The sequence below is a fragment of the Nicotiana attenuata genome, unplaced genomic scaffold (genome assembly GCF_001879085.1).
Source record: "Nicotiana attenuata strain UT unplaced genomic scaffold, NIATTr2, whole genome shotgun sequence".
In the NCBI taxonomy this organism is placed as follows: Eukaryota; Viridiplantae; Streptophyta; class Magnoliopsida; order Solanales; family Solanaceae; genus Nicotiana; species Nicotiana attenuata.
Window position 1 is genome coordinate 20174 of NW_017670589.1, and position 144179 is coordinate 164352.

At 39.1% G+C, this 144179-nt stretch overlaps 1 protein-coding gene across 2 annotated transcripts; it reads left to right on the forward strand.

Moving 5' to 3' along the window:
* Positions 1 to 8529: 8529 nt before the first annotated feature.
* LOC109241307 (calcium-transporting ATPase 3, endoplasmic reticulum-type) lies at positions 8530 to 69684 on the forward strand. Of its 2 annotated transcripts, XM_019408032.1 has the most exons (34): positions 8531 to 8892; positions 8976 to 9026; positions 9343 to 9376; positions 11016 to 11033; positions 14066 to 14202; positions 14756 to 14830; positions 18682 to 18727; positions 22338 to 22397; positions 22511 to 22591; positions 24247 to 24332; positions 25309 to 25410; positions 25490 to 25543; positions 34049 to 34150; positions 34707 to 34765; positions 37652 to 37796; positions 38916 to 39023; positions 42316 to 42468; positions 42879 to 42983; positions 44234 to 44430; positions 48125 to 48236; positions 54824 to 54922; positions 55008 to 55153; positions 55304 to 55361; positions 56377 to 56469; positions 59392 to 59442; positions 59536 to 59667; positions 60754 to 60855; positions 65215 to 65269; positions 65614 to 65699; positions 66584 to 66732; positions 67881 to 67986; positions 68094 to 68147; positions 68834 to 68879; positions 69306 to 69684. In XM_019408032.1, exons 1-34 carry the CDS (start codon positions 8860 to 8862, stop codon positions 69371 to 69373), a joined length of 3003 nt encoding a protein of 1000 aa, XP_019263577.1. In that variant the 5' UTR covers positions 8531 to 8859; the 3' UTR covers positions 69374 to 69684. The 2 variants fall into 2 exon arrangements, with proteins under 2 accessions (XP_019263578.1, XP_019263577.1); XM_019408033.1 differs by lacking the exons at positions 68094 to 68147; positions 68834 to 68879; positions 69306 to 69684 and having other exon boundaries at positions 8530 to 8892; positions 67853 to 67983.
* The last annotated feature ends 74495 nt before the right edge of the window (positions 69685 to 144179 follow it).

A 144179-nucleotide genomic window follows, 5' to 3' on the forward strand; every position in this document is an offset into this window, starting at 1 on the left:
GGATTAGAGTTGGGCGTGATCAAATTTTGGCACCGTTGCCGGGGAACTAACGGTGTAGTTGTAGCTGTATATATTGCTAGGGTTCAAGTTTGAACTTTTATTTTGATTTTTTTTTCTTGGTATTTTTTTTATAACTGTTGATTTGAGAAACATGACATCTTGGAATTATGGGAATTTAGGTGTAGATAATTCTACTATTGATCTCCATACATATTGTAAAGGAAACCGCCCGTGGCAAAATTTTTAAAATGTTCCTGAGAGAAAGTTATGTGCACCAACTCAATCTTATTTGTGGAATGTGTGTGATGTGTGTGGTGGTAAAAATTGTCACCTTCATGGTTGTGCTTATATTTCTTATTTTCCCCAACCCTTTACTATGATGGTTCTACCTTTTCTTGTGAAGTTAATAGGAACAAAGAACCTTGGAATGCGGACATGAAGGAGATCAAGGATATGCTAAAGTGGCTTCTGGAACAAAACAATGAGAAATAATTGCACATAGAAAGGCAAGAGGCAACTATTCGCAAGTTGAAGGCTCAATTGAGTCAAGTGGTTGGAGCTTTTAATGCTCAACAAGCCAATATTGAGGATAGTAGCCAAGAAGAGCATGAATTTGAGGTGTTAATTGGGGAGGTCAGAGTAGAACATCAACAACCTAGCCAACCACAATTTGAGGATGTCAATGTTAAAGAAGTGAGAATAGAGTCAGCCAAGGACTTTGAGGATATAAATTTTGTTGACTCTAGTATCACTGATGTTGAGGATGTTGAGAGTCCTGCAGTTCATGTGTTTGAGCGCATTGGTCCACACTCCAAGCATTTTTCCACATTGTGTTTGGATGATGATATGGAAATAGAGTCATCCGAACCAATGAAGAGTCAAGGAATGAGGAACACGGTGCATATATTCTGGAATTCTTTTTGCCAGAAAGACAGGACTACATACCTCATCTAAAAGCCAAGAAGTATAGAATAGTGCAATGGTTGCTTGGGCCAGTTAGATTTGTTCCTCCACCCCTGGAGCATAGCCGAAAACTTGATGCCAAATTGGGGGTTCAATTCATAAGCTCGAGGTGGAGGCAAAAAGTGATTCGCGTCGTGTCGCGACATTAAATCAAGCGCTTGTTGGGAGGCAACCCAGCTTTATTGCTTTATTTTATTTTATTTTATTTTATTTTTGTTTTTTTTTCTAATCGTATAATTTTTGTAGTGTCGATTTTTTTTTATTTTTTAGGAGCATGGAATGCAAAGCCATTGGAAGGACCAAGCTTGGGAGAAGTCTGAGTACCCCATGAGCTGTTAGTGCTTCGGCCTTTGGCCTACCAGGGAGTCTCTTTTACCCTTTTATTGGTTATGCTGTGCATTGGGGACAATGCACAATTTTAAGTGTGGGGTGATGAGATTGTCTGGGTGACTTTTCATGCTACTTTAGCTGTATTAGTTTAATTAAATAGTATTTTTTTTTAAAAAAAGATTGGACTTTTCCCGACGATGGATCTATTAGACAATTTTCTTGAGGGATTTAAGTCTAAAAAAAAAGATTTTTTTTGTTAGGTAGTGTAGCAATACCCCCTTGGTTTTTCTTTGGGCCACGGTTCTTTTCCAAGGGTTTTATTTAAACCGGGTGTAGTTAGTTTTTTTTTGGGAGTAGGAGCCATTGTATTGTGTTTTGAATTGAAGCAATATCTCTTGACTTTGTTATGCCTTGAGAACAGTGAGTACTTTGGTTGTGACGCTTAGGCTCAGTTTTTGACTCTTGTATAAGTACCTTAAATTGTATTATCTTAACTTTGCTTAACTGCTTTGACTAGAGTGTCTATGAATCCAATCCTGAGTGAGTTATGTGCCATGTGTGTGTAAGGTTTTGTGTTATTCAGTGCATTGCATTTGATGCCTAGAACTTGCCCTGTGTGTTTGCAAAGCGAAATAGTAGTGCTGTTCAGTCTTGGAAGTGATATAGGCGTTTTCTTGTTGAGCCAGATATGTATATTTTACCCACCTAATTGTTATGTATCGTAGTTAACCTCTTTGAGCCTATAATCCTTTTTCTTTGGCAACCACATTACAAGCCTTACCCATTTGTTTGAATTAACCATCTATTTGAACCTTTTCACCTCTCATGAGCACTTGAATTGTTATGAACTTTGTAAAAATTAAAGTGTGGGGTGGTTGGTTTGGCTTTTGGGTGGAACTAATTGAATAAGGAGAAAGGTGCACTGTTTTGAAAAAGGAAGAGCCACTTGAATTGAAAAAAAAATAGTTGGATTGTTGTGGAAAAAAAAAATTCCTTGATAAGTGGTGGCTCTTGACGTAAGTGTGCTTAAAGAAGAATGGGGTAATTTACATTGATGTGAAGGTGGAATTTTGGTTTGACATAAGTATGGGGTTTAAATGTTAAAATGTATGTATTAAAGTGCTTAGGGAGGTGTAGTCACTCTTATATCTAAATGTATCCTACCCATCCCGCAGCCTACATTACAACCAAATAAAGTCCTAATTGATCCAAGATTGAATGAGCTCGATTAGTGGAGTAGTACACTACGGGCAAGCTTATGGTGCATCTTTTGTGGCATATGAATGTTATTTCTAAGAGTGAGTGAATTCTTTTTATCTTGAGTTCCTAAGTGTTCTTAAATTTTATTGTGTAGAACTACTCTCTTTTGTTGTGTGAGGACACTTGATTCATGAAAGAAAGGTAATGTCAGTGATCTCTATGTTAGAGTAAGTGGGTGAGTTGTGAATAACGCGTCGTACTTGTGAGTCAACTCTTGAGGTGAAGATGTTACGCTTTTGTGCTTAGTCTATTTTAACTACTCTTGGTGTGATGAGTTAGGAGAATTGTTTAAAAAGGTCGTGTCTATAAAAAAAGTGTAGTTTGATTGCTCGAGGACGAGCAATGGTTTAAGTGTGGGGTGTTGATGATAGGCTATAATTGTGTATTTTAGTCGCTTATTACACTCTAATTTACTGCACTTTAATTGAGTTTGAGCTTTAATCGCTAGTGTCTTGCGCTAACTGTGTGTTTTATGCCTTGTAAGAGTGATTCCGAGCTATGTAGATGTTATGGAATGAACTCAAGTGATTTAGAGCTTTGAAGTCTGAGTAAAAGCTCAAGGAATTAAGCCAGGATCGTGTTTGGGGGTCAACGGATGATAGTTAGAGCGAACGAAGAATCGAGTAGGCATATCGCGCAGTGTCTAGTAAAATGGATATAACTTTTCTTTCAGAACTCTATTTGGGCTCCACAATATATGGTTGGAAAGCTAACTCAATGTGCTACAACTTTCTTGTTTTACATATTTCCAAATTCCAAACGGAATAGGGTCAAAAACGCGATTGAAACTGCGACTGCGGACCTGACGCGGCAGAACACTGCTGTAGATTCTGAAGACCACTCTGGCCGCGGTCCTGGCGTAACCGCGTTAGGACCGCGGCAGGACGCGTAAACTTCAGGGATCAAAGTGCAAAACACGGGATTTTAAGCCCTAAACCCTATATTAAACGAGGGAACCCGGCCAAGAAAGGAGAGAATGATTTTTGGAAGTGAAAAACATCAGAAGGAAGGGCAAGAGGCAAGGAGGATCATTGGGCATCAATCTTTAATCTTCTTCTTTGTTCTTTTACCTTTGAATATGAATTCTTTTGTGATTTTTGTTATTTTCGTGAGTAGCTAACTTTTCTAATCTAAGGTTTTGGTGAAACCGTTGGGGATGAATTGGTTGTTATAAGTAATATAGATTTGAATTAGTTTAATCTCTATTTGTTCAACTATGTTTTGATTGTGGTTAATTGAAAGGATCCTCAATTAGTTGTTCCTATTTATTATGTATCTGCTTGAGAGAGAGAGTGCATATTTAGGTAGTTGTTTGAACAACATCACTCTCGGAGTATAGGCGAGAGTCATAATCGAGGGTTTAGAGGTTGGATTAGAGATAACGATACCTCGGGTGCGATCTAAGTGAACTGTAATGCGAATCTAGCTAGCGTAGCTTGAGAGAGTGCGTCTAGTAAATTATCATAATTGCTTGAGAGAGATTTATGATAGCTAGAGAGCTCATGATTGATAGAGGCAACTAAGTCAACGCTATAAGAAACATACAACCAAGGAAATCAACAACGGGGGAAACCATTACCTTAGACCTTTATTCTAATTGTTTACAATTCAAGCATAGTTAGTTTTCAGCTGTTTATTTATTTTCAATCTTATCTTCTTGGTGATATTAAATAGATACAGCTAAGCCTTAGTTCTCTGTAGGATTCGACTCCGGACTTTTAGACCGGATTATATTTGCAGCGACCGCTTATCCTTTTTAGGACTAGAGTTGGGCGTGATCAACTGTCACCCCCCTAGAAAGCATGCATATAAGGATAAAAAAATATTATAAAATCAAGTATAATTGTCAATTGTTAGAAATCCTGCCTATAGGGTATTCTATTAATGCTGCTAACCTTATATCTTCAAACAACTTTACTGCATAATCACATAACGACTGGATATCATGTTTACAAGATCTATAACATTCTAATATATCAAAATTACAGCGTTAGCTTTATAATGCCGGAATCCAGAATTACTTAGCAATCATGTCTATAGGGTCAATAACTTATAACCTGTAGTCTCAATAATCAGCATGCAATATCATATTCCCTAAACTGTGCACTTGTTCATAATTCACGTCTATAAGGTTACACCTACATTTGAAACTGCTGCATGTTTGAATTCCAAGGTCACATAGAAATCATGTCTATAGGGCTTAATGACTTTAACTCGTCTCAATTATGAATTCTGAAAACTCCTAATTTACATGTGTGTTTGTGTGCATTTGTTGCCTACGTGTGGAGGCTAACTTGATCCCTTATTTGTTTATACATGAAAGTCCAACTTGTTTTGTATGTCACCTAGTTTTTTCTCATTTTGAGCAACCTAAGTTAAGTCTAGAACCACCCAAGATAGTGGTCCAAGCGCCTCCTGAAGTATAGGGATGGGATGGGTAGTGCACGCATAAGGCACGGTTCAGAATCAACTAGTGTGCTTTAGGTAACAACTTAAAGATAGTAATCGGGTAGCGGGAGATGATAGTCTGTGCCTGCTGAATAATACGAGTAACACCCCCATCTGGAGGGAGTTACGAAGTATTATTTATGTTGCACGGGGTGATCCTTTAGACTAAAATATTTAGGACCCTCCATCCCTATTAAATATTCNCTCCCCCCTTTTTATTTTTATTTTTTTATAATCAAAATAGTTGTACCCTTTTGTTCAAAAATGTGTTTAATAATAAACTTCTTAAATTCTTGTGCTCTCTCTTCGTTTATTTGATCAGATAGACTAATTCATATAACTCGAGTTCGACCGGGATCCACAGTTGTGGACCTCGAAGAGTGCCTAACACCTTCTCTTCGAGGTAATTTCGAGTCCTTACCCGATCTTTGGTGGCACAAACTAGTCAAACAGAGTTATTTGCAAAAAATAGGTGCCCTAACGCACCTCAAACCCGTTAGGTGGCGACTCTCTCTCTTAACACCCTTCCTTAAAAGAGTTGTCACGTGTCGAAACCTGATTTCGCAAGAAAAAGGGGTGCGACAATACCAATATATGGTGAAAATACAATACATAAATTGAGATGCCGAAAACATTTCAAGTTACTTTATTACATCCAATAAAGATTAAAACTGCCCAACCCAAGGTAAAACATCATAAAAGTTGATATCTCTTTGATATATTATTCCTTTAGAAAAATAAAAATTGAATGAGAGAAGGGATAATAATAAAATATTACCAACGACAATGGCGTTGAGCTATGAAAGAGAGAAGAAAACCCACAAGCAAGAAGAAGATGGATTATGACCTTATAGTGGCTGAACCGTTTGGCACAAATTGTGGAGAAATTGGATAATTATTGACATATTTTATTGAAAAAAATAATAAAAACATTTGTTTAAATCAGGAAAAAGCTCTTATTTTTCCGCGAGCAAATGGATGCAGAGAAAATAATTTTGTCCTAAAAATCTACACTTGTCATCTTTTATATATATACCATATTAGAAAGAAAGTACTCCCCAATTTGAATTGGTAATTTTTTTAATTTAAAATTTTTAAACTCCAACTTGAAAATACGTACTCAATTTGAATTGGTAGTTTTTTTATTTTTATTTTACATTTTTTATTTTAAAATAACTTTAAACTCCAATTTTATTGGAACTTTATCCTAAAAATCTATATCTGTTATATACCACTCTATATGGTTATACAATCAACCCTCTCTATAACAACCTCGTTTGTTCCGATATTTTTTGACTTTTATAGCGAATGACTATTATACACATATAACAACATTTGACATTTAAATATTTTTTGGCTGTTATAGCTAAAACTTATCCAAAAATTAATTATTTATTCTTTTTTTAATGTTGTATATAAAAGATAAGAAAATTATTCAAAAATTAATCTCAAAAGATATGCATATTTCACTAGTTAAATACTGAAGAAAGCTAATACATTATTGATAAATTCATAACTAAAAGTATAAAGATTTAACTCTAAGCCAGACATTTTAAAGCTGCCTAAAATATAAATTTTTTCAAGATTGATGGAAGAACTTTGTAAATTATAGCTTGTTTCGTAGATTCCATTATCTTACTAGCGATATAACGCTTGAATTGTTGAAGGTTCGTGTCTAAATTTTCAATAAAAAGGTATCAAATAGTTTTTCCTTGAAGATAATCTAAGAGTTTAGCAGTTAAATTTTTTATCTAAATATTTTTTGAAATTTGTCCAAGGAAAAAGAGATCATATGCAAATCTTCAAATCTTATATCTTATGCAAAATAGAAATTTTGTTTAGTGGAAAAGGTTGTGTGCATAATTGTAGAATTATTATTAGTAATCTTAAAGATTCTATACGACTGTTATAGATAGGTAATTTTACAAAGAGTGTTTGGTATAAATATAACTGTTGTTGTTATATGTAAAAAGCTATAATAGAGAGTTAAAATATAACTTAAAAAGTCGGTTCTGAGGAAAATTTGGCTTTATAGTGAATGTATGTTATATAAGTATGCTGTTATAGACATGTCTGACTATACCATTTAGCTTAATATGATGATTTTACTGTACCATTTAGCTTAATATGATGGTTTTATCTCTCATTTTATTATAGAGAAACTTTCAGAAACCACTATGTTTTAGTGGTTATTAGCTAGTTGTAGCTACCATTTATTATAATACTTCCTATAGCTATGTTTTCAGATTTTTTAGAGTGAATTCGATGTATTTAAGCTACAGTATTCATGAATACAGTAGCATTTATAGGCGTGAAACAAGGGATTACAGTTAGACACATTTTTTGTATTCGGGTGTATTCGACTGTATTCATGGCGTGAAACATGGGATTACAGCTGGACAGATTATTGTATTCGACTGTATTCGACTGTATTCACGGCGTGAAACAGGAGATTACACTGTTTTTAAACGGGAAGTGAATCAATTAACAATATAGACTCCTAATATAACTCAACAAACTCAATTATAACACACAAGTTTTGTATTTCCAGTTATAAAAAAGATTCTCAACTGAAAAACACCCCAAAAACATAGCAATCTTCAGAGAAATTATATAATACATCTGAATACATAAATTTTATTAATTAAAAAAAAAAAATATATGAATATATTCATAGAATATAGCGAGATAGTGTATAATGAAATACATAGAATACATTGAAATACAATGAAAAAAAGACAATGAAATACATCGAGATACATTGAAATAAAATGAAAAAAAAAGAGACAATGAAATACAGCGAGATACATTGAAATATTTTAATAGACAATTAACTTTGTTGGGCCTGAGGATAAACTAGAGGACAAAGGCTACGTCACCAACGATGACAAAAGAGTGCAGAGTATCTGGAAGATGCAAGTGCAGATGCAGTTGAAGAGACAGCCGCAACAACAGCTGAATGGGTTGCAGCAGCACCCGTCGCCGTGGCCTGGTAGGTTTTGGACGACGGCGGAATTGATGGGCCGTAATATGCTCCGTTCAGATAGGATCCGATCATGGTTGATGTGAAATCAAGAAACGCAAAAAAGCAGTAGAGTTGTTGGATTCGCTACAGCACGATGAACATTCATTCAACAAGCAGTCAAGTGACAAAAATCCCAGAAAACTTAAAAGGGTTTAGTGAAAATAATCTAAAACAATCAAAATCGGAAGCAGATCTTAAATAAAAAGAAGAAGAAGAAACATACTGGAGTTGGCCATGGAGATTTCTTTGCCTTCATTAGGGTCGAGCCAGAGAGGCAGTGCATTTTATGAGAGAGGGCAGCGTATTTTATGGCTTAAGGCTAGAAGGTGACCATAAATAGATATTTGACTATAAAAATCAAAAGGTAGTTATATAATATAATTTTTTAAATTGATATTTATTTAAAATAAATAAGATATCAACGGAGATAACTAATCCTTTATTATATACCCCTCCATGAAACTCAAGCAATTCTCTCAAAATATATCAAACGCGTAAACAGCCAAACAAAATCACTATACAAAACAATTGTTTTAGAAAAATATACTCACCAAGCATGAAATGCTCACGCCATTCTCAATTGACGGATACCGAGGTCCAATCCAAACACACCATTTTTCCTATCTAAACCCTACTAAAAACTTCCTTAATTATAACGTTTATTGCCTGGCAAAAGAAACCAGTCACTTTGTCAGATCTCATCAGACAAGACTACAGGTACACTTCGCCTGTTTCATTTGTCACAAGATCACCTCTATATTGCACAGAGAGAGACAAGGACACTGTTCACTTCAAATTATAGAAATACCAGCCCTAGAAGCTCACCTCCTTCAATGGAGGATGCTTACGCCCGATCTGTCTCTGAGGTATTCTCAATTGTACCATTTCTGCTTAAACTGGATTCTCTCAAGACCCAATTTTTATAACAATGCTGCAATTCCATTTACAGGTTCTTGAATTCTTTGGCGTGGATCCAACTAAAGGTCTTACCGATATACAGGTGCATATATTTAATAAGCTTACTGCTTCATCATTTTTTTTTATTTCAGTACAATTACAACCAACTACTATTCCTCTTAATCTCAAACTAGTCGGGATGTGCTGTATGAATCCTCTGTAATCATTTCACTCCAATTGGAACCCTTTCATTTCAATACCCCAGTAATGCTGTATAAAATGATTCTTTTTCCCATCGGTTAAGAGCATTTCAAGAATTTGTTTACTTAAGCATACATGTATCTTTGTCTTTCTTCAGCTGTGGTTAGGAAATGAGTTTTTTTGGGTTGTGATCTAATTCTTTTTCTTTTGTTTCCCAGGTTACCCAGCACGCCAGATTATATGGCAAAAATGGTAATCATTCTCTTCCATTTACTTTTCATGTGCTATGCCTGCAAATTCGGGAATATTTCTGGGATCAGGTTCTTGTATAGTGTAAACAAATATAAGTTACAGTACTCTATTGTGTCCTATTTTATCACATACTTAATTGGCTATGCTGCACGCATCATTGCCATCTTGTAAAACTATTGTTTTTGTGAAGTATGAGTTCACAGGAACGAACTCAGGACCAAAATATGTGCAATTTGACTCCTTTGTGCCCTTAAATTCAGTAAGCCGGACATTATAGGCATGTGCATGCTTTAATTATAGCATACATTGTGCTAGTGGGATTTGGTCTTAGCTTTGTGGGCTTTCTTTTGATGTAATTCATAGAATCTGTAGAGATTCCTTAGCCAGGTCTTTTGAGAAGGAAAAAAGGTTCCTAGAATTAGAATCTTCTAGTTTAGTAAATTTAACAAGATTAGTGCTAGTGTTTATTAGTTCATACTACATCCAAGAGATTTAGGTTCCGAATGTAATTATGATGCTTAGGTAGCTATCATTTCTAAACTGCATTGTAATTTTTGGCTAATGACGGAAAACAATTGATGAGCTGATTATGCAGCTAGTTCGATTTGGGTGTTATAGCGGGCATAGGATGTGGAGAATAAAGTGAAGTGTTTGGTTCCAAGAGTTATGAGGCCACAAAATGTTATAGTGTTAATGTTCTTTTTTTCTTAACTAACAGTGGTGTCTGGCCAGTTCGCCTCGATTCCCACCGTGGACCTGCTATCCCTACCAGAACATGCATGTGGTAATTTTGTCTGTAAAGAAAGAGGACGTTGGGCCTAACTCAACCCCAAAGCTAGCTCATGAGGTTAGGATTGTCCAAGATCATATAAGGGACCAAATATTCCACATCACACTGATGTGGGACAACTCTATACCCCTCCCCACGCATGCCTGAGCCTGCCAATTGGAGCGTAGACAACACAATATGGAGACCCAACATTGGGTAAACCAAGAATTAAGATGGGTGTAGCTTTGATACCATGTAAGGACCTTGAGTTTAACTCGACCCAAAAAGCTAGCTCATGAGGTGAGAATTGCCCAAGATCATATAAGGGACTAAATTTCAGGTCCCACCGATGTGGAACAACTCAACAGTGCCCACCAAGGATTAGGCAGATGGAAGAAATCGCATAGCATAATAAGATTTGAGCCTTGGGTCTCTATGAGTTTTTGTCCACTTCATTGACCATCAGGCCATACCCTTGGGTGCATATTATTATCATTCTTTTAGACAGTGAGGGCATGTTTTGCACTGCCTTATGATTCTGGATGGGATGTCATGAATACAGTAATGTTCTAATGGGCAGGGTGAGATAATGTTTATTTCAGGAGAGGCCATTGTGATAACCCTAAACTGTCATTCATCTTTGTCTCAGACACAATAAGAAATGTTTTTTTCTCTTTCTAATTAGTATCTATGGTGATAAGTTTTCCCTTCAACACAAATGATAAGTTGAATTTGTTTAATAAGTTATAATTTTGATAATTGTGCATGGGATTGTTTCATATTACTATATACATGCTTATCAGTTCCTTGATTTTTGTCTTCTCTGATATCAATTTTCTCTTTGGTTGCATGTTCCATGAATGTTCTCAGTGCTGCCTCAAGAAAAAAGTAAGTTCTTTCGCCTTCCTCTCTCTCCTTCTTTGTCAGATACATACAATTAGGTGACATGTAAAATAGGGTAAAAGATAAACATGCATAGTCAATAAGCTAACTTCTGTTTACTTATGGAGATTTTATTCCTGTTGTTTCATTTAATTACTTTTAATAAAAATCTAGATTTTTGATGAACGAGTAGCATTTAGAGAGGACGGACAGAGAAAGCTCTTGTTGAATTGATACAAGAGAGCTTTTTCTAGAGGAGCATACAGTACACGTGATAAGCAAATGTTTCTAATTAACGGTATTCTTAATTACTCAACACAATTATAGAGCTGACCCAAAGGCTTAAGCCAAATTGGTCATAAATAAATGACCAGGTTAATCAATGTCACTGTTATGCTGTAAGTGTATTTCCTGATAAATGGCAAACCAGTGTTTGGTTCCCAAAACAATAGCAAAACTCCATTTTCTTTGTGGACAAAGTAGATATTCACATTTTGTAGGCCACCGAGTTGATGCTTTCATGATTAAATCTCAAGAGAACCCATTTCAAAAGAATATCTCAAGAGAACAGAGCGTACCTGCTGTTCAAGAACCTTCTATTCCCCTCTTTCCTTGTTATCCATGCTATACATAAAGGTTTAATTTCCTCAAACTTCTTTCATTTTGGTGCTGATGGAATGCAGAATGATTTGCAGTAAAGTAAGCATTTTATTGATCTGCTCCAGTTCTAATCATTACATTTTCCTCTGAACTTAATGTCGCTGCCATTTTTATAATTCTGAGCTGTCAGGCCCTCAGGGTTCTCTTGAAATCTGTATAGATCTAGAAATCTCTCCTGAGTGAAAGTGTCCCAAATTCTAACATCAGATCAAAATATGACTCTATTGCAACCCCTACTATCAAGCTGTATTCTGGAAGATTTCTCCCATCCTTTGCATCAACAATTCTTTTCTCCCATTCTTTGTTGATCCATCTCCATAGGCTCTCTCCTCAAAATGTGGTTATTGCCTTATTGGTTAGGGGTCCATTTCCTTCCATTCTGATAATTTGGTCTGAATTCAGCTTTTCGTTTGCCATAGCAAAATCCCCATGGACACTTCCTGAGACAACTTCGAATCGTGGTGTTTTAAGTGTCTGATGCCCATCTCCCTTCCTATGGCAGTCACAGTGCTTTTTCCACCTTACCAGAATTTTCCCTTTTTCTTTTCTTTATATTCAAGAAGATGCCCCTTCTGATTTTGTCTAATCTTTTCTCCCGTTTTGCTGAAATTGTGAGTGAAGTAGGCAGTGGTCCAGAATGGTACTCAACTGCCTGTTTATCTAAGTCAGCCTGTCTAGGTAATGCATCCTTCGGGTAGTTAAGATTCTTTCAGATTTTTTACCACTCTACACCATAACTTTGCTTTTATGTTTTGCTCCTAATGGTATGCGTGATGTAGCAATCTTAAATCCTGGTATCCATGCGAGCTGTTGAATAATTATGATGTTCCTCATAGAGGAAAAGCTACTCTTTTCGAAATCGACATGCAATTTGCAGGCTACTTCAAAGGCCAATAGGACTACTCTAATATTGTTTAACTGATCATCCTTGTCTTCACGTGAAAACCAGTGTGTCATCTGCAAAGTGGATGCTGGAAATCTGTACCTACTCTCTTTGAAGCCAGTTGTCTACCCCATCCTTTCATCCTTATCAGTTATTCTACTAAGAGTATCCATCACAGTTATTAATAAGGGTGACGATGGATCTTGTCTAAGGCCTCTAGAAGATTATCGAAGCCTTCACCCTTGCCATTTAACAAGACGAGGACTTAAACAGTGCATTAATCACTCAATGTCTCAATCTACTTTCACTTTTCATTTTCATCTAGAACTGAGATGAAGAAATTCCAACTAAATGTGGTCATAGGAATTTACTATGTCCTGTTTTTTATGATCCCTGTATTTCCTTATATTTGTTGTCAATCTAGGTAGTCGTTTGCAATGAGGACTTAATTCGAGATTTCCCTTCCCTACGACAAAAACATTCTGTGAATATGAAGCTCGGCATAAAAGGGCTCTTCAATTTTCTGTTTCCTAAATAGATCCCTTGATCTCCTTCTCTTTTTTTTCCCCAGTCTAGGTACTCATTTGCAATGAGAATTTAATTTGGGATTTGTCTCTCCTGCATTCCGTGAATAATGAGGCTTGGCATAATACCTTTGCAATCTCGCATTAATACTATCCAGCTTATTGGTTTAAAGACCTTTAGTTCCAAAGCCCCACTTTTCTTTGGGATCAGAGAAATAAAAGAAGCACTTAAACTTCTTTCAAAATTTCTTCTCCTTATATTGTTTCTGAAACATCTCTCAATGTTCCAGCATTTATGTAAAATACGAACACCAATCTGAATCTATCAGGGCTAGGGGCTTCTAGATCGCACTGCTCTCTCCACTTCACAAAAGTGAAACTCCATATCCTGTCCTTCTTTGTGATATTACTGATTCCTAATACAATATCCTACAACATTATCTTTGTTGAATTGTGTGGCTAACTAAAAGCTTACGCTTTTAATTACTTTATTATATCTTCAGCACGCCCCCTCACGTACGGGTTTGATTCTTTTTTATGAGCCAAGCACGTATAAATTCTTCGTAATAATGGATGGGGGTGAGGTCGTACCCAGGATCTCTGCCTGTTCTGCTACCAGGCTGAAGTGTGTGACTATCGCATCTAGAAGGTTAAGCTGTTAAGAGAGCACATTTTTAATTACTTAATTGTATCTTCAACAATCTCCATTCCTTTCAGCAATGGGGGAGCTTGCAGTGTTCTGTGAATATTATTCATTGAGTATGTAATAGAGTATCAGCCAGATTCAGGTGTTTCATGACCCACACCATGACATATTGAATGAACCGAAGCTATTGCTGGTTTCAACAATTCAATTGAGTTGAATAAAGTTCAGGCATTGTGCTTATAAATAAAGATTTTTTTTTCTTTCTGATAAGTAATAATTGCTACATTGTGGCTTAGTTCTGTCTATGTATTATCATTTATTACAGGCACTCCTTTCTGGAAGTTGGTGCTGAAGCAATTTGATGATTTGCTGGTTAAGATTCTAATTGCAGCTGCTTTTATTTCCTTTTCTTTGGCACTGGCTAATGGAGAGACGGTCTTATCAGCCTTCATTGAACCTTCTGTAAGCTAACTTGACTTCTCTTTCTTACTACCATTAGGGCACGGAGCAGGAGTACAATTCAGTGGAATTTTTCTTCTACCAAACATAAATGTCTAATGAATAAACTAACAGTAGTGTGTCATACTGCTAGAGTGCTAGTAGAATGAAACGATGTTACCAAATTTAAGCTACTTATGAACATTTTAATGTATACTTTTTCATCAAACTTAAGCTACTTATGAACATTTTAATGTATACTTTTTCATCCTTTTTTGCTTCATGATTTTAGCACATGATGCACTTTTTGCTTATAGTATGAATAGCATCATTTTTTGATTATCTAATTGTAGCAAGGAAAAAGTATGAATAGGAAGAGACTACATGGCAAAAATAGCTCAGAAGTAATAATTCAATATGTTACAGCGAACATGTTCTCTGTGTGATATCGATTAATCTAAAGAAAGTGTGTTACAAAGTGCGTAGAAAAGTCTTTTGGGGGTAATTTTGAAGAACAAAATTCGTTTCATTTTTGCAGTAATCTTCCTTTTACCATAATCACAAGTTATGTTTATAGGTTATCTTGATGATATTGGCTGCAAATGCAGCGGTCGGTGTGATTACAGAAACAAATGCAGAAAAGGCTCTTGAGGTGAGATATCCAGTTTAGTGTAAAAGTAGTTACATTGCTGTGTTAACATCCTACTCCTTTAAGTTATTCTTTTGATTTCGGTCTCCTTTTACTAGGTTGAATTCTGTATCTTCTTGAGATATGTGTGCTCTTTCTTGTATATTCTGTCTTTTTGTCTTATTTTCTTTTCCAGATCATTTTCCACAAGAGAGGATGCATAAAGTTAATTTAGAAACTAGTCGTTCCATGTGCTTAACATCTTATTTCATTTGTATGGAGGACTGGTCCTCTTTGTTGAGAACCATATTTTGGTATAGGTTCTCTTCTTTTTGTTTTACGACTTGTATATAGGGTTTCCCCCTATTGTTAATAAAATTATTTACCTTATCAAAAAAAGGAACATCTTATTTCATTTCCCGCGTCAGTAATTTCAATTCTTATTATATAAGACAGGATAAGCATCACATCCTCATGTTACTACAAATTGTCATGTCTCATCCAAACGCGATCCTACTGGTCCTTCGGTACACAATTTGGTGTGTGTACTGTAGTATTTTCCTTGTCATGACTTTGTTCCAGTGATAAATTGTTTATGGGAATCGATAGAGAATGCTTCACTTGTCCCTGATCGCTTGTGTAAGGTTTTCGAGGGGGTTTAAATAATCTTGGGATATTCTATCCATTACATTAAGGTTTTGGGTTGAATGATCAGATTCTTTCACATGGTATCAGAGCCAAACTTTGGTGAGCCTGTTTGTACAACTACTTCCTTCGCTCATGTTTTATCGCTTTTCGCTTCTCCCTCAACCTAACCCATGAAATTGCTCTGGACTTCTCTCTCTCCCAAATCAGCTCGTCAAACCACTGACATTGCTCCAAGCCCCCTTTGTGGAGTCTAATATGTCTCGTGCTCTAGGACCACTCTTGTTGAGCTTCTTCTCTCTCTGCTTCAAAAGAGATAAAGTAAAAAAAATTCAAATCCACGTGTAAACCCTAGGATTGGGTGACACATGCCGACATGCAGGAGGGTGTCAGTGTTGTCAAGAGCTCATTTAAGGCGCGCTTAAGCCCTGAAGCTCAGAAAATCTCAGCGAGGGCGCTTCGCCTTGCTTAAGCTGCACTTCAGTGTAGGCAAAGCACTAAGGTGTGCGCCTCATTGCCCATGAGTTTTATCTTGAATCGAGGGGTGCTAAACAACGAATATTATCAGCAAATAAGTATATTAGTTGTTGACAAAGACATTAGAAATGGGTCAGTTTCTTCTTTCTTGAATTACATATAAATTTAATTTTTTTCCCTTAGTTGCGCCTTTTTTAACTAAACCCGCACTTTAGTTGCGCTTTGCGCTTAAAGCCTCAATCGACCTAGAGCGCTTTTTAGAGCTTTTCGCTTTTGACAACACTGGAGGGTGTCCGATAATACTACACTTGTCCCTCATTGCTTATGCAAGTGTTTCCAAAGGAGTTTAAGGCCTCATTTGTTTGCACTTAATGGAGGTCTGAATTTTGATCATTCAGATCTCAGACATTAAGTGCGTTTGTTTTTAAAGTCTGAATCTTAATTATTATGATCTTAATCATTAAGTGTGTTTGTTTTTTTTACTTCACAATCTCTTAATGGGTCTGAATAGGTCCGTATGATTAAGATCTATAACAGAGACTTAATTTCATTAAGATGCTATCACATATTCATTATTAACTGTCGCCACCGCCTACCATTATCAACTACCACCATGCCACCAGCACCACCATACTCAACCACCATCACTACCCCCACCACAGCCATATCCACCACCACCATACCACCATCATCCTCAATCATAGCTGCCACCATTATCGACTATCACCACCCACTATCCCCACAACTTCGACCGCCATCATTCTCACCCACAATCAACACTCATCCACCTCAACTACCACAACTGACCACCCCATCACCCTCAACAACCACAACCGACACTGCCCATCATTATAACCTACCACCACCTACCCACCACCTTCCTCAGTTACAACTACTACTACCACTCGCCATTATTAACTATCACTACCCACCGCCACCATCCTCAATCATAATTGCCACCACTACCAATCACTACTAGTTACTGGCATGAACCACCATCATCAACAAAAACTAACACCAACCACGACCTCTAGTTGGCATTCACCCGTTAGCCATCACCACCAACAACTATCATATTTTAAAAAGTTATATATTTTATTGACAGAATATTAGATTAGTTAGTATTTCATTTGAATTTTATGTTTATTAATTTTCAAATAAAGATAAATTTTATACATTCAGATGTTAAAAATCAAACAATCTTAATTATTTAGTATTCAGATCTTAATACACATCTTAATATATTCAGATGTGTATTCAGATTCAGATGTCCTAATCTTAATATACATCTTGATATTCAGATGTGTATTCAGAATCAGACGTCTTAGTCTTAAAAAAAACAAATGAGGCCTAAATAGTCCTGGGCTACTCCACCCATTGCCATAAAATTTTTGATTGGATGCTCAGATTCTTTCACAAGAATAATATAGCAAATTGTGCATTAAATCTTTATGGTTTGTATTCTCTTAAGATTTATAGAATAACTCGTACATTGTCTTTGTTTTAGCTTTTGTAGACAGTAAAAGGTCGTTTGGTTCACATGTTGGTTATGCAGGATTATAAAGCAGCGTGTTTATGTGGTGATTAATAGTTAAGGGATTGTTATGCGGTGATAAATAATGAAGGGATTATTACACAAGAATTAATTGCTTTAAAGGTCATTTTCGCCTTTAGATAGTTTAACGCCCATGTCACTAATACACATATCTTACTCTACATCCTATCCCCCATAAAATAATACATAGATTCCCGCCTAACATAATGCGGGTATTGTTTAATACAGCCAACCAAATGCTGCATTAAGTATGATGCTTTTATCATTTCTCATGCAGCCAGCCAAATGCTAATTGAGTTATGCTTCGATTATGTTTTCTTATGCGGCCAACCGAACACTATATTATTTTATGCGGGGATTATTATGCCCATACAATCAACCAAACGACTCCTAAGTTGTTTGGGATGCTTTTTATTGTTACAGTTTTTTTCACATTGTAAAACTTTTCGTTTAAATGAAAAGTTATAGATTTGGTTTATGTGATTTATTGTTGTTGTTAAACTTTTTGTTTATGTGATGTTATAGATTTGGCACATTATGGTAAAGCGCTTGACCATTATTCTCTTGTCTAGATCTTATCAAAATTTCTGCTGATGCTGATCTTCACCTTCTTTTGTGAAAATTTTAAATAGTTATAGTTTTGATTTAACACTTTCCATTTGGGTAGCGTTTACCTATTAATATTGAGCTGTAATCTCTAAGTTTCTATTAATCCATCTTTCTACCTATTCGTGGCATATACCTTTTAAATTGTTGATTTCTGTTCTCTCCCTATTAACCCCTGGCAGTACCAATCTCTTTCCATTTAGCAAAAAATCCACCGGTCATGGTCATACTAGCAACTTTTGTTTTACAAACTATCCCAAAATGGATAAATTACATGCTAAATGGTTTTTGGTCGTGCTCATTGTTATTTTGATTGAGCTACATAAATATGCTGTGATATCGATGTACGAACTAGATATTTCTAATTAACAAAAGAAAAAGATAAGGTGCAAACTAATCTAGTCATTTTTTAAAGTGTCATGGTATCACTTTGTCCCTTGATCATTAGTGTTTGGCATTTTGACTATCTATGTTTACATGGAGGAAAATTATGATTTTCATAAAATGTATCAGTATTTTGTAGTTGTTATGATCTGCTTGTCCATTGTTTGCTCTTGAAATATTTTACTCACGAGTTGTTTCCTAATTGCAGGAATTACGTGCATACCAAGCTGACATTGCCACTGTCTTGCGCAATGGTAATTTGACCTTCTCCGAGTGTTGAATCCTCTTATCAATTGGTGAAAGTTATTTTTTTGTCAGTAGTGCTTATGGATGTTCCTTTAAGCCACTAATCTGATTCTGATCCTGTTCATTGTGTCTCTTTCTTTTGGCTTACATATTTTATTCTTAATGGGTGTAAGCTGCTGTAAGACAAAATTCAATCGCATAAAATAACTTGAAGTGGTGCTCGATTAGCTGTATCCTTATTGTACTTCATATTTTGGTATTATGATCTTTGATATTGAAGCATGTGCCACATCGTCTTTATTTTTGTTGTCTATAGCGTTCGTGATTATGTATCTTTTTATTAGGTGAAATCCACATTTTGACTTTAGTGTGAGTAGCAGTTTATAGATGTGCAAATGCACAGCTTATTTAGGCTGTCCAAAGCTTTTCATAGTCTCTTTTGTATTATTCTATGTAAGGATTAGACTACAAGTTCAAATAATTTTTCATCTTTAGAGAAATTGAAAAAGGAATTTAGATAATCCGCCTGCCATTGGTCGGAGTTCTGACTCAAAGTTGATTAGAAGGTGCCGAAGAAAAGTGAACTGTCTTTGCCTAAAAAGAAAAAAAAACAAAAAAAGGAAAAATAAAAATCAACAAAAGCTGTATGTTATTATGACGACAATGTTGAGGTTAGGCGGGTGAATGATAGATTGATAGCGATAAAGTTAGTAGTTAGAGGGAGCACTCTGAATGTCATTAGCGCTTACGCGCCGCAAGCAGGCTTGGACGAGGAGGTTAAAAGGCGCTTCTCGGAGGGGTTGGATGAGGTGGTGCGGCATACTCCACCTATGGAGAAGTTATTTATAGGAGGGGATTTCAATGGTCATATTGGGTTGTTTGCTTAGGGCTCTGACGAGGTGCACGGTGGCTTCGGCTTTGGGGTTGTGCGAGGATTGTAAGGTGATCCCGAGTGAGAACCTCGCGACTCAACATAGGCTCCTCGTGATGGATGTTGGTATCTTGATAAAGAGGAATAAGAGGTTTGTACGGGGTCGACCGAGGATCAGGTGGAGAGTTTTAACTAAGGATAATGCACAGGAGTTGGAGAGGCGGCTGACGGCTATGGCAGCCTGGAAGAGTGGTGGGGATGCTAGCGCTATTGGACGGTGACGGAAGACTGTATAAGGGAGGCGGCGAGAGAGGTGTTAGGGGTCTCTAAGGGTTACTCTAGCCGGCACCGAGGCAACTGGTGGTGGAATGACGTGGTCCAAGGTAAAGTGGAAGCAAAGAGCGGCGTACCTTAAGCTAGTGGAGAGCACCGACAAGGAGCAAAGGAGAGCGAACATAGTAAGATATAAGGAAGCTAGGAAGAAGGCGAAATTAGCGGTCACGGAGGCTATGACTGCTATGTTTGGTCGATTGTATGAGGAGTTGGGGGATAAAGGTGGGGATAAGAAGTTATTTCGGCTGGCTAAAGCGAGAGAGGAAGGCTTATGACCTGGATCAAGTGAGGTGCATCAAAGGCGAGACAGGTAGAGTATTGATGTAAGAGACCCAGATTAAGCAAAGATGGCAGGCGTACTTTCATAAACTTCTGAATGAAGAGGGGGGACGATAACATCGTGCTAGGGGAATTGGGGCACTCCGAGAGTCATTGAGACTTCAGGTAGTGTAGCCGTATTAAGGTTGAGGAGGTCGTGAGAGCTATGCGTAAGATGAGTCAGGGCAAAGCAATTGGACCAGATAAGATTCCAGTAGAATTTTGAAGATATGTGGGTAGAGCAGGCTTGGAGTGGCTGACTGGGGTGTTTAATGTTATTTTCATGACGAAGAGGATGCCAGATGAGTGGAGATGGAAGACGATGGTTCTGCTGTACAAGAACAAAGGTGATATCCAGAATTGTAACAACTATAGGGGCATCAGGCTACTAAGTCATACCATGAAAGTTTTGGAGAGGGTGGTCGAAAGGAGGGCGGTGTCGATATCAGAAAACTAGTTCGGGTTCATGCCGGACCGTTCTATTACGGCAGCTATCCACCTTATCAGGAGGTTGGTGGAACAGCACATGGTGTTTATTGACATAGAGAAGGCGTATGACAAAGGTTCTTAGGGACGTGCTTTGGAAAGGCCTAGAGGTGAAAGGAGTGCCGGTAGCGTACATTAGAGCGATAAATGATATGTACGATGGAGCTAAGACTCGGGTTAGGATTGTGGGAGGTGACTCTGAGCTTTTTCCAGATCTTCGCTAAGCCTGTTCTTATTTGCCCTGGCGATGGACGCCCTAACACTTCAAGGTGAGATGCCATGGTGTATGTTGTTTGATGATGATATAGTTCTGATTAATGAGACGCGAGGCGGCGTTAGTGAGAGACTGGAGGTATGGAGGCAGGCTTGGAGTCCAAAGGTTTCAAGTTGAGTAGGACTAAGACAAATATCTGGAGTGTAAGTTCAGCGGCGTGACGAGGGAAGCGGACGTGGAAGTGAGGCTCGACTCACAAGTTATCCCCAAGAGAGAAAGTTTCAAGTACCTAGGGTCAATTATCCAAGGAGATGGGGAGAGCGACGGGGATGTCACCACCGTAATGGGGTGGGGTGGATGAAATGGCGGTTAGCGTCTGGAGTCCTGTGTCACAAGAATGTGTCACCAAAGCTTAACTGTAAATTGTATAGAGCGGTGGTTAGACTGGCCATGTTGTATAGGGCTGAGTGTTGGCCAATCAAGAATTCACATATCTAGAAGATGAAAGTAGCGGAAATGAGGATGTTGAGATGGATGTGCGAGCACACTAGGCTGGATAAGATTGAGAATGAAGATATTCGGGAGAGGGTGAGCATTGCTCACATGGACAACAAAATGCCGGAAGCGAGACTTAGATGGTTTGGGCATATGCAGAGCAGAAGCATAGATGCCCCGATTAGGAGGTGTGAGCGGTTAGATTTGGCAGGTACGAGAAGAGGTAGAGGGCGGCCTAAGAAGTATTGGGGCGAGGTGATCAGATAGGACATGGCGCGGTTTCAGATTTCCGAGGACACGGCTCTTGATAGGAAGGTGTGGAGGTCGAGCATTAGGGTTGTAGGCTAGGGGGTAGTCGAGCCTTTTTCCTCTTTGTACCGGCTAGTCTGATAGAGTTGTGTCCAGGACTGCTAGCGGTTTATGTTGTTTTAACACTATTTTTGTGTTATTGCCCTTCCACTTATTTGCTGTCTTTTACGATGCTGATATTATTTTTCTGGTTTCGTGTCTTGTTACAGATCTATTCTTTTGTTCTTTTCTGATAATATTGTCTCTTCTGTTGAGCCTAGGGTCTCCCGAAAACAGCCTCTCTACCCCTCCGGGGTAGGGGTAAGGTCCGCGTACACTCTACCCTCCCCATACCCCATTAGTGGGATCCTACTGGGTTGTTGTTGTTGTAATGTTGCCTTGCTTTGTGACTCCATTGATCTCCATATGAAATCTATACGTCATCCTGGAATCCAATCTAGACATGGAATTGTGAAATCCCTTTCCTACTGCTAAATAAAACCTTGGAAGATTTTATTTATCACTTTCAGTCATTTCCTTTTTATGTCCTTGGTATGACTATTAGCATTTTCGACATATCCTGCTCAAATATCGTGTGAAATTGATCTGTCAGGTTGTTTCTCCATATTACCTGCAACAGACCTTGTCCCTGGAGATATTGTAGAAGTGAGTGGTATGTTAAGTCTTTTAGCTTTATCAACTGGAAAATTGTATAACATTGTTATACTCATTCTCTTTTTATTTTGTACTAAACTTTTCTTTTTGACCTTTCCATGAAATGTGAAGTTGGGTGTAAAATTCCAGCTGATATGAGAATGATTGAGATTTTGAGTGATCACTTACGTGTTGATCAGGCAATTTTAACAGGTACACTTGTCCTTATAGATGATAATTTTCTTCAATTTTCCTTGCAGATTAATGAAGGTTGACCTTCCATTTCCATTTGTTTGTCAAGAATGCATGAAAACACATCATATAAAGAATTCACAAATAATGTAAATATAGTGAACTCTTTAACAATTAATAATCTTGGGAGGCTAGAATTATGCTTATTTATTTATTATAATGTTCCCAAATGTACCTGCATAAATAAAAAAAAGATGATCAATGATAATTTCGTCACAAACAACTTATATTTTATAGGAATTGTATATTTCTAAGACCTTATGCTACAAAATTGACATTGAAGTGATCAAAATAACAAATTATTTAGTGTTATTGACATTAATCTTAATTAATTACATAGCTGTTAATACTGAATTGATTACAATCATAACTAAATTATAAAAGATGTAAGCAAATTTTCTTAAAAATTATCAGTTATGAGTTATCAACTATTAGGTGCTAGAAATACTAATTATACAACAACAACAATAATAAACCCAGTGAATTCCCACAAGCGGGGTCTGGGGAGGTGTTGTGTACGCAGACCTTATGGGAGAGCAGAGATGCTATTTACAATAGACTCCTTGGGCTACAAAAAGATGGAAAGTAGTGGCAACAAGCAGTAACAACAACAAGATATTACGAGAACCCAAGCGAAAGATAGCAGTCAAAGAGTAGGTAGTAATAGCAATCTACGAATAAAAAGATACTATACTAACACTAAAACTACCGGTACGGGAAACGAAAAATGCGGAAATGAAAAGTAAAATGCGGGACTACCTACTAACTTTCTACCCTAATTTTCGACCTTCACACCCTCCTATCAAGGATCATGTTCTTCGTAAGCTTAAGCTATGCCATGTCCTGGCTAGTCACCTCTCCTCAATATTTCTTTGACCTACATCTACCTCTCCTCATACCCACCAAGGTCAATCTCTCACATCTCCTAACTGGGGCATCTGTGCTTTTCCTCTTCACATGTTCGAACCATCTTAATTAATTGTTGAAGGGAGAGAGAAGGGAATGGGGACCCAAGGGTATGGCCTAGTGGTCTATGAAGCTGGAGGAGAACCATGAGGTCCCATAAAAAAAACTAGGTGATTTCTTTTGTCTACCTAAGCCTTGGTAGCCAGAGTTAACTTGACACCTTTGTAGGTAACAGGTACCCGGTGGAATAGTCGACTGCCGTCATAAAGCAAATCTTTATTATGATGGAGGGTTGCTTCCTTTGGAATATTACTTACTACTATTCTATGGGAAACCTAGTAGTGTATGTTGTTCTTTTCATTTCCAAAAAAAAAGAATTTACTATTGGAGTGCCAACATCCACGTAAAAAGGAACTATTAGAGTGCAATATGTAAACCCTTCCTTTGAATACTCAGAGTTTGTAGGTGTTATATCTACTAATTAAATGATGCTTCAAGTTTTATGTTCTCAAACTAAACTGTTTCACTGATAACATGAGATTTTGACTGGAAAGTAAAAGTGCATCAGTTCTATCAATCACTAAACTTTGTTTTTTGCTGCTATTGATGGTGTATATAGAAGCTGATTAGAGATCTTCATTGTAGGCTCTTTAGGTCCTTTCCCTGTCTTTTATTTTTCTTATGCCATCTTCTGTTTGTTCTGATGACAGGTGAGAGCTGCTCTGTTGAAAAAGAGCTTGATGCAACAACTGCTACAAATGCAGTATACCAGGACAAGACAAACATCCTCTTTTCTGTAAGTTACTAAAACCAGTCCTGTGGAGTATACTATGTAAAGGGAGCTTAGAGCATGAATTTCTTAAAATGGTACATCATGCTGATGTCATTGACCATGTAATTTGGGAGATGATAATACTGTCACTTGATTTATTCAGCTTGAAGAATGTTTAGCTTTTCATGTTTGATTTAAAAATTAGAAGTATTTGCGAGTGAACTTGCTATCGGTTGAAGAAGCGCATCCTTGAATTTGTGGGATGCTAAAGAGTGCTGAGATTTACCTTTTTTTACTTAAGAGACATGTCAAAAGGTCGAAAACTCTTGTAGATATAGAGACCCTGAACAGTTTGCTTATGTAAGATGACTTTAGAAGTCTAATGTCTTTTTTTGTGGTAAAATTGGAATATTGATGACTTGCTTGGGCTTGGTAAGTTTGCATCTTCTTCACTGGTCACAACCTCTTCCACTTTTCACCATTTGTAGGTTTTGTGGTATTAACTACTATCTTGAATCTTCTTCCCATTTGTGACTTTCTCTTTTTCTGAAATTATTCTTAATAATTATTGTTATTACTAAAAATCATTGTTAACTTCAAATTAAGTAAGTTCAAAATCTATAGTATTTATTTAGAAAAAGGAAAGTTCTCACACTTGGAGATTTCTCCTTATCAAAAATAAAAATAAAAAATGAAATTTTGACTGTGGATGATAGACTGCTCCACCCCAAAAAATCTGGATGATAGACTGAAAATTGATCAGTTAACCCTCATAAAGTTTTGGGATGAAAGAATAGGTGGACATCATTTAGAACCTGCAGCTGAATAAAGATGATGGAAAACAATTAACTTCTGGTTATAATGTCAAAGAAATTTCTTTTGTTATTCTAATAACTATTTCTTCAGAAATTTGTTTTTAGTATGTTGTTTTAGCCATAGCTGGCTGCTTAAAATAGTCTTCGAACATGGCAATGTGATAAATTTCTGTTTTGATGGCCAGGGCACTACAGTGGTCGCTGGAAGGGCAAGAGCTGTTGTTATTGGGGTTGGATCTAATACTGCAATGGGCAGTATACGTGATTCTATGTTGATGACGGAAGATGTGAGCTTTATACGTTGACCCGTACTAACAATACCCTTTGTTTTGGTAATAACAGTGATTTGCTGTCTTGTTGTCGCAGGAGGCGACACCATTGAAGAAAAAGTTGGATGAATTTGGTACTTTTTTGGCAAAGGTGTGTATATTTATTTACTTTCCAGATACAACTTCTGAGTTGGATGAATTTGGTACTTTTTTGCAAAGGTGAGAGATGAAACATACAACCGAGAAGGATTGAGAAATGTATTGCTTGATAATTCTCCTAAGGTAGTCTATGTTCAAATAATACATACACTTATTCTAAACTAGGAAAGAAATCAAGGTTACATAATTACAATTAAACTAATATATCCATAGTCGATTCTAACTAATGTACTGAATATTCTCAACGCTTCCTCGCAAGCTGGTGCATACAAGTCATATGCACCCAAGCTTGTCATAAAGGTAACTAATTCGATGACCAGTAAAGGACTTGGTAAAAATATCTGTAAACTGATCGTTTCACGTCACAAACTTGTGACAATGTCTCCTGAGAATATCGTCTGACAAGTAACAACTGATCTCTATGTGTTTAGTTCTCTCATGAAACATCGGATTCTACGCAATATGAATAGCAACTTGATTGTCTCACACAAGTTCCATCTAACTGATTTGTTCAAACTTCAATTCTTTAAGCAACTGCTTGATCTAGACTAGCTTTCAGGTTGCCACAACCATTGTGCGATAGTCTACTTTTTCACTATATCGAGCAACCACACTATGCTTCTTGCTTTTCCAAGACACGACATTACCTCGAATGAGAGTTCAATATCTAGAATACGGAGGCAGTAGGCAGTGCTTTTCGAGGATCTAGAATACGGAGGCAGTGCTTTTCGAGGATCTAGAATACGGAGGCAGTGCTTTTCGAGGATCTAGATACGAACACTATATCCATCAATCTACTCGTATTCTAGATCCTCGAAAAGCAATCATAAGGCTGATTTTTATTGAAGAACACATACAACTACATCCAAATGAATGTTGCTTGGGAAGTCCATAAACTGAATTACGACACTCACTTAAAAGGCAATGTCATGTTGAGTCACTAATCACTATGAGGTAATTCAGCTTATCAACCAACCGCCTAGACCTTCCAGGATCATTATAGGGCTTCTCCACTCTTGGCAGAAGCTTAGCATTCCGATCCATAGGAGTATCAATGGGTCTACAAATTGTCTTTTTTTGTTCCTCAAGAATATCCGGAGCATACTTATATTGTGAGATGACAATTCCTGATTTGGGCTGAGCGGTCTTCAATGCCTTGGGAATACTTAATTTGCCTAGATCCATTGTCTGGAAGTGTTGGCAAATCTTCAATTTGCTAATACCATTGTCGCGACCCAATTTCCAATATAGGCCGTGATGACGCCCTAGGCAAGCCAACGTGGAACTAGTCATGTATTTACTCTTTTTAATAATTTCAAAGTAGTTGATTTTATTTATTAAGGAGATAGAGAAGTGGAAAAATTATAATGAAGTACAGTGAAAACTAATGAAGGAGCAAATACATCGAAATAACTACTCAAAACCATAATGTGCCTACTAGCATGTTTCCAAAACCCGGTGTCACAAGTGTATGAGCAACTAGTAGAATATGCAAAATACCTATGCTACTGTCTGAAATAAAATAGACAGAAAGTAAATACAAAGGAGACTGCGGGCGCTGTAGAACGGCCTCAGAGAGCAGCTCACCACTATGCCTCGGGTAACGGGGTTGCGCACTTGAATGACTGCCAGATGCACCTACCTCAGATCTTTACGATTAGTGCAGAAGTGTAGCGTGAGTATATAAACAACATGTACCCAGTAAGTATCCAGTCTAACCTCGAAGAAGTAGTGACGAGGGGTCGACATCGACACTTACTATGGGCCAACAATTTAAATACAGAAATTCTAAATAGGCAGGAAGTAAGTGAATAATAATAATAACACAATAGCAAGTAGTGAGTAAATGATTCTTTAACTGATAATCAATTTAAAAGTCTCCAATTGCCACCTACTAACTTCCGCAATTTCGGTCATTTAATAAATTGTGACCTCTCAAGCCATAAAATAATATCAAGTGTAGTCGGGCTCCGAGTATTATCACGCGATTTATGCCGAGCCCGATCCAAAATACTGTGTGCACTGCCGAGGGTCGAACGACACGAACCATAGATGCATCTATTCTACTGCTGAGGCGAACGGCCCGCTCCCATAAGAGTAGAGAAGTTTACCTCGCTCGCGGAAGTACTTGCGACGCGAGAGGACATGGATTTCTCAGAGTTATTATGTATTCCTCAATTCTTCCAAAAATAAGAAATCTAAATTGAAAATTTGTAACTTTAAAATCCCTAGTCTGAGCTCTATTCAAGACAATTAATATGCATAATAAACACAATAGTACAATTAAAGGCATGATGTGGATCTAAGACTACCCGGACATATCATGGAATATAGCTACGCACGGACTCTCGTCACCTCGTTCGTACGTAGCTCCCCACACGAGCAATACACAACAAAGGTACACCTAAGGGGATGAGTTCCCACTTACAAGGTTAGGCAAGAGACTTACCTCGTTCTCAAGCTCAATTCCGGTCCACAAATCCGCTCTAAAGCCTCAACTTAGCTATTAGAGTAATTACCAAACCTAAATTGGAAGATCCCTAAAATTCACTCCCGGGCCCACATGCCCGGATTTCGGAAATTTTCGAAGACAAATGTTACCCATAACCTCACGAACTCAAATATATAACTTCTACCCAATTCCATAATCATTTTCGTGGTTAAACCCCATTTTTATCAAAACTTAGATGTTTCAACTAAACCCAAAATTTTCACAATTTTACATGTTAAAATCTACCTAGAATCTATGTATTAAACTTACATTGGGTAAGAATTACTTACCTTCAATGGCTAGGAGAAAACCCCTCTTCCAAGAAGTGAAAGAAATGAACCAAAATAGCCTAAGTCCCGACTTTAAATGAACTCACTGCCTCCGACGATTTTCGCTTCTGCGAAACATTTGGCCGCTTGTGCGGTTCAGTATCTGCGGAGGTTGCATCGCAGATGCGGCCCCCTCGGCTGGCCTCTTTCCACTTCTGCGACGCTTTCTTCGCATCTGCAGCCTGCAGATGCGATCGAGCCCTCGCACCTGCGCCACTGCCCCCTTCAGCTCCAGGCCACTTCTGCGGGCCATTAACCGCTTCACGGTCGCGCACCTGCGCCTCCATGTCCGCACCTGCAGACTCAACCCACACAACCTAGCTTCGCACCTGCGGCCAGCCAGCCACTTCTGCGGTGCCGCACCTGCGGCCAATTCTTCGCAGGTGCGAACTCACCAGAAGCCCTACTGCTTCAGAAGTTCTTCCTAGTCCAAACAAGTTCCGCGCATCGTCCGAATAGCACCCGAGGCCTCGTCCAAACATATCAACAAGTTCGAAATCATTAAACGGACTCGCTCGAACCCTCGGAACACGTAAAACAACATCAAAACTAAGGATTACACTCCAAACCAAATTAAATCAACTTATGAACTTCAAGTTCTTCCAACTTACTCCGAACGCGCCGAATCATACTTAAACTACCCGGAACGACACCAAATTTTGCGTACAAGTGTTAAATCACCATACAGAGCTATTCCCAGGCTCGAAATCCAAAACAAACCTCGATAACACCAAAACCTACTCCAAACCAAACTTAAAGAACTTGAAAACCTTCAATGCGCCAACTTTCAATATTAAGCGCCGAAACGCTCCTGGTCATCCGAAACCCGATCCAAGCATACACCCAAGTCCAAAATCATCATACGAACCTATTGGAACAGTCAAATCCCGGTTCTGAGGTCGTTTGCTCAAAACGTTGACTCAAGCAAACTTAGCCATTTTAAGCCACTATTAAGGAACTAAGTGTTCCGATTTCAACCCGAACCCTTCCAAACCCGAACTAACAATCCCCGCAAGTCATAAAATAGTAAAAGCACATACATGGAGTCTTATTAGTGGAACGGGGATGTAGAAAGCAAAACGACCGGTCGGGTCGTTACAACCATCCTAATCATTTCTCACGATAACTATATTATTAATGTAAACTACCAAATAAATACACAGATGTGGAGTAACATACCAGTAGAATATAGAATGAATAGCCTCACTGCAAGTCATATCAACCTCCTGATATAACCATTTTGAACTTACCAAACCATACTTGAGGAGATTGTTTCAAACCATATAGGGACTGATGCAACTAGTGTACAAGACCACTTGATTCCTCGTGAGTAATAAAATTGAGAGGTTGCTCCATATATACTTCATTCTCAAGATTGCCATAGAGAAAAGTATTTTTGATGTTCAATCAATAAAGAGGCCAATGACGAACAATATGGATAGAAAAAGACGAACAAATGCAATTGTAGCCATGAGAGAATGTATTATTGTATTCAAGTCCAAAAATTTGAGCATTACCTTTGGCCACTAGATGTACCTTAATTCTAGAGCTGTCAATATGGGCGGGGCCGGGCTAGCCCAGCCCAGCCCACGTGGGCTTTAGCAATTGACGGGTTGGGCTGGACTAGCCCACCATTTCGATGGGCCTTATAATGGTCAGCCCACCCCAGCCCTATGTGGGCTGCGGGCCCCCACGGGCCAGCCCATCATTTTTTAAAATATAAGTTTATATTTTTTCTTTAAGTTCTAACCTAAAAAGAAAATATTTAAAAGTTAAAAAAATCTTATTGGAAAAATTTCACAAAACTTAATAACTTTTTATACTGTTCCAATATATCACAATAAACACTAAAAAGGTAAAAGACAACTATATTTCATTCACTAAAAGTCAAAACTCAAAACAAACTATTCAAGAGAACGTCTATGACACTTATGGGATATCCAACACATCATCTTCATCAAACACATTTGAATCCGCTTGTGAGAAGGTTGTCTTAACATGTTCACTTTCATCTACATTTACAATTCGTATGCAATATTAATTAGTTAAATATGGAGAATAATTAATTTTTTTTGATCTTTTAACATGATGAGCTTAATAAACTTTTATCTTGTGATACTCTTCTTGTTATTTTTTGTGTCATATACTTTTTATATTTTATATATTTAAATACGCATTTTTATTAGGCCCACGGGCCGGCCCAGCGCAGCCTCAGTCGAGCCTCACGGGCCATGGGCTTACTCGGGCCGGGTTTAAAAGCCACGTTTTTAAATGGGCTCCTAAAATTCTAGCTCACCCCTGCTAAATCACGGGCTGGGCTGGGCTGGCCCAACGGGCCAAGCCCATATTGACGGCTCTACTTAATTCCATCAATTCTGCCAACTGGGCCAACTCTAACTGCATAAACTCATCGACAACAAATAGTAGATTTACGTAGAGGTAAATGAACAAGTTTCCAAGTACCACTAGAGTGTAAAGCAGGTATCTCAATCATAGCCTATCTCCATTTTAGTTGAAAAGGTGCGAATGAAAATTGCAGACAGTGCAAAGGTGCAGATGAGAACAACAAAGTGAGTTTGTATTTCAACACAAAAAGTCTGGATAATTGATACTTCGAATAATCTTTCATTAAGAAATTCAAAGTATACCTAATCATCGATGAACTAATGAAGTAATGGAACCCAAAGAAGAGCTGGCTCGACTAGGACCTAAACATATGAATGAACTAAAGAGAAAGAAGACTGCATGATTATCAAGGCAACGAGGGAAGGAAGCGTGAGTATGCTTACAAGTTGACATGACTCCTATTCTAAGGTAGACAAGTTACACAAATTAGAAATAGACCAATGAGGATGTCCTAATTGTCCATGAAGTAACTCAGGAAAGTCGGAAATAAGACAAGCTGTGGTGATCTCTAAAGATTAAGGTCGTAAAGTCCTTGTGATTTGTGTCCAGTACCAATTTTTGTCCCTTACTACAATCCTGTATAACAATAGAGTTATTGAGAAAAGTAACGGAATTATTAAGAGACCGAGACAAATGACTAATGTATATTAGATTAAAGGGGCAACTAGGAAGATAAAGAACTGAGTTTAAAGTCAAAAAGGGCAATAAGGAAGCTTGACCTGCACTAGTTGCCATGGTTTGAGATCCATTGGCTAATGTAATAGCCTGAAGAGATTGAGAATAAGAATTAGATGTAAAAAGAAATTTATTACCAAAAGTGTGATCTGAGGATCCTAAGTTAATGATCCAAGGCCCAATAATGCCTCATATGGTTGTATAGTTGGCATAATTTTGCTCCTGTAGATTTTGTCCTAACCTTTCAGATTTTGTCAGCTCTTTAGCTCTTGCTTAGAGCTTTTGTGTTTCATAGCTGACTCTTTTATTATGTACTCTCCCTCTTATGTACTTCTTGCATCTTCTCGCCATCTATAAAATTCCCTTACTTCAATAAAAAGGTCCCAATAATGGAAGATTGAGAAAGTTAAGGTACAAGTTTACCGGTTTGGACAACAGATGTGATTTCTGAAGATGTTTGTTTACGTTCTTCCTTGTACTTGAGAAACTCCGTGTATTCCCATAATGGAACCTTGTTAGAGTTCAAATCACCAGAATCCCTGTAGCTGTGGTTTTCAATTCTTGTGAACATTATTGATGAGCAGGACCAAAATAGAATACTTGGGATGCAAGATCAGTGACAGGTCTCATGAAATGGACGTGGATGTGAAGCTTGATACTCAAGTCATCCCCAAGAGAGATAGTTTCAAGTATCTCAGGTCTATAATCCAAGTTAACAAGGAGATTGACAAGGATATCACACATCGTATTGGAGAGGGGTGGATGACATGGAGGCTCGCATCCGGTGTTTTATGTGATAAGAATGTGCCACCATGACTAAAGGGTCAGTTCTACAGAGTGGTGGTTAGACCAATTATGCTGTATGGGGCTGAGTGTTGGCCAGTCAAGAACTCCCATGTTCAGAAGATGAAATTAGCAGAAATGAGAATGCTGAGATGGATGTGTAGGCATACCAGGAGAGATAAGATTAGGAATGAAGTTATTCCGGACAAAGTGCGAGTTGCTCCCGTAGAGGATAAAATGCAGGAGTCGAGGCTGAAATGGTTCGGACACGTAAGGAGGAGAAACACAGATACTCCTGGCAAGAGGTAGAGGTAAGCTTAAGAAGTACCGGGGAGAGGTGATTAGGCAGGACATGACGCTATTTCGGCTTATTGAGAACATGACCTTCGATAAAGGATGTGGAGGTTGAGAATTAGGGTTGAAGGTTAGTAGGTAGTCGAGAGTTTCCCCTTCCCTTACTAATAGTATTAGTAGCACTCTTGTATTTTCATATTCTTAAATTTCTATTACTTTCTGTTATTTCGTTCGCTTCAGTTATCTTATTTGACTGTTGTTGTTCCTCCTCCAGTTATCTTATGTAGGGGTAAGATTTGCATACGAGCTGCCCTACCCAAACCTCCACTTGTGGGATTATACTGGGTTTGTTATTAACATAATTGAACAAATATTGATAAAAAAATTACTTCAGAAAAAAATTCTTTTCTTTTTCTCTTCCTTTTTTTTAACCTTTGCTGAGCCGAGGGTTTATCGGAAACAACCTCTCTACCTTCACCAAGTAGGGGTAAGGTCTGCGTACACACTGTCCTCCCCAGACCCCACTTGTGGGATTATACTGGGTTTGTTGTTATTAACATAATTGAACAAATGTTCATAAAAAAATTACTTCAGAAGAAGGTTCAGGAATATCTTATTGCCAAGACAATTTGATGTTCCCTAGACTGGATTAGGAATGAAAAGTCATCCTCCAGTATGTCGGAGAAGTGATGAGATTGGATACAAAGTCACTGTGCCACCAGAAAATGTAGTTCTGCTAGTTGGATACTGTTGGATACTCATGAGAAAATTGTTCAGATTTGAGTTGGATTTAAACAAACAAAATCCAGATTATGTAGAAACTCCATAGTGTAGAAAAAACTGCAGAATCATTGCCTGGAAGATGGAAGATTCCCTGGAAAATAACTGGCGCGTAAATAGATTCGCTGGAAAATTCCTTCTCTGACTGGTGCGTGAGACCAAGTGAGAGTTCCTTTCTCGACGGGATTGCTGGCTGTTGGTTGCTGGACAATGCATGACCTGGTGATGGCGCTGGTTTATCGCCTTATGCACAACACCCTCGAAATTAGAGAATAACTAAAGCAACAATAATGATCACCGGACAATTGCACGACGCCCATTTTTCTTTCTTCCGGAGGTTGTGCAGCGACTATTTCCTAACCTTGCTCTAATACCATGTGAAAAGTGAAACATACACGGGAGACAGAATGTTGCGTGATAATTCTCCTAAGCTAGTGGATGTTTAAATAAATATTCCCTGGTTGATTTTAATTAATATACACAAATTTTTACCCAATATTCTCAACAGTCATACTGCTATGTTACAAATTAATCAGGATCAAACCTACATTTTGAGCATATGCCCTACCCTCTTAGCTTCAGAAGGAAAAGGGATGAAGGAAGGGAAAATATTATAACAGGAAGAAGAGTGATTGAGCAATGAAGTAGAACCTACAATAGCTCCTAGAAACTTATTTGTTTATCCACATTTTTCATTAATCTTTGATATGTTACTGAAGCTATGCTTTTGTTATTTTAGATCATTGCAGGTATATGTGTACTAGTTTGGGTGGTAAACATTGGGCATTTTAGTGATCCTGCCCATGGTGGCTTCTTGCGAGGTGCAATACATTACTTTAAGGTATAGGATTCTCATCAATAGCATTTCTAATCAGTTTGTGCCTAAATATTGTAAGTTCACAAGTGGCTATTTTAATGTTAAAGTACTGCTACAATAAAGCTTTATGAGTTGGATAGTGGATCTTACCCTCCTTATTTATTAGTACAGAGGTTTTTCGACATGGCTGGTTCGTTTCAGTATTAGTTTTTGTACCTGACTGATTTTGTCTCTATTAGTTATTGTACACTAAGTTGCTCGCACTCTTCACTATCGGCGCCGCACCCGTGTCGACAGGACATGGGCGTGAGTGTGGGATCCATGCCGGATCTGGTCAACCAATTCATTGGAAACTTTAAAGTAACAGATGATGCTTAGATTACATGATTCGTGAGTTTAAACAATTATTTTCATTATGAGTGATACTTTCATGGAATTATTTGTTTGTTTGATATAATGGGCATCTTATGTTTGTTACCCATTTTCCATTAAGTCCTTTTTTGTCCTTGGCTTCTTACATGGACTGATTTGGTTTTTTACCGTATAACTGACAACGAGTATTTCTGTCTTCCATGTTTAGATTGCAGTTGCCCTGGCTGTTGCAGCAATCCCTGAAGGGCTTCCTGCTGTTGTTACAACGTGAGTATGTGAAACCATGTTCTTTGAATTCCTAAGTTGGTGTCTGGAAAAGTTTTATATAAAATATCTGTGTATTTTTCAGTTGGGATAATTGCGTGGATGTCATTATCCTTAATTCTCCCCCCCCAACCAAAAAAAATATTCCACCAAAATGTTTCCATTGGAGCCAAACGTAAAAGTCATTCCCCCTTATGGGTTTCAACAGAAAGAGTGAGATCACAGTAGTCCATGGGCAGAGAATAAACCCTGATGAACTTTTTACGAGCATCATGGCTTAAGATTTATCATGTGATCAGCATGCCAACAAAATGAGTTTTGTCTATTGAACTGTGTATTTCTTGTTATCGGCTTCAAAGATAATTCTTGGTTGTTCACTGTTTCTCTGTTTATCTGTTGAGTAAGTGCTTTGCGTATTACATATAGCCATTTTTCTCTTGGTTTAAGTTCTCTGTTCATTCTGATATGTATCCAGAAAGTTTGTTTCTTTAAAACATGTTGTGTGCTAATAAGGTGTTTCATCTTTCCAACACGTAGGGCAGCACCATTTTAGATAAAAAGGACAGTATACGGTAACACTGACTTTTGGTTAGGTACATTGCTGATAGAGAAAAGGCTGCAATATTTTCTCATCTCCGTCCTCTTTTTCTAATAATTTTGGACACTTATGCATTGCCCATGATAGTAGTAGAAGATGCAAAACAGTAATTTATCAATTTAGTCAGAAGGTTAACTAACATATAAATGTTAAAAATAATCTAGTACTGAAAAATTAAATGAAAAGGAATCCTTTTTGTTCTTTTATTATTGAGTTTGTTACCAAATCTTCAGTTTGTTCCTTCAACACTGGGTATTGATGTTTTTATTTTGAAAACTAAAAGTAATACTACGAGCTAGTTTCTTAAGCATGATAAGAAAAATGAGAGTATCCCACATATTTCTTTCTGTGATGATTAGTGAATATGGTAATGTCCCTTTATGTGATAAATTGGAATTGGTTTAAATAAGAGTTTACAGAAGAAAATAGATTTTGCTCTTGTTGCGGTTTTCTTTAGGAGAACTTTTTGTTTCCTTAATTTTTCTATTATATCCAGGGGATTACTTTTTGTTTAATTCACCTAATCATGCTTCACTTCCTATCTGAGTTTCTCTGGTGGAAGACTTTTTATGTGCTAGTGTATTTTTATTTTGTGGCTATCTCAAACCTCGTAACGCATGCACTGAAAAGAGTATTTATCTATTAGAATATGTTCTTTTTTAAGTTCAAGATAATATATTAAGTAGTTGAGTAGGACTGGAGGTTTGGAGACAAACCTTGGAGTCTAAATGTTTCAAGTTGAGTAGGGCCAAGACTGAGTACTTGGAGACTGGAGTGCAAGTTCATTGCCGAAACTGATGGTGCAGGCGTGGACGTGAGGCTTGATACACAAGTCATCCCTAAGAGAGTTAGTTTCAAGAACCTTGGGTCTATTATCCAAGGAAATTGGGAGATTGATGTGGATGTTACTCATCGTATTGGAGCGGGGTGGATGAAATAGAGACTTGCATCCGGTATTTTATGTGATAAGGGTGTGCTACCTAAACTTATGGGTAAGTTTTACAGTGTGGTTGTCAGACCTACCATGTTGTACGGAGAAAAGTGTTGGCCAGTCAAGAACTCTCATGTCCAGAAGATAAAAGTAGCGGAAATGAGGATGTTGAGATGGATGTGTGGACATACCAGGATTGATAAGATTAGAAATGAAGATACTCGAGACAGGGGAGGAGTAGCCTCGGTGGATGACAAGATGCGGGAAGCGAGGCTTAGGTGGTTTGTGCATGTGAAGAGGAGAAGCACAAATGCCCATTAAGGAGGTGTGAGAGGTTGGCCTCGGTTGGTCTGAAGAGGGGTAGAGGTAGGTCAAAGAAGTATTGTGGAGAGGTAATAAGGCAGGACTTGGCGTTGGTTCATCTCACTGAGGACATGACCCTTGATGGGAAGGTGTGGAGGTCAAGAGTTAGGGTAGAAGGTTAGTAGGTAGTCGAGTGTGTGTCTTCCCCATAGCGGTAGTATTAGTAGTTAGCCTATAGATTTTTGAGAAGAAGAAAAGGCTTCTTGTGTTTTTGTGTATTTCTTACGTCCCTAAGCAAAGGTATTTGGTATGACGGAAAATATTTTCTGGAAAATATTTTCCCATTTTCACTGTTTGGTTGCACAAAATAGTTTGGAAAATATTTTCCTAGATATCATATTTTCCTGAGATTGGAGGAAAATAACTTCCCTATAAAAGGTTAGGAAAACATTTTCCAAAAACTCTACCTACCCTCACATCTAACCCCAACCCCCTCCCCCCTCTTTCCCCTAACCCACCTCTCCCACCCCTTCTCTCTATAGTTTGCCTCCGTACTTGATCTAGCAATTACAATTTGCTTTTTGATTCTCCAAGTTACTAAGTTTCCTCCTACGAGCGTATAGTAATTGGATGTAGATCTTCTGTCATCCAGAGATCAGCACAATCAGCATCTGTAAAGGCTTGTATTTGGAGGTGATCATGTTTGAAGAAAAGTAGATCTTTCCCTAGAGCAGACTTTAGATACCGCAAAATGTGAAACGCAACTTGCATAATAGTCTCCCCCTGAATTATTTTTCTAATTTCACTTTCCCCTGTGACAATGTCATCAAAATTGGAGAAAAAAGATATTTTAAGCAAGAGTTATCTTCCACCACGATGTAAAAGACTCCCCGACAAGCTCAGCACTATAATCTTTTATTGTTTTAGTCTGTTGCTCGAAGATACTTTTTTCTTTTTAACCCTACTTTATGCTCTTTTTTTCAGTCTCCTCCAATCCACCTCCCTCCCAATAGAAAAGAAATAAAAGTTACTATGCATGTTTATCTAATTTTGGCAGGTGTTTGGCCCTTGGGACAAAGCGAATGGCTCGTTTAAATGCTATTGTGAGATCCTTGCCATCCGTGGAAACCTTGGGCTGCACCACAGTAATCTGCAGCGACAAGACTGGTACTCTCACAACAAATATGATGTCTGTGGCAAAGGTATGTTCTAAATTGTATACTGTATTTTTCCCTTTTTAATCTTCCCGTTCTTCCCAAATGGCTTTTCTTACAGCAAAGGTTTTGAAAAGGGGGGGGGGGGGGGGGTGAGGGTGCTAGGATAAGTAAGAGTAAGACAGAATATATACTCCGCAAATTAAGGCAACATAAGAAGTGTGAAGGTGATGTGAGATTAAATGGGGTTCTGGTGCTTAAATACAGACAATTCAGATATCTAGGCTTGATGTTCCATGAGAATGGTACGATAAATGAAGATGTAACAGATAGAACTAAGGTAGATGGTTGAAATAGAGAGTTTATCGAAGAGTTGTGCGATAGTGGTCAACCGTAATAAGAGCAGGAATGTTATATAAGATTGAGCGATGGGCCTCGAAAGTCAAATACATTCCTAAGATGAGTGTCGTAGAAATGTGAGTGTTAAGATGGATGTGCGATTGTACTAGATTTGATGATACTAGAAAAGATTACACTATTGACAATAGGTACAAGTAGCACAGTAGATGATAAGTTGAGAGAATGTCACTTGAGATGGTTTAGACATGTTTTCCAAATTCCATAGAGCCCGGCATGCAATGATCCATACGTATGAAAGCATGATAATTGAAGATATTAAAGAGGAATGAGGTAGACCTAAAATCTTATCGGAGGTTTCCTTGAAAGGGCTACAATCTCCTGGAATACATGCAAACTTTGCGAAAAATAGAACGCAGCAAAAATAAAAGATACATATAGGTGATACTAACTAGTTAGGAATAAGACTTAGTCATGCTGGTAAGCTTATGTTAGGTCCAACTTTCGCTAGGAGTCTTCCTAATCTTTTCAAAGGCAGCTGAAAAGGAAGAGATAATCTAAATTGCTAAATTTTCGAAAGAAATATGCCCGGAGGACCAAAATGGATAGTAATGCAGATATTCTGCCAATGTTTTAAAAAATCATTAGCACATGTAAATTGTGAACTCTAGATTTGAAGAGCACAATAGTCTTTTTCAAGTCTATCATTTTCTGGTACCTACAATATTGAGGTTTGTTCATTAGTCTGTAAGTTCTTTGACAAATAGTATTCACTTGTTAAAGAATTTTTGATATTTTTTTTCTGTTCAGATCTGTGTGCTTCATTCAGTAAATAATGGTCCCGTGGCCTCTGAATACGTCATCAGTGGTACAACTTATGCACCAGAAGGTTTTATATTTGACAGCTTGGGAGCCCAGGTTTTCCTTGCACTACACATGCTTCTTTTGTTTTGAGTGCAAGCAATGCCGCTCATGTCTTAGCAGTGTAGGACATGGACCCGGTGAAACTGAATTCTCCGTGATTGTGATGTAAATCTTAGACAATTATCTCTTGAATGCTTATCATCTTAATTTAAAGCTTTGCAAAACCAAAAAAAAAAAAAAGGAAAAAAAGAAAAATCATAAAACTTACCAAATATGATTTCGTGATGTCATTTAAATTTATGCAACGAGCAAGAGAAATAGGATAGTCTCTGAAAGGCAGTGTTGGCCCTGTGCTACCTTCCGAAGTTGTGAAATTGACCTTTTACATTAAGAATTTTCAAAAGCCCCCTCAAGCTTGTCATTTGTCCCTGCTAAATACTTTTCCTATCCTTTCAGCTCCTCTAAGAATGGGTCTGGTAAAGAAAATGGAGTTGGCTCAATCCCAAAATCAAGATTAAGATGTGATGATTGTGCAAAGACCATATAAGGAAACTACAACCTATACACTTAATCTATTGGGATTCTAACATCTGTTGGATACTTAGAGCTGGACATCTGGAGCATGGAGTAGCGTTACTTGGGTGAGTATAGGGTAGTTCAACATTAGGAATGTGTTCGGTTTTGATACCATGTCAAGAAAATGGACCTTGGACCTAAGTTAATCCCAAGAATCTAGTTCACCCATGTTGGCATCTGACTAGTCCTGTGTTTTCTTTGTTGAAATAAGAAAGGTACAGGACAGCTAATTCGTAGTGGTATGCGATAACCTAATATTATTGGTCCAAGGACTCTCTATGATGAGTTTGCTACACTCTGGGATTCTGTGAATTGAAATGCCATTTTTCTCATGTCTGATGCCTAGATGATTCACCAGCACTTATTGGCAAATTCTTTTGCATGTACAAAACCTGTGAAGCGGGCGGCTTCTTGTTCAGCCTGTATATGCTATTAGTAGAAAGTAAACACCCTTCTACTTTACAGAAAACAACTAGTGTTAGAACCTGTGCGATGCGCGGATAATTTGATAGAGTATTAAGCTTATAAAATTATGATCTAATATATCATATTTAAAAAAAAAAATATTAGTTGTTATTTTATCTTGTAATATAGTGTGCAGAAATATAACCAAATCTATACAAAATAAAAGGAACACATCATATAGTAATCAAATAATTATGTTCCTTATTTATTCTTTGTTATATTAGAAAGTGGTTAGTATTGTTCAAAATTCTTCAATTCTCTGAATTTATCAATAATTTTCTTGGGGATTATTTATTTATCTTTTATTCTTCACTTAATTGAAAGTATAAATATCATAAAATTATTTTATCTCCCTCTTTTTGTACATTATTTTCTACTGTAATATTTGATTAGTTTTCTCATTTTGTATTTTACTCAAATTTAAATAATATAATATTTTTTTACTAATGATTTTGAATTCATCAAATGTATAAAGAGATAAGCCTTTTGTTATTTTTGTAAAAGTCTATCAATATTTTTAATAATTACTGCCTCCGTTGCCATTTATGTGAACCTATTTCCTTATTAATTCATGCCGAAAAGAATGACCCCTTTTCATGTTTGGAAACAATTTACCTTTATGCAATGTAGCCACACAAAATATATGTGCCTCATTTTGCACCATAAGTTCAAAAGTCTTTTTTTTTTTCTTCTTAAACTTCGTGCCCAGTCAAATAGGTTCACATAAATTGAAACGAAGGGAGTAATATTTTGTGTTTTATATATAATATACTTATCTTATGTGTAAATGTCCTAATAGTATCTTTATATTTTTGTATTTTTCATTATAAAATTATGAGTTCTATTTATTAAGTTAATTTCCTACATGAGAAATTTAATTAGTATATAGATTTTTACGCAATCGCTTGATATTCTTTCGTTCCCTTTTTTTAATTTAATTATTTATTATCCTTCCTTTATGATTATTTTTTTATTATGATTTTAGTTATTATTATAAGTACGACTTTTCTCATCATAATTCTAATAATAAGTCTGATATTTTATATTTCCCATAAATTTATTATTATATTTATATATTTTCCCACAAAGAGGGGGATCAAGATAATTTTCTTGATTGTTATTTACTTATCTTTTATTTTTAATTAATTCAAACTACAAATATCATAAGATTATCTTTTATCCCCCTCTTTTCGTACATTCTTTTCTACTATAATATTTCATTATCTTTCTCATTTTGTTTTTTACTCAAAATTTAAATATATAATTTTTTTACTAAATTATAATTTTGAATTCATCACAATTATAATGAAGATAAGCCTATTATTTTTATTGTGTTTATTTATTATACGGATATTATTGTATTATTCTTTTAAATGGATGATGTTGAATTATTTCAAAGGTTAAACAGAGAAATTCTGTTATTGTACGTCATAAATCTATTAATAATTGTAGTAACTATTATTTTAATGTTATTTTCAATAAGAAATTAAATTAAATCCTCCTCCCTGTTTGTATTTAATATGGAAGTTTAATTTTTTAATTAAAATTACTACATAAGAATTTAAATTATATCTTTATATTTTTTATTTATTTTTTGGATTTTTATCTATTATAATATTTTTAGGTACGTGATCTTATCCATATAGCAAGACCATATGAATTATTATTCAAAAATTTTCTCATCTCAAAAAAAAGATTAATCTTATCCTTTTATATATCTTAGAACTGAAGTTATTTATTTATATATTTTTCCTCATTTTTTTATAATGGTTTCCTAAAAAATATATAGATATTTAATGAATTTTTTTCTAATTCAAAATGAGTAACTAATTATTAATTAAACTAACTAATTTTGTCCTAAAACTACTATATGTCTTTCTCCTATACTGCCACTTGTCATAATCCTAGGCTAGACTTCCTTCTTTTTAATAATATATAGTTATAGATATAGCAAGACCATATGTATTATTACTATTCAAAAACTTTCTCATCTAAAAAAAAAATTAGTCTTATCCTTTTATATATCTTTACACTGAAGTTATTTATTTATATATTTTTCCTCATTTTTTATAATAATTTCCTTAAAAATATATAGATACTTAATTAATTTTATTTCAAATTCAAAATGAGTAACTAATTATTAACTAAACTAACTAATTTTTTCCTAAAACTACTATATGTCTTTCTTCTATAGGTTAGACTTCATTCCTTTTAATTATGTATAGATTATTTGCTTGCTACTTGCTTCTATTCTCCTTTGTATCTTCATTTAATAGTTCGTTTGTTTTGGTGTTCCTATGTGCAGCTAGAGATTCCGGCACAACTTCCTTGTCTTCTTCATTTAGCAATGTGCTCAGCTCTTTGCAATGAGTCTGTTATACAATACAACCCAGATAAGAGGATTTACGAGAAGATTGGTGAATCAACTGAAGTTGCCCTTCGTTTGCTGGCAGAAAAAGTTAGTCTTGACTTTAGCTTCTGTAGTTTCTTTATTACTTCCTAACCCTCTAATTTATATAACATTTCTTTCTGTTTTGTAGAAGTCCCAACTGTTTGACATCATTTAACTGATAACATTAGTTTATACAACTTTACATTTTTCAATATCTATAATTTATTTAATAATTCAAATTTTAAATGATTTGATGATTTTCTATCAATCTATCTGTACAACCATTATTTTTATTGTTTCCTTTCACTATTACTTATATAATAAGTCAAATTAACATTTAGTTCCCACCTGTCAAATAAAAAGGGATGAAGGAAGTATTTGTTTAAGATATATACATTTTGCATGCGCATAAATTGAATTTCTGACTGATAATCAGATGTAATTCTATGCTTCTTCTCTCTTCAATTTTTTGTCAGATTGGTCTTCCTGGCTTTGATACAATGCCGTCTGCCTTAAATATGCTAAGCAAGCATGAACGGGCATCTTATTGTAATCGCTATTGGGAAAGCCAATTTAAAAAGGTGAGATATGCTAATTTATTTATCTTTTTACTTTGATAATAAAAAATTCTAAGAGTTGCATTCACATTCTCATGGATTTTCAAATTGAATTGCTTGTGCTTAAACTTGGAAATAAATCATATCTGAGATATCCAAATGGGAGCGTGATTCAAGTTGCCGAACACATTTGAAATCATGTTTCTTTCATAAGTGTTCCAAATGTGTTCCCCTATTGGATCTTACTAAAAGCTTGCTTCCCCCTGAGATGATAGTAACTACCTATTATCAAATGCGTACAAGACCGTGAAATTTATGCAATAGTTTTATCATGGAAAATACGGTGAATATAATGGTTTTCACCATTTCGATCGTCACATTCGTTAAAGACATCATGCATCAACTGTTCCCTCTTGTTTGCAACTGCCTTTAAAATTTTGATATGAAGGAAAAAAGCTAAAATGAATTCAGCAAAGCCTGGTATTTAAGTGGAGAAGGGTAGAGGGGTGGGCCCATTATCCACCGAGTTTCGAAGGCTGCGGTTGGTCCAAAGGATCGGCCCCAGACGGATTACTCGGTCATCAAAAAAAAAAAAAGCTAAAATGAATTCAAGGTAAAAGTTTGTTACAGGTAATACAATCTTAAAACAGCAGTTCGGTGCACCAAGCTTTTGCGACGTGGGGGTTCCAGCGTAGAGCTGGACCATCTATTGAGAAAAAGTGGTTATTGCAAGTTCTACAAATCCCTAGTAGTCCTCAATTTTTGGTTGCAAAACGTGAAAGGTCTTGAACTGCGACCGTGGGTCACCCTTAGATTTGTGAGCTAATTCAGTCTAGAATGCGAATTTGTTTTTACGATTAGTTAATTTGGTCTAGAGCATAATTCTGCCAAGCAAGAAATACAAGGCCCTATTACATGAATAAGTCAGAACTTGTTCTCTTATTATCTTGTTATGGTTACTGGTTGTTTTCTTATTATCTTGCTGTTGGTATGCTTGTTGTTACTGCTCTCTTTTTCTTTCCTTGAGCCGGGGGTCCACCGGAAACAACCTCTCTACCGTACACACTACCCTCCCTAGACTCCTCTCGTGATTATACTGGGTTTGTTGTTGTTGTATTTTGAATCAACACCTTTCATTTTCCTTCTCCTGGAAATCAAGCTGCTTTATTAATTTGTTTACTTATATGATTATCATTTATGATAAAGAATCAAAACACCAAATTTGGTGCTATGCTTGTTGTGACATTCGTCTTTACTTATTCCATATCTTGCAGGTTTCTGTACTGGAATTTTCACGTGATCGCAAAATGATGAGTGTGCTTTGTAGCCGAAAGCAGATGGAGATAATGTTCTCAAAAGGAGCTCCAGAAAGCATACTTTCAAGATGTAACAATATACTGTGCAATGATGATGGTTCTACAGTCCCTCTTTCTGCACATATTAGAGCTGAGTTGGAAGTAAAATTTAATAGGTTAGCCTATTCGCTCCATTTGATGGTTGTATTTTTTCTGCAAGCTTGGTACTTGTGTGAGTGGGATATTTTGATCCGGATAGTTCAGATAGAAAGCTTCTATTCTTAGAGATATTTTTGAAGGTCTGAATTCAACTTATCTCGAATAGGAGTGGCATTTGTGGAGGATATAAGTGTGCTGGGATTGTGACCTTAATTTGGTGTCTATGCATATATATATGTTCAAGTCTGATACTTAGCACCTACTTCAATTATCAAAGGACAATTGATTTATGTTTTGGCTTTGCTGACTTAATTCAGTCTGCAGCCAATGAGCCAGTAATAAAAATTGCACATTTCACCAATTCATCATTTAATAATGTCCTTCGGTGGTAATATGCTAGCATTTATTATTCATTATTTTATCGTCCGCTCTTTCTATTATCCTTTATGCTTGGTCTCTCTTATTGTTAGACAATTTCTATTCTAAAGGCATAGTGCAAACATTCACGGATTTGCAGATCTGAAAATGGCTATGTACCTATGAAATATCTGTGATTCTTCTTGAGGGGAAGTTCAAGGATTTAACAGCCTCTAGTTGAGATATTTCAAAAAGAAGCTGAGTTAATGGAAGAGTAACACTTTAAAATCAACCCTTTCCAACATGTGCACATACTCTATCGTGCACTATGCAGAATAATAAAATGAACAAAAAGGGATAACTTTTTTGAAAAAAAAAATCATTTTGATAGCAATCATTTCATTCGAAATTGAGAGATGGTATAATTATGATTATCCTCTGTTGTTCTTCATATCTTTGAGTCTCATTTGTCAGGACAATGCAAATAAGACTTTCTTTGTAGATCTACAAATAAGACTTTCAAATTTTTTTTTCTTTTTCTATTTCAATACTTTCTTTACAGACCGTTAGTAGTAAGATAAGTATCTCTATCTCAATCTTCCCCGAGTGAACTCCATCACCTAACAAAAGGATATGGATACCGATAAAGGTATCTCTAGATTTTAGGGAAAAAAGCGAATAAACTGCGTCTTCATCATGGAATTCCCTCCTTTGTGAGAAATGACAGAAACATATTTGTCATCCTCAAGGAGATATGATGTTTCTAGATGTTGAAACATTTAATTAAGGAGGAAAACAACAGGATTGGGAAGTGGAACGATATTAATGTCTAACCTTTTCAATTGTGACTAAGTTCCTAGAGAAAAGGAAACCCAATATGACGTCTTTTATGAAATATTTCTTTAGGAACCTTAGGAAAAGGGAAGGATAACCTAGTGGTAAAGATCCTTCACCTCCAACATAGGGTCAGGGATTCAAGTTCCTCGTGAAGTAAAGTGGGATAGAGGTACTGTTGGGTTACTGGGTGGATGGGATTGGATGGTGGAATATACCGTAAATTATTTTTTTGGAACTTATGATGAAGTTAAGACACGGTTGAGGACAGCGGGAGGAGACTCAAATCACTTCCTCGTTGTGATGGGGTTGCATAAGGGATCAACCCTTAGCCCGTTTTTGTTTTCCTTGGCGATGGATGCATTGATGCATCACATTCAAGGGGAGGTGTTATGGTGTATGTTATTTGCGGATGATCTAGTTCTGATTGACGAGATGCCAGGTGTTAATGACTGGCTGGTGGTTTGGAGACAACCTCTTGAGTCTAAAGGTTTCAAACTAAGCAGGACTAAGACGGAGTACTTGGAGTGCAAGTTTAGCAAAGTTACCCTTGAAGCGGACATGGATGTGAGGCTTGATGCACAAGTCATCCCCCGGAGAGAAAGTTTCAAGTACCTTGGGTCTATAATACAAGGTGATGGGGAGATTGATGAGGATGTCACGCATCGTATCGGAGCATGATGGATAAAGTGCAGGCTCGCTTCTGTTGTCTTGTGTGATAAGAATGTGCCGCTGAAACTTAAAGAGAAGTTTTACAAGGTAGTAGTTAGGATGACTATGTTGTATGAGGCAAAGTATTGGCCGGTTAAAAACTCTCATGTCTAGAAGATGAAAGTAGCTTAAATGAGGATGTTAAGGTGGATGTGTGGGCATACCAGGTTAGATAAGATTAAAAATGATGTTATTTGGGATAAGGTAGGAGTGACTGCCGTGGAGGATAAGATGCGGGAGGCAAGGTTGAGATTGTTCGGACATGTTAAGAGGAGAAGCATAAAAGCCCCAGTTAGAATGTGTGAGAGGTTAGCCTCGGTGGGTATCAAGAGGGGTAGAGGTAGGTCTAAGAAGTCTTGGGGAGAGGTGATTAGGCGGGACATGACGCAACTAGAGCTTACTGAGGATATGACCCTTGATAGTAGGGTGTGGAGGTCGAAAATTAGGATAGAAGGTTAGTAGGTAGTCGGACGTTTCCCTTTGTTTTCTCAGTTTGCTAGCATTAATTTTAATATGATGTCTTTTTATTCATAGATTGCTATTACTACCTAGAGTCTAACTGCTTTCTTGGCTTCGATCTTATTTTTATCTTGTTGTTGTTCCTACTTGTTGCCATTACTCCTTTTCATCCTTTCTACGGCGGAGGGTTTATCTGAAACCGCTTCTCTGCTCTTCCAGGGTAGGGGTAAGGCTGCGTACATCTTGCCCTCTCCAGACCCCACTTATGGGAACTCACTGGGTTTGTTCTTATTGTTGTATTAGATCTTTGAGAAACGGAGGAAGAAATAGTTTGGGCGGGCGGGAGGGGGGTGGAATTTGTAGTATTTGACCCTCTATTACCTCTCTGCAAGTGTTAAAGCTTGGAGGATGGGATATATGATGTTATTCAGGGGCTAAACATTGCGATGTTCGCATAATATGGTGCGCCGTGTGAGCTAATTATTATATCAGACATAGATCTAAGATGAAAGGGCATATGTATTCCAGTTGTTATTCTTTGTTTTCTTAGCTGAGAATCTTTCATAGGGCTTTTTGGGAATGGAATGTTGATATTCTCTACTCCAATTTTTTTTTTCCTATGTGAAATTGTACCAAGGCACCAAGGTTATTGTCCCACCAGAGGCAATACCGGTGAAATCTCTCCATCTACTTAAGTCTTGGCAGATAAAGTTATCGGGTATATGTGCTACTAGGAAGTACTCTATGCCTAGTGGGCTAGTGAGGTGCACGTAAGTTTGCCCGAATACCAGCATTATCCAAAAGGTTGTACTAGGGAAACTACTGATAGACAGACCATTTTGAGTCTTAATGCCTCTGCTAATGGTTAAGGCATTGGTTAAGTTTTTTGAGAACATTTTACAAGAGTTCCAAGATTCCGTAAGTAGTGATTACTACTTGTATGAGACATTGAATAACCTTTCCTATATATTTCTTTGATTAAGGAATGTTTTTGTTTCAAGAGTTCAGTCGCTCAGTATGAGCTCTAGCAGAATTTAGCTGTTGTTGGATTGAAATCTTCTCATTCTTGAGTGGGAGAATTACTTCTTAAGCAGGTACAGGAGGCTCCGTTACGCCCGAGTATTGCCGTTGCTATGATTATTGGGGATTTTTGCCACTCTTGCTAGTGTGCTAAACATGAATATGGTAGTTATCTCAGAGTTATCTGGCAGGTCCTCTAGATGCATGGCTATTCATCTTTCTAACTTATTATCTTCTATGTATTAACGGGTTCTCGTAACTATTTGAAAATCTGGTGCATTTGTTTATATATAAGGTTATGTAGGTGATGCATATTGTTTTTCCCTCCAGTTTTGCAGGAAAAGAAACTCTTAGATGCTTAGCACTAGCCTTGAAAAGAATGCCTATGGGTCAACAATCACTCTCCTTTGATGACGAAAATGACCTTACATTTATTGGGTTGGTATGCTCTCTCTTCTGTATGTCAGTCTTACTTTTGTATGTTAAAAGCATTACAACTTCTTTGATTTATTTACTAATTTTTTGTGTGATTTATGGTGTACTTCCTTTAAAGACAAAGTGTTTAGTATCGGAATGAGATGGATCTGAGTAGAGTGGAACAGATGCAACGGATTGAAATAGCTGACTCCAAATAATTTGGTGTAGAGGCATAGTTGATTGATATATGTATATACACACATATATATGTACATGGAATACCTTTTTAGCAGTTATTAATGCCTGTAACTGCCACTGATAATGATCTTTTTGCACCCATTCTTTCTAATACATGGCGAAAGTTTCTTCTATCAGAGGTTTAAGTTCATGAAATGCTAAGATTTTAAACTATCCAATCTGAACTTACGGACACTGCTCTGAATTCTTCTAAATAATGAGAATCTGTATGGAATTTCTCTGGCAGAGATGTTCTGAAATTTCTCGACATTCTAACACACGTTTGTATTTTCATACAAACATACTAAAAGAGAAGTTTCCCATTTCTTACATTTATGTGGGATAAAGACCTTGCTCTTAAAATTATACTCCCTCCGTTTCATATTAGATGAGGTACTTTTCTTTTTAGTCTGTTCCAAAACAAATGACACATTTCTAAATTTGGAAATAATTCAACTTAAAACTCTTTCATTTTACCCATTTACCCTTAATGAGAAGCTTTTATAGCCACAAAAATGTCATGGCCCCACAAACTTTTTACCCCTTAAGCTTTTAAGACCACAAGTTTCAAAAGTCTTCTTTCTTTCTTAAACTCCGTGCCGAGTCAAACTACCTCATCTAATATGAAACAGAGGGAGTATCTCATTTACCCTATTTGGCTACAAATCATTTATTTCACTGCGAAATTATTTCATATGGTCTGGATAGGTTCTCTTTTATTGCACTACCAGTTTGTTTAAAAGAATTTTAGATTTTAACTATGATCTAGCCTAAGCGAGTGAGAATTTTAACTTTTCTATCTCTATCTGCTTACCTATCACTTAATAGATTGTGAAAGGGACATACCACTTTATCCCGAAAGTTGTATACACAGATTTTTTTTATCACTTTCTTCATTTGCGCATTTCTTCATTAAAGTTTGTGCTCTATTTTGCACATTTAAAGCGCCAATAGATTTGTTAGATAGTTATGTAAATAACCCTAGTCCCACATGGAATAGGAGTAGAATAGGTGTTGTGTATAGTTATAAATAGGCTTATTGTAAAACACTTAATAGAAAAAATCAATAATATATTTTTCTCCCATGCTTTCTCACATGGTATTAGAGCATCAGTGAGAAACTTATCGCTGTACATCATTCCAGTAATTTCCGGGAAGAAAGACCTTGTTGCCGTGCAATTTTCCGGCGACCTAAGAGGCTGTCCGCAACAAAATCTTTTTTCCTTGGTGTTGTTCAAAATCCAACACTACCACAAGGTTCCTAAGACAAGCGACCAAACCCCAGAAAAAATCTCCAACAAGCCTTCTCCGTGCGCCGATCAGTGACAAGTTTTCGGCGGCGCGTCTGTCCCACGCGTCGGCGTGTGAGCCTACTTCCAACCATTTTTTGGCTGACCTTCAGGACAAATTGTTCGCAAGGCTTTTCCGAGCCTACCCATCAAGGTTACACCAGATTCCGACGACTTTTTTTATTTTCCGGCGAGCTACAATGTTTTCCGGTTAACAATACAATGAACAGTGAAAAGTGAACAGTAGCTTCTCTTATACTTTGGGAGTCAACTAGGGCTCATGGAGGTTGTTAGAATTTTGGTCGAAACAAAATGGGAATCGATACTTTGAATTGTTTGTTTATCGGATTATATTGAGTTCCTTCGGTACAAAGCATGTAAGCAGGCATCTTCTGAGATAGCTTCTGCTGTTCAAACAGGTAATAGCGTGACTTGTGTCTCCCAATCTTCATCCTCTGAGTTTTGGGTGATTGATTCAGGTGCATCTGATCACATTTCTGGTAACAAATCTCGTTTCACTACTATTTCATGTTCTCAATCTCTTCCAACGGTCACAATTGCCAACGGGTCTCAAACCATGGCAACTGTAATAGGTCAAGCAAGTCCATTTCTCCTTGCCTTTAGATTCAGTTCTTTATGTTCTCAATAGTCTTTTTAATCTTATAGTCCTTAGTCACTTAGCCAAATCACCTAAATGCTATGATTTATTTCTTGATGACCTTGTTTTTATACAGGAACGCAGTATTGGGCGGATCATTGGTACCGAGCATGAATCAAATGGACTTTATTACCTTATCCTTGAAAAATCACATGGACTCGCATCTTGTCTTCCTTCAACAACTTCTCATGTTACTGATTCACCCGATTTATTAGATAAACGGTTGGGACATCCGAGTTTGTCAAAACTTCAGAAAATGGTGCCTGGTCTATCTCACTTGTCCACTCTAGAGTGTGAGTCATGTCAGTTCGGTAAGCATACTCGCTCCCATTTCTCTCGGCGTCCTGATAATCGAGCAGTGTCACCTTTCACTTTTGTCCATTCAGATGTTTGGGGTCCTAGTCGAGTCAGTTCTACCTTGGGATTCCGCTACTTTGTCAGTGCCATTGATGATTATTCCAGGTGCACTTGGATATTTTTGATGAAAAATCAATCTGAGTTGTTTTCTATTTTCCAGACCTTTCACGTTGAAATTTAAAATCAATTTGGGGTTTCTATCTGCACATTTCATTGTGATAATGCCCTAGAGTATTTGTCTTCCCCATTTCAGCAGTTTATGAACTCTCTTGGGATTATTCATCAAACATCTTGTCTGTATACATCTCAATGAAATGGGGTAGCTGGAAGAAATAATAGACATTTTAGTAAAACTGCTCGTACCCTACTCTTACAATCTCATGTTCCGTTGCGTTTTTTGGGGGATGCAGTTGTTACATCTTGCTATCTAATTAATCTTGTGTCATCCTTAGCTATCAAGAATCAAGCTCCATTCTCTGTCTTGTTTCCCCACTCACCTTTGTTCTTTCTTACACCCCGTGTCTTTGGGAGCAAGTGTTTTGTTTATAACCTTATTATAGGAAAAGATAAGTTAGCTCCCCGTGCTCTTAAATGCATATTGTTGGTTTACTCGAGAACGCAAAAGGGATATCGATGACGTCCAGCGGTACGTTATGTTTGCTGATGTTACCTTCTTTGAAACCCAACCATGCTTCACAGGTCGAGATAATCACTTAGATATTTCTGAGGTGCTACCAGTTCCATCTTTTGGAGATTCAATCACTATCTCCCATTCATCTTCCTCTACAACTGCAGCTTCACCACCTACATCTCCAATTCCAGCTCCACCACCTATAACTCCAAGCTCACCACCTAGTCCAACTCAACCTTCTACAGCTCCACCAATCCTGACTTATCATCATCGTCCGCGCCCATCAACAGGCCCAGCTGATTCATGTCATGCACCTGACCTTGCTAATACCGCGGACTTGTCTACTCTTAGTCAATTGATTGCACTACGGAAAGGTATACGGTCTACACTTAATCCTAGTCCCCATAATGTCGGTTTAAGTTTCCATCGTTTGTCATCACCCTGTTATGCATTTGCATCATCTTTGTCCTTCGTTTCCACCCCTATCTCTACATGTGAACCACTCTCTCATCCAGGATGGTGATAGGCTATGATTGCCGAGATGCCTGCTTTACATACGAGTGGTACTTGGGAGCTTGTTACTCTTCCTTCGGGTAAATCGACTGTTGGTTATCGTTGGGTGTATGCAGTCAAAGTTGGTCCAGATGGCCAGGTTGATCGACTTAAGGCCCGTGCCAAAGGGCATACTCAGATATTTGGGCTCGATTAGTGATAATTTCTCTCCCGTGCTAAAATAGCATCAGTCCGCATTTTTCTATCCATGGCTGCTATTCGCCATTGGCCTCTCTATCAGTTGGACATTAAGACTGGTTTTCTTCATGGTGACCTTGAGGATGAGGTTTATATGGAGCAACCACCTGGTTTTGTTTTTCTGGGGGAGTCTAGTGGTTTTGTATGTCGATTTCGCTGGTAGCTCTATGGTCTAAAGCAGTCTCCTCGAGTCTGGTTTGGTAAGTTTAGTACAGTTATTCAGGAGGCATGACTCGTAGTGAAACTAATCACTTTGTGTTTTATCGGTATTCTGCTTCAAATATCTATATTTATCTGGTGGTCTATGTTGATGATATTCCGGCAATGATCATGTTGGTATTACTAAGTTGAAGCAACATCTCTTTCAGCACTTTCAGACTAAGGATCTGGGCGGATTAAAGTATTTTCTGGGTATTGAGGTCGCTTAGTCTAGCTCAGGTATTGTGATCTTACAACGGAAGTATGCCTTAGACATTCTTGAGGAGACAAAAATGACAGGCTGGAGACCTGTTGACACTCCCATGTATTCGAATTTTAAACTTCTGCCAGGACAGGGGGAGCCGCTTAGCGATCATGCAAGATATAGGCGGCTAGTTGTTAAATTAAATTACCGCACAATGACTAGACTTGACATTTCCTTTCATGTGAGTGTGGTGACTCAATTATGGATTCTCCTTGTGATAGTCATTGGGATGCAGTTGTTTGCATTCTTCGATATATAAAATTAGCTCTAGGCAAACAAAGGATTAATGTTTGAAGATCGAGGCCATGAGCAAATTATTGGATACTCAGATGCTGACTGGGCAGGATCACTTCTGATAGACGTTCTACGTTTGGATATTGTGTTTTAGTAGGAGGGTAATTTGGCGTCTTGAAAGAGCAAGAAACAGAATGTGGTTGCTCGGTCTAGTGCAGAAGCAGAATATCGAGCAATGACTGTGGCAACATGTGAGCTAGTTTGGATCAAACATTTGCTCAAAGAGTTGAAATTTGGTGAGATCAGCAAGATGAAACTTGTGTGATAATCAACCTGCCCTTCATATTGCATCAAATTCGGTGTTCCATGAGAGAACTAAACACATTTAAATTGACTGTCACTTCGACAGAGAAAAGATATTATCAGGAGATATTGCTACAAAATCTGTAAAGTCAAATGATCAACTTGCAGATATTTTCACCAAGTCCCTCACTAGTGCTCATATTAGTAACATATGTAACAAGCTCGGTACATATGACACCGGCTTGAGGGGGTGGGGGTTTAGATAGTTATATAAATAACCCTAATTCCACATGGAATAAGAGTAGAATATGTGTTGTGTATAGTTATAAATAGAGCTATTGTAAAACACTTAATAGAAGATATCAATAATATATTTTTCTCCCGTGCTTTCTCGCAAGATTTAACCAACTTTATGCTTTTATTACACTGTATGCACCAGACTCTGTATTTTCCCTTGAATTAAAAGTCAAGAACACGTGGGTGTTGAGGTGCTTGTCTTAGTACCTCGATGCTTACATTAAAGCACCACCTATGTGAGTTAAATTGCTTACTCTGTGCTGCATATAAGTTCAAGGTTTAAGTGCGCCTCAAAGGTACCTTTAAGAACATAGCCCTGGAGTTGTTTATAAATGGGTTTTCTAGTAAAGATCTTACGTTTCGGTTAAGGTTGAAATACAGGTGTGAATATGGGACGGAAGAGGTTCATTTGGACGTGTGCTTCTTAGGTATTGCCTGATACAAATGCCTTGAAATTAACAGTATAGATTGATAAGGAAGGAGTCTTTCTTCAGTTAGGTTGTCTTACCTTAATTTGTTCAACGCAACAAGTTCTATGAAGGAATAGCTCCTCTAGATACACAAAGAGATTAGGGAGCTTACTCTTATTTGTGTATACAATGTCACTACTATTATGTTCCCTTTTGTCCTACTATGAATATTCTGTCATTCAAAATCAGTATCGGCTAAATTCTTAAATATCACAAGTTGACATTAATAAAATAGACAATATTCAGACCTCCAGGGCTATGGTCTAGTGGTAAGAGCGCATCGCGTGATGTGTTGGCTAGCCAAGGGACTGGATGTAATTGATTCAAAAGTTGAACCCGACTCATCTGGGATAGAGGCATAGTGTTTTTTTTTTTTTTGGTGACATTTAGCTGCTGAAACATTGATGCAGTAGATTTGCATCCAAAGAGCCTTTTTCCAACTATGCATCCATGTTCCTACCATAAATCATATTCCCTCCGTTCCAATTTATGTGAACCTGTTTGACTAGGCACGGAGTTTAAGAAAAAATGAAGACTTTTTGAATTTGTGGTCCTAAACAAGTCAAAAAGGTGTCCAGAGTATTTGTGTGGTTAAAAAAGCTTCTCATTAAGGGTAGAATTGGAAGTTTAAGCTAAATTGTTTCCAACTTTAGAAATGGGTTATTCTTTTTGGAACGGACCAAAAAGGAAATAGGTTCACATAAACTGGAACGGAGGGAGTAGTATGATTTAAGAAATTTTCTTAGTGGTGCCTCCTACCCTCTCACTATCCGATTAAGTCAGATGTTTGATGGACATGTTGTTGCTGTAGTTTACTTGTCCAGGCAAAACTTTTCCATTTTACATTTATGCTGCTCTCATTTTAATATTGATCATATTAAATTATTAATTACATACCTACTCTAATATTTGCTTAATTAAAGGTTGGGATGCTTGATCCACCAAGGGATGAAGTAAGAAATGCCATCCTTTCATGCATGAATGCGGGCATACGTGTAATCGTTGTTACTGGGGATAACAAGGTAAATTGAAGAGTCTGGTGAATACTGAATAGTTTAAGCTGCAATAATCTGCTTTGCACCCAATTTAATTTCTGCATAATTTTAGACAACTGCAGAATCTTTGTGCCAAAAAATCGGTGCCTTTGATCACTTGGGAGATTTTACTGGGTTTTCTTATACTGCTTCTGAGTTTGAAGAACTTCCGGCATTGCAGAAGTCAGTGGCATTACAGCGAATGACAATTTTATCCAGGTAATACCTTTGCTTCTTGTTGTTACTGGATCCCTTTTTAATTTTTAATTTATATATATAAATTTATTGACGCTCGGTTCTAACTTATCTTTTTCTGTCATTTATAGTGGTTGATTTCCTTCCATTGACAGATATCTTTTATGTTGTCAGGGTAGAACCATCCCACAAGAGGATGCTTGTTGAAGCATTACAGAATCAAAATGAAGTGGTAACTCTCCCCTCTTTTGGTTGTCGCTTTGATATTTCCTCAAATGAAAATGTGCTTGCACAGGTCCTCTGTTTTAGACTAGAAAGGAACCACATAAAATATGGTTCGTAACTTCGTCATGAGTACATTTTTTTTGTAAAGTATGCATCGTGATAAACTGTTTTGAACTGGTAGTATGATGGCACATGTAGTAAGGCTGGTGAAGTTGCAGTTGTACGGCCAATCATTTGTTTGCAAATCATTATCTCTTTGTCTATATGCTGGGGCAACTTCTAGTTCTGCCTGTTAACTTGCTTATTAATCTGCATGGGTTTGGGTACTTTGGCATCCTGAGTGCTTTAACTTGCTTATTAACCTGCGTGGAGTGGGTACTTTGGCATCTTGAGTGCTTCTTTTGGTTAGTCTCTGATATGATGTGTCTTCGCATGTCCTATAGGTTTAGCTTACCTTCTCGAGTACTTTTTAATGTAAGATTACTTGACAACTCCTCCCATTGAAATGGTTAGTAGCAATGACAAGCGTATACCTTTGTTTTGAGCTGTTTTAAATACTGAGTACGAGGTAAGAGATTCCTTCTGTTATTACCTCTTTCCAAACTTTTTATATGAATATTCTCTTGTCCTTGTGTAAATTTGCTGTCTTCTAGCCTCTTCTCAAGTATTTTCACCGCCTGAGTTTGCTTAACAATTGTTATCATTGAAATGGACCATAACTATGTTGATTGGTTTCCTCGATCATTACTTCTTTCTAATACTTTGCATGTGAAACTTCTTTTATCCTTGTTTAAATGAACAGGGTCTCTTAGCCTTGTCGTGAGTGTTTTGATTGTCAAAGCTTGCTAATATTCTTCATATTGGAACGTACCATAAATTTGCAGAAAGAGACCTAGATTTTTCGTTCTTTTAGTTCCATGCTTATGAAATATCTCTCTGCCAAATTATTCCTGTGTTGACAAATTTAGTTCTTTCTCTTTTCTTCTCATATTGATATATTTTTCTAATATTTTAATTCTAAGGTTGCTATGACTGGAGATGGAGTCAATGATGCACCTGCATTGAAGAAAGCAAACATTGGAATTGCCATGGGATCTGGAACTGCAGTTGCGAAGGTACTTGCTTTTTTTTTTGCATAGCTTATTTCTGGTGATGAATTAAAAAGCTTGCTAGAAGTCTTGTGAAATGTTAAAACTCCCACTTTCCAATTTGAATTTCAGAACAGAGATGCACTCTAACCTTCCCCTTGTAGATAGTCGAGGATATGTAGTTGTATGTTAGAGTATATCTAGCTTGGTAATATGCTTTATTCTTTCTGGTTGCCATTCCAGTGATTAGGAAAGTTTTCTTAGCTTAAAGTTTTCTGATTTTATGTAATCTAAACTCCTATATCATGAATACTCTTTAATGTTTTGTCTAAAATCAATTCAACACGAGTTTTTCTCTTTGACTATATGGTATCAGCCTCTACAATCTTAAGTAAACATAATTAGCTTCCACATACTGGAAGAAGGCATAATTGCAAAGTTTTTTCTTTCTCCATAATATTGTTGTCTTTTGGTGATGTTTGGTGGCACTATCTCCTTTGACCATTATTCTGGCTGTTTTTCAGGTGAATTTACTAGTAAACATTTTCGAAAACTTCTTTTCTGTCTTCAGGGGATGAGTATTGAGTCCTCCCCTGAACATAATTTTACGGTCATAGTTCTGAAAAAAATATCTTTTCTTCTTTTTCTTCATGATTCAGAATTTGGATATTCAGTCCCTCATTTGAACATTAAATTTGGATATTTGTTCCAGGAAAGTCGTGTTGCCTTCTTTTTCCTCATGGTCTCAGAACATGAATTGAGTCTCTATTGTGCACATTAAATTTCCGTCACTGTTTTGAGAAATAAATGAAGAATGGAGCATTGATTATCCAACTTATTCAGGTGTCTGCAAAAATAGGATAATTTATTATGTACCAAACAATAGGTTTCAGTCTTCCATTCCCAAAAGGGAAAGTCTGAAATTCTTTTTTCTTTCTGAGGGACTAGGAGATTGGATCTAGTTGTAAGAAGAATGCTTAGTTCATTTTTCTCCTTATAAGGAGGTTCCAGTTATCAAAAAAATGCCTCCAGTTGCTTTTGTTGTTTTAATTGCAAAACATTGAATATCTATTCATGCCATTTGAATCAAGGAACCCTAGATGCTGCTGGAGTAGGGGATTGTCAACTAGGATGTTCTTGCGCGTCATAGATTCTTATTCAAGTCTTGTATCATTTCTTGATACCATGGTATTAAAGTTTGGGTATTGCATTCTATCATTATAAAATTTATTTGGCTATTCTCCAGCTACCATTTCAAACTATGCCGATGATGTCGTGGAAATTGTGTTATCATATCTCTTATTGGTAATTGGGTGGAGATTCCGTTTAGTGTGATATGAGAAGCACTTATCTGTGGCTTTCTGTGGATGATAATTTCAACACTTCTTTTCTTTCCGGTGACACTATTTCGGCGACGCTATTTTAATGATATTTTGCAAATCACTGTTCCTTTGAGAATAGCTTTTTGTGGCAGCGTTCCAGTTTGGATTTACAAATTCTTTCTCTACCTTGAGTTTGAGGGGGCACGGTGAGAATCAAGAGATTTAATGCTGATATATGTCCGAATGTATCTAGAGGCCATTGGATTAGCTGAATAAAAGTAGCTTTACTTGGGCTTAAAAGCCCTTTTGAAGTGCTAGAGCCGAGTTCAAAAAAAGAAGCAGTTACGTGTTTGGCTAGAAGTGCTGAAGTTTAAAATAAGTAGTTGATGTGTTTGGTGGAAAAGTGCTAATAAGCACCATTTTCTGCTAAAATGACTAAAATGCCCATAAAGCTGTTAACACTAAAATAAACTAATTATTGCCAGATTATAATCCATTTTCAGTTCTAAATTAATTAGATAAGATTATTTTTAACAAATATAAATTATTTATTGGAATAATATATAAATAATTAATAATTTGACAAAAGTTTATAAATAAACAACTTGCTAATTAAATAGTGAAAAATATTCATATGATTACAAGCATTAGCATTTCAAATTTCATTAGAAAAGAGCCATTAAAGTCACGCGCGTAGTGGGTTTCCCATCACTATAGAGCCTAAATTATCAGCTTTTAAGCCAATCCAAACACCCTCCTAGATTAGTCTTGTGGGATAATTATGTTCTTTATTATTGTGTCGTAAGTAGGAATTCTGGTAATTGGAAATTTTTTCTCATGATAACGTTTTCTTATTTTATGTAGTCTAAAATGATCGTATTTGTAGTAGCGTAAACTCCTATATAATGGACACTCTTGTATATTGTCTAGACGAGTTTTATTGTCCCTCTTTCTCGCCCTCATTGCTTTTCTGGTTAGCTCAGGTAAATATAGTGCCAGAAAGGGTTTCACTGAGTAAGACCGTATATTATTGATGCTACCTGATTTTCTTAGGCCTACGTATTTGTCTGTTATTTTTTTTAATATGAAAGTTGTACTAAAGAATTCACCTAAATATGATTTACTGCTTTAGAGGTGGGGTGGATCCTCTCCTCCTTTTCCTTCTGTTTGTACCTCAAGAGTTTCAGGTTTTTATTATTTTGTAATTAGCAGTTGAAGTTGTTACAATTAACAGCAAAGGTTGACAAAATTCCTACGAGCTGTTTGAAGCAAGTAATATAATGTTAAATGCTTAAATATGTGAAATTGAATATGGCTTCTGCCCATAAGATTTTCCCGTGGAAAATATTTTCTTTGGAGAAATTCTTTTCACAATAAAAATAACCAAACTGGACAAAACTTGCCGCTGCTTAAATAAACTAGTGAATATGTAAAACAGTAATCATATCCTACAGTACATTGGTGCAACCACCTTTTTGTTACTCCTCTGCAGTTTCGAATGACTTTACCAAGAAATTCATTGTTTAATGGGCTTTGTTTTAAGATTTTCTGGTCTGTCATAAATTCTTATATTGGATTCCCGAAATTGAAATGTGAAAATCTCTTTCACCCTGGTCTCAACTTGCAGAGTGCTTCAGATATGGTTTTAGCAGATGATAACTTTGCCACTGTTGTTGCTGTAAGCTGATATTATATTTTCATCAAATTCTCCTAAATCTCTTACCTTTAAAATTATATTCCTTTGGTTTATTGAATTATGTTTTCTTAACAGGCGGTTGCTGAAGGAAGGGCTATATACAACAATACGAAACAATTTATTAGATACATGATATCTTCAAATATTGGTGAAGTGGTCTGTATTTTTGTGGCAGCTATGCTTGGGATTCCTGATACACTTGTCCCTGTGAGTTCGTAGCCTATAACTTCTGTAACATGTTCATCCCCGTTCTTAAGCATCTCAAGTGCATATGTTCCCCTGCTAATCTGCATTTTAGCAACCCCCCCTTCCCCTTCTCCCCACCCTCGGAGTAGTGTTTGTTATATTTCTAAAGAAGCAATCATGATATGTTACTGTCTCAAAGTGTTGAGAGCTTTTGATGGGGTAGAGAAGGGTTTTGTACAGTTGAGAAGTAGCCTTTTTTCTCTTATTATGTTTAGGTGCACCCATGAGACTCCCTTAAGCATAGAAGATTGAGTGTTTTTGTAGAGAACCATGTTTTGTTGTGAGGTTCTCTTTTTTTAGTATACTTCTTGTATACGGTCATTTATGCCCTTCTTTTAAGGAAATTTTTATTACTTTATCCAAAAAAAAAGTCCCTGTTTCGCAAGCATGAGGTTCGAGGAAAGTGATGCAATAGCGGTCCACCTTGAACATCTTTTTGGGGTAAAAGTTTCATTGATTTGCACCAAGAAAGTGCTAAATATGTACACAAAAAAGGACTTAGCTTCCCTTAAATATTAACGGAATCCAGAAAGTCTGCAAAAGAAAATACATCAGTTCTGCTTAAATCACACCAAGAGTACGGCAGATTAATAGCCCTAGACTATACAAAAGGCGAAAGCATAAAGGTTTTCCGCGAGCATCTGTCCTCTCCAGCTTCTTACTGCTGATTTAAAGGATGGAAGAATTACCCAATGCACTCCCAATACATTCAGGAACATGGCTCAAATGTCCCAAACAAAACGGCAATGCAAAAATAAGTGTATAGGGGATCTACTTTTGCTTCAGCTTCACATAGGTAGCATCTAATACCTACTCTGAGTCCTCTTTACTCTGAGTCCTCCTGTAGTATCGATTTCTTTCACTATAAACAATCAGCCATATCCATTTTTTTATAACATGGCTCCAGCGTTCTTTTGAAGGCTGGGAAGCTAGTTTGTTGCTTTATATGTTTCTCTTCTAAGTATGTTAAGTTGACTCATTTCTAATTCCCTTATTACTCTCGAGCTTAGTTTTTCAGATATATCAGGTTATTTTGTTGATACGCAGGTCCAACTGCTATGGGTAAATCTAGTCACTGATGGATTGCCTGCCACTGCTATTGGGTTTAATAAACAAGACTCAGATGTTATGAAGTCCAAACCCCGGAAGGTATTATCTTCTCTTTCCGTCTTAGTTGACTCATGTCGTTGTGTTTCAAGATAATATGGTCTTTTGTGTGCATTTGCTACTGCTGTTTTTGTTGTTTGTTTCAAGTTGTTTACTGCAAGGCTTAGATGGCGTACTTGCTTTGACTTTAGAAGCTCTGTTTTCTCGTGCTTTTGTCCAGTTGTTTCTGCTACCAGGATGGTGAATCAGGCTCGTATTTTATAACTTTATGGTGATTATGGACTGCTTGATAGTGCTTGTTAAGTTATGAGATCTCATTATTCTGTTATTAGCCCCAAACATGAAGCATAAATTTTAAGTTGATGAATTATATCAGAGACAGAGCCTATGTAGTGTTGAACTTTTTCTGTTCTTCCTGGTTGAAAACTAAACAGAGAGGCTATTTGAATGAATTATTTAATTCTGGAAGTTAAGTTGGGATGCTATTGCTTTTACAATATTCTAGGTCAACACATACTGGATTGTCAAAGTGGTCTATAACACGTGGAAAAGATACTACGTGAAGACATGCACTCAAATTTCTGGTTAAAAAATAAAGCATTGCATGTTCTTTTCTGGGGTGATCACATTTAACAAATTGCTTATCCATTTTTATCTTTAGAGCAAGCGAGAATTGATATCTTTGTGATATGTAAATGCAATCAAACATAAAATGCATGTTCTTTTCTAGGGTGATCACATTTAACAAATTGATTCTCCAACTTTATCTTTAGAGCAAGCAAGAGTTGATTTCTATGTGACATATATGTTAGATAGTTATGTAATTAATCCTAGTCCCACATGGAATAGGAGTAGAATATGTATTGTGTTTAATTATAAATAGGGCCCATTGTATTATAGTTAATAGATGTATAATATTTTTTCCCGTGCTAATTCTGACATGGTATCAGAGCGGAAGTGAGAAAATTATCGTTGTGCGTCATTCCAACGACATCCGGAAGAAAGACTTGTCGCCGTGCAATTTTTCCGTCGACTTAAGGCTGTCCAGTTTAGAAAAATCATTATCCGTTAGTGTTGTGCAAAAACAAATACCACAACAAGGTAGATCAGCCTCTGGTGACCAACCCACAAAAATATCTCTAGTAGAAACCTCCTCACATGCCCACACGCCGCCAGAAGAAAATTTTTCTGTGAGATTCTTTCTCACGCATCGACGCATGCGAACCCTTCCGGCCATTTTCCAGCGACGACTCTTCAGGACAGTTGGCTCTCGAGGCAATTTCGAGCCTACCATCCAGGTTACACCAAATGACAACTTGTTTTATTTTTCGGCGACTTGTTGCAGATTCTGGCGGTTGTTTCCAGTTTCCGGTGACTATAGTGTCTTTTTTCTACTGCTTCTTGACTGTTTATGTGACTTCTTAATTATTTAGTCCAACAATGTCTTTGGGAGTTGATGTTTTTGATTCTAAAAGCACGGGTGATGGAAATTCAAGTGTTATAATTACTTCGGAACCCCTAATGGGAAGTTCAAACGATTTAGCTTGGTTTTCCTCGGTTGAGTTGTGGTGCAAGGGTCAAAGTGTTCAAGGCTACTTAACCAAAAAGACCAGCGATGGAGACGAAAAAGCCAGAGCACATTTGGAGAAGATTGATTCTCAGTTATGTAGTCTCTTGTGGCGATCAATTGTTTCCAAGTTAATGCCTTTGTTTCATCCATTTCAGACATGCTATTCCGTTTGGAAAAAGATTCGCACTTTATACAATAATGACATATCTCGTTTTTATGAGGTGATATCTCGGACGACAAATTTAAAGAAACAAGAACTGGATATGTCTACTTACTTGGGACCAGTACAAGAGCCATGGAGGAATTTGAGAAGTTGATGCTAGTCTCTGCAAGTGTTGCGAAGCAATAAGAGCAACGACACAAGATGTTTCTAGTTCTTACTTCTTACACTTGATGGGCTTCGTAATGACCTTGATTCAGTACGCGACTAGATTTTCATAGTCTGACTGATCCTACAGTTGATGAATTATTCTCTCGATTACTTCGCCTTGCTGCAGCATCCAGTCACAGAGTGATCCCATCGCACACAATTGACTCCTCTATTCTCGCATCTCAGATAGTGAAAAATCGGACATCTCACCATATGGAGAATCGTTGAGGAGGAGGTTGCTTTGGGAGATCTCGACCTAGGTATAGTCATTGTAATAAACTTGTACACACACTCGTAAAGTATCTGTTCTTTACATGGTCGACCACCGAGAAATGTTCATGTTGCTCAGACCGAGACTATAGGTAACCAAGGATTTATTTTATCTGTAAGGGAAAATGATCACGCCCAACTATGCCTTATAAAAAGGACTAAGCGGTCTCTGCAAAAATAATCCGGTTCAAGAGTCAGGAGTCGAATCCCACTGGGAACTAACCTATTTGCTACAACTTTCCAGTATCACTAATGATAAGCTCAGACAACTTTTAGAGTTCAAGATTTGATTTGTGAATTAACAAAAATTACTTAACTAAGGAAATATGACAATAAAAACTATCAATTAGCAGGAATGAGGTTGAATCAAATCTCGGTATTTATCTAGTGGTTTATGTTGACAATATTGTTATTACCCACAGTGATCAGGATGGTATTACTAAGTTGAAGCAACATCTCTTTCAACACTTTCAAACTAAGGACCTGGGCAGATTAAAGTATTTCTTGAGTATTGAGGTTGTTCAGTCTAGCTCAGGTATTCGGATCTCACAATGGAAGTATGCTTAGGACATTCCTGAGAAGACAGGAATGACAGGCGGTAGACCTGTTGATACTCCTATGTATCCGAATTCTAAACTTCTGCCCGGGGGTGGGGGAGGGCGCCGTTTAGCGATCTTGCAAGATATATGCGGTTGGTTGGTAAATTAAATTACCTCATAATCACACCGGACATTTCCTATCCTGTAAGTGTTGTGAGTTAGTTTGTGGATTCTCCGTGTGATAATCATTGGGATGCAGTTATCTGCATTCTTCGATATATAAAATCAGCTCCAAGCAAATGATTATTTGTTTGAGGATCGAGGCCATGAGCAGATCATTGGATACTTAGATGCTGATTGGGTAGGGTCACCTTCTGACAGACGTTCTACGTCTGGATATTGTGTTTTAGCAGGAGGTAATTTTGTGTCTTGGAAGAGCAAGTAACAGAATGTGGTTGTTCGGTCTAGTGCAGAAGCAGAATATCGAACAATGGTTATAGCAACATGTGAGCTAGTTCAGTTGCTCAAGAAGTTGACATTTGGTGAGATCAGCAAGATCGAACTTATGTGTGATAATCAAGTTGCCATTCATATTGCATCAAATCCGGTATTTCATGAGAGAACTAAACACATTGAGATTGACTGTCACTTTGTGAGAGAAAAGATACTCCCAAGAGATATTGCTACAAAGTTTGTGAAGTCGAATGATCAACTTGCAGATATGTTCACCAAGTCCCTCAGTGGTCTTCGTATTAGCTACATATGTAACAAGCTCGGTACATATGATTTGTATGCACCGGCTTGAGGGGGAGTATTAAATAGTTATATAATTAATATGATATTAATCCTAGTCCCACATGGAATAGGAGTAGAATATGAATTGTGTATAATAGGGCTCATTGTATGATAGTTAATAGATTAATAATATTCTTTTCCTGTTCTAATTCTCAGAATATAAATGTAATCAACATAAATAACTGTAGAATCCCGTGTGAGAGAATTAATGTTGTTAGATGATTACTTAACAATTCTATGTAATAAGATCTAAAGGATACAAAAGTAAGACGGGTCTATCTTAATCCATTCTAGTACTTCTATTGAGATGTACTCACATATAGCTTATCCTTTTTAACAAACTTTTGTATTTTGCAAGAGCAGAATCATGGTCGTTGATTGACCTTTTCAGGAGTTCTTGACAATATCCAAGTTTGGCAAGTTTGAAATAGAATATATGAATCTCTGCTTTCCCAGTTCCCCTCTCTCTCTCTCTCTCTCTCTCTCTCTCTCTCTCTCTCTCTAATATCTTCCATCACTTTGAAACAAGCTATTGTAGCATCTCCTTCACATATATCTCCGATGAAGTTTCTGATCCTAAATACTTGGGACATATGCTTGTCAATGCGACTTGGAAATGCACTTATTTTCACTTTTTTTGTATTATTCAATTTGACTGATATAGTAAAGTGTCAAATGTCCTTAAAGTGTCAAAGTTGATTGTATTCTTTCTGCTTTGTATCTTCGATGAAGCCTTTGTTCCTCATCTTTGTTTGTTGGACTGAAAATGCATTAACTTTTTGACCTTTTACATGAGTTAAAAACTAAGATGCTGAAAAATTGTCAAATTTGATACTTACTTCACTTGTTTATGACAGGTCAATGAAGCAGTAGTTTCTGGGTGGCTGTTTTTTCGTTATCTAGTTATTGGAGGTAGCACACATTCCTTGTTCACTTTTATTACAACCCTAGTATTTGCAGGTTTATGGCCTCTGTTTTTAGTTGAGTCTTGTAGCTTCTTCACGCTTTTTTTGTCTGATTTTTTGTTTTTCCCCTTATTTTAAAATTTTGTCGTAGGTTTTCCTTGGTGAAGCTAATATCTAAAATATTTGTAACACGATTAAATGAGGGTGAATATTTTGAATATGTTATTAGTGCAACGCCACTAGCATTTGGAGATAAAAATTCGCTTGCAGTTATTTAATGCTTTATACAATAATTGGTCCTATATTTGCTTTCCTTGACTTCTTTGTTGATCATAATTCCCATTCATGCAGCATATGTTGGACTTGCCACTGTTGCGGGGTTCATATGGTGGTTTGTTTATTATGATAATGGACCCAAACTCCCATACAATGAATTGGTAAGTTCACTCCAAGAAGTCATTGGGTGCATTCTATTCAGTTCTCTCCAGTTTATGTTGTTTTCTCTTCTCTTTCTTTTATTGATGGAGTTGGAGTGTTCTCAAGTACCTCTGGTCACAAAATGTTTTACATTTAAAACCGGCAATCACTGTGCTCTCCTCCAGCTTCAAACCTTAGTCAATAAGAATCTACCTCTAACACCTCCCTTGAGGGCCAAACGGAAAACAAATGAGTTATGGGTGAATGCAAGTTCTTTCTCTTCTCATTTGTGCATATAAGAGGGCAGCACTGAAGAGCTGGTTTCATAGTGTTAATCTAAGTTGCTCTGACACGGCAGTTTAGGTGCCGCACCCGTGTCGACACGACACTAGCATGGGTGTGGGTATGGGATCTGTACTAGATCTGGTCTAATAATTTTGGGTATTTTGACCAAGACGGATGAAAAAATCCGAGAGGAGATACAATTTGATTCCCGAAATCATAACCAAAACTAGGGTAAATTTGAAGAAACTAGCATACCTTATCTAGGAAATCAATCCTTTACTTATCTACAATTTGAGAATAAAAAGGAGATCTACACTTTACAAGCTATATGTAAGTATTCCACAAAATTTCTCATAATTTAGAGATATTTTTATATTTTTAGTTTTTGAATTATTTTTAGCCGGATCCCCGCACCCGTATCCATACTAGGATCCATATCCCCAAATCTTTGAATTTACATCTCGAAGGATCCGACCTCTAGATCCTCACCCGTGTCCGAGCAACTTAGGTGTTAATATGTGGTTTGGCGGGAACATTCAGATTCAGGGACTTGATGACTTCAAATGTGTCCTTGAATTTCCTTAAAATAAAACTAACTCTTTCATGTTTATTTTTTCAGATGAATTTTGACAGTTGTTCAACCAGGGAAACAAATTATCCATGTAGTATATTCAGTGATCGCCACCCATCTACTGTTTCAATGACGGTGCTTGTTGTTGTTGAGATGTTCAATGCATTGAATAATCTCAGTGAAAATCAATCCTTACTGTAAGCATGCTACTGAAACTGTTGCTGATCTAATTTATTATCTTGCATTTTTAAAAAGTATAAGCCTATACCTTTTTCTCTTTTAATTTGAGGAAATGGAAGTCTATTCTTTTAAAGAATTTCATCTGCACCCAACGATGTGGCCTAGTGGTTAATGAAGTGGGTGAGAACCATGAGGTCTCGGGTTCAAATCCTAGCGGAAGCAAAAAAATACTATGTTATTTCTTCCCATCTATCCAAACCTTGGTGGATAGAGTTACCCGGTACCTGTTGCTGGTGGGAGGTGGCAGGTATCCTGTGCAATTAGTCGAGGTGCGGGCAAGCTGCCCCGGACGCTACAGATATTAAAATAAAGAATTGCATCTAACGAATGCCTCCACCAATTGCAGTAATACTGAATTATGGTGACTCAGATTTAAGATTTACCTTCTTGTGAACCTGGAAATTCATGGTGCTGCTCATAGGCAGTTGTACTGTCATTTTCCTATTGCTTATGATTCCTTAGCTTTGTCTTACCAACTTTTCAATTCTGTTCTATTTCAAAAATACTTTGCTAAAAGTAAATATTTGATTGAAATATTTCTCTGAGTTTTTTTCTGACGAATCCTTACGACTTAGATTCTGAAAGTTAATTTAAAGCCACTCAAAGTCTTGTGTACCTCATCCACTTGTTAGTCCTTTTGACCATTCTATAATTTTAAGAGAGAGATTTCTTTAGAGATTGAAAATCCCTTCCTAAATTCCAGAATCCCTCTTAGAAATGATGAAAATAGTATTTTAGGATTTTATTGAAGGTGGGTATGAATTTTTGAATATTTTCTCTGACTGATGAAAGTTGTTTTTGTTCTTTACATTAATTATCACCTTGTGACTTACTCATCTACTCTTTTTGGTCCTCAAGAAGTAAATGTATGTACAAGGGGCAGTTACTTGTCCTTCTCAAGATGTGGATGGCAGTCCGCATTTTGTCATATTCTATGTCAACTTGTCTTTTTAAAGCTTCTAGAGACATTGTTTGCTGAGGCTCTGTTTTGTTTCTAGATCTTGTTGTCTTGCCATTTCTGTATAGAATGCTGACAATATTTAGACATTACATCAGAATAACTTTATGTCCTTTCAGGACTGACTATGTTTTTTTGGTTCTTAAGTGTCATCCCTCCATGGAGTAATTTATGGCTTGTTGGTTCAATTATCTTCACTATGATCCTTCACATCCTCATTCTTTATGTGCAACCATTATCCGCTCTATTCTCTGTAAGTGACCTCTTGTTCTTCTGACTTCAGCGTAAGTTCTTTCAGTTTGGTGATGCTTCTTTGTGCTGGACATGTCACTTAAAATGATTCTGATATGTGAATTGCAGGTGACACCGTTAAGCTGGGCAGAGTGGACAGCTGTGCTATATCTTTCATTTCCTGTAAGAGAATTGACCATCAAAATCCTGCACTATGAACTCCTAATTTTTAATTATGTTTGTGAGCTGCAAAAGATCTTTTTGTGCTGTATCGCACTGTAGATATTCTTTTATCGTAAATGTTTGAAGACAGCCAAGTGTCTGATTTGGTGGAGAGATGTTCTAGTTTTAAGTGAGGGAAAGTATTGCTAAGGTTTGTGCCACATGTATCAAATTTGTCATTTTTAGGAGACAAAAAGGTGTGATCTTTAGTTGATCTCTATAGCTCGTATCCATCTTAATGCAATCTGTGTTACGTGCCCAGCTGCTGCCTAGATAGAGTCTGTTAACTGCAGGTATATATAGATACATTAGAAGTCAGGCATCAGAAAGAAAATATGGTGGAGATATATTTTATGCTGTTTCTCTCGGTTGCTGATTCTCTGTATTTCAATCCTTAAAACCATGCATTTTGGCCAAGTTTCTCGAGCTTAAATGATCAAGGGGAACCAAAAGGAGTTGCTGAATTATCCTTATCATTTGCTATGTTTCTGTGTTTATGTGATCATGTTGACATTTTGTTTGACCTTTCCCCATCGTGCTTTGGGTGATTTATTTTGCCAGTAGCTTGATTCTTCTGTTCTCCTTCATAAATGCTTTCCATTTATCATGATTTCTACCTTTATGACTGCTGCTACTCTTCTTGTTAGGTGATAATAATTGATGAAATACTGAAGTTCTTCTCTCGGAATTCAGGTAATACTGTTCAACCTGTTCTTTTAAACGATTGGAAAATAAAAACTTCCATTGTGGTGGGTTGTCAATGGCAATCCCCAATACGCTCTTAGGCTCTTCACTCATAATTTATTAAGTGAAATTGAGAAGGATAACACTACCTATTGTAAGACTCGAACTCAACCTACGCCTTTGATCATGAACATTAGGTTTACCTTTCCTTTTTGCTCCTCTAAACAACTTTAGAGGTCGTACATTCTACAATGAAGTGAACAACAGAAATTAAGATAGACTGGTCAAGTTTGAGCTTGTATTTCTAATATTACTGCTGGAGAAGGCATTGTCAACTTAGACATTGAGAATGAAGCATCTAAAAACTAAATGAGGACTGAGTTTTACCGTACAAGTGGAATTTATGTATAATTTTTGTTGCTTCCTTGTTTATAGGAATAAGGTTCACTTTCAGATTCAGACGTGCTGAGTTACTTCCAAAAAGAGAAGTACGCGACAAGTAAGCGGAATGCTGCTTAGACATTGCATAAACTGTACAATGGGGATATGGATATTATACAACTGAAACCCCAATACACCTCATTCTATATTCTTGTGAGCATATTGGAAGTAAGTGACTAAATGTAGCTCAAGCATTACATGTCATTAGGTTGCAGCTGAAAGATCAGATACGCCCTCATACCCTTAGACTTCCCGTTGGAAAAAGTTTTGTTAGTAATTTGTTGTTCTTTATTAAACTATAGGTAATTTTACTAAGTTTATGAATTTGGTACACTTAAATGAAGTTTTCGGAGGCTGGATCTTTTGCTACTTCCATTGTTTCGTTAATGCTGTTATTTTTCAAGTTGGCGGCCACAAACCCCTTCACCTCAGCTGAGAACATTCAGTAACTAAGCCTTTGAACTTACCATAATTTTCATTGACATTCGCAAATAAGTTTCTAACAAAGTTGGGATACACAGTCCAAGGTAAGACCGGTTCAGGATCAGCATAAATTGCTATTTTTGGAGCATTTGTTCCTTTGTTTTTATGATTGAGATTCTCAAGCTACGTCCCCCTGTGCTCACCTCAGCATTCATTTTAAGCCTTTTCCCCTTAATAATAAGGTAAGCGGAAGAGTCCAATCATTTCCCCCCTTGATGTCAGTCTGGAATCTATACATATACACTAAACTCAGTCGTTTGGTTGGGGTTTAGGATGTCCTTTTGAGTACCATTTATTATCTTATATTATATATGCTTCTTAAGAATAAGAATTCACTAAGATAGTTTCACAGAATTGTCTTGATTATGAGATAGCATTGACAAAGAAATAGAAAATATATCTACACACATTAGGAAATATGGATACGTGCACACATATGCATGTGATGCTTGCTCAATTCATGAAGAATATATCTTCGTTTTATGAAGGTAATGCGACAAATAAGAAGTAGAGTTGCAAATCTTCAACCTATATTTTCTGCCTAGAACAATCACCAAGAGTCTCAGTTAGTTGGGATGGTAATAGCTTCAAAGAGCTTATCTTTGCACGGAAATATTGGAAAAAAAGATGAATGCAACATTAGATATCCATCTCTTAAACATAATAAAGCATTCTTCTCGCTTGTACTCGGCAGCTACGTGTCCTGCTCCCTGTTTAAAACAATCCAACATGTATTACGGAAAGGGGGAAATAAAAAGGAATAAGTTATTTGAAATAATATTAAAGTTCTTACCTTTACTGTGGCGTATGTCATTTTATTATTGGAGTATGATCTCATGTAACTACCGACAAGCCATAAAGAGTGTTAGCTCGGTATTTACGGAGAAAAAAGTCTGATGTAGTAATTCAATAGAAAGATAGAAAAAATGAAAATGACTATCACTATTAGAAACCAAAATAGTTCTAGGTACTACAGTTCTTGGGATGTTTGCCTAAAATTTTTATTTGCAAACACCGAGGAACTGGCAGCATTGTTGTTCTTCCCAAAAAGTTGGTTCTTGCTCCTTCCTTTGCCAGTGCATCAGCCATCCTATTCTGTTCCCTGTTGTATTTTACTGCTACGCTGTCCGTCCTTTGAATCAACAACCTACATTCAGCAATAATAGAGTCATAAGTGTTATTTCCTGAGATTAGCATTCTTATTACCTCTGTAGAATCTATGACTGTTTCCAGTGGTGTTAGACCCTTTGTTCTGCAATTTGGAGACCCCTTAAAAGTGCGGTCATCTCCGCTAGAGTGTTGGTGGTATGGGGCATGTATTCTCCGCTATCCCCTGAGAATACACTGCCAGATTGGAGATTTGGTTTTTTTGGGATATGGTTCCAAATTATAGTGCTTGGAGAACAGGACTCTTGCCCAGAGAGATGAGGTATTATGAAATATCCTCCAGGCTAAACCAACATGGGATGTCCTATTCTTGCACTCCACTTTTGCAAGCCCAGCCCCCTGGCATTTTGGAATTGTAACTAGGGGTGGGCATAAAATACGAAAAACTAAATTCCGAACCGGGCCGAATTAATTTGGTATTTCGGTTTTAGTTTTTTCGGTATTTCGGTTCAATTCGGTACTAAATTTTCGGTATTTCGGTATAACGGTACGGTCCTCGGTATTAGGATTTTGACAATTCGGTATACCGAAATACCAAATTCTTACCTATACAATATACACTGGCCAGCGCCCCAGCCCAAATGCTCGACCCAAAATTTTAGTTTAATGTTGGAGGCCCAACCCAGTTACCCTACTTCTACGGTCCTGTTTCAATGTATTTGTAATCGACTCTCTGGATTTCATTCGATTCTGACTTCGTAGAGCCGGTGCTGCTGTTGCCTGCGCGTAGGGCTGTCCCCCACTCCCGTCCCGGGGCGCTTGGGTACCTCTTTATGCATGAACTTCAAAGGGCTGTCGCTCCATTTCTTCATGCATCCGGGGGGGGGGGGGTAGTAATGTCTGGGTCTGAAGGAAACCTGGGGGGTAGCAGTGGAGGCCCCGGTTGGCCCTCGAATCAACCACGACTACCATAATTAGGAGGGAGAAAGAGCTAGGGCGATTGGATCCTTTGAGGGTCTCAGAGAGGGGGTAATTCAGCTCGAACGAAGTGAGAGGGAGGTCATTCAGAACCCGCTGGCTCCAGGAAGGGGGGGGGGGGGGTCGGGTCCAGGNGCCCTTGGTACTTGTCTGATCAATCACACTGATAGCTTCAATAGTTCACTGAAATTTTTGTGAATGATCGTGACAGCTCTTCAAATCCTATTCAGTCTGATTAGATATGTCACTGAAACAAAGTGATTCCGTTCTGTCTCTGTTTTCTTTTCGGATTCCGAGGATGAGCCGACCGATCCTAACATCAGCCTCATACAGCTCGGGCCGAAGACCGGGGGAAGTTTAGAAGAGATGGGGAAACCTAGCAGCTGCCGGTATGTGGTTCGTCGGAAAAATCCTTCATAATCTGTTGGATCTTTACAAGCTTCTCCGGTCTTGTCGTATCTAAAATGACTTCGAGCATCCAGCTTCACCACTGCTGCCTGCTCTCTCCTTTCTTTCTATCACTCTCACCCACACGGATTCCGACCCAACTACCGTAAGAACAGAATGGAAGGGCAAAAAAGGGCGGAAAAATCCGTAGCCCAGGTGACCAGAGAGATCAACCTGCGCCTTTGAGTTGAGGCCGCTGGCGGCGCAGAACGAACTAATCCGCGACCAACAAGTTTTCCGCAAGGATCCCTCGGTGTATAAAAAAGGCTGCTCAGTAAGAAAAAAGAAAAAGATAGGCTCTCAAAAGGACTTAGCCAAAAAGAAGTACATAATAAGAAAATGCTCCACGCTCTACCTTCCGTCCTCCTTAAACTAGCATCCTGGCTCTCAGGGCCTCAGGCAACCCTGGATCCTTTCCTACTTCCTTAGTGATTGTTTGCTTGCTTAATCTTTGTAATCAGGCCTAACTCCCCTTACATTGCTTAATCTCAATGTATTTTCTCTTGGGAAGTTAGCAAGCTAAATTTAATTTTGCTTCTAAAGTCCTGCCCTTCTCTAGATCATTGATTCATTATTATATTGGGATATAATACTATACCTAATGTTGAATGGAGGAAAAATAGATTCTCTGTTGCTTGGCTGGCCTTTTTCAAGGCTTCTTGCGGCGGAAATTGGACAAGGCAAATATAAAACATACAACTCTCTCGAAACAAATGATTATTTGAAAAACTAATACTAGATGCCAATATGTATTTGAAACATTTTATACCCTTTCTGGAAAGAGGAGGCAAAAAAGGCAGTCTTTTTAGTTTTGACTCTAACATACTCGCAATCTAACAATTCATGAGCAACTTCTTGCAAAGAGAACTCAGAAACAACTCCAAAGTCCTAAGCAGTAAGCATAGAGGGTTGTAGTAGCCACTGTAAGAATAATTCAATGTGATAAAGTCTAGCGATTATTGTCACTCGTTAGTGTTGCTTATTTAGCGAATACTAAACCGAAACCGTACCGAAACCGTCGAACCAAAATAAGAAATACCGAACCGTACCAAAATACTTTGGTACGGTATTTGGTATACACAATTGATAAATCGAATACCGAAATACCAAACCGAAATACCGAATGTTCACCCTTAGTTGTAACCCTTTCCCAGCCTACCAGGTGCATTTTCTTCCTATTGGATGCCAATCATCAATAATGGGATAGGTTAGAGCTCTAATCCACGCTTCTGTAGATATGTAAGGAACACCCATGTCACCACTGCTTCAACAAGCTGCGGATTCAGAATTTTATGTTATATAGTGCAGAATATCATTATACTTACTACCTGATTTGTGAAAATTAAGTTTAGACCAATTATGTATATTGAAAAATAAATTTAATATTATTACACTTACTACCTCATTATAACTCGAAGCGGAAGTGGTGAATTCATATGTCCGTATCTACTGCCTTCGGTATACATCCATTGGTAAACCTTTAAATGAAAGGCTTTAATAAAGAGAATTATAAGCAAATGAAGGGCAAAAAAAAACTAACCTGAATATAAGCGCTCGGTAGCCTTTGGTGCTAAGATCTACATGATACGAAAAACTATCCATGGAGGTAAATGTGTAGAATCTCTTTATACCATCTTGTTTACATCTTTCCCATCTTCTTATGGTTCCCTAGTGTGTGTATATATATATATATATATATATATATATATAATGTGTTTGACTATAAATGCTTCATTCCAATTTTATTTTTTTCTTATCAATTTAGCATTGATATATTTGTGATAATTTCCATATATACTAACTTTAGCTTGTATTACATTTTTAATTGTTGTAATTTAGAAAATTAGAGTTTTTGAATAAGAAAAATGAATCTAGTCATCTCAAAAAATTCAGGGGGCAAAAATTTAGAAAATAATCTGGAAAATTAGAGTTTTTGAATAAGAAAAATGAATCTAGTCATCTCAAAAAATTCAGGGTTATTCTTGCATTTTATTCCCTTCTTTTGAGTCGCCTGCTTATTTTGATCTCAAAAGTTTGTACAACCAAAACTGAAATGAGAACTATATATAATTAAGTATCAAATATATGACTAAAGTTACGGACGAACATAAAAAATACTAAGCAACATGAAGTTTAAATTAATAATTAAAGCTTAGATCATAAATTAATGGATTATGTCATCATGCCAATAAAAAATTTATAAGAACTATGAAATAAATGGCACATTAAAAAAAAATTAAAAGACAAAGAATTCACTCCTCCTAATCTCGTCCTAAAATCATATGAATAATATATTCGATCCTCTAATAAATATATATCAAATACAAAAATATAATAGAAGAAAATCAAACTTGTCTGTAAAAACCTATCGAAAAGAGAACTAAATAACTTTCAAAAGCCAATCCAACAATTAATAACTAACCATAGAAGCTTACGAACACACAAAATATTGAAATAGGTAATATGACTTCAGATTGTAGTTCTACGAGCAGTCAAATATGTACTTATTGAATTTTTTCCCAACTTTTTGTCAAATAAAATTTACTACATTTGAATGTTAGAAATTACAATTACACCAACATATTTTCGTAAGGAAATCAATTCAAGTCATTAGATCTTGATAAATAGTGGATTGAATTTAAATTTAGTTTTCCTTTTTTGGCCACGGAGCTTTACGTAGCTGCTATTTATGTATTTCCGGCAAGAATATCTTTTTCAAAGATTTACCACTTTTTGAATTGTGAATGAATAGAATTTGTTTGAGTTATATAAAATTATAAGATAAAAGTTAAAGAACTGTTTTTGAACATAATAAATACCGTTCTCATTTAGGTAGCTCAATAAATAAAGATATTATATACCATAAAAGTTTTTCGGATGCCTTATTTGTAATTTAAAAAGGACTTATATGAAAATATAAATCTTTTGGTCTTCTAAAACTTTAGGATGAAAGTTGACATTATACCTCCTAAAAATTAGTGACAATATAAAGTTTAAAGAATAAATAATATTGAATAATATTTTACTATAAATAACTTAATTTTAAAAGATAATATAGTGAAACATTATCACCTATTACTCTGAAATAGTTAATGCAAGAAAGAAAAGAAACGATAACTCATTTATAATATATTTGGTCTTCTACTATTTCATCTTTATTGCTTCAAATTCATATTATTATCAATTTGACTCTTATTTTATATGAGTCGAGGCCGAATCTCACAGAGAACAATGAATAGGCGATTAAGCAATGTAAGAGATTTATCTCTTATTATGCTAAGCCAAACACTTAAAAGAGTTTTGAGAAATTATTTATGTCTAGATGCAAAAAAGAAAACTAACTTAGAAAGCAAGTAAAATGATCGATGGCTACAAGCATGGATACACGGGTAATTACACTCAAGTAACGATCGAATGTATTTCACAATTGTACAAATATGTGAGTTTATGTTAATTAGCCTTGGTAATAATTCTTTATTAGCTCCTTCCAAAGACTAACAAGACTTCTTAAGTGAATTATCCCTAAAACAATTAAGAGAGTAAGCATAATCGATTATGGCTACAAGTAGTTCAATCCTATCCCTAGGTAGAGTCTATAAGATGAGGGTTAACACCTCAAGTTCTTATTAATTAATCTTTCGCAACCTCAAATTACCTTTTCCAAGATTAATTCGAAGTTAATGGGCGAGTCTTAGGGTTAGCTAATCCCTTTAGAAATATTAAAGAAACAATAACTCACTTCATAATAAATAAAAATCATTTAATACATAAGCACAACAAGAGATTTAATTCACACTTTAATAATTAATATTTCTATAAACAACATTCAAGTGTTGAAATAAATAATATGCACTTAGTAAAAAAGGGTAAGAAATGAAGAAAGTCTTCAAATCTTCAAGACCCAAGTGTGTGTGCAAGAACCCTAACTCCAAAGCTTGTCTTCTTATTCAAGAGGACCAAAAAATAGCAAAAGATCTATTTTCAATAAGCTAGGTTGTGTATTTGTGGGTTTGGAATGGAGAAAATACGAAATGTCTAAGTTATCTAGGTCTGAAGCCCGTTGGCCGCATCTGCGGAAATATCAATGCAGTTGCAGAATTTTACTCGCAGATGCGTGTCTTGTGAGGAACTGGACGCTCCGCGGAAGCGGACATGACGCTGCAGAAGCATCTTCGCAAATGCGGACTTTAACCGTAGAAGCGAATTTCCAACGCAGGTGCGATCCCAGTGGAACTATGGCAATTCCGCAGATGCTGCTATACTCTCGCTGATGCGAGACCGTAGAAGCGGATAGAATTTCGCAGATGCAAAATCACTGACCGCATTTTTTCTACTTCAACTCTTTTTTGCGCAATTCCACTCCATTTGGTCTCAACTCTCGTCATGACTACTTTCACATGAAATATAGAAATACACATAATAAATGACCTCATTTTATAATTAAAGGATACAAAAACTAAAGTAAAGAGACTAAAATAATTGGTAAAACCATCACTCATCAACACCCGCAACTTAAAGCTTTTGCTTGTTTTCAAGAAAACAAAACCAAATATTCAATAAGGCTCTACCATTTAAGGCTCAAGTAGCATCGCTATCATTCCCAAACCACATTCTCCAATTAAAACACCACACTTACGGTTTTGGTTGGTACTAATAATTAGGCTCAAGCATGTGAACTTCAACCAAATAACTCCCTCATTTAAAACCTCAATCTCAAGGATGCAATAGAGTTCCAAAATAATTAAATGACAACAACCAAGCCTCAAGAAGTAATTCAAAAGCACTAGTCTACTACATAAGCTCAATCTATTCAATTAAGAATTTATCAGTGTCACCTATCCATCATAATACATGTGCCCTCACAAGAAAGAAAGTCCCAAAATTACCATATTTACAACAACAACATAAGGGACAAATGCAAAAAGACACCCACTCTTAACAAAGAATTTCAAGTGTTACAAATATCATGCCATAAGCTTGCCCTTGTTTTAATTCGACGTCAATTCAAGAACACTCGATTGGAGATCCCATAAGGACATTTTAAGCTTGTAATGTAGACTCAGGGAAGGGTACGATAAGCATTTGGGATAAAAGTGATTACATCCTCCTTGAATACCACTGATATTTTGTCTTTCTTGTTTTCACTTTGCTTCTTTTTAAACCACATATCCCTTATTTACCTCTAGTTACCAACATTGAACCACCTCTCTAATTTTCTCAAGACTCCCTTATATATATATATATATATATATATATATATATATATATATATATATATATATATATATATATATATATATATTTGGCTACTATATATATTTTTTTGCTTTTCTTTTGGAGATTAAGTACCTTTATATAACACAACTTTGACGTATTTGCTTTTACATACAATGTACATCTTCACTATTTGTCAACTGACACCAACACCCCCCAACTTAGGCTTTTAGCCTCATTCTTAACATTCAAGGAGGGAGGAGTACAAAAGAGGGAATTATTTCACAAAAGGATAAAGGTTTGTAATGTAGTAGCCAAATAAAATGTTAAAGGCTCAAATGAGATTATTAGTGATAATATTTATGCAATGGTAGGCATGAAAGACTAAAGAGGCTTTTTCGAAGATAACAAAGAACGCCTAAGGTCATCCCTCCAACCAAACATAATTAAGATTAGCATTGAAACATCAATCGGGCAAGTTCCACATGATAAAAGTAAACACAAGAATTATTTTTAACAAAAACTAACACAAATGGCACATAACTAATCAAGACAAATCAATTTCACTTCTCAATAAGAACAATTAGAGCAATATCTTGCCAGCTAGTAGGCGAAGAGTCACAAAATGAGCCAAAAAGTTATCACAAAAATTATTCTCCCACATGCAACTTATTTTCAATTTTTCATCAAAATATTTCGGAGGGGTATTCTCAATTCACAACTCACATACAAAAGACTAATTTTATTAGTACCAACAATACAAAATTCTCCACATAAATAAATAAGACTAATTCCCTTAAGAAAGTTATCATGGCATCCATCATAGGAAAAAGTCACCCAGTTCAATATAAAAAATACTCCTCGAGAGAGAATCGTGGCATAAAAAAATTCCAAGGAGATTTATTGACAAGTATATTACTACCAAAGAGATAAATACAATATAAACTACAAACTACTAAAGAAAATAAAATAAAATAACAAAAACGACTAATATTAAAGGAATAAAAAAATAACATAAACTAAAAACTACTAAAAGGAATAAAAATAAAATAACTAAAAACTATTAAAGAAAATAAAATAACAAAAGCGACTAATCCGCAAATACAATGCAAACCAAAAACTAAACCCAGCAAGGGCACACGATCATCCATAATAGTAAAACAAGCCCGACAAGGGCACACAATATCCATACAAATGCATAAGCTCAACAAGGGTACAAGTCAAGCATAGATGTATAAATAAAGTATACTCCTTAAAGCCACCCCAAACTAAAAATAATGCAGTGTCCTCATTGCATAATATCATAATAAAATAGGAGTAGTTTGAGGATCTCCTTGAGGTTTGCATCAGACTAGCAAACTGCTGGAAAAGGCTCATCACTGTTGTGTAGACTATCGCCTCATCATCATCATCGGTATCATTAGTATCAGCATCATTCGACAAGAAAGAATACCCCTCACTGTCGTCCTTGTCCTCGACCAATATCTTCTTGTTTATTGCCCCCATTTAAAGATGGCCTTGATGCCTCTCCACTTCTTCACCATGAATTTGACCTTTTTCTTGTTTCTCTCTTTCTCATTCGTGAAGCCTGTCTGGAGATCAACATGATCCTTGGCCATATTGCCATAGGCTGCCTCGAGCTTGCTGGCGTAAGCTGCCAGCTTCTCACGAGACTCAGCCTGGTTTTTTTGGGCCTCTAGGTATGTCTTCATCTCTTTTCTGGTGAAGTAGTCAGGCATATGCTGAGAGTGTGAGGGCCCGCTAGAGAGCTATGACACTAAGTCACGAATGGATGCAAGTTGGGAATTGAGCATCCCAAAGGGCCCCTCAGCCTGTGCAGCTTGTGAGGAGGACTCTGGCCCGACAATGTGATGATTTTCCTCTTATTTCTTTTGACTACACTACCCTCTCCCATTACTCTCAACGGATGCAGGGGTTTATCAGCTGGTAACCAATGACCGGTGTTGAGCACATCAAGATCTGCCCGCTGGCACAACTATGTGATTAACAAAGGAAACATCAAGCCTGGATTGTCTTGCAACAGGTACTCTTTCATCTCCCAAACTTTATAATGACCAGCATTCACCGGAATGCCGTCAAGTGTGCATGCGATCATCAGGGCCCTGACATATGACACATCAGAGTCATTGCCATAGGGTGAGACTCTGCTACAGATGATATAAAGCCACATCTTGGCCTCATCTATGGAGTCAATGGACTTTAAACGCTTCCTCTTGTTGTCCCACTTCTCTCTCTTGTCTGAGGGATAATGTTTAGATTCTAGCCACTCTCTGTTTGAGCATGTATCTTTTTCTTGTACCGGCTCAAGTGGATGTTCCGGAAGCCCAAAAACCTCATTGGTCTACTCAGGTCCAAATCTCACTATTTTTCCCCTTATGGTGAGTTGTGGGTCGTTAGAGTTTGTCCGCTTAATTTTTGCGTATAACTTGCGAACCCATTCCTCATTGGCATTACATGGCGTAGGCATGAAACAAGTCCAACCAATGGTCTGCAAACGACCATAGAAATCTGGAAGTAGTTCAACCAATTTAACATCGAAGATCCTCTTTTCAAGAAGGACCTTATTTTTGAGAAGGTTGTCATAGTATCGGCAATGAAAATAAGCAGACATGAAGCAATCAACGTCAAATTGCTTCTCCACAACCTCTTCCTCATTTCATGATCAAGTGCCGCATTTTCATTTGTGTGTGGGTCCATTTTTGAAGCTCAAAGTACCTAAAAAATCAAAACCAAGTTAGTCGGAGATTAAGTCATGTTAAGAAATTCAAAACACATCAATTAGGCCACAGAATCAAGCCAAATAGGCCCAACAAGCCACAGATGGCACGCTACTGCCTTGGTGAAAACTTTCCAGCTACCGTACCTGTGGGAAAACCATCGCAGGCGCAGTTCCTCTTCTGCGGAAGAAAATCCGTCTCTGCGATGTTTCACTGCTCAACTAATTTCGCACATGTGGAAAAATCATCGCAGGTGCAACTCCGAAACAGTCAAGAAATTGCGCACCTGCGGAACAGTCAATGCAGCGAGCACGCATATGCGGGCTTCTATTCACAGAAGCAATTTTCACCAAATTTTCAAGGGCTGAAAAACTTCCGACTCTATTTAATTCAAATCATGTTTTTGGCACAAAACCATACTCAAGACTTGTAAATTTTTACACTACATGAACATATGACTTGATTCCACATGATTTCAAGACACAAAGCACCAAAATTTCTTGTAGACAAATGGTCGAACATATGACAAGCACATATTGTTTTGGTTTTTCTTTAAAGTTGTTTGGGTTATCATTCCCCAATTTTTTTCCAACATCGACAACATGCGCAAATACTCTCTCAACCAATTTCCGTCAACCTACCACTATCACTAATCAAGATGGGGAGAAAAAATGGGACTGTGGGGGAAACAACTATAGGGTAGAAGGAAAAGAGAATGAGAGAAGAATAAAATAGAAGTAGAAGAGAGATTGAGACAGAGCATACCTGGTTATTTTGTATGCTAGCACTAGAATGCAAGAAGTGGTAGTGAAAGTAGCAGTTGTGTGCAAGAGATGAGAGGAGTTAATGTTTGGGAGAGGAGAGTTTGGAGTTTTTACTTGCTGAAGAAGGGCTGGTTCTTTAAACTTACTCGACGAGTCGCATCTGCGGTGTTTTGAGCTCTTCTTTGGTCTACGAACCGCTTCTGTGCAATATGCGCGTCTGCTCCCCTTTTCTCGCTTCTACGTTTTCGCATCTGCATGAATATTTTTGCAGATGCGGCTGCACTAGAAATCAGATAGAAAACTGGGTAGCCACTATTTTTTTTGTTCCTCCAATATCTCAAACTGCTCAAACGAACTCCTAAAATTCCGAAACATTGCAGATTAGTCAAAAATAAAATAATAAACTATAGTAAAAAAGAAAATTTCCAAAATGACTTAAAATTTTAGAAATGATGTATTGCCTCCCACCAAGCGCCGTATTTAACGTCATAGTATGACACTGGTCAACTTTACCACTTTTATCGCTACTTGGAGGATATGAATTGGGCACCTAACTTGGAATCAAGCTTGTGACCACGAGCGGGGAGGGCGGGAGGGGGGGTAACTAGATGAAAAAGCCAAACGTCAAATTATACATCTTGCTTTTCTTGGCTTTATTTTGTGGAATGTTATTTTGCGTTCTTGAATTTTCCAATTGCAAGATGTATGGGTCTTGTCTTTCTTCTTTGAACTCCCATATGGATCCACACAGCTCAATTTCCATATCACTGTCATGCCCCGACCTCGCGGAGCGCGATCGGCACTCAACCGAGATACCCCGATTAAGCAAGCCTGCTAGATGCCATCTACCCAACCTTGCCCATTAACAATATAAGAATCCGTACAAGTGATAAACATGAGAGGAGTCAAGTGTTTCACACTCTTTTTGTATTACTCAAAGGATATTCACTTATGGTTTCCAAAATATTACAAGTTTATAGATATGATGAAAAATATGGCAAATACCAACACTTACTAGTTTAATTCCCAACATCAAGCACCATCCATAACCAGTCTACGGAACCTTTTAGTACAACAGAAGAGTAGTATGAAAGTGCTGGCAACAAGGCTCCGGCTATACCTCAAAGCACAAAATACAACAGCAAATGACATAAAGCCCGAAACAGAGTAGGCTCACCAAAACCTGCTGAGTATAGAGTAACTGCTAACGAGAATCAAGGCTGCCCACTGACGAACCACCTGCATCCATTGAAGATGCAACACCCCCGACAAAAGGGATGTTAGTACATATGGAATAGTACTAGTATGTATGACTAAACACCCTCTTAAAAGAACAAGCAACCGTAAAACGTCCCGACCGGCGCTCAACCAAGATACCCTGGTTAAGCAAGCCTGCTAGATGCCGTCTACCCAACCTTGCCCATTAACAATATAAGAGTCAGTACAAGTGATAGATCTGAGAAAGGTCAAGTGTTCCACATTCTTTTTCCATTACTCAAAGGATATTCAATTATGGTTTCCAAAATATTACAAGTTTGTAGATATGATGAAAAACATGTTTGCCAAATACTAACACTTACTAGTTTGATTCCCAACATCAAACACCACCCACAACCTGTCTACGAAGCCTCTAAGTACAACAGAAGAATAGTATGGAAGTGCTGGCGACAAGGCCCCGGCTATACCTCAAAGCACAAAATACAATGTCAAATGACATAAAGCCCAGAACAGAGTAGGGGTCACCAAAACCTGCTGAGTAGAGAGTAACTGCTAACGAGAATTAAGGCTGCCTGCTAAAGAACCACCTGAATCCATTGAAGATGCATCGCCCCCGACAAAAGGGACATTAGTACATATGGAATAGTACTAGTATGTAAGACTAAACACCCTCTTAATAGAATGAGAAACAGTAAAATGAGAAGAAAACATCGAATCAATGAGAACCTCAGATAATGTTAAAGTACTAAGTTAGGAGAAAGATAGATTTCAAGTAAATTTCATTATGTTTAAGTTGGGAGATCTTTAGTACCGATACAGCACCGTGCTTTTAGCACGGAGTTCGATCTTAGCCTGATTGGCTAAGCCGTCTCACCCCGAGACGTCCACTCACAATACTACCGTGCTTTTTAGGACGGAGCCCAATATCAGCCCGATTGGCTAATCCATCTCACCCCGAGACCTCCACTCACAAAACCAGCGTGCTTTTAGCACGAAGTCCGATCTCTGCCTGATCGGCTAAGCCGTGTCACCACAATGCCATGTGGGTCGACATCACCTCACATCCTGCTAACAATCATCTCATCCCATTTAAGGGGAATTATCTCAACACATCAATCCCATCCCATATTCGGGGAAAACTCTCATCACCTCACACGAGGATTTTACCCCTCACTCGCTCCTACACTGGCACATGTAGTTTTGGGGTTAGGTTATTTCAACCTACCCTTCCTCGGTGACTAAACGATACTTCTAAGGCATTTATTATTTAAAGGATTTACAACTTATTTCATAATCTTTCACATATCTTTCCATTTCATTGGCACCAATAGCTACAATTGTAATATCATTCTCGGCAAATCGACCGTATTTCATATTTCATGCTTTCATTTCTTTAATTTCAAGGATCATCGTCATAAACATCAACATATAGAATATTCCAGAAATCACAACTTTAGGTTCGTTAGTAATGAAGACTTTAAGCACATCAGATTCCTTCCCAAAGAACGAAGCGAAATGACTAGCATTCGAAGCACGAGTAATCTTAAACGAGTGATACACCACTTAATCTCAAATTACTATTTCCCAAAAAGGGCAACACACAATTTAAACTCATGAATATGTAAGAACTCAAATCACATTGGAAATAGTTTATAGAAGGTCTATCTTCTAGAAAGATTTCGTAAAACTCTGTTAAGAATTTTAGAAAACGTAATACACGAGAGTTGTAGACCTTTAAAATACCTTTCCAATGATATATTATGGAGCCCGAACGGACCATTGTGCAAAATGTTATGCGCGTCTTAGTGGACAATACGCAGTATGCACGTCCAGGTGCACGCCCAGCTAGTCCCGTGCGTGACCGTGCACTTGTGGTAGTGTTACTTCCTTTGATGCACATTCAGGTGCGTAGTTGGTCCTTCATCTGCATGGAGGCGCACCCGGGATGTCATTTTATAAGCCCTACCTCATCCCTTACACCCCAAAACACGAAAACTTGCTCTAGAAAAGGAAGCTCTCAAGAACCTAACTTCCTCCAAGATCCCTCCTCATCCAAGGTAAGTTCTAATAGTGATTCTAAGTTAGTTAGAATTCTCCAATACCTTATTAACATGGGTAAATCCTTCAAATCATTAGATATTCGATTGGGACATCACTGTTGAGAAAAGAAACCCTAGAACTCGAATTTAAGAGGATTGAACGTCAAAAGGTAATATCTTCACCCTCTAATGGATTATATCATTGTATAAATGATTATAGACTCTATGTTCACGTGATATGAGTTGATGGGTTTGATAGAAAAGCATGAAGAATTATAGGTTTTGGTTGTTGATTGTTGATTATTGGTTAAGGGTGTTGTTTATCTTATGGGTGAAGAAGAATGATATTGATTATAAGAAATTTGAGATTTTAGAATAGTGAGAATGGGTTGTTGGGTGTAGAAATACCATTAATGAGGGTTATGAAGCTTTATACCCACCAAGTATTTGATAAAATGCCTAAGTGACCAAAACATGAGTATTATTGCTAATATGGAATCTCTTTGACTTGTATTGATATAGATTAAAGTTGAAAGGGTTGGCGAACGTTGTATTAAGCTCAAGAGTAGGAAGTTAAGGTATGTGAGGCTAACTCTCTATGTTTGGGAATGTTTATGATTCTCCCTACACTACATTTTTTTTACAACGTTACTAATTGCATCAGAAATATAGTTAAGCCTAGTAACTTGAATAGTTGCAGAACTTATATTTTCTAGCTTCAAAACTCATTCATGACTTTTATTTTGAACGTTGTGAGCTCAGTGTGTAATCAATATAGACTTGGGTTTGATGCCCATGAGTCTCAGTCTAGGCTACTCAACATGTCATAAACAATTGAAGTTTTTCATAATCAATTCAAGAATACATGTCTCAGTCTAGTCCAATTCAGTATCATGTAACACAATATGATTCAGTATTTATGCATCACATATTGGAGTATGATTCTCAGTTCCTGAATTTAAATCCCTGAATATTGAACACATGTATTTGGGTCTGAGGCTGTAGTTTATGCTTTATGCATGTTTAGGCCTGAGGCTGTCATTTATGCTTTATGCTTGTTTGGGCCTGAGGCAGTAGTTTATGATTTATGCATTTTTGGCCCGAGGCCGTAGTTATGTATACATATACTAGGGCCCGAGGCTGTAGTTTTTTCAGATACACAGGTGGTTCATCATTCGGAAGAGAAAGTATTCATATCCTTACTTCCTTTGTTCAATTCATTTATCATTTCAGTTATCAGTTATTAGTTATCATTTCAATTTCAGTTTTAGCAGTTATCATTTCAATTATCAGATATTAGTTATCATTTTAGTTATCAGTTATCAATTCAATTTAGATTGTAGCATTTACAGTTCTTTTTTTCCAGTTGCTTTACATACTAGTGCAATTCAAATCTACTGATGTACCTTTCGCCGGGGTCTGCATCTCACGATGCAGGGAACGATTTATAGGTTGACGATTTAGAGCGCTAGGATCCTTGTATTAGCTATTTGGTAAGCCCTAGTTCTTTCGAGGCATTACCACTACTTTATAGTCTTTCACTATTTGCAGACAGTTAGTGTTCTCCGTACTTCATTAGAGGCTTCATAGACAAGAGTAATAGTTAGATAGAGTCAAAGGCTTTTCATGTTAAGCAATGTTGGCTACAGATATGTTTCAGATTTATATTAGTATTTTCGCACTTGATTTATATCATTCAGACTTTCAGTATATTAGCATGTGCTAGTTTATCTTTCGCATTCAGTATGTTATGATATCACATGTTGATTCAGCCAGCTAGTTGGTTCGCTCGGTCACATGTAGTTAGGCACCGGGTGCCGCGTTATGTCCAGGCCTATGTTCGGGCTGTGACAAAGCTTGGTATCAGAGATCAAGGTTCAAGAGTCCTAGGGAGTCTAAGAAGCCATGTTTAGTGGAGTTTCCTATATATGTGTGTGCCGGCCACATATATAGATGGTTAACTACCAAGACACTCAGAATTGTCACATTTCTTTCTACTCTAGATCGTGCCATGAAGCTTAGAGCAATAAGTAACCTTCCCTTCCTATCGAATTCCAGACGTATCAAATTCCTAAGTAACGGGTAAGAAAAACTCGAGGTATTAGAGAGGATAATTTCCTATTGGGGTATAATTCTTTAGTACAGGTTGGTAACAAATGAGACTTGAGAGTTAAAAGTGGATGCAAGTGATAATAATACAAACTAGAGCATAACATTATCAAAAAATACAAAAGAAGTTATCATGTTCTATGGTTATCAGTTTACATCAGTTACCGGTTATAAAGTCTTTCAGTTAGCAAGTTTATGGTTATTCAGTACGCTAACATTTAGTTATTTAGTTATCAGATCTCCAATTTTCAGTGTATCCGAATTCTGGTGACTTGTGAGTATACAGTGATGCCTATGGGTACTAATAGGAAATGTAAGTAACTGTGACTTTAGAAAATCTTCGCATGTTTTAGGTCCGAATTAAGACCCAAGACTCGCCGGATGATGCATGAAGTGATTTATCATATGATGGTATACTCTAAAGGACAAGTTTGTGTATGTTAGTGTATCCGTATGTGTTTTACCTCACAAAAAACAGTTTTATTTAATTCTTGGAAATAGAGCCATAGGTTGGATGATGATAGTTCAGATGTTAGACCCCACAACGTAACATGTTAAGAATTGAACCGCATCGGGCATATAGTTGTGGACAGAAAAGGGCCTAAGGGCAAAATACCTTGGATTCAGAAACATTTATTATACTAAAGATGAGTTTTTCGTCGACTCATGCATTTGACTAAAAAGATATGATGTACGAAATGAGAACCAAGAGCAGACGATATGGAATTTCAGAGAGTGATTTTAAGTTGTTCTGACTTATTCAAATCTGAACTAGAAGGTACCATGTTAGTAAGATAGTATAAGAAACAACTATTATTCTGAGATAAAAGATATGACAATTACCCCTTAGGATATGTGACTAAGTGTTTATCCCTGAGGTTTATAGTCTGATATAATTTTGAAGTAGAGCCAATGTTTGAGGTTAGATATTCCGATTTTTTTTAAGACAGATGAAATTTCCCTAAGTGTGATCCATATGCATAGTTAAAAAAAATAATTCCGTAGAATAGGGTCGGATAGTGAGGGAAGTTAGGAATAACCTTATGCTTCACTTTAGTTATTCAAAGAAGAACAAGAAAATATGATGCTAGCAGGTGGTTAGTAAAAGAATAGTAAGTAAGTAAGTTTTAAGTATATATAGTGAATTAGCAATTTCAGTAGAGCAAGTAGAGGTATGGTTTGATTTACTTAGCCAGGTTAACTCTAGTAAGTGGGTAACATTTTGAAATACCGAACACGTGTTAGAATCCAAAGAGTTTAAGTTAAAACCGAAGTACAGTGACAGTGAAAAAAAGCTAGGTAGTAAGAGAGAAAGCTACAGAAGAATAGCCTTTAAAGGTTATCGCAAAGGGGTTTCCCCAAGATTGGCAGTATGAGCAGGGTTTAATCATTAAGATTGTGCATGATAGTTGTGTAGGATAATCATTAAGTAATTTAGTTTTTCCTAGCAAGAAAGATTGCCCAGAAGTAAGTCAGAAGATGATTCGTCATTGACGTAAAGTGCTAAGAATTGCAGAAGATAAGGAAAGTTGTACGGATCCCGACAAAAGAGAAGGATCCGCAGGTACAAGACCTTAACCTTTGGTCTAAGGGGGAGATGTGAAAATCGTCAGTAAGTCTAGTTGGAAATTTAAAACTCACATAGTTTGCATGGGATAAACTATAAAATCATGCTCAGTTATGTATCATGAGGGTAGTGCCATTGTTCGAGACTCTAATCTTCGGAGTATTGGTCAAAGATTTAGCTCACAACAATCAGTGTAGTTGAAGAAATTTGGGAAAACCTTGTCCAAAGGAGCGATAATATGGTATCACAACTTGTCTCCAAATTCTATTAATTCATTTGCTATGCTTGTGGACGCTTTCTTAAAGGCCCATGACGGCGCCATCAAGGTCGAGACGAGGAAATTAGACCTTTTCAAAGTGAAGCAGAGTGATAATGAAATGCTTAGGGAGTTCGTGTCGAGGTTCAAGATAGAGCGAATGGACCTGCCCCTAGTCACGGTGTGATGACCCAAAAGGTCATCACTTGTATTTAAAATGAATTCTGTGTTCCGAGCCCTTAAAAACCTTTTTTATCTTCACCTCGATTTGCATGCGCAGTCCGGGCGTGTAGCCAGAAAGCTGTTATGTGAAAAATCTGTGAAATATTGAAATTTTGACTTAAAATGCATTTAAGTTGACTTCGGTCAACATTTTGGGTAAACGGAACCGGACCCGTGATTCGACGGTCCCGGAGGGTCCGTAGGAAAATATGGGACTTGGGCGTATGCCCGGAATCGAATTCCGAGGTCCCAAGCCCGAGAAATGAATTTTTAAAGAAAATTATTTTCTGAAATTGTTTAAAGGATTTGGAAGTGAATTTCGATTAGAACATGTTGGTATCGGGCCCGTATTTTGGTTTCGGCGCCCGATACAGGTCTTATATATGATTTAAGATAATTTTGTGAAGTTTGGTAAGAAACGGAATCCATTTGACGTGATTCGAGCCTTAATGCAAAATTTGATGTTTTAAGAAGTTTGAAATATTTCATTGATTCTAAGGTTTAATTCGTTGTTAACGATGTTAGTTTGGCGATTGATCGCACAGATAAGTCCGTATGATGTTTTTGAGTTAGTACGTATGTTTGGTTTGGAGCCCCGAGGGCTCGGGTGAGTTTCGGATGTGTTTCGGAAGGTTTTTGGAACTCAAAAAGTTGCAGGTTTTTCCAGTTTCTGGTGTGCTGATACTTTCTTCTTCGCGTTCATGGGAGGACCCTCGCGAACGCGATGTGTTAATTACGCTGAAGGAAATTCCTTCTACGCGAACGCGAGGCGTTGGGGGGGTCTTCCCTCCGCGAACGCGGTCCTGGCCACGCGAACGCGAAGGCCAATTGAGCCTGGGCAGGGGAGGGGAAATAAACCTACGCGAACGCGAGCGTCTTCCGCGAACGCGAAGGCCTAACCTATCGCGAACGCGATGAACCTATCCCGAACGCGATGAACAATTTTGCCCAGTTATTTTAAGTTTCAAAAACAGAACACATTAGGGGATTTTCGTTACTTTTCACAAACTTCTTCTTCTCCACATCTCATGGGCGATTTTTGAAGAACTTCATCACCATAACCTCTTGGGTAAGTAATCTTTGACTTGTTTTCTTTCATTTTTATCAACACCCACTAGATTTCTAGGCCTAAAATATGATTAAGGGTAGAAAATTAGGGATTTGGGTAGAATTAGGGCTTTTTGATTATTAGGGAATTTGACCTCATTTCGGGGTTGGATTTCAAAACAAATTGTATATTCGGGCTCGTGGGTGAATGGGTGATCGGGTTTTGGTCCGAACCTTGTGCTTTGACAAAGCGGGCCTGGGGTCAATTTTTGACTTTCTGGGAAGAATGGTTAGAAAGCCATAATTAAGCATTTGAATTGGATTGTTTAGCGTTTATTGATGTTATGAAGTCGATTATGTATAGATACAATTGATTTGGAGCCGAATTCGAAAGGAAAGGCGGTGTTTGAGGATTGAGTTGGCCGTGGAAGTTCGAGGTAAGTGTTCGGTCTAACCTTAGCTTGAGGGATTAAGAGTTGAGTCCTATTTGATATTTGCCTCTTGTTGAGTACGGCGTATAGGCATGGTGACGAGTATCTATACGTTGGAGTCGAGCATGACCGTGAGTCTTAAATTGAAATTTGTTGTGTTCTTAAATGATACTACGGATTCTTTAATTGATGATTCTCGATATTGAGCAAGGATTAAGTTTGTTTTCGTGGAAATTACTTATGATTTGAATACTGGTGTTAGCTAAGATGAATAGAAGTTGAGTTAAGATTGGTTATAGCTGATTCTCCCTTGCCGGGACATATTTACTTTTACTGTCGAATCCCTTGCCGGGATAGTGTAGTTTATTCTTGATCCCTTGCCGGGACACTATATATAAATATATATATATATATATATATATATATATATATGGGTCGGGTTGCACGCCGCAACAATATTAAATACGGATCGGGTTGCACGCCGCAACAATATCAAATATGGATCGGGTTGCACGCCGCAACAATATTAAATATGGATCGGGTTGCACGCCGCAATAATACTAAATATGGATCGGGTTGCACGCCGCAACATTGTTATATTGGATCGGGTTGCGCTCCGCAACAAATGTTATATTGGATCGGGTTGCACGCCGCAACAGTATTATTATTGTTTGTTGTAGATTCTAAGTTGTTTAAATGATAAGTGATCGGGTTGCACGCCGCAACAGTATTATTATTATTGTTTGTTGCAGATTCTGAGTTGTTCTCTCATATTTCTCTTAAGTTTCTACTGGACACTTTCCCCGTAGCATGTATCCCCTCCCTTTTAAATTATTTATTCCTGTTTATTTTTTGCTGTATATTATATAACTGCACAGGTTTATCTGGAGTCTGGTCCTAGCCTTGTCACTACCTCGCCGGGGTTAGGCCAGGCACTTACCAGCACATGGGGTCGGTTGTGTTGATGCTACACTCTGCACTATGTGCAGATACCGGAGCAACATTTGGACAGTAGCACTTGGGGAGCCAGCCTTCAGTCCATCCAGAGATCCCGAGGTAGTCCTGCAGGCGTTCGCAGGGCCGGCGTTCTCTTTTATCTCATTATGTACTCTGTTTTCATTTGATTTCGAGACAGATTGTATTTCTTTCAGACATTTGTTGTAGTAATCTTAGTCCGTCCGTGAATATTGTGACACCAGATTCCGGGTAGAGGAGTCTCTTGGCATTGTAGTACTGGCTTGGTTATTTTTAGTTGCTTAAGTCTTCCGCTTATTTCTGTTTATTGTAAATTTTAATATGTTGATTACCTGCTAATTCAAGTTGTTAAAAAGGATTAAAATGAAAAAGTTAAGAATTTCTATATTTCGTGGCTTGCCTAGCTTCTACGAGTAGGCGCCATCAAGAATCCCGAGGATGGGAAATCTGGGTCGTGACAAGTTGGTATCAACTCTAGGTTACATAGGTCTCACAATTCACGGACAAGCTTAGTAGAGTCTGAGAGATCGGTACGGAGACGTCTGTATTTATCCCCTAGAGGCTACAGAGTTAGGAAAACTTCACATTTGTTCTTTCTTGTCGTGCGGCTTGGTTTCTCAATACTAATTAAATTTCTACTCTGTTCTTTCACAGATGGCGAGAACACGCGCTTCCTCATCTACCGATCAGTAGCCCGAGCCCCCAGCAGTAGCTCCCACGAGGGGCAGAGGGTGAGGCCGAGGCCGTGCTAGAGGCCAAGGCAGGGGCAAAGCTCAGCCTAGGGCAGCAGCACCCGTAGCGGAGCCTCATGTTGATTTTGATGATGAGGTTCCGGCCCCAGCAGTTCCGGTGGGCCCAGCTCAGGTCCTAGAGGGGTTTATTGCTACCCCAGTTCTTCAGGATGCTCTGGTCCGTCTAGTGGGCCTTATGGAGAGTGTCACCCGAGCAGGTCTACTTCCTGTAGCACCGGCCGTCTCTCAGGCTGGAGGAGAAGCCCAGACTCCTGCTACTCGCACTCCGGAGTAGGTAGCTCCCCAGTTTCAGACTCCAGCAGCTCAGCCAGTTGGAGCAGTTCAGCCGGGTGTGGTAGCTCAGACTGGCGATGGTGCAGCTATGTCTGCCGATGCTTTGTGGAGATTGGACAGGTTCACCAAGCTCTTCACTACTACTTTCAGCGGTGCATCTTCTGAGGATCCCCAAGATTATCTAGATAGCTGTCATGAGGTTCTCAGGAACATGGGGATAGTTGAGACCAATGGGGTCGATTTTGCCACTTTTCGCTTGTCTGGATCCGCCAAGACTTGGTGGAGAGATTATTGCTTGGTTAGACCAGCCGGATCACTAGCTTTGACTTGGGAGCAGTTCACTCAGCTATTTCTGGAGAAGTTTCTCCCCATCACTCAGAGAGAGGCATATCGGAGGCAGTTTGAGCATCCCCAACAGGGTTCTATGACCGTTACTCAGTATGAGACCAAATTCATTGACTTGGCTCGTCATGCTCTTATCATACTTCCCACCGAGAGAGAGAGGGTGAGGAGGTTCATTGATGGACTTATTCAGCCGATTCGTCTTCAGATGGCTAGAGAGGCTGGTAGTGAGATATCCTTCCAGGAGGCGGCCAATGTGGCCCGGAGAGTTGAGATGGTTCTATCACAGGGAGGTGGTCATAGGGCAGACAAGAGACCCCGTCAGTCAGGTAGATTTAGTGGTGCCTCGTCTGGAGGCAGGGATTCGTATGGNAGCCTCGGGTGTGTTTCGGGTGAGTTTTGAGCGAGTACGGACATTCCGGAACTTAGAAGATGGATGGGGGCAGAAGTTTTAGCGCTGGGCGCGGTGGATTTAGTGCTGGGCGCGGTGGATTTAGTGCGGCCGCAGAAAATGGTGCGGTCCGCGGTCATGAAGAATCCGCAGGTCGTTGGTCCAACTTCGGAAGCTCATATCTTTTGATCTTACAAGGAATTTGGGGATGATTCAAAAACGAAAGTTGTAGATCGTTGAATCTAGTTTTCAGAAACATATTATAATAGGCATTTGGACATCTGTAGCAAAAGTTATGTCCAAAATACTAAGGCCTGTCACTGCAGTCAAAATCCACCGCGGGGCAATGGATTTTGTGCGGACAACACTACTCAGTGCGGACCGCACTCGATTTTGTGCGGACAACACTACTCCAGTGCGGACCGCACTCGATTTTGTGCGGTCAGCATTGGTGGAATCCGGGAGGTGAACTATAAATACGAGGTTTAGGGTTTTATTTCATATTTTGGCCTAGAGAGCTCGGATTTTGGCGATTTTTCGAAGGTTTTTCAAGAAATTCATCGGGGTAAGTGATTCTAACTCCGATTTGGCTAGAATACATGAATCTATCATTTAATTCATCATTTGATTCGTGATTTGGGATGGAATTTGGGAAGAATTATGAAATCTTTCAAAAATGTAAAAGGATGATTTGAAGGACCAAATGGTATCGGATTTGGATAACTTTTGTATGGGTGAACTCGTATCGGAATGGGTATTCGGTTTTTGTAAATTTTGTCGGGTTCCGAGGTGCGGGCCCGGGGAGTTGACTTTTGTTGACTTTTCGTAAATTGTATAAGAATCATATGTTGTTAATTGGAATTATTTTCTCTTGCATTGTTAGATGTATTCAAGTCGTTTTTGGCTAGATTGAGCCAAACATTGATGAACTGGAAAAAGGAAAAGCTAAATTGAGTATTGACTTGGCCGAATTGAGGTAAGTATCTTGCCTAATCTTGTGTGGGGGACTTCCCCCTTAGGAATTGAGTCTTCTATGCTAATTGTAGTCCGTGCATGCGAGGTGACGAGTGTGTGCTCGGACTTATTTGTGGAAAATATGCTCTAGGGTTCGTAGGTCCTCATGTTTAATATGGAGAGTATTTCGTTATGACTGAGTTTGATAATTGCTTAAATTGTCTCTATATGCTCCAAATGATATTGCTAGCTTTCCTTGAATTCCTACGTGTTGCATCGACCCTTAATTGCTTTAATTGAAGTGATTGTCCTTCTTGTTGTCTGGATACTTCTTGATTGTGAGTTCCTCTATGACTTCGTGCAAATAGGTTACATGTCCAACTGTTGTGGTTGCCGATGTAGTTCTCACTTGTTTATTATGTCTTGTTGTGTGGTTGGGGTTTCATTGTGAAGTTAATTGTTGATACAAGTTTGGTTATAGCTGATGCCCTTGCCGGGACATATTTGATTCTTACTGTTGGTTCCCTTGCCGTGACGTGTCTATTCTTGTTGTTGACTCCCTTGCCGGGATATTGTTGTTTCCTTATTATTCCCTTGCCGGGACGTTGTTGTTTCCTTATTATTTCCTGGCCGACATTCTTTTATAATTGATGAGGAAATATAATGAAATAGGAGCGGGTGGTATGCCTACCACAAGATACGATAAAATGGGAGCGGGTGGTACGCCTACCACAAGATATGATAAAATGGGAGCGGGTGGTACGCCTACCACAAGATATGATGAAATGGGAGCGGGTGGTACGCCTACCACAAGATATAATGAAATGGGAGCGGGTGGCACGCCTGCCACGAGATAAATAAGACGAAAGTGAAATTCTGTGTTTGGTCCTCTTATCCTTGTTAGTGATCAGATTTTTGGTGCCGTGCACCTTCGGTTTGCTATGTTTAGTTGTTGTTGTCAATTCGTATGTTTAAACTGTTTATTTCTTTCATTGCTGTGATCCTTTGTGTTGGAACCCACAATGTTTTCAGTACCTCACCGTGTTTACATATATTTATTTATACGTTCCAATACTTCAAACTTCAATAATTGTTACATCCTTAATTCAATTAGTTTCTCCTTAAACCGTCTGAGGTTGTATTTTACTCAAAAAGAAATTTCTACTAAGTTTTAAGTTTTCAACTCCCCTATTAAAGGTAATAATTCTTCCGATGTTGTATTTTAAATTTAAAGAGGTATTTTCTTACGAGAATGATTTCTAAAAATAACTTCATCTTTTCTCGCCGATTTTTCCAAACTTATTTAGAAATTCAAATTTAATTTATATTATGCAAATGGGACTTCTTGAACATCTTAAGTGTATTTGTAAGGACATTTGGTATTGTATATCATGGGGACTTTCTTGTTAAGAGTGAGATGGAAAATATGTGGGCACAAGGTGCCGTACGTGCTGAAAGTTCGAAAGTTGAGATTATGATATGAGAAATCGAGGATTGAAATGGTCGAGATGGTGTATTAAACTTAATGGGAGTGATTGAGTTGACATTGTTTCTTTAGTTGGATACATTCTTACTTGTCCCTGTCTCCGCTGTATCAGTATTGAATTGTTTGGCTTATCTGATTTACGTGATCTCCGTTTGTTACTATCCGTATTCTCCCTTTATTGTTTATACTGTTTGTACCTAGATTTCTCTCCGCAGTTGGTATTACTTCGTTATCTTTATCTTGATGTTTATTATCATATAATGTTAATCTTAATTGACCAGTAGGTGTCCTGACTGTTCCTCGTCACTACCCCACCGAGGTTAGTCTTGATACTTACAGGGCACCGCCGTGGTGTGCTCATACTACACTTCTGTACATTTTTTTGTGTACAGATCCAGGTATTGATCGATAGTAGCTGTGCGGATCGTCGCAGTGGAGACTCACGGTAACCTGCTGCTGCGTTCGCAGGTCTCGGAGTCACCTTCAATTGTAATTATTTCCATTTGCTCTTTGTTTTGGGGCGGAGATGTATTATTTTGTGTAGTTACTCTTAGATGGGCTTGTGACTTGTACCACCGGTTTTGGGGAAATTTGGAATTATTTAGAGTTGGTTAATTTAAAGTTAGAAATCATCAATGTTATTTCAGTTTATGTTGGGCTTACCTAGTTTAGAGACTAGGTGCCATCACGAAACCCAACGGAGGGAAAATTGGGTCGTGACAAGTTGAGTCCTATTTGCTATTTGCTTCTTATTGAGTACGACGTATAGGCATGGTGACGAGTATCTATACGTTGGAGTCGAGCATGACCGTGAGTCTTAAGTTGAAATTTGTTGTGTTCTTAAATGATACTACGGATGCTTTTATTGATGATTCTCGATATTGAGCAAGGATTAAGTTTGTTTTCGTGGAAATTACTTATGATTTGAATATTGGTGTTAGCTGAGATGAATAGAAGTTGAGTTAAGATTGGTTATAGCCGATTCTCCCTTGCCGGGACGTAATTACTTTTACTGTCGAATCCCTTGCCGGGATAGTGTAGTTTATTCTTGATCCCTTGCCGGAATAGTGTAGTTTATTGTTGATCCCTTGCCGGGACACTTGGTATGGTTGTTGCTAAAGGTATTGCACGCTGCAACAATATTAAATATGGATCGGGTTGCACGCCGCAACAATATTAAATATGGATCGGGTTGCACGCCGCAACAATATTAAATATGGACCGGGTTGCATGCTGCAACAATACTAAATATGGATCAGGTTGCACGCTGCAACAATGTTATATTGGATCGGGTTGCGCGCCGCAATAAATGTTATATTGGATCGGGTTGCACGCCACAACAGTATTATTATTGTTTGTTGTAGATTCTGAGTTGTTTAAATGATAAAGGGATCGGGTTGCACGCCGCAACAGTATTATTATTATTGTTTGTTGCAGATTCTGAGTTGTTCTCTCATATTTCTCTTAAGTTCCTATTGGATTTGACACTTTCCCCGTAGCATGTATTCCTTCCCATTTAAATTGTTTATTCCTGTTTATATTCCGCTGTATATTATATAACTGCACAGGTTAATCTGGAGTCTGGTCCTAGCCTCGTCACTACCTCGCCGGGGTTAGGCCAGGCACTTACCAACACATGGGGTCGATTGTGCTGATGCTACACTCTGCACTATGTGCAGATACCGGAGCAGCATTTGGACAGTAGCACTTGGGAAGCCAGCCTTCAGTCCATCCAGAGATCCCGAGGTAGTCCTGCAGGCGTCCGCAGGCCCGGCGTTCTCTTCTATCTCATTATGTACTCTGTTTTCATTTGATTTCGAGACAAATGGTATTTCTTTCAGATATTTGTTGTATAATCTTAGTCCGTCCATGAATATTGTGATACCAGATTGCGGGTAGAGGAGTATCTTGGCATTGTAGTATTGGCTTGATTATTTTTAGTTGCTTAAGTCTTCCGCTTATTTCTGTTTATCATAAATTTTAATATGTTGATTACCTGCTAATTCAAGTTGTTAAAAAGGATTAAAATGAAAAAGTTAAGAATTTCTATATTTCGTGGCTTGCCTAGCTTCTGCGAGTAGGCTCCATCATGACTCCCGAGGGTGGGAAATCTGGGTCGTGACACACGGCCGTTCATGCACTTACTAAAGGGCTCAACCCCCAAAGTTCCGTTGTTTCTCAACATTTGAAGCAAAACTTGGTGGAGTACCCGACACTCACTTGGGCTGACGTCCATAATAGGTATCGGTCGAAGATCAGAGTCGAGGATGACCAGCTGGGGGGCCCCTAGGGGTCTGTTTACCCCAACAGAATGAATGAAAAATTTAAGAGGATTATCGGTCAGGAGCCTCTAACGTCCCGGCTGGTCGTTTGAGAAATGACGCCCCGATCCCCTATTAACTGCTTCCCCGTATCTATTTTCTACTATTGTGATTTGTTGGGATGATTCATTTTGAGTTTTGGAGTATTTTGGGACACTTAGTCCCTAAATGATAGCTTAAGTCCTAGAATTTGGACCGTAGTCGGAATAAAGACGACTCTGGAATGGAATTTCCGTCGATTCCGTTAGCTCCGTTGGGTGATTTTGGGCTTAGGGGCGTGTCCAGATTGTATTTTTGAGGTCCGTAGCTCATTTAGGCTTGAAATGGCGAAAGTTGAATTTATGGAGTTCCGTGCTGGTAGTGGAATTTTTGATATCAACGTCGGAATCTGATTCCAGAAGTTGGAGTAGGTCCGTAGTGTTAAATATGACTTGTGTGCAAAATTTGGGATCAATCGGACGTGGTTTGGTCGATTTCGGCATCGATTGTAGAATTTTGAAATTTCAAGTTCATTAAGTTTGGATTGGAGGGTGATTCGTGATTTTAGCGTTGTCTGATGTGATTTGAGGGCTCGACTAAGTTCGTATGGTGTTTTAGATTTGGTTGGTATGTTTGGTTGAGGCCTCGAAGTCCTCGGGTGTGTTTCGGATGCTCAACGGGAGATTTTTGGACTTAAGAAGATGGCAGATTTTTGATGGTGTTTTGTTGCAGAAGATTTATTCTTCGCGATTGCGAAGGTGTGGCTAGTGGGATCATCGCGAACGTGAGGAGCAGGTCGCGATCGCGTAGGGTTAAATTGACCAAAGGGGGCCACGTGCTTTGCTCTTTGCGGTCGCGTGAGGTCAATTGCGATCGCGTAGGTTTGGGCAGCTAGTGCATCGTGTTGCGTGTGGTGTTACGCGTTCGCGTAGTGTAAATTTCTGAGGAGGGCGAGATTGTTCTTCACGATTGCGAGGCCATTTCCTCGATCGCTATTAAGGAATAACTGGGCAGAATTTAAAGTTCAAAAATGAGGGTTTGAGTTCATAACTCCAAAATTTGATTGAGAGCTCAGTAGAAGGAGAAATTTGGAGAGATTTTCGGAGGAAGTTTGTGGGTAATGAGTCCTAACTCCTTTTTGATTATATCCTATAATCTAAGCTTAATTTCATCATTAATTTCAGATTTGGGGTGAAAAATTGGGAAAATTTGAGAAAAATTCTTAGGCCGAATTTTGGGATTTTGATCGAGATTTTTGTATCGGATTTGAGTGAATTTGGTATGGTTAGACTCGTGAGTGAATGGGTGTTCATAATTTGTGACTTTTACCCAATTCCGATACGTGGGACCGGGAGGATTTTTGGGAGTTTTTCTATTTTCTTGCCCTAGCTTTGATTTCATTAGCTAAATTAGTTGCTTGTAGCTATATTTAGGTTATGTAATTGATTTGATTAGATTTGGGCCACTCGGAGTTGGATACTCGTGTCAAGAGCGTGATTTCGGGTTGATTTGAGCTTGGTTCGAGATAAGTAGCTTGCCTAACCTTTTGTGGGGGAACTCCCCTTAGGATTTGGTACTGTTTGATATATGAATGCTGTGTACGTGAGGTGACGAGTGCGTACACAGGCTATTTGTTGAAAAACCTCGTTTTCATTAAGCAAATATCTGTTTTCCTTTAATTGAGCAATACTAGTATATGTAACTATCCTGTTTAGCTTAGGAAAGCATGCCTACGTGCCTTAACTATCTTAACTGCCTTAACTGCCTACCTGAACTCTGTGCAGCATGTTTAGTGCAAAATCACTTATCTTCTTTGATATGAACTTAATCTAAACTATAGAATTCCTTGTCAAAACTGTTGTTTATGTTGATTGAGTTGTATATTTACTTTGGGACTACGAAACGGTACTCCAGGATATCCCCCCGCACGTTTATGCTTGGGACTACGGGACGGTATCCCGGGAGATTCCCCTGTACTAGATTTTCACTTTGGGACTACGGAACGGTATTCTGGGAGATCCCCCTACACATTTACGTTTGGGATTACGGGACGGTATCCCTGGAGATCCCCTATATATTTACGTTTGGGACTACGGGACGGTATCCCCGGTGATCCCCAGTTGCTATCTCTATGTACTGAGTTGTTGTTTTTCTGTGATTTCTTTCTCGTTGACTGTTAGTATTTATCTTTACTGCGATATTTCATACTGTATTATCTTATTATACATATATACCAGTAGGGCCCTGACCTGGTCTCGTCACTACTAGACCGAGGTTAGGCTTGGCACTTACAGGGTACCGCTGTGGTGTACTCATGCCCTTTCCTACACATGTTTTTCGTGTGCAGATCCAGGTGCCTCTTCCCAGCCATATTTCCAGTGAGGCGAGGCAATTTTAGAAACTTCGAGGTATATCTGCCGCGTCCACAGACCTAGGAGTCCCTCTCTACTCTTCCTTAAGTTAAAGACTTTCTTGTATTTTCTTCGTTGATAGTTTCTGGAGTTTAGAAGCACTATTTACTTCTGTAGCTTGTGACTCATGATATTCCGGATTTTGGGAGCATTATGTTCAGTTAGAGAGTGATTATGGTATATGCCGAGTGGCATCTAAACTTCTTAATTAAATTTACCTATTAATTGTTTGTTATCATGTTTTCGTTTCATTTTCGCAAAATGTTAGGCTTACCTAGTCGTAGAGACTAGGTGCCGTCACGATGGTTAACGGAGGGAGAACTTGGGTCATGACAGAGCGAAGGCCGGTCTGAGATCGGTATCAGCGGTACGGATCGAACCGAAGGGGAAACGGATCTAGTTGCCACCCTACTAGGAACGATAGGAGAAATGATAAGGACCGAGTGATCGAAGTCTGATGAGTAAAAATAGTTTTGACAGGTCGCTCGGGGGTAGGAAAACACCAAGATTATCGGAGTACAATTTCAACATGGATGTGGCAAGTATAGTGTCGGCCATAGGTCGCATCAAAGAGACCAAGTGGCCTAGACCACTCCAGTCCGATCCCGCACATATGGATCATAGTTTGGTGTGCAAGTACCACGGTACTCACCGTCATAGGATCAAAGATTGTCGACAACTAAGCAAGAAGTGGCTCGATTATTCAACAACGGGCATCTTCGATAATTCCTAAGCGAACGAGCCAAAAATGATTTCAAAATGGGGACGCCAACAAACATGTTGAACAAGAGGAGCCCAAACACGTGATCAACATAATCATCGGGGGAGTGGATGTCCCTAAAGGACCAATAATAAAACGCACCAAAGTTTCTATCACAAGGGAAAAACTTACCCGGGATTACGTCCCGTAAGGGGCCATCTCGTTTTAACGACGAAGATGCCGAGGGCATCATCCAGCCTCACAATGATGCACTGGTAATAGTTGTGCTTGTCAATAAATCTCGAGTTAAACGTATGTTGATTGATCCAGGTAGCTTAGCCAACATCATTCGATGGAGGGTCATATATCAAGTAGGATTATTGGACCAAATCATACTGGCGGTCTGGGTGTTGAACAGATTTAACATGGCGTGCGAAACGATGAAGGGTGAAATAACTTTACCGGTAAAAACTGCCGGGACCATCCAAGAAATAATGTTCTACGTGATCGAGGGGGATATGAGGTACAACGCCTTGTTCGGAAGGCCATGGGTTACAACATGAGGGCAGTGCCTTCAACCTTACATCAGGCGTTGAAATTTTCCACTCTGGGAGGAGTTAAAGTAGTCTACGGGGAACAACCGGTCACGAAGGAGATGTTTGCTGTCGATGAAGTTATCCTGGTGCCCATGATTTCGCCATCAAAATGCAGAGGGCTGACCAAAGAAAAGGAAACAAAATAGCAATCAATGATCCTGACCTCGACCGGGCCGAAAAAATAGGAGGAGCACACAACGAATGAGAAGGATGATTACAGCGTCCCAAGATCTTTTGTAGCACCCGATAACATCAGTGTGTTACATCCCATACCTTAGCATTATGATGTGCCATAGTAAATCCACATGAGTTCGAAGGGATTATGTCTATTAGGATGTTATAGAGGATTTAAGACATTATTATTATGAGACGCTGTAAGTTTACAACCTTGATACTATTAGATATTATGTTAGTGTGGTATTTTCTTTTAAGTGAAGTATAAAAGTTTTATAAGTATAATTTTAGATAGTTACCATTATTACTATTTTCGGATATGATAAATTATAAACATAATATAAGAAAGTTTATGAGATTTTGTTTAGTGTAAAGATAGAAATTATTTTCTCACAAGGAAAAAAGGTTATCCTTTTTACCATTTTAAGAATTAAGCATACGAGAATTTTTACTCTTTATATGAGATTAGGAAAATTTTAAGTTGAGAAAATATATGTATTATTACATGGATGTTTTAATAAAAATTATAGTGTATGTATTTATTTTATGTGGTACCATATGACATGATAGTAGGATGTATAAAGTGTATTAAAAATAAGTAGAATTTTAAGTAATTTGAGACAATTCTTAATTGTGCGGGTAATTGGTTAATTACCGGATAGCGGGATATTACCTAATTAATTAATTGATAATAGGATAAGTTTAAACTCCCCACCCCACCCCCACGCGGCAGCATTACCTTATGACTCTTAAAGTCATTATGTTTGTAGCAAGCTTAGAGATGTGATATTTAAGCATAAATGTGACACCATGATATTTACTCTGTTTTCTTTACGGAACCTAATATTGCCACAGATAAATGAGATCTTTACAATTCCTGGTTATTAACTGTGTAACAATCTCCAAATGGTTTCAACTTTAACTTACAAGATAAGCTATCAAGATCCTTGATTTGTTCTGTATCTGTGTATCAAGACATCATCATTTCTTAAGAGTGGGGGCCAACTATCGAGTACATGGTGATACTGTAGTTTCTTTACATGATATGCAATAATGGTGGATCTTACCTCTAAGTTGATATTTATGTAAGCTTATTTGATAGAAATGACATAACAATTTGATAAGTAGTTTAAACTTTGAATTGTGAGTTTTAATAAACTAAGACAATACAGTACGTGGTACACCTTGGCTTTACGAAGACTGGTGGCATATTCAGTGTTAAACTGTCACACAAAGGCGTATATCAAAAAAATTCTCAACTTACAACACTCCCTCGTAGCTCAGGTATGTTAAGGCTATCTCTTCTTTCTTTTTGGCATGATCCAAATTATACAGAAGAAACGAGCAAACGCACAGTTTTCATAAACGACTCTATTCATAGAAATACTAGGGTTTCTCTATGTCTTGATTCCCCATGTGACATATTATTATATATTTTGTTCATGGGTCTCAGAAAAATACGTATTTGATAAAGTTTATCCGAAAGGTATATTGATTTTTATGGCATTCCGAGAAAATCTTATTAACGTATTTCTTATGCATTTCATGCATTTATACATGTATATTGACCCATGACCAGACGGCGTTATATACGCGTATATATTTATATTATATGTATATGAGATATGGGAAAAGGTTACGGTGTTATATATGCACCACCACCTGATCAGCTGGTATACGTTGATGATTTTGCCCATAGTGGCCGAGATGATATGATGGGATGCCCTCAGAGGCTTGACGATGTTATGAACACATGTACCTATGCACGATATGACATTCATACGCATATGCATGATGTTGAGTCATTTTCTCCATATTTCTTCCATGCTCTTTATATATTTATGTACATACCTTACATACTCAGTACATTATTCGTACTGACGTCCTTTTGTTGGGGATGCTGCATTCATGCCTGCAGTTATGGATAATCAGTTTGACGAGCCCTCATAGTAGACGAGATTGGCATTCAGCGAAGGATCGGTAAGACTCCACCTCATTCGGAGTGCAGCCGAGTCTATGAGTCATCATGTCAGAGTTTTGCTACAGATTTATGGGTAGGCCGGTACCCTATCCCATTTGATGTCAAATAATCTTAGAGGCTTTGTAGATAGAGGTTCATTTTGTACAGTATGTCAGAGGCCTTGAAGGCCCATTCATATTCATGTTTTAAGAACGATGTTTCATTGATGCAAAGTTATGGCCCACTTATAGTTATACATTACAAGTAATGGCCATGTTGGCCCATGATAGCTAGAAAAATGAGTTGCAGAGTGGTTCGCTCGGGCCAGTACGACACCGGGTGCCAGCCACGCCTCCCCAGGTTTGGGGCGTGACACAATGCCACTAAATCGACTATCGAGGAATTGGAGTAGGTTATACTGATCGAGCACCTACCGAATCGAAAGGTATACCTATGCACGGGATTACCTCCGGAGCTCAGGAAATTTTTTATTGATTTTCCTAAAGCTAATGTCGATTGTTTTGCCCGATCCCACTTAGATATGATCGAGATCCCACCTGAGGTGACAACTCACAAATTGAGCTCGGTTCAAAAGTTGCAACCTGTCAAACAAAAGAGAAGGCCGCAGTCCGAGATCAAACACGCGTTCATCAAAGACGAGGTATCTAAACTTTTGAAAATAGGTTCCATCCAGAAAGTTAAGTACCCGAATTGGTTGGCTAACATAGTAGTCGTACCTAAAAAATAAAAAAACATAGAATGTGTGTAGATTATAAGGATATAAACAAGGCTTGTCTGAAGGATTCATTCCCTTTGCCTAACATCGATCTAATGATCGATGCGACAGCCGAACAATGAGATACTGAGTTTTCTCGATGTTTATTTTGGGTACAACCAAATTCAGATGAACCCGGGCGATCAAGAAATGACTTCTTCATAACCAAATTCGGCACATACTATTATAATATGATGTTGTTTGGGCTAAAGAACGCCGGTGCCCCGTACCAATGCCTCGTTAACCGGATATTCGAAGAACAAATAGGGAAATCAATAGAGGTTTATATTGATGATATGTTGGTTAAATCCCTGTGAGCAGAGGACCATTTGACACATTTGTAGGAAACCTTCGACATAATAAGGAAATACAAAGAAGTGTACTTCTGGGGTCATCTCGAGCAAGTTCCTCGGGTTCATGGTATACAACCAGGGAATATAGATCAGCATGGATAAAATAAGAGCTATAGAAGATATAACCGTAATTGACAACGTTAAGGCAGTACAAAGACTGGCCGGGCGGATAGCCGCATTGGGCCGATTTATTTCGAGGTCATCAGACAAGAGCCACCGGTATTTCTCATTGTTAAAAAAAAAGAATAACTTCTCTTGGACCTGGAGTGCCAATGAGATTTAGAAGAACTCAAGCGATACCTATCGAGCCCTCCCTTACTGTGCACTCCGAAGGCGGACGAATAGTAATAACTCTACATGGCAGTTTTTTTTAAGGTGGCATTAAGTGGTGTCCTGGTCCGGGAAGAAGAAGGTACACAATTTCCTATTTATTATGTTAGTAGAACCCTACGCGATGCCGAAACAAGGTATCCACACTTAGAAAAATTAGCGCTCGCCTAATTAAGCGCATCTAGGAAATTAAAATCGTACTTTCAGTGTCACCCCATATGTCTCATGACCTCGTACCCATTGAAGAATGTTATGCACAAACCCTAGTTCTCGGGCCGGCTGGCCAAATGGGCCGTAGAAATTAGTCAGTGTAACAACCCGGCCGGTCGTTTTAAGAATTTACGTCCCGATCCCCTATTAACTGCTTTCCCCGTATTTGTTTCTGCTATTATGAGTTTCCGGGAGGATTTACTTGGAGTTCTGGGGAGTTTTGGGACACTTAGTCCCTAAATGAGAGGTTAAGCTTTAGAATTTGGACCGTAGTCGGAGTAGTGTAAAGATGGCCTCGGAATGGAATTCCGTCAGTTCCGTTAGCTCCATTGAGTGATTTCGGGCTTAGGGGCGTGCTGGGATTGTGTTTTGGAGGTCCGTAGCTTAATTAGGCTTGAAATGCCGAAAGTCCAATTTTTGAAGTTTCCGGTTCGATAATGAGATTTTGATATCGGGGTCGGAACGGAATTCCGAAAGTTGGAGTAGGTACGTTGTGTAATTTGGGACGTGTGTGCAAAATTTCAGGTCATTCGGACGAGGTTTGATAGACTTTTTGATCAAAAGCGGAATTCGGAAGATTCTTGGAACCTTAAGCTTGAATCCGATGTTATTTGGTTGATTCGATGTTGTTTGAGGTGTTTTGAAGATTTGTATAAGTTTGGATAGTGGTATATGACTTGTTCGTACTTTTGGTTGAGATCCCGGGGGCTTCGGGGTGATTTCGGATGGTTAACGGGAAGTTTCGAGTTGGGTATTTGCAGCTGAAGCTGCTGAGTTTTTCTATCATAACCGCACCTGCGGTTAGGGGGCTGCAGGTGCGATGACCGCAAAAGCGAGATCAAGCCGCAGATGCGGCCACAGGTGAAGGCAGCAGAAGACGCAGCAGCGGGAGGTGTGCCGCACCTGCGGGACCGTAGATGCGGAGTCTGGGTCGCAGGTGCAGAGGAAAGGACTTAAGTGAAAACCGCAGAAGCGGTGCCCTTGACCGCAGAAGCGGTAGTGCAGAAGCGGAAATGGACCGCAGGTGCGAAAAACCTGGGTCAGAAAGTATAAAAAGATTTCCTTCGTGAATTTGGGTTATTTTTTCATAATGGGAAGAAGCTTTGGAGAGCATTTTCAAGGGAGATTCTCAGAGGGATTCATTGAGGTAAGGCCTTTGGTCCTTAAGCTCGTTATTATGGTGATTTTTATCATTGTAAGCATGAAATCTGAAGGAAAAGCAGTGGTAAATTGGGTGTTAGGGCTTGGTTAATTGGAGAGCTTTGAGTGGTGATTTGAAGGGCTATTTGAGGTCCGATTTTGGTACTTTTGGTATGACTGAACTCGTGAGAGTGTGAGGATTCCGAATTTGTAAATTTTACCCGCTTCCGAGACATGGGCCCGGGGGGCATTTTGGTCAATTTTCCTAATTTCGCGTATTAGCTTAGAATTAATTAGTTGAATTAGTTACTTGAAGTGTTATTTACATTATGCAACTACATTGAATAGATTTGGGCCATTTAGAGTCGGATACTCGTGGCAAGAACGTGGTATAGATTTGATTGAGCTGGTTCGAGGTAAGTGGCTTGTCTAACTTTGTGTGGGGGAACTCCCCTTAGGATTTGGTACTGTGATATTTGAAATGCCTTGTACGTGAGGTGACGAGCGCGTACTTATGCTGATTGTTGAAAATCGCGTTTTTCATTTTGGTACCTATACTTCGTATTTTACTTCACTGTTTACACTACTTGAACTTTGAGCTTACTGTTAGCTTTGGAAAGCATGCCTAAATTACTAAATTGCTTACTTGCTCAAACTGTCTTATCTGAACTCTGTGCAGCATGCTAGGTTAGAATTACCTGTCTATTTTGATATTAAATTGGTTTGAGTTGATTATTCTTGTGTTGTTGCTGCGCGTTTACGTTGGGACTACGGACGGTTCCCGGTAGATCCCCCTGGTCTGTTTTATTTGGGACTACGGATGTAGTATTCCGGTAGATCCCCCTGCATAGTGATATGGACTACGGGACAACACCCGGGAGATCCACTGATTATTTACTTTTAGGACTACGGATGTGGTATTCCGGTATATCCCCTTGCATAGTGATATGGACTACGGGACAGCACCCGGGAGATCCACTGATTATTTACTTTTGGGGCTACAGGACGGGATCCTGGTAGACCCTCGGTTGTTATCTCTATGTTGAGTTGTATACCTTCTGTGATTATTTGCCTTGGTTGTGGTTGTTGTTTCTCTCATTATCTGTATTTCTTTACTACTGCTCATCTTCCTTATATATTATTGTATATGACCGGTAGGGCCCTGACTTTCCTCGTCACTACTCGACCGAGGTTAGGCTTGACACTTAGTGGGTACCGTTGTGGTGTACTCATGCCCTTTCCTGCACATGATTTTGCGTGTGCAGATCCAGGTACTTCTACTCAGTCTTATCACCCTTGAGGCGAGGCGTTTTCTATAGAGACTTCGAGGTATATCTGCCGCATCCGCAGACCGAGGAGTCCCTTTCTATTCTCTGTACTAGTATAGCCCTTCTGTATTTTCCTTGTTGATAGACTTTTCTGGAGTTAGAGCCTTTTATGTATTCTTAGCTTGTGATTCATGGGATTCCGGGTTTTGGGAGTGTTCAGTTGGAAATCTTGTATTGTCATATGCCGGGCGGCACCTTAGACACTGGTATATTTTGTTATCTTGGTTTTTATTAGTTTCTTTCCGCAATTTGTTTCTTTTTCCGCATTTGTTAGGCTTACCTAGTCGTAGAGACTAGGTGCCGTCACAACTGTTCACGGAGGGCGAACTCAGGTCGTGACAAGTTGGTATCAGAGCTCTAGGTTCATAGGAGTCATGAATTACATGCCGGTTTATTATAGTCTCGCGGATCGGTACGGAGACGTCTGTGCTTATCCATGAGAGGCTATGTAACTGTTAAGAAAATTTCACTTCATTTATTCCTTGTCGTGCGAGATCCTTGATATCAAAATTCTAAACTTCTTTCTTCTATTCTCTCACAGATGGTGAGGACACGTGCTACTGGAGGTGACCAGACACCCGCGACCCCTGCGAGAGCCATCAGAGGTTGGGGCCGGGGTAGAGGCCGAGGACGCGCACGCGGTGCAGCCAGAGCACCCGCGCGAGTTGCTACAGAGGAGCCACCAACAGTCCAGGTGCCTGATACGCCCACAACTACTACCACTCCAGCACTCCAGGAGACTCTAGCGCAGTTTATGACTATGTACACCACTCTAGCGCAGTTTATTATGCACCACCAGTATCTAGTGCGCCTCCTGCACGGGGTGCTTCCAGTGGTCAGTCCAGCAGACCTGGCCCAAGCCAGTCACATCCGCCACATCCTCCCAGAGCTTGTTTTGAGTGTGGTGACACACGCCATGTGGTAAGGGATTGCCCTAGACTTGGGAGGGGTGCACCTTCACAGACTTCTCAGCCACAGCGCGCTCCGCAGAGTTCTTAGGCTATGATCGCAGCACCAGTTGCTACCCCACCTGCTCAGCCAGCTAGAGGTGGAGGTCGGGGAGGTAGAGGTCGCCCTCGAGGGGGAGGCCAGGCCATAAACTATGCCCTTCCTGCCCGTACTGAGGCTGTCGCCTCCGATTCTGTCATCATAGGTACTATCCTGGTCTGTCATAGAGATGCATCGGTTTTATTCGATCCAGGCTCGACTTATTCTTATGTGTCCTCTTATTTTGCCCCGTATTTGGGAGTATCTTGGGATTCTTTGAGTTCTCCTGTTTATGTTTCTACTCCTATTGGGGATTCTTTTGTTGTAGACCGCGTTTATCGGTCGTGTTTGATTACTCTTAGTAGTTTTGAGACCAGAGCCGATTTGTTATTGCTCAGCATGGTAGACTTTCATGTTATTCTGGGCATGGACTGGCTGTTGCCCCATTATGCTATTCTTGGTTGTCACGCAAAAACCGTGACGCTGGCTATGCCAGGTGTACCGCGAGTAGAGTGGAGGGGTACCTTAGATCATACTTCCAGCAGAGTTATTTCATTCCTTAAGGCTCAGCGTATGGTTGAGAAGGGGTGTGACGCGTATCTAGTTTATGTAAGGGATGTCAGTATTGATACCCCTACAGTTGATTCAGTCCCAGTAGTGCGAGATTTCTCTGATGTGTTTCCAGTTGATCTTCCGGGCATGCCGCCCGATAGAGATATTGATTTTGGCATTCATCTGTTGCTGGGCACTCAGCCCATTTTTATTCCTCCGTATCGTATGGCTCCTCCTGAGTTGAAGGAGCACTTACAGGAATTACTTGATAAGGGTTTCATTCGGCCCAGTGTATCACCTTGGGGTGCTCCTGTCTTATTTGTGAAGATGAAGGATGGTTCTATGCGTATGTGTATCGATTATCGCCAGTTGAACAAGGTTATAGTGAAGAACCATTATCTTTTTCCTCGTATTGATGACCTGTTTGATTAGTTACAGGGTGCTCGTGTGTTTTCTAAGATTGACTTACGTTCAGGCTATCATCAGTTGAAGATTCGGGAGCCAGATATCTCGAAGATTGCCTTCAAGACTCAGTATGGTCATTACGAGTTCCTTGTTATGTCATTTGGTCTGACCAATGCCTCAGCAGCCTTTATGCATTTGATGCATAGTGTATTCCGGCCATATCTTGACTCATTCATCATTATCTTTATTGATGACATTTTGGTATATTCCCGGAGTCGGGAAGATCATGAGCAGCACCTGAGGACAGTGCTTCAGACTTTGAGAGAGAAGAAGTTATATGCCAAGTTCTCGAAATGTGAGTTTTGGTTGGATTCCGTGGAATTCTTGGGTCACGTGGTATCTAGTGAGGGAATAAAGGTGGATCCGAAGAAAGTGGAGGCAGTGCAGAGTTGGCCCAGACCATCCTCAGCTACAGAGATCCGCAGTTTTCTTGGCTTGGCGGGTTATTACCGTCGATTTATTGAGGGATTTACATCTATTGCAGCACCTATGACCAGGCTGACCCAGAAGGGTGCTCCGTTCCAGTGGACGGAAGAGTGTGAGGAGAGCTTTCAGAAGCTCAAGACAGCTTTGACTACAACCCCAGTTTTGATATTGCCTATCGGTTCGGGGTCTTATGCTGTCTATTGTGATGCCTCGAGGGTTGGCCTTAGAGCGGTATTGATGCAGGACGGTAGGGTGATTGCCTACGCGTCCAGACAGTTGAAGGTACATGAGAAGAATTATCCTATCCATGATCTCGAGTTAGCTACTATTGTTCACGCCTTGAAGATCTGGCGTCATTATTTGTACGGTGTGCCTTGTGAGATTTATATTGATCACCGGAGTTTGCAGCATCTGTTCAAGCAGAAGGACCTTAATTTGCGTCAAAGGAGGTGGTTAGAGCTGCTGAAGGACTATGATATCACTATTTTATATCACCCGGGCAAGGCCAATGTGGTGGCCGATGCTTTGAGTAGCCGCGCGGAGAGTTTGGGGAGTTTGGCTTGTTTACCAGCAGCGGAGAGGCCCATGGGGATGGATGTTCAGGCCTTAGCCAGTCAGTTTGTGAGATTGGATCTTTCGGAGCCTAGTCGGGTCCTTGCTTGTGTGGTTTCTTGTCTTCCTTGTTTGATCGTATCCGGGAGCGTCAGTTTGATGACCCTCATTTGCTTGTCCTCAAGGACAAGGTTCTGCGAGGTGATGCCAGAGATGTGACCGTTGGTGATGACAGGGTATTGAGGATGCAGGGTCGGGTTTGTGTACCCAATGTTGATGGGCTACGGGACTTGATTTGAGGCAACACTATTGGTGGAGGCGGATGAAGAAGGATATAGTTGGGTTTGTAGCTCGGTGCCTCAATTGTCAGTAGGTAAAGTATGAGCACCAGAGACCGGGTGGATTGCTTCAGCAGATAGAAATTCCGGAGTGGAAGTGGGAGCGGATCACCATGGACTTTGTAGTTTGGCTTCCGCGGACTTCGAGGAAGTTCGATGCCATTTGGGTGATTGTGGATTGGCTGACCAAGCCCGCGCATTTCATTCCTGTGTGTACTACCTATTCTTCGGAGCGATTGGCGGAGATTTATATCCGGAAGATTGTCCGCCTGCATGGTATTCCGGTTTCTATTATTTCAGATAGAGGTACTCAGTTCACATCACGGTTCTGGAGGGTCGTACAACATGAGTTAGGCACTCGAGTAGAGTTGAGCACAGCATTTGACCCCCAGATGGACGGACATTCCGAGCACACCATTCAGATTCTTGAGGATATGCTCCGTGCGTGTGTGATGGAGTTTGGAGGTTCTTGGTATCAGTTCTTGCCACTGGCCGAGTTTGCTTACAACAACAGCTATCAGTCCAGCATTCAGATGGCATTGTATGAGGCCTTGTATGGTAAGCGGTGTAGATCCCCAGTGGGTTGGTTCGAGCCGGGCGAGGCTAGATTATTGGGCACAGACTTAGTACAGGATGCTTTGGAGAAAGTCAAGGTGATTCAGGATAGACTCCGTACAGCCCAGTCCAGACAGAAGAGTTATGCGGACCGGAAAGTTCGTGATGTATCCTATATGATTGGGGAGCGGGTTTTGCTGCGGGTTTCGCCTATGAAGGGCGTTATGAGATTTGGGAAGAAAGAGAAATTGAGTCCGAGGTTTATTGGCCCTTTTGAGATATTGCGGCGTGTTGGGGAGGTTGCTTATAAGCTTGCCTTACCTACCAGCTTGGCAGGAGTTCATCCGGTATTTCATGTTTCGATGCTCCGGAGGTATCACGGTGATCCATCGCACGTGTTGGATTTCAGTTCAGTCCAGTTGGACAAGGATCTATCTTATGTCGAGGAGCCAGTGGCTATATTGGACAGGCAGGTTCGAAAGCTGAGGTCAAAGAACATTGCATCAGTGAAGGTTCAGTGGCGAGGTCAGCCGGTCGAGGAAGCGACCTGGGAGACCGAGCAGGATATGCGCAGCCGTTACCCTCATCTTTTCACTAATTCAGGTATGTCTCTATGCTCGTTCGAGGACGAACGAATGTTTAAGTTGGGAGGATGTAATGACCCGGCCGGTCGTTTTAAGAATTTATGCCCTGATCCCCTATTAACTGCTTTCCCCGTGTTTGTTTCTGCTATTGTGAGTTGCCGGGAGGATTTATCTGGAGTTCCGGAGAGTTTTGGGACACTTAGTCCCTAAATGAGAGTTTAAGCTTTAGAATTTGGACCGTAGTCGCAGCAGTATGCAGACGGCCTCGGAATGGAATTCCGTAAGTTCCGTTAGCTCTGTTGGGTGATTTCGGGCTTAGGTGCATGTTCAGATTGTGTTTTGGAGGTCCGTAGCTTAATTAGGCTTGAAATGCCGAAAGTCGAATTTTTGAAGTTTCCAGTTCGATAGTGAGATTTTGATATCGGGGTCGGAACGGAATTTCGGAAGTTGGAGTAGGTCTGTTGTGTAAGTTGGGACGTGTGTGCAAACTTTCAGGTCATTCGGACGAGGTTTGATAGACTTTTTGATCAAAAGCGGAATTCGGAAGATTCTTGGAACCTTAGGCTTGAATCCGATATTATTTGGTTGATTCGATGTTGTTTGAGGTGTTTTGAAGATTTGTATAAGTTTGGATAGTGGTATATGACTTGTTCGTGCTTTTGGTTGAGGTCCAGGGGGCCTCGGGGTGATTTCGGATGGTTAACGAGAAGTTTGGAGTTGGGAATTTGCAGCTGAAGCTGCTGAGTTTTTCTGTCATAACCGCACCTGCGGTTAGGGGGCCGCAGGTGCGATGACCGCAGAAGCGAGATCAAGCCGCAGATGCGGCCACAGGTGAAGGCAGTAGAAGATGCAGAAGCGGGAGGTGTGCCGCACCTACGGGACCGTAGATGCGGAGTCTGGGTTGCAGGTGCGGAGGAAAGGACTTAAGTGAAAACTGCAGAAGCGGTTCCCTTGACCGCAGAAGCGGTAGCGCAGAAGCGGAAATGGACCGCAGGTGCGAAAAACCTGGGTCAGAAAGTATAAAAAGATTTCCTTCGTGAATTTGGGTTATTTTTTCATAATGGGAAGAAGCTTTGGAGAGCATTTTCAAGGGAGATTTTCAGAGGGATTCATTGAGGTAAGGCCTTTGGTCCTTAAGCTCGTTATTATGGTGATTTTTATCATTGTAAGCATGAAATTTGAAGGAAAATCAGTGGTAAATTGGGGTTAGGTCTTGGTTAATTGGAGAGCTTTGAGTGGTGATTTGAAGGTCCATTTGAGGTCCGATTTTGGTACTTTTGGTATGACTGAACTCGTGAGAGTGTGAGGATTCCGAATTTGTAAATTTTACCCGCTTCCGAGACATGGGCCCGGGGGGCATTTTGGTCATTTTTCCTAATTTCGCGTATTAGCTTAGAATTAATTAGTTGAATTAGTTACTTGAAGTGTTATTTACATTATGCAACTACTTTGGATAGATTTGGGCCATTTGGAGTCGGATACTCATGGCAAGAACGTGGTATAGATTTGATTGAGCTGGTTCGAGGTAAGTGGCTTGTCTAACCTTGTGTGGGGGAACTCCCCTTAGGATTTGTTACTGTGATATTTGAAATGCCTTGTACGTGAGGTGACGAGCGCGTACTTGTGCTGATTGTTGAAAATCCTATTTTTCATTTTAGTACCTATACTTCGTATTTTACTTCACTGTTTACACTACTTGAACTTTGAGCTTACTATTAGCTTAGGAAAGCATGCCTAAATGACTAAATTGCTTACTTGCTCAAACTGTCTTATCTGAACTTTGTGCAGCATGCTAGGTTAGAATTACCTGTCTATTTTTATATTAAATTGGTTTGAGTTGATTATTCTTGTGTTGTTGCTGCGTGTTTACATTGGGACTACGGGTGGTTCCCGGTAGATCCCCCTTGTTTGTCTTATTTGGGACTACGGATGTGGTATTCCGGTAGATTCCCTCCCTGCATAGTGATATGGACTACGGGACAGCACCCGGGAGATCCACTGATTATTTACTTTTGGGACTACGGATGTGGTATTCCGGTAGATCCCCCTGCACAGTGATATGGACTACGGGACAGCACCCGGGAGATCCATTGATTATTTACTTTTGGGGCTACAGGACGGGATCATGGTAGACCCCCAATTGTTATCTCTATGTTGAGTTGTATACCTTCTGTGATTATTTGCCTTGGTTGTGGTTGTTGTTTCTCTCATTATCTATTTCTTTACTACTGCTCATCTTCCTTATATATTATTGTATATGACCGGTAGGGCCCTGACCTTCCTCGTCACTACTCGACCGAGGTTAGACTTGGCACTTACTGGGTACCGCTGTGGTGTACTCATGCCCTTTCCTGCACATGTTTTTGGATGTGCAGATCCAGGTACTTCTACTCAGTCTTATCACCCTTGAGGCGAGGCGCTTTCTGTAGAGACTTCGAGGTATATCTGCCGCGTTGCAGACCGAGGAGTACCTTTCTATTCTCTATACTAGTATAGCCCTTCTGTATTTTTCTTGTTGATAGACTTATCTGGAGTTAGAGCCTTTTATGTACTCTTAGCTTGTGATTCATGGGATTTCGAGTTTTGGGTGTGTTCAGTTGGAAATCTTGTATTGTTATATGATCACGCCCAACTATGCCTTATAAAAAGGACAAAGCGGTCGTTGTAAATATAATCCGAGTATTTAGCCCAGAGTTGAATCTCAGGGAATTAACCTACCAATTACTTTGTTAGAGTCACTAAATTCTTCGTAGTCAACTTCCTAAATATTTTGAATAACAATTGGTGATGTTTTAACTAACTGTAACTGCAGAACGTTAAGTAAACTAACATCTAACTATGATCAAGTTGTAAGCAAATAAGAGAAGGATCTAAGGTTATGATTTCCCCTATTGATAGAATCCCTTCCTGTTATGTTTCATATAGGTTTACTTAATCGTCTCTATCAATCATGAGCACTCTTACTACCGTAAATCTCTCCCGAGTAATTACGACAATTTACTAGATGCACTCTCCCGAGTTACACTAGTTGGCTTTTATTACAGCTCACTTTAGATCACACCCAAGGCTTCGTTATCCCTAATCCCACCGTAAAACCCTCGATTATTGATCCCTCATATACTGTGGGAGTGGTGTTGTTCAACAATTACCTAAATATGCACTCTCTCCCGAGTAATACATACTAAATAAGCACAGCTAATTGAGGATCCTATCAATTAACTACAGCAAGAACGTAGTTGAACAAATAGAGATTAAACCGGGCAAACTATATTAACATAACACGAAGTTCATCCTTCAATAGGTTCCATCAAAACCCTAGACAAAGTATTTAGCTACTCATAATCGTATTCATACTAACAAGAGCAAAATTCATCATAAATGGTAAAATACAAAAGGAAGAAAGGAAGAACTCGATGTTGAATTATCCTCCTTGCCTCTTGCTTCTCCTTGCCTTCAACTAAGCTGTAAAAAACTTGATAATATCCCTTTTGGGCGAGCTGGACCTCTTATTGGTTAAGTAGAACTACCCTTGAACTTCCAAGTTTACACCTGAAATTATTTCATCCGAACTGGACTAGCGCGGCCGCGCTCGTGCCCGCGCTAATGGCCGCGCATATCGCGTAGTATTCTGTTTTGAGTCCTGGGCTAGCGCGGTCGTGCTAGTGGGCGCACTAGTGGGCGTGCTAATCTGGGCTCTCATTTTAGCTCTGCTTTTCTCTCTTCTTTCACAGTATCAGCTCTGAGGGGCTTCATTTGCTTTCATTTAGCTCCAAGCACTGTCCTAAGTCCTCATAAGCGCAACTCGCTCCTGCAAAACATGAAATTCACAATTAGAGCCAATTAATCGTCATTTAACTATCCTAGAACAGTGAAGCATAGTCAAGTTGGGGCATAAACAGTCACCAAACTACATGATTCTAGCCTATTATCAACACCCCACACTTAAATCATTGCTAGTCCTCGAGCAATCCACTCTACTCTATAAAGGTTCCTTCACTAAGCTTTTCCTTTAACGTATCACACCAAGAAAAAATCATCCAAGTTACGTCTATTAGTGGACAATCTTTGCCTTAAGAATCGATTCTTACGTGCCGTGCAATATTCATACTCACTCAAATTACTCTCGACAGAGGTCAAGACTTACCTTTCCTTTGTGAATCACATGCCCTCACACCACACAAGAGAGTAGTTACACAAATAATACTATTAAGAACCATTAGGAACTTAGATAAACAAAATTCGCTCACTCTCCGAAAGAAAATTCATATGCCACACAGATGCACCATAGGCTTGCCCGTAGTGTACTACTCTACTAATCGAGCCCATTCAGTCTAAGATCAGTTAGGACTTCATTTGGTTGTAATGTAGGCTAAGGGACGGGTAGGATATATTTGGATATAGTGACTAACCTCCCTAAGCACTTTTAATACAATCACATTAACATTCAAAACCATACTTATGTCAACCAGACATTCCACCACATTTCTATTTATAACATCCCACTCCATTAGGTGCAATTGTATCAAGTCACCACTTATCACATACTACAATTAATCATTCTTTTTTTTTAAGTGGTGCTTATTGACACCCAATTTTTCCCTATCTATTTTTCAATATGAAAATATAGCTTCAAAATGGTATATATATGCATATATGCATATATCAGAGTGTTTCATTACTTTTCCTTAATTTTAAAAGATTTTTTAATCTATTTATTCTTCTATTTATATCCATAAAATTCAGTAATTGTTTCCAAAATTATCATTTTTTGGTGATTCACTTATTGCACTTTTTTATCAATGCTAAAACATAGCCAAGGGAATTTTTGCATCTTTTTACAAATTTATTTAGTATTTTTAAAGCTAAATTGCATATAAATATTAGCCTCTTTCAAGATTTAACTACATTTATGTTCATAAGATTAGGTCCGGTATTTTTAAATAATCAATTGTGTGTCATAAATCATTTTAGTACCACTATTTTATTTCCAGAAACTGTTTTATTATTTTTTATAAATGAAATAGGAAAAATTGGCTATTTAAATGTTAGCCCCATTTTATTTTGATTATAGCCTAAATTGGACCCCAACTTGAATCCCAATTACCCTGGCCCAAATCCTATCAAAACCCCGACCCAATCCCGATTAAAACCGACCCAAACCCGGTGTCATTAAACCGCCCCTTTACCGTTCAATCCAAGCCGTTGATCACTCAGATCAACGGCCAAAAATTGCCCTTACCTAAATTAATTCCCAACTAGCTCCCAAACCCTTTCATTTGTTACCCTACGCTGCCTCTGCATTCCCCTCCTCTCCCAAATCCTCTCTACAACAACATCAAACCCTAGCCACCGCCCCCTTTAATCTACCCCAATCTATGGCTTTCCATGGTCTCCTAAAACCTGTATCAGCCTCCTATGGCTTCTATGTGTTTGTTGCTGTGGTCTCATGACCAGATTCTGAACGGGCTTGGTCCAATCCTCGCTCAATGACTGTCCTCCGGTCGTCACTGACCTTTCTCCGGCTAGCCATGGCCATTCGAGTCAGACCTTTGACTCCCCTGTCTAGATCGGTAACGTTTGAAGCCTCTCTCACCTTTTCTGGGTCTTCTGAAACCCTAATCTCTAAGATCCTCTCCGATTTCCTTCAGATCTACTTTAGATCTGTGTTTATCTTGAACTTTTAAACATCTTCTAGAAGTTTCTTCAATTTTTCCTTCAAAACGACTCTTTGTCTTTTTCGATTAGGGTTTTTTCCTGTTAAGTTATTTCAAAATCTCTTCTCTGACTTTTAACACGTTTAAGATGTGTGCTTGTTTGAACTCTGTTTGACTTGTCTGTTTACCACCCTCTAAACTCGATTGATGTTGAAAACCCTAATCACTTTTGGGTTCATTCGAGTTTCTGAAGCTATTTGTTAATGTTTGTTTGATTTACTTGTTCATCATCTTTTAACTCGATTGGTGTTGAAAACCCTAATTTCTTCGGGTTCATTCGAGTTTCTGAGACTATTTGCTAGATATTGTCGGATTTATTTGTTTATCATCTTTAAACTTGATCGATGTTGAAAACCCCTAGTTTTCTTTTGGGTCTATTCGAGTTTCTAAACTGCTTGTTCAACTTATTTGTTTATCATCTTTTAAGCTTGAATATTGTTTAATAAAACCTATGTCTTTGAGTCGAAACTGCTCGTTTGAATGCCTGACTTGATTTGAAGTTCCTTGTTTCAGCATCTCTTTCCCTTATATGATTCCTCTGATTCTGGGTTCTTACTATCTTTGAAACTCGACTATGCTGTGAGACCTTTTGCATGCTCCTGACACTCTATTTTTCTTACTACTGATTCAATGAGACCTGACCTACTTGACTATCATGTTTTGAATATTTGCTATCTACTGACTTTGTACTACTATTGCATGTTGTTTCTCTTGCCAGTAGCTTGGCCTCGCATGTCTTTTGTTTGTGCATTCTATTTATATGCTGAGGTTCCTTCTTTGACTGATGCTCAATTTTGGGACTGATTTAAAACTTCCCTTTTGTGAACTCTAATTTTACTCGCCTGTTAAAGTGATTGATCTCTTTCCTTACTTATTACCTTGCTGAATCTTTTTCCCAAAAAAAAAAAAAAACACAAGTGTATCTCTGTACTTGGACTCGATTATGTACTTGATGTTTTGCTACTTTCTTTTATGGTAATAATCAGTCTGCCTACAAACTGATCTTTCTTTCCTTCGTTTGAACATGTTAGCCCCATTAAACAAGTAATTCCTCAATTAAAGAGGAATCACTTGGTTGATTGATTCTAATTGCTGATTACTTCCATATTTGCATTGAACTTTATTTACTGCCTTATTTCTCACATGTTTTCATAACTATAAATACCCACCTCCTCTTCTTGCAAACACACGAACACAAGGGATAAAACACTTGAGTTCAGACACACACCTCACTAAAATCTCTCTTTTTTTTTGCTACTTGTATTGCTGCCTTACCTAGCCGGCTGAAAGCCAAGGCTAGGCTGTGGGAAGCTTGCTCATTTTTTCTCTCCATTTGCATCTTGACTGGTATGTTCTAACTAATTTTCAACATCAGTAATGACATGTTTCTTTACTGTTTCTTTCATCCTTGTTTGTCTCCTGTTTGTATTTAACCAAGNTATGGAGCACCTCCAAAGGGGTGAATACCGACAAGAGATCCAGCGAAGGGACTGGGATGATCATATCGCTTTCCATCATCCGAAGCGAATGAATTACATGCCCAATATGTTCGCTCATCCAGAAGATGCCAAAGGATGGATAGAGCTATTTGATAACCTAACCGAAGAACAGGTCCAGTAGATGTTTGAGTGGTTTCCGACTGAGGAATTCATCACCCGATCTAGAAATGCACCTTTTCTGATACTGATCGGTCTGAGGGGAACATATCCTTACGTCCCTCTCCGAGTTATGAGACAAGCCGGTAGAAAACAAGTTGTACCCAGGGTCGACAAGATAAGTCATTTCCGAGCTGACTTACATGATGATGATAGTCCTTACAAATGCCAAGCTCAGCATATGTGGCATTGCAAGATCATAATGGGGAGAGTTACCATCTAGCCAGACAGGTATCATGCTGGTTGCGCTCTTTTTTACTCAGGGTGGTTGGAAGATAATCATGGTGGTTTGGGCTAGCCAGGGTTTGCCCGAGGTCACAGAATCATAGATGAAAGGGCCGAGACACAGGTCAAATACAATCAACTGCGCAAAAGGATCCGAGAGTACGAAAGCGAGCACCGCGAAATACAAGAGTCCAACCAGAAACTAATTGAGGAATGGAAGGACATGGCTGTCAGTGCCAACAAGCGACTGGGATACTTGGAGCGAGGCATAGTGGAGTTGGAGAGAAAGTTTCTCAAGAGGGTCGAAGATTGCCAAAATGCTGAAGGAACCGAAGGCGGACATCTAGCCAGGGCCTACCTATTGCTGGGACTTCGCGAGTTGGGAAAGTTGTTCGATGGAGCCAAGGATGCCGAATCTGGGGAAGGTCCTTCTGGGACCAAGTAGATAGGAGTTTTTCTTTTCGCTTTATAAAATGTAATAAGGCCAATGGCCATTAGTGATTTTATTTCTTGCTTATTTAGTGTCGTTTTGGGATTCGTCTATTTTTTATCAATAAAATGAAGCATTTAGCATTCCAAGTTCTCCAAATCAACTTGTCGCAAGGCCCACCTCGGGCACAACGAGGTTCCTAAATTAGGACACGATTTACATTCCTGCACTACGTGTTTAAATATCGCAATACTTTTTATGATCCTCACTAACTTGTTTACCTTTTTGTTTTATTTTGACTTTTTATTCCCCTCCCCAAAGGTTAGTTCGTGCACTCTGGCATGATCATCTTAAGCAGAGGGGCATATCTCAAGAATTGGACTATCCAGGATAACCAGAGCCCGGCGAGCCTCAGGGTAGCAAGGCTAAAACAAGCATCATGCACTGTTTCTATTTTTTGCTAGATGATTTTTCTTGTTCGCATTTTTTATTTCCCTTAATAAGATCTTCAATGTTCAAAACAGTTATGGAATTTATCAAAACATTTCAATTTTTCTTATGAATCAACACTCATTATTATTTTTCTCTCATTACTTTACTTATACAGCATTACTATTACTTATCTTGATGAACCAATGACCGTGACATGCAATGAGACAACACAACAAACAGACATTGACTTAGAAGAAGATGACATACCAGAGGAGATTGTCAAAGAAGTTGAGAACTTTGAGAACAGACCTAAGTCCAACCTGGACGAGACAGAAATTGTTAACCTGGGAGATGCAGAAACGTCAAGGAAACGCGAATCAGCGTTCACTTATCGCCATCAGAAAAGAAGAAATACACAGAGTTTCTAAGGGAATATGAGGACATATTCGCCTGGTCGTATGATGACATGACTGGTCTGAGTACGTCTATTGTGGCCCATAAACTGCTAACTGATTGGACATGTCTGTCGATAAAACAGAAACTTAGGAAGTTCAAGCCTGACATGAGTTTGAAAATCAAGGAAGAAGTCAGTAAGCAAGTCAAAGCTAAGGTTCTCAGGGTAGTAGAATACCCGACATGGTTAGCCAACATCGTGCCAGTGCCAAAAAAGGCGGGAAGGTCAGAGTCTGTGTCGACTACCGGGATCTCAACCGGGCCAGTCCGAAAGACGACTTCCCTTTGCCTAACATACATATCCTGATCGACAATTGCGCCAAGCATGAGTTGTAATCATTTGTAGATTGTTTCATGGGTTATCATCAGCTCTTGATGGATGAAGAAGACACTGAGAAAACGGCTTTCATTACACCATGGGGAATGTACTGTTACAAGATGAAGCCAAAGGGAAGTTCTCCCCCAACTGGCAGGGCCCATACATGGTCCACCGGGTTATGACAGGAGGAGCCTTCCGAGACTAAACGCCTTCCGAGACTACCATTCTGCCTTCCGAGACTAAACGCTGTCTCTATCTGCATTTCTGCATTGCATAAGGCTGTCATTCTGCCTTCCGAGGTTAAGCTCTACCTCTACTACATATGCATGGCTGAAAGATCGCCACATCTGCATTTCATGAGCTGAAAGATCGCCTCATACTACATCTGCATGGCTGAAAGATCGCCTCATACTGCATTTCATGGGCTGAAAGATCGCCTCATACTGCATCTGCATGGCTGAAAGATCGCATCATACTACATCAGCATGGCTGAAAGATCGCCCCATACTACATCTGCATTTCATAGGCTGAAAGATCGCCACATACTGCATCCTTCATGGGCTGAAATATCGCCAACTCATCCAAAGGCGTCATCGTTCGGAGGCACCATCCTCATAGCCCGAGAACACCATGTCATGGCCTGAGGATCCCTTTCAATCTTTTGCATATCATTATTCAAAGGCATCATGGTTCAGAGACATCATTTTCATAGCCCGAGAGCATCATTACATGCTTCATGGCCCAGGACGTCATGGTCTAAGGACTTCATCCTAACCGTCCGAAGACAACATTCATGGTCCAACAGGGAACTTGCATCATGTCTAATTTTATGCACAATATACGCTTGTATTATTTCTATTTTCAGGTAAAACTGGCATGCAACAGCCGTCCCGACAGGAGCGATCCCGCTCCAGTTCCCGCAGCCATGTCAAACCTAACCATTCCCGTAAACCATCCACTCGACCAGCCTAAGATATTGCGTCCGTTCTTGAAAAATACCCCTCGGCATGCTCCGTCGACGGATCCTGAACTACATATGGCCTGATTCCTGTAAAACTAGGGATATGTAGGCAACTCAGAAGCCAGGGTGCGGCCTAAACCTCTCCCAAACCGTTGCCTTCGGTCAAAATTGGCCATCATATCATTACTCGAAAACTCTTTCATCATTCCCGGGTAAAGAGGGGCAGCTGTTGACACCCAATTTTTCCCTATCTATTTTTCAATATGAAAATATAGCTTCAAAATGGTATATATATGCATATATCCAAGTGTTTCATTACTTTTTCTTAATTTTAAAAGATTTTTTTTATCTATTTATTCTCCTATTTTTATCCATAAAATTCAGTAATTATTTCCAAAATTATCATTTTTTGGTGATTCACTTATTTCACTTTTTTATCTATGCTAAAATATAGCCAAGGGAATTTTTGAATATTTTTACAAATTTATTTAGTATTTTAAAAGCTAAATTGCATATAATTGCAATATTAGCCTCTTTCAAGATTTAACTACATTTATGTTCATAAAATTAAGTCCGGTATTTTTAAATAATCAATTATGTGTCATAAATCACTTTAGTACCACTAATTTATTTCCAGAAACTGTTTTATTATTTTTTATAAATCAAATAGGAAAAATTGGCTATTTAAATGTTAGCCCCATTTTATTTCGATTATACCCTAAATTGGACCCCAATTTGAATCCAATTTACCCTGGCCCAAATCCTATCAAAACCCCGACCCAATCCCAATTAAAACTGATCCAAACCCGGTCTCATTAAACTGCCCGTTTACCCGTTCAATCCAAGCCGTTGATCACTCAGATCAACGGCCAAAAATTGCCCTTACCTAAATTAATTCCCAACTACCCCCCAACCCTTTCATTTAATACCCTACGCCGCCTCTACATTCCCCTTCTCTCCCAAATCCTCTCTACAACAACATCAAACCCTAGCCACCGCCCCCTTAATCTACCCTAATCTATGGCTTTCCATAGTCGCCTAAGACCTGTATCAGCCTCCTATGGCTTCTATGTGTTTGTTGCTGTGGTCTCATGACTAGATTCTGAACAGGCTTGGTCCAATCCTCGCTCGATGACTGTTCTCCGGTCGTCTCTGACCTTTCTCCGACCAGCGATGGCCATTCGAGTCAGACCTTTGACTCCCCTATCTAGATCGGTAACTTTCGAAGCCTCTCTCACCTTTTCTGGGTCTTCTAAAACCCTAATCTCTAAGATCCTCTCCGATTTCCTTCAGATCTACTTTAGATCTGTGTTTATCTTGAACTTTTAAACATCTTCTAGAAGTTTCTTCAATTTTTCCTTCAAAATGACTCTTTGTCTTTTCCGATTAGGGTTTTTTCCTGTTAAGTTATTTCAAAATCTCTTCTCTGACTTTTAACACGTTTAAGATGTGTGCTTGTTTGAACTCTTGTTTGACTTTTCTGTTTACCACCCTCTAAACTCGATTGATGTTGAAAACCCTAATCACTTTTGGGTTCATTCGAGTTTCTGAAGCTATTTGTTAATGTTTGTTTAATTTACTTGTTCATCATCTTTAAACTCGATTGGTGATGAAAACCCTAATTTCTTCGGGTTCATTCGAGTTTTTGAGAGTATTTGCTAGATATTGTCGGATTAATTTGTTTATCATCTTTAAACTTGATCGATGTTGAAAAACCCTAGTTTTCTTTTGGGTCTATTCAAGTTTCTAAACTGCTTGTTCAACTTATTTGTTTATCATCTTTTAAGCTTGAATATTGTTTAAGAAAACCTATGTCTTTGAGTCGAAACTGCTCGTTTGAATGCCTGACTTGATTTGAAGTTCCTTGTTTCAGTATCTCTTTCCCTTATATGATTCCTCTAATTCTGGGTTCTTACTATCTGTGAAACTCGACTATGCTGTGAGACCCTTTGCATGCTCCTGACACTCTATTTTTCTTACTACTGATTCAATGAGACCTGACCTACTTGACTATCATGTTTTAAATATTTGCTATCTACTGACTTTACACTACTATTGCATGTTGTTTCTCTTGCCAATAGCTTGGCCTCGCATGTCTTTTGTTTGTGCATTCTATTTATATGCTGAGGTTCCTTCTTTGACTGATGCTCAATTTTGGGACTGATTTTAAAACTTCCCTTTTTGTGAACTCTAATTTTAGTCGCCTGTTAAAGTGATTGATCCCTTTCCTTACTTATTACCTTGCTGAATCTTTTTCCCCCCCAAAAAAAAACACACAAGTGTATCTCTGTACTTGGACTCGATTATGTACTTGATGTTTCACTACTTTCTTTTATGGTAATAATCAGTCTGCCTACAAACTGATCTTTCTTTCCTTCTTTTGAAAATGTTAGCCCCATTAAACAAGTAATTCCTCAATTAAAGGGGAATCACTTGGTTGATTGATTCTGATTGCTGATTACTTCTATATTTGCATTGAGCTTTATTTACTGCCTTATTTCTCACATGTTTTCAAAACTATAAATACCCACCTCCTCTTCTTGCAAACACACGAACACGAGGGATGAAACACTTGAGTTCAGACACACACCTTACTAAAATCTCTCTCTTTTTTTGCTACTTGTATTGCTGCCTTACCTAGCCGGCTGAAAGCCAAGGCTAGGCTATGGGAAGCTTGCTCATTTTTTCTCTGCATTTGCATCTTGACTGGCATGTTCTAACTAATTTTCAACATCAGCAACAACATGTTTCTTTACTGTTTCTTTCATCCTTGTTTGTCTTCTGTTTGTATTTAACCGAGTTTCATTATTAAGCATGCTAAAGTCTGCCTTTCTGTTCTGAATTAATGCTTCTGTTAATTACTTATCATGGCTTGAGAACCTTAAATCCTCATCCCAATGTGTTTGGTATCTGTGGTTGGTTTGGGGTATGACAGCATTGAATATTGCTGTGCATGACCCAAACCTGATCCCCCTGGGATCATAACCTCCACGTATCCTCTAATTGTTGTGTGTTCTGGTTGGCTTATAGGCATGCCAGCACCTTCTATTGCTGTGCATGCCCAAAGCTGACCCCTGCCTAAGTACATAGGCTCCTTGCAATGGATTCTCAACCCTTGACCCCCTTTGTATGAAGTTATTGACTCTGTGTTTTACTAATTACTGTTTCCCTATGGCCCTTCCACACTGCACTCTTCTCTATCTGGTTCTATGAACCTGGGTGTAAGCACTGCCCGGGGTCCCTTCAGACCCTTAGGGAACTCTGACACACCCAGATCTGAGAAAGGCTTTGAAACAAGTGGCTTTTGAGGCGTTTTGTTCCATAACTCAGAGAGGAAGTCAGAATCAGGCTTCCTATAGTTGTACTTTCCTATTTTTATGTATTTTCTTGATGTAGTTCAGCGACTGGTTTGTAATAATTTGTAACAAACATTTGGGGTTGGCTAGTAAAAAAAAGGGATGGGTAATTATGCATGCTCAAGGGTAGAAAACATGCCCATAGGAATTGTGTTTTGAATGATTCAATTCTGCATTTAGAAAGCATGCCTATAGGACTGTTTTACATCCCGCGTGTTCAATTCTGCATTTTAGACACCATGCCTATAGGGGTTCATTTAAAATTCTGCAGTTCAACTTCATACCTAGATAACCTGCCTATAGGACTTTATTTCAAATTCTGCACGCTTGTTACCACTTAGACATCATGCTCTATGATCTAAACGGCTATAAATGAGTATCGTTTTTATAATGTTAAAATCAGTATAATATATAAAAATCATGCCTATAGGAATTCCCAGGTGAAAATCCTGCCTGTTTCCATTTCACATTCGACTAGATATCATGTCTACGGGAATTAAAACAAGTAATAATGGATATCATCGTCTGCAGAATCTGAAACTAGTCTAATTGAAAACCAGTCTATTCCGAACCAGTTTTTTCTTAGTAACTTAATCTCCCTATTTAACACGGTTTAGCAAGCACGCCTATAGGATTTCCGACCGCTCATTTACAAGTTTGTTACTGCTTTGCCACATTCTGAATCAGTAATAGATACCATGCTCATAGGATTCTACCCCAAGCACTTAGGCAAACCTTAGGTAATAACAACAAATAAAGCTGAACCAGTTTTTGTTAATCAATAATTGCTACAACCAGCAGGCAGGCCTGATTCGGACTTCTTATCTGAGTTATGTAATAAATTGGTATGCTTCAACAGCTTAAACTCCCTTTTTGCCTTAATATTTTCAGACCCTGCTTGTTGTTTAAGTCATGCTATTGATTGCTTTGTTTGAGGAGGTATATATGAGCCTTCGTTGTTTATGTGCTTCCCCTGTTATTGTGCTGTCCTATTTGTTTTGTATGTCGACTTAGATTTTTTCTCCTTTGACACCTCAAAGTCAGCCTAATATCCCTCCCTTTTAGGATTAGTCTAAGTGCCTCTAGGACTGATAGGAATGGGACCGGTAATAGCATGCAATAGTGGTCGAAACCAATCCGCGCTTTAATACCTTAACGGGTGGGAAGGGTAGATATGGATATGATGGCCGGTGCACTAATGCCACGTGTAGCCCCTCTTTTGAGGAGTGATTACCGGGTATTGCATTGATGTGATCCATATTATAAATAAACCTAGGACCCCTTCCCCTCTCTTTCTTTGTCTTTAAAGTGTTATGACTTCTTTTCAAAATTAGCCTTTTAATAATTGCTCTTTCAAACTTTGTTTACTTCCAAGCATTTGTGTATTAAAATCCCCTCTTATTTGAGCCTTATCTGCTTACATGTTAATTGCACCAAATTCACAAAGAACTATCTGGCCGAGAACCACACTAGTAGATCTTGAGGGGTGCCTAACACCTTCCCCTTGGGATAATTTCAAGCCCTTACCCTATCTCTGGTTATCAAAAATGTAGTTGTAGTTGAACCTTGTAGGTTTCCTAATGCACCATAAATCATTAGGTGGCGACTCTTCAAAAAATGCAAAACCTAGTTCCCAAAAGGAGCGAGTTGTCCCATATCCCAAATGTCATTAACCCGATTCTCCCGACGCGAGGAGGGAAAAAAGGGGGCGCGACAGTGCTTATTCTTCTACTTTTTCACAGAACTGCACATTTTTCTCTATTTCATCGGTTCCACTCAAAAACCAAATCACCACCCCACACTTTAGCTTTTGCATATTTCATAACCATTCAAGTGCTTGTGGGAGGTAAAAGGGTTCAAACAGATGGCCCGTTCAAACAAATGGGTAGGGTTTGTAATGTGGTTGCCAAAGAAACAGGATTATAGGCTCAACGGGGTTAACTACGATGTATTGCATTTAGGTGGGTCTACTTTATATATCTGGCTTAACAAAGAAATGCATATATCACTTCTAAGACTGAATAAAGCTGCTATTTCGCTTTGCAACCACACGGGGCAAGTTCTAGGTATCAAATGCAGAGCATAGAATACAGTACAACTCACACACACATGGCACATGACTCACTCCAGATTGGCTTATCAAGACACTCTCGTTCGAGTACTCAAGTCAGTTACAAACATACAATTTAAGGCACTCTAGCAAGAGTCAACCACTGAGACTAAGCGTCACACTCTAGTGTCTACTGTGTTCAGGTGTATCAACGCCAAAGGCTTTTCTTTCTATTTCAGCTCATAGCCCATCAATACTAACTAAAAACTAGAAACAAAATAAACAAAAACTAACTACACCCGGTTCAAGCAAAACCCTTGGAAACGAATCGTGGCCAAAGAAAAACCAAGGGGGAGTTACTACACTACCTAAAACAAAACAAAAAATCTTTTTGGTATTTTCTTTTGACTTACTTCCCTCAAGAAAACTGTCCCGAAGATTCGTCATCAGGAAGAGTCCAACATATTTCTGTTTTTTAAGTCGACTTAGACCCTCAAGAACCCCTTCGAAAGAGATCCGTCGTCGGGACAAGTCAGCTTACCTAATTTGACTATTACTCACAACCACCAAAAACAATCAAGAAAAACAAAGAAAATATAAAACAGTCAAGTTGTTACATATACACACATACATTGAAGTATTCCCCACCCCACACTTAAAATGAAGACATGTCCTCATGGCATACAAAATAAAGAACAGTGAGGTAAAGGAACTTCCCTGAGTGATCACTCCTGATCGGAGACCGCGTCTGGGTTCAGATTGCAAGCACGACCCAGAGCTCTCAGCCAACCCAAGACTTTCTTCTCCGATTTCACCTGCTGGGCAACCACCGCGTCAACACGTGTACCTAAGTTAGCGACCGAGGTACGCAATCTGGCCACCTCCCGCTCCAAAGCTGTGAACCAGGTAACCCGAGCAGCCCCAGATGGTGCGGCAGCCTCCGCAATTTGCTCATGGGCCGGTGACTCGGCCCTCACATCCTCCTGCTCAGCCTCCGCTTCCTCACAGTCATCAGATTCACCACTATCATCACCCCCCGCTGCCATCGGCTCCTTCCCAGTAGTGACCTTATCTGCTCGGAACTTGTCATCTTTTGGCACTATCCCATCCACAGGCAGATTTTCCGGCACCCTAGCTGCCCGGCAAAGTCGAGTGACTAAGGAAGGGAAGAAGAACCCATAACTTTTCACCGGACAATGGGTGAACATCTCCTCATGAATCAACTTGGCCACGTCAAAGTTGTGGCCATTCATAAAGCACCAAATCAGAGCAGCTCGAGGAGCATTCTCCTCCGTGGTGTTGGACGACGGGATCAGGCGGTTGTTAATGACATATAACCAATATTTCCCCTCAAAAGTAAGCGCCAAGGAGTGAAACTTCTTCCCATACTTCATCCATACAATTTTCTTACCGGATACACGAATGGTTTCGAAGAACAGCGCCCACTGGGTGTATTTCCTCCCATACATTTCATAATAGTCTTCATATTCATCCACCGGAGCGGGCAGCTGGTATATCCTCCAAATGGTCTCCACAGAGGCATCCACAGCCTTTCTGCGCACAGTCACTACGCAATTCACATATTTTTTTACGTTGGCGTAGAATTTGCGGACAACCATCAAATTCCCCTCGTCCGGCTCTTCAAAGAAAATTTTCCACCCCCGCCTGACCAGCTCTTGATACAAGTTAGGGCAGCTCAGCTGGTGTGACCCTATATCTATGCCCCTCTCCGAAATGGGTTTCTTAGGGGCCTTCTCCGCAAAGCGGTCCTGAGCCTTGGCAGAGACGAACCTGCTACTATCGAAGGGACGAGCAGGAGCCGACCCGCGCGCCCTGGATGATCCAGCTTGACCGCTGGAAAAAGCACCTGTGGTACGGCATTTCCTGGATGAAGCCATCGTACCTGGAAAAGGAATAACATTACCACAGCCCAAAGAAATGTGACTCAATGTGGTTACTCAGACTTCACGCGCACAGTTGGGCACAATTACTCAATTACACTCACTGAGGCATTTAAAGAAACACCTTGTGGGCATTATATACTCACACCCCAATTCAAACGTATTGCACCCCAATATCACCACAATTTCTCCAAATTCAACCACTAAGTGAAGATACAACCCCACCAACATTACCACCCACAATCACTACACAAACACTACGAATTTCTACTAAGAAAAGACAAGAAAAAACTACTACCTAATTAACAAAAAATAAAACTAAACTCTGGAAAAAAAAGAAAAAAAATGGCACAAAGAACCCATACCTGTAGTGAGAGAATGTGGGAAGAAGTGAAGAAAGGTAGGGGAAAGCGTGGCTTGAACCTTGGGGAATTTGGGTTGGGAATTTGGAGAAGAGGGAAGTTGAAGAAGATGGAATTTGAAGAAGAAGGGGGTTAGGGTCGGGGGGAATTTTCAGCATTTGGGAATTTTGGAAGTGCAGAGAGAGGGAGGTAGTTAGAGTGGGGTGGNGTTAGGGGAAATACATCTACAGGTTTAACATACAAACTAAAGAAAAAAAATAAAAAATAAAAAAACTATCATTAAGTTAAAATACGCGTCAGGTGGGCGGAACTAGCGCGGTCGTAGCGCGGTACGAGCATGGCCGCGCTAGTGCAGACAGTGTACTTGGCCATATGTGCAGCCACTAGCGCGGTCGCGCTTCTAGCACGGTCAGTAGCGCGGTCATAGCGCGGTCGCGCTAGTGATGGAGAAGCTGAGGCAGAATGTTTGCCCATATGCGCGGCCTGTAGCACGGTGGGTAGCGCGGGCGCGCTCCTGGGCACAAAAATTCTCCATTTTTTCACCTGTTCTTTCCGCGTCCGATGGACTTATCACCTGCATAGGTTAGTACTTGCCAAAATCAAAATTAACAACTACTAACTATCATTGGGTTGCCTCCCAACCAGCGCCTTAGTTAATGTCGTGGCACGACAGTTACAACAAATCAATGGGTTGCCTCCCATGCAGCGTGTGATTTAACGTCGCGGCACGACGCAGATAAGCGCATTTAAGGCTCGCTCGACCTCTGAGGTTCAGTCAGATGGATCACTAACACTTCCTTTGGTTCATCCATGCCCACATATAATTTCAATCTCTGCCCATTGACTCTAAATGTATGAGAGTCTTTCTCTGAGGCAATCTCCACGGCACCTGAGGGGAATACTTCGACCACTCGAAATGGTCCAGACCATCGTGACTTGAGTTTACCCGGAAATAGCCTTAATCATGAATTATAAAGCAATACCATGTCTCCGGGATTGAAATTTCTCTCCACAATGTTCTTGTCGTGCAACCTCTTCATTCTTTCCTTGTACAACCTTGTGCTCTCAAAAGCAAGATATCGGAACTCATCGAGCTCATGCAATTCTGTGACTCTAGTTGTTCCCGCAGCCTCAATGTCCAGATTCAACCGTTTCATTTCCCACCAAGCTCTATGTTCTAATTCCACTGGCAAGTGACAGGCCTTCCCGAACACCAACTTGTATGGTGACATACCAATTGGTGTTTTGAACGTAGTTCTATAGGCCCGGAGTGCATCATCTAGCTTTTTCGCCCAATCAGTTCTTGTGGCATTCACAGTCTTGGTCAATACACTCTTTATCTCTCTATTCGACACTTCGACCTGTCCACTGGTCTGAGGATGATATGGTGTTGCCACCTTGTGGCGCACATCGTACTTTGCTAGCAATTTCTCGAAGGCTCGATTGCAGAAGTGAGTGCCTCCATCATTGATAATAGCTCTTGGGGTCCCGAAACGGGTGAATATATTCTTCTCCAAAAATCCCACCACCACTCTTGCATCATTGGTGGGAAATGTTGTAGCTTCCACCCATTTGGACACGTAATCTACAGCAACAAGTATGTACTTATTGCCAAAAGAGCTTACGAAGGTGCCCATGAAGTCTATCCCCCATACATCGAACACTTCAACCTCTTGAATTGGGTTTATGGGCATCTCATGGCAACGGGAAATGTTCCCAGTTCGCTGACATTCATCACAGCCCTTCACCCATTGATTTGCATCCTTAAACACTGTTGGCCAGTAGAAACCGGCTTCAAGCACTTTTGCTACCGTCCTGACTCCTCCAAAATGCCCGCCATATGCAGATGCGTGACATGCCTGCAAAACAGAAGATTGTTCTATCTCGGGGACACACCTCCTAATCATATTATCAACACATATTCTAAATAGATAAGGTTCATTCAAGTAATACATGTGGCAGTCACGATAAAACTTTTTCTTTTGCACAGAGGAAAGGTCATAGGGAACTATACCGCTTGCCAGGTAATTTGCAAAGTCTGCATACCATAGCACTTCCTCAAAGCTTGTGGCGAGTAGCTGCTCATCTGGAAAGGTCTCTAGAATATCCTCTACCTCAATTGCTTTTTCATCTCCTTCAAGTCGTGATAGATGATCAACGACTTGGTTTTCTGTGCCCTTACGGTCACGAATCTCCATATCGAACTCTTGTAGTAATAGCACCCAACGAATCAGGCGCGGTTTGGACTCCTTCTTCTCAATCAAGTACCAAGAGCTGCATGATCAGTATATACAATTACCTTAGAGCCGATCAGGTATGATCTGAACTTGTCGAATGCAAACACCACCGCCAGCATCTCTTTTTCAGTCACGGTGTAGTTCAGCTGAGCTCCACTCAATGTTCTACTGGCGTAGTAAATTGGGTGCATTAGCTTGTCTTTCCGCTGTCCCAGCACTGCCCCCACTGCATAGTCACTAGCGTCACACATGAGCTCGAATGGTTGCTCCCAGTCAGGGGCAACGATGATGGGTGCTGTGACTAGCCTCTTTTTCAACTCCTCGAATGCTACCCTGCAATCATCAGAAAACAAGAAAGGGTGATCTTTTTCTAACAACTTACAGAGAGGGTTGACAATTTTTGAGAAGTCTTTTATGAATCTCCGGTAGAAACCGGCATGCCCGAGGAAGCTCCTGATTGCCTTGGCTGAAGTGGGAGGTGGCAGCTTTGCTATCACGTCACTATATCCCGATCCACCTCGATTCCCTTGCTTGATACCCGGTGTCCCAAGACTATGCCTTCTTGTACCATGAAATGGCACTTCTCCCAATTAAGTACCAGGTTAGTCTCAATACATCTTTTCAACACTCGGTTCAGATTTATAAGGCACTCATCGAATGAGTTTCCCACCACTAAGAAATCATCCATGAACACCTCCATTATGTCATCGACCATGTCAGTGAATATGGCCATCATGCACCTTTGGAATGTGGTAGGTGCATTGCATAGGCCAAAGGGCATCCTCCGAAAAGCATAAATACCATATGGGCATGTGAAGGAGGTCTTCTCTCTGTCCTCTGGTGCAATGGAGATTTGATTGTACCCTGAGTACCCATCCAGAAAATAGAAGTGGGACCTCCCTGCCAATCTGTCAAGCATCTGATCAATGAAGGGAAGTGGGAAGTGGTCTTTTCGGGTGGCCAGATTTATTTTCCTGTAGTCCACAAAAATTCTCCAGCCTGTGACGGTTCTTGTAGAGATCAGCTCATTGTTATCATTCTTGACCACCGTCATACCACCCTTCTTAGGAACACATTGCACCGGGCTAACCTAGTTGCTGTTAGAGATGGGGAAAATAATTCCCGCATCCAACCACTTAATCACATCTTTCTTCACCACTACCTTCATGTTGGGGTTCAGCCTTCTTTGGTGCTCCCTGGAAGGTTTGTGCCCCTTTTCCAGCAGAATTTTATGCATGCAATATGCCGGGATGATCCCCTTAATGTCTGCAATGGTCCACCCAATAGCAGTTTTGCACTCCTTGATTACCTGCAACGGCTGTTCTGCCTGCACGTCTAGCAAACTGGATGAGATAATAACAGGTAATGTGGAGTTAGGACCTAGGAACTCATACCTGAGATGGGCGGGCAGTGGCTTCAACTCCAGCTTTGGTGGTTCTTCTATGGATGGCTTGGCCGGAGGAGTTTCTCTGTTTTCTAAGTGCAGGGGCTCGAATTCAAGTGTTATATCCCAAAACCCTCTGCCCTCTAAGGCCAGAACCCATTCTGCCAATTCTTCCCCATTCACCTCATCTAAATTTACCAGACATGCAGCAAGAGGGTCCTCAATAGTCAGCGTCTCATCATCTGCTTCTATGATCACATCCACGGCATCAATAAGAGAACAATTGGCGAATTCACTTGGTCGCCTCATAGATTTATACACATTGAATGTTACCTCCTCATCGTTCAACCTCATCTTGAGCTCCCCAGTTTCACAATCAATGAGAGCTCTCCCTGTGGCCAAGAATGACCTTCCCAAAATTATGGGAATTTCTTCATCCACCTTGCAATCTAGAATCACAAAATCTGCAGGGAACACAAATTTCCCTACCTGAATCAACACATCATCCAAGATACCAGAGGGTCTTTTCACGGTTCTGTCAGCCAGCTGCAATAACATAGACGTGGGTCTGGCTCTTCCAATCCCCAACCTCTTATAGATCGCCAGGGGCATAAGATTTATGCTAGCCCCCAAATCACAAAGTGCCTTGGAACCGGCAAAGTTGCCAATGGTGCAGGGAATTATGAAACTCCCTGGGTGAGACAGCTTCTCAGCAACTGGTCTAGTCACCACAACACTACTAGTCTGAGTCTGAGTCAATGTGGTAAATCTTGGAAATCAAATTTTCGGGACATCAAGTCCTTCATCATTTTTGCATAACCAGGCATCTCCTTCAAAGCATCAATCAATGGAATATTTACCTGGATTTGTTTCAGCATTTCCAAGAATTTCTTGTATTGTTCCTCTTTCTGGTACTTGGCCAGCCTCTGTGGGAATGGTGCTGGAGGTCTCTTCTTCCCAATGATTTGGGTATTCTCTTTGTCAAACACTACCTCAACTACCGGTTCCTGGGCTGCCTCAGCTTCTTTCTCAGCCTCAATATGTGTGCTGGTTTCTTCCTGGGCAGGCTGTACTGTCACCTCTGTCAGTTTTGTTGAATCATCCAGCTCAATGGGCACTGGTACAAGAGTCTCAGCCTATCTACTTTCTCGAGCCCTCTCTTGCTCCAAGTCTAAGTCTCTGCCATTTCGTAGACTCACTGCCATCAGCTGCTTCGGGCCCTGATCTTTAGGAATTACCTGGGTGTCTGCAAGCAATGTCCCATGAGGACGATTATTCAAAGACATCAAAATCCGGCCCATCTGTATTTCAATATTCTTTATAGCCGAATCATGTGCATCTACCCTTTCGCTCATTTTTGCATTTGACCCAATAACATGCTGCATTATTGCCTCGAGTCTAGCAAACCCATCTTCCTGTCTTCCACCATGCTGCTACTGAGGAGGATGATAACCCTGCTGCTGATTTTGATTGTTATATCCCTGTGTCCTTTGGTAAGGCGCCATATTATTGTGAGGTCTCATACCTCCCATGTTTCAATTGTTGAGCTGTGGCTGGACTGGCCTGTATGGCTGATTCTGTTGGCCCAATTCTGACCACCCTGTCTCTGGCCCCCATAGTTAGCCACATAATTCATATCCTCAGGGTAATGATGATGATCACTTTCTGCATTCCATTGGTTACCAATTTCCTGACTAATGCAACATGTGCATAAGCCCCCCTTGGTAGTATCTACAATATGTACCTGCTGCTTCTGCCCTGACTCTTCCGCCTTCTTGGTGAGGATACTCATCTGTGTCATTAATGTGGCCATATTTTCAGCAAGAGTGTTGGATGGATCTAAGGGCACTGAGTGAACTACTGGAGTGATAGGTGCATTTTTGGTTGTCCACCCTGAATTCTGTGCCATCTTGTCAAGCAGGACCTAGCTTTCTCTTCATGTTTTGCTAAAAAATGCTCCACCAGCTGAAACATCAAAATTAGCTTTCACACCATCTGTCAGACCCATGTAAAATCAGTGCCCCAACATCTGCTCTGGAATACCATGGTGCGGACATATAACCAACACCCCTTTGAATCGTTGCCATGTTTCTTGCGGAGTTTCCATTGGTTTCTGTTTCAAGCTCAAAATTTCATCAATTTGCTGAGCAGTCTTGTTGGGTGGATGGAACTTATTCACAAATTGCTTGACTAACTCCTCCCAAGTCGTGATGGAGTTAATGGGGAGTGAGTTTAGCCAAGTCTGGGCAGCTCCTGTCACTGAGAATGGAAACAACAACAGCTTTATTGCTTCCTAAGTTATGTTGGGCTGCCATTGAGTTTTGCAGATTGACAAGAAATTTTTCAAGTGCTGTTCAGGGTCCTCAATGTATGACCCCGAAAATAGTCCCTTGTTTTGCAACAAGTGCAGCATGTTGTCTGTGATTTGAAAAGATTCGGCATGTATCTGCGGGACTAATATCGCTGTGGCCAAATTCTCAGCTGTGGGCTGCGCCCAGTCATATAGAGGGGCCTCTGGCACAAGAGGTGCCACTACCTGCGCAGCCGGATCTACCACATTATCCCCCATGTCAGGTGTGAGTTGTTCAGTTGATTGTTGTTGTTTGCTTTTCCGGTTGGCCCGATTCAAGACCTTGAATACTTTCTTGGGATTTGATAGTGCTTCAAATACTTCACCAGTTCTCGATGAGTTTCTAGGCACGCACCTGTGCAACCAAGTCAACGAACGTTAAAATATCAATGCATAGATTGGAAGTAAAGAGAACTGACTACACTAAGAATTTTTGTATTTCTTTCAACTGTAATTGATAACACCATTAATTCCCCGGCAACGGCGCCAAAATTTGATCACGCCCAACTATGCCTTATAAAAAGGACAAAGCGGTCGTTGCAAATATAATCCGAGTATTTAGCCCAGAGTCGAATCCTCAGGGAATTAACCTACCAATTACTTTTGTTAGACTCACTAAATTCTTCGTAGTCAACTTCCCAAATATTTTGAATAACAATTGGTGATGTTTTAACTAACTATAACTGCAGAACGTTAAGTAAACTAACAGCTGGCTGTGATCAAGTTGTAAGCAAATAAGAGAAGGATCTAAGGTTATAATTTCCCCTATTGATGGAATCCCTTCCTGTTATGTTTCATATAGATTTACTTAATCGTCTCTATCAATCATGAGCACTCTTACTACCGTAAATCTCTCCCGAGTAATTACGATAATTTACTAGACGCACTCTCCCGAGTTACGCTAGCTGGCTTATATTACAGCTCACTTTAGATCACACCTAAGGCTTCGTTATCCCTAATCCTGCCTTTAAACCCTCGGTTATTGATCCCTCATATACTTTGGGAGTGGTGTTGTTCAACAATTACCTAAATATGCACTCTCTCCTGAGTAATACATACTAAATAAGCACAGCTAATTGAGGATCCTATCAATTAACTACAACAAGAACGTAGTTGAACAAATAGAGATTAAACCGGGCAAACTATATTAACATAACACGAAGATCATCCTTCAATAGGTTCCATCAAAACCCTAGACAAAGTATTTAGCTACTCATAATCGTATTCATACTAACAACAACAAAATTCATCATAAATGGTAAAATACAAAAGGAAGAAAGGAAGAACTCGATGTTGAATTATCCTCCTTGCCTATTGCTTCTCCTTCCTTCAACTAAGCTGTAAAAACCTTGATAATATCCCTTTTGGGAGAGCTGGACATCTTATAGGTTAAGTAGAATTACCCCCGAACTTCCAAGTTTACCCCTGAAATTGTTTCATCCGAACTGGACTAGCGCGGCGGCGCTCCTGCCCATGCTAATGGCCGCGCATATCGCGTAGTATTCTGTTTTGAGTCCGGGGCTAGCGCGGTCGCGCTAGTGGGCGCACTAATCTGGGCTCTCATTTTAGCTCTTCTTCTCTCTTCTTTCACAGTATCATCTCTAAGGGGCTTCCTTTGCTTTCATTTAGCTCCAAGCACTGTCCTAAGTCCTCATAAGCGCAACTCTCTCCTGCAAAACATGAAATTCACAATTAGAGCCAATTAATCGTCATTTAACTATCCTAGAACAGTGAAGCATAGTCAAGTTAGGGCATAAACAGTCGCCAAACTACATGATTCTAGCCTATTATCATTATATGTCGGGCGCACCTTAAACGCTGTTATGTTTTTTTATCTTGGTTTTTATTAGTTTCTTTCCGCAATTTGTTTCTTTTTCCGCATTTGTTAGGCTTACCTAGTCGTAGAGACTAGGTGGCACCACGACTGTTCACGGAGGGTGAACTCGGGTCGTGACAGTCGGGTATGATATCAAGTACTAACCCTGGACCGCTATTAAATCTTGGATTGTGGCAGACTTCGTGGCCGACTTTATGCCGGCCTTGATCCTCGGGGTTGAGAAGGAATTACTGCTCACCTCGGGGACTAGCTCGAGGATGTGGACCCTATTCATGGATGGTGATTCCAACACAAAGGGGTCCAGGCTGGGCATCGTATTAAAACCACCTATGGGTAACATAATAAGGCAGTCTATTAGAACTATGAAATTTACTAACAACGAAGCCAAATATGAGGCTATGATTGTAGGTCTAGAACTAGCTAAAAGCCTAGGGCCCGAGGTAATCGAGGCCAAATGTGACTCCCTCCTTGTCGTCAACCAAGTCAATGAGATGTTTGAAGTAAAAGAGGAACATATGCGGAGATACTTCGATAAGTTGCAGGTGACATTAAACCAATTCAAGGAATGGACTCTACAACACGTACCTCGGGGATCAAAATAACGAGGTCGAGGCACTGGTCAATTTATGGTTGTCAGTCGACTCCGATGAATTCGACTCCGGAGCAGTTGTGCAATTGATGAACTCGGTGGTAGAAAAAGGTCACGCTGAGGTAAACTCAACAAGCTTGACTTGGGACTAGAGGAACAAATACATAGACTACCTTGAGAAAAGGAAATTTCCATCGGATCCCAAGGAATCAATGGCCCTACGTACTAAAGCTGCCAGGTTCAGCTTGGTCGAGGGAAATTTATACAGAAAATCCTTTTTCGGGCCACTAGCTAGGTGCTTAGGTCCGGGGGAGACTGACTACACAATGAGGGAAGTAGACGAGGGTACTTGTGAAAACCATTTAGGTGCGGAATCCTTGGTTCGAAAGTTGATCAGAGCCAGTTATTACTGGAACGAGATGGAGAAGGATGCGAAAGACTTCGTTTGAAAATGTAATGAATGCCATGGCCGTTTATGAAATCGGGGATGGACATCGTCGGTCCCTTTCCATGGGCACGCGATAAAGCCCAATACATACTACTCATGACCGACTATATCTCAAAGTGGGTCAAAGCACAAGCATTCTAGAAGGTTCGGGAGAAAGAGGTTATCGACTTCACTGGGATCATATAATATGCCAATTCAGGATACCAGCCGAGATTGCTTGCAACAACGGGAAGCAATTCATTGGAGCCAAGGTAAGTAAGTTTCTCGAAGAACACAAAATTAAAAAGATCTTGTCAACACCTTACTACCCTAGTGGGAACAGTCAAGCGGAGTCAAAATACAAAGTTGTACTCAAAAACTTGAAGAAGAGATTGACCAATTCGAAGGGAAAGTGGAAAGAAATTTTGCCCGAGGTCTTATAGGCATATCAAATGGCTTTGAAGTCAAGCGCCAGTGTCACACCATTCTTTTTAGTCTACGGCGTGGAAGCTCTGATCCTGGTCAAAGTACGGGAACCAAGCCTATGTTTCCAGTATGCTACCAAGACGTCAAATGATGAGGCCATGGGCATGAACTTGGAATTATCGGACGAGAGGCGAGAAGTCGGTCCAGTTAGCAGCCCAAAAGTAGCAAATGGGGAGGTACTATAATCGAAGGGCTAACCTTCGACATTTTCAAGTCGAGAAATTGGTATTAAGGAAATTTATGCTGCACACCAAGAACGCAAATGGCGAGAAACTAGGCCCGAACTGGGAAGGTCCGTACAGAGGTGCCGGTATAATCAGAAAAGGTTCATATAAGCTCGAGTCAAGGAATAGTGTACAACTACCGAACAACTAGAATGTAGCACACTTAAGGCAGTACTACTGCTAAGGCACGAACACAATATCCTTTCAAATTTGTTATAATTTGGACTAACCCATGCAAGTATTTGGTCGGGGTTAAATCTGGCGATTAGGTCTAAAAGCACGTGTTGCACTCTTTTTCCCTTAGACCGAGTTTTCACGAAGTGGATTTTATGACAAGGTTTAACGAGGCAACAGTAAAATGTGCTACCTTAGTTTTGAAGACCGGCCTGAGGTCGGGACTGCTGACCACCCGTATTGGATCGATAGTATTCGAGCCCTCATGAGCTCAGTCTCGAATACTGCGGGAGCCATTATGCCCTAAGTCAGGATCCTTAGAAGGCATTATTATTTGATGTTAAAAGCAAAGGTTTGAATATTATAATGCATTGTATGGGTCAAATAGTCAAACAAACCGTGCCCGTGTAGCTCATTTTTGCCACAGTGGAAAGCTTTTATGCCTTCGATCATGTACTCTACATGCAAAGTAATGAAAGAAATTTTCCCTCTATATTTCATCACTTCACATTTGCAGCAGCGATATATTTGATAAGTAATTTAGAAAAAATAATGGGTTAAAAATCCGAGATCCCACGGGCCTCCCCGAGTTAGGGACTACTGTTCGATAATAAGATCGGACAGCTCGGGCTATCAAATTTTGGAGGCACCGAGCCTATTAGGCAGGGCCCAAACATGAGAGGCTACAACGAACTTAAAATGGCTCGTTGACGTCAAAGCCCGTATGTAAAAAGTAAGGTCCTTACATATGATTTAAACTTATGAAAAAGGCCACCCCCGACAAAACATCATCGTGTCCGGTTGAAACATTCAAGTATTTTAAAGACTTTTTTTTATCAGATACTCCAAAGCCTAAGCAACTCAGATTTATTATCAAAACCGGGCGTCATTCGGGCTTTGGGAGAACGAGCACTCTAAATTATGTCCAATTTATGCTAAGGCATTAATGACATTCTTCAAGCAAAGAGTTGCAAGGAGATGCTGGAAAGTAAAAGACACAGTACAGCCGAAGGGAAAATTTTCTATATATGCCAAAAGTATTTACAAAGGCGGGTAAAACGGCCTCAAAATAAATAATAAAAATGTACAAAAGAAAAAAAAATAAACTAAGGCATCTCCACCTAGTCTTCACCAGAGCTCGATTCAGTGCCTGAACCCTGGGGCTCGTATATCTCTTTGGCCTCGGCCTCTTAGCCTCTTTAATCTCAGCCGATAGATCGAACCCCCGAGCGTGAATCTCCTTGAGGGTCTCCCTCCGGGATAGCCACTTTACATATTCGGTATTTATTATTAAACGAGCCTCGTCTATCTCCACGCTGCTCTTGTATTGAGCCAGCATATCTTGGACCTTGAAGGAATTGGTTGAAGCCGCCTCTAGCATGGAATTCAACATGGTATACTCCCGACCGAGGACATCCTGACGGCCGAGCCTAGTTGTGCTTGGAGCTCATCATTCAGTCGATACCACTTGTTGGCTTTATCCTTTATCACCCTGAGGTCCTTGGCCGACGCCAACTCCTCTTTAGTAGCCTGCTTTTCCGAGGCCAAATGATCCTTCTTACTCCTCAATGCCTCGACCGTAGCTTTGAGCTCGTTCTTCTTTGTCCGGAGCTGGTCGATCAGGTATGTCTTCTCTTGGACCTGCGAGGTTGCGGCGTTAGCTACTACGTTAACCTCTCGTTATTAATCTCAAATGTCCTTACCTTCTCGACCAGAATGACATACTCTTGTTGTACCGACGAGGCCTCCATTTGAGCTTTTTCTAGCTCGACTTGGAGAATAGGGAGGTCCTTCAGGGCCTCATCTCTTTGCTCGCTGAGAGCTTTGTACATGTCCTTCTGCAAGATGTCGTACCCCGTTTTCTCGCAAAAGCAGGTTCCAACGTGTGACAACTCTTTTAAAGGTGGTATTAAAAGAGAAGAGTCGCCACATAACGGTTTTTATGGTGCATTAGGGCACCTATTTACAAATAACTCTGTTTGACTAATCTATGTCACCTAGGATCAGGTAAGTTCTCAAATTACCTTGAAGAGAAGGGGTGAGGCGCTCTTCGAGGTCCACAACTGTGGTTCCCAGCCAAATTTTACACTATGTGGATTATATAATTAAGCTAGGTAAAAAGATGTGGAAGTTAAAAATTCTAGTATAACATAAACCATAAGAACTAAACTAGGAATAATTGGTACAAGTTTAAAAGATTTTCTAGGGGTACAACTGCGTCGGTCTATATTTGATGAACAGGTGTGAAAAACAAGGGAAATGGGGGTCCTATGTTTTTTAGCATAAAGGATCACCCCGTGCAACATAAATAATACTTCGTAGCTCCCTTAGGGTAGGGGTTGCCCATATTATTCAGTGGGCACATACTATCATTTCCTACTATACGATTACTATGTTAAAGTTGTTTACCCAAAGCGTCCTAGTTCAATTCTAAAATGTGCTAAAAGCATCCTAGTTCAATTCTAAATTGTGCCCTATGCGTGCTTTACCCGCCCCATGCCTATAGTCTGAGAGACTTTGGACCTACTATTTAGGTGGTTCTAGACTTTACTTAGGTTGCTCAAAATGAGAAACTAGGTGCACAATCAAAAACAAATAAGACTTCACATAGACAACACAAAGGGCTCAAATTCACCTCCTCACTTAGACTCGGATGCACGCAATTAAGCAAACAATTATGACTGGGTTCAGAGTTTGGTAGACGGGAACCATAATTGGCATATTTTAGAGTTGCAATGTACTATGTAATTTAACCTTATAGGTATGGTTTCTATGTGATCAAACAATTCAGCAATTAACACAAAGTCCTACTGGCAGGATTTCTAAGCGACCAACTTTGACGAAGTAGCACAGCTCCATTAAAGAATCCTATAGTCATGCTTTCTAGGTGAGCAGTAGAATCCCATTGAGAACATAGAATTATTAATTATCCCTATAGGCATGTTTTCTAGACGGGCAGTGTAAGAGTAACAGAAAGCAGTCGATTAAGTACTTATCCCTATAGTCATGGTATCTAGATAAGTATCAATAAGAGCAAGTCATTATTGTTAGCACGATCCCATAGGCATGTTATCTGATAATCATACTGTGATTGCACAAGTTGAGCAAATAATCAATGATGTTTGATTCCTATAGGCATGCTATCTAATTGTGCACAGAAGTAAACAAGTGATACACCTAGGTTCTTCTAGGCATGTTGCTGATAGGACGTGTGAAGTGAGTGAAGTTCTTAGGTTCCTATAGGCTTGATTTCTATGAGTGTGCAGAATAGGAACACGTCAATGAATATTAGACAAGAGAGTTAAATCCTAGAGGCAAATTTTCTACTCGTTCATGCGAGAATCAGAATGCCCCAGCCCCTTTTTACTTATTTCCCCATTATTCGTTATGACAAGTTATTACAGCCCTAATGGAATAATACAAACTCAAATATGAACAGTTGAAGAAGGAAAGAACTATAAGCCCAACTGAACAGTGGCAGGCCCAATACAAAATAACCTAGTGCTTTTTTGGGCCTTCAACAGCTTTCCTTCATACGACCAGTAGACCCAAATCCCCAGCTCATAAGAACAATATAGTAATTCTAAATCCAATAGCCAAGTCCAACAACATCTATAACCAAACACCAGGCCCAGACGAATGACTTACATTCCAATAGTATGTCAAACTTGACCACACAAGAAACAAACCATAAGTTGAATTAATTGAACTAAGTAGGAAGTTCTCACACTTAGTTCTTAGGACTGTAACCCTAATTCTCACTAAGACATATAGACAAAAATTAGATGACATACTGGCTAAGAACACATAAGGCAAGTTCATGTTTGCATTTTAGAAGTTAGGGAACATGATTGATCATCGTAGGATATCAAACAATAACATGGTAAGAAACAGCCTAACGCAACTGATCATGAGAAGCAAAGGGATCAATAGATAACAGCCTCGATATAGTAAGTTTAACATGGAAACTAACAATATAGGTTCGTGGTCGAGCAATTACTTAACATGAGAAAGTTATCATGTTGAACATTAATCACAGTACAAGAGACATATCAAACTTCAACGGTAAGAGAAGCAAGAATCAAATCTAATACTCTTTGGCCATATGTGATGAAAGAATGCCAGCTATAAGGTTCACTCCTAAGGTCTTAACTGGTACTAAGGAATGCAGGATTAAGCAAGTCAGCAAACACATAAACGCATGATAACAGGTCCTCATGAACAGCATGACCAGAAGAGTAACAAGTTAAGCATGAATTAACTTACTTCCTAAGCATGAGTTTTGTTGACATAACAATCCAGAACAAGGCAGAGAGGTAAACTCAGGATTGGCAACCAACATCAGCATAACATAGCAGACTAAATAGGTTTAGTTGAGCCAGAATTCATAATAGGCAAAGACACATTAAGAACTAGATTGACACATAAAGGCTAGATATTACACCTCACCTTATAGACTATAAGTAGTATTGAAAAACACAGGATTGAACTAGGCATGAAGCACACATTAAAGCTCACATGGCTGACACCATAGTTAGGAATTGGTCATAGTAGAGTATCAAACACATTAGAACACATGAGTTAGTCTATCACAAGGATGCAGAATAGAGTAGGGGGATAAACTCAGGAAGATTAGCAGGTAATAAGCATTCGAACACAAATATTCGGGTAAACATGCTTAAGAGAGTCAAAAATCATTCATATCGAACACATGTAATATACATATATCAGAGTTGGGAATTTTAGGCAAGTTCAAATGCTAGAAAAAGTTCA

Bases quoted from the DNA above. Each gene is read 5' to 3' on its own strand.
- LOC109241307 (XM_019408032.1), top strand. From the start codon at position 8,860: ATGGAGGATGCTTACGCCCGATCTGTCTCTGAG. The intron at 9,027-9,342 runs GTGCATATATTT...TTTGTTTCCCAG, and splicing joins AAGGTCTTACCGATATACAG to GTTACCCAGCACGCCAGATT. The intron at 56,470-59,391 runs GTACTTGCTTTT...CTCAACTTGCAG, and splicing joins CTGGAACTGCAGTTGCGAAG to AGTGCTTCAGATATGGTTTT.